Source organism: Epinephelus fuscoguttatus, linkage group LG4, assembly GCF_011397635.1.
Source record: "Epinephelus fuscoguttatus linkage group LG4, E.fuscoguttatus.final_Chr_v1".
Taxonomy (NCBI): Eukaryota; Metazoa; Chordata; class Actinopteri; order Perciformes; family Serranidae; genus Epinephelus; species Epinephelus fuscoguttatus.
This window is the reverse complement of record NC_064755.1, coordinates 33,622,300-33,755,456: the sequence shown is the minus strand read 5'-3', so window position 1 is coordinate 33,755,456 and position 133,157 is coordinate 33,622,300. Positions and strand designations below refer to the sequence as shown.

Genomic DNA, 133,157 nt, shown 5'->3' with positions numbered 1-133,157 from the left:
AAAGCCGATACTTTAGGATGCTAACTAAGCTAACCGCTGGCACTTACCTCATCCCCATCCTCTCCTTCAGTGCTGGCCAGCAAAAGTGAAAGTTAAACCTAACCCCGGCTTCACTCTCATTTCAGAACAAGCTTTGTCAGCTTGACATTTTGCCTTGCTATATTTGCATATTTCCAGCGCTGTGCCCACATTTTTTGTAGCTTCTTCTTGAATGCGTACTCCCACTATGTGGTTGCTACCATAGACCATTTAACAAAGATGGACAACATGACAGCTTGCAAAAAATGGAGTCAAAACATCTTGATTGACCCCTGGTGGCTTGCTGTAGTACAGGCCATAAAGCCAGCCCCCTCCATGGTAGCTAATAGAAAAGGGGCCAAACTAAAACCACAAAGTACACATCGAAAAAAAATTCCCAAAGATGGTTTCTGTCATTTTAGGTAGTTCTTACGACACTGATTTGATTTCCAATGTTTGCTTTTCCGATAAGTTCCCCTGCACACTGTTATTGGCTGGGGGGTACAACCAGAGACATCCTAAATATAGCAAAAGAAAATACAGACAGAGAGCAGATTCCCTGCAGATAAACACACCACCACACACCTCTAGTGGGTCATAAGTGATGACTGAGGTGGATTACTTCTGTATGAGTCTTTAAATCACTTTTTCTTGCATAGTATACTGTTTATCTGAGCTGAGCTGTTATCTCATTTTGTCTTTTTCAGCTGAAACTCCTGTCGTTCATGTTGAAAATGAAACTGGTCTGGATCTGACAGTGGTGACTGTGGATATTATCAACAAGACAACAATCACGGTTGATCACTTCGCTCCCACAGGTGAGATGGACAGCCCGCCATGTTGTTCAACAGTAGCCCAGAATAGATAAATCAAACACTGGCTCTAGATAGAGCAATTCACATTTTCATGTCAGCCACGGTAGTTCTAAATGCTTGGCATATGGGAGAAGTTTCGGTTCTGCAACCTCATTGCCATGAGATGCCACTAAATCCAACACACTAGACCTTTGAATTGGCTAAAGTAATTTCTAAATTAATATTATCGTTGACATTTCTATGCATCTTCATCATCTCCTGTTTCTTTTTCAGTTGAAACTACTGTACACTACACTGAAACAGAAACCAGTGTAAATATTACAGAAATTGAGGAGTTTATCAACAAGACAACCACCACTACTCAGCTAGTTGCCCCTACTGGTAAGACAACTGAACATAACTGTGTGAATAGCCACAGTTATATAATTTCAATAAAGCTAAACACAATCTTAAGTGTGCAAAAGAAGATAAAACAAAGTATCTGATGTACTCCAAATTCTGAATTTTTCCCAGTGAGACCCATTCTGACTCCGGTCCATGTTGATGAGTCCGGCTCTGGTGCAATTGATCATTCAGCCGGCTGGGAGATCTCAGCGGAGTCTGGCACCTCCGGTATCAGTGGGGAGGGCTCTGGTTCAGGACAAGACATTATCTTCAGTGGACGAACCGACGTCTTCTCTGGGGAGCCATCTGCCTCTGGAGGTCCACAGGAGGCAGAAGGGGGAGGTGCTGTCATCATCACATCTGGAGAACATGAGAGTGCATCTGGATCTGGGGAGGGGTTAGATAGAGAACACTCTGGCTTCGGTGTACAGGGATCAGGTTTTCCCAGTGGAAGTGGGGACATCGGCATTAGTGGCGGAGACTCAAGGATCATCATGGTGGATGAGAAGATGGAGGAGGTGTCGAAAACTCACCAAAGACCCACTGAGCAGGAGTTAGGTCGGGGAGGGATTGATACCAGTGGGGCTTTCTTGGAATCTGGATCTGGAAGAATGTCCGGGTCAGGCTCCGGTGAATTTTCTGGCATATCATTTGTGGACCACAGTGCCGTTGACCTGACAGTCCAGCCGTCCGGTGAGCAGGAGGTGTCTGGATATCATCCCTTTGGCTCTGGGTTCCACGGCGGCTCTCCAAGTGGTTTTCCATCTGGTGTTTCAGGCAGCAGCTCTGCTTCTGGGGACTATATCCTGCATCGCGGGGATGTCATCTACCTTACAGACAACGGCATGATGGAAGTGACCGTACCGCCACTGGAACGCCACCCTGAGCAGGGCCGAGGGGTGGTGGAGGTCAGCGGGGAAGGAAGTGCATCAGGGATCCATCATGAATTCAGTGGCACTTATGACCAAGGCTTGCATTTCTCAGGAAGTGGAGCCCCTCATAAAAAACTGACCACTGAGAAGCTTTCTATCGCCCTGCCCCCTGGAATGACTTACACTGAGTACATTGCCAGTCTTGACCAATCGGGACACTGGGAGGAGGGTCAGGAAAGCCGTGCAGGACCTACAGAGTACGTAGTGACTCCAGATGCAGCCTACACCAGCCCAACCACAGCACCATCAATGTCATTAGCAACTCCTGCTGTAGTGGAGCAGCCAGAAGTAGTGGAAGGTTTGTAATCCTGCTGATGTCATACTATAACATAAGGCCATGTCCATGTTTTATAGTTTGGGAAATACACTTATTTGTCCAAAAAGGTATCTTAGTGATTCTTCTCCTCCTCTGCAGACCCCTGTGAGCCAAACCCCTGCGGTTCAGGAACCTGCTCTGTGCAGGGAGAGCTCGCTGTGTGCCAGTGTCCTCATGGTTTCACTGGCGAAGACTGCTCAACACGTGAGTCACCAAGTTATCATTAACAAACACAAGATCATTGTTATTTTCACGCCTTTGTACAAATTTAATTTATGTGTGATGTTTGTGTGTAGCTGTGCAGGGCTGTGCAGAGGGCTGGCTGGAGTTCATGGGCAGCTGTTACCTCCACTTTGCGGAGAGAGATACCTGGTCTGAGGCTGAGCAACGCTGTCAGGAGCTCAACGCCCACCTGGTCAGCATCGGCTCGGTGGAGGAGCAGCAGTTTGTCAACTGTGAGTAGCCGTGTGTGTGTGTCACTCTAGTTGGGGAGCGGTCAAAGGCATTTGAGTGTGTGCAAATTCACAATACACCAATTAATCTAACCCGCATGTCTTAAGACTGTGGAAGGAAGCCGGAGTACCCAGAAACTCTACACAGAAGGGCTCCCCCACCCTAGTGGTTTAAACCAGGCACCCTCTTGCTGTGAGGCAACAATGCTAACCACTGCACCACCATGCAGTAGTAGCCATGATATTGAATATATGTAAAAATATCTAACAAAATGTGTAACCAACAGATGGGACAGTATAAGTCATCTTTAGAACTTTTAAAGGCTATGAATGTTACATCACTGGTCAAGTTTTTATAGATTAAGAGCTGACAGTGTTCTTGGGTGGGTAACCAGTGAAGGATCATGTCCCTGACACTGTGCTAGTGACTTTTACTGGTTACCTGGGGGGGGGTGGACAATGTGGACTGGAATCTGGGAGGAATGGGAGGTTTCTTCCTACATATGCTAATCCCTACCCACATGTTGGGTGAGAGGCAGGGTGCACCCTGGACAGCCAAATGGGCTGTTTGGACCTTATTCCACTGAGCCCTGGGCCTCAGGGAGGGACGATGCATCTTATAACTACTACAGCCATTTGAGGGATGCAAGCATACCATGGAGGGAGGATATTTAGAAGTTGTTTTGAAGCTAAAATCTATTTTTCTTTGCAATGCAGCCAATGGTCAGGACTACCAGTGGATTGGACTCAATGACAAAGATGTGCAGAATGAGTTCCGCTGGACAGACGGCAGTCCTCTGGTGAGTTTGGCTGCTTAACGACTATTAGCATCATTTATCTTTTTTAGGTATTTATTTACCATCTTTGTAACTTCCTTAGACATTTGAGAACTGGAGGCCCAACCAGCCAGATAACTACTTCAACTCTGAGGAGGACTGTGTGGTGATGATCTGGCATGAGGGCGGACAGTGGAACGATGTGCCCTGCAACTACCACCTTCCCTTCACCTGCAAGACTGGACCTGGTAGGCTTACTAGCTTGGTGTGTCTGGCCAACAAGTGTTTCTGGGAATTCTTTCTAGTTGGAAAATTTGCTTGGGTTGGAACAACTGGATTGTTATGAAGTGCACCAGCTAACTAGACCAAGACAAGCTTTGTGACTTCCAACTGTTACTTGATGTCTGTTTATTGTTGTCTGTCTTCTCTTTCAGTCATGTGCGGCGCTCCCCCTGAGGTGGAACATGGGCGGCCGATGGGCAGTGGCAGAGAGCGTTACCCCGTCAACTCCATAGTCCGCTACCAGTGTGATGCAGGCTACACACAGCGCCATCTGCCTGTGATACGCTGCAAGCCAGATGGGCAGTGGGAGGAGCCACAGGTGGAATGTACAGAAGGTGAGCCGATACATGGATCTTCCTTTCATACTATAAAAATGGCTCACAAAACAGCTGAATTTAGCCAGAAAAAAATCCAAAAAAAGAAGGACCAAATACGATGTGAAATAATGAAACAATACCATAAACAAATAAAAATATAGATGACAACATTATTAGAGTTAATCGCCATGTCAGTGCAGTGCAGAGCGTTGGCATATAGCTAGTCAGTGGGATACACACATGGGCACTCACATACACTAACATACATGCACCACTGAACCGTCTATGACAACAATAAACAGAGAAGCTTGGATTACAACTCACACAGAGGGAGCATGACCTCATTCTCATCATTACTCCACTATACCTTTACATAGCAAATGGTGGTTTGCTACTATACTAATGCTCTGAATGTCGTATATGGCTCCTTTAAATAATAAGACAAAACAGAAGTGGAACACCAGTTATATCATTATGTGCATAGCGCACTGTCTCTACATCATGAAGTACAGCAAAAGTCCCCGGTTGAACTCAAACCAGGAATGCTGCAGTTCATTGTTGATGTCTTAAACCTCTACGTAACCTGGGCAACCCTAGCAAATGTTTTTACTCCACTTCATTAATGAATAAGACATGCAGAACGGATAGAGGACCCAGACTAATGAGAAGAGACTTGAATGAACAAGACATAAAGAGTGTGAAACTTGCCTCCTGCAGAGCTAACGTTTCAACATTACACTAATGAAAAGCCAATGGTCACTTTTGAAATCAGTCCTTTAACCACACCACTCACTCGAGGGTAATTTATGTGTCTATTGGCAACTCATGTTTACATGATGTCATCAGTATGCGTACCTTTTCTCCCGCAGCCGGCGCCAACAGTAACAGGCTACACAAAAGATCCCTCAGGAGAAGAAGTAAAGCGGTGAGCAGCCAACAGGAACAGAGGAAGCTGCTCTGAGCGGGAATGAAAAGGACATACAACAGAGAGCCACAAAGGACCCCCCCCTCTTGTAAAGAAGCATGGACACCAATGCAAATGCCCGACCAAAAAGATAACATTCCCTATCGTGTATATACACACAAACACACACAAACACACACTAAAGCACATTTAGACCGAGATAGTGTGATTGATGTTTTGGATCTTTGAGTGTCACCCTGCACCTTCTGAAGGCAGTTTTTTCTATGTATTTATACTGTCTAATTTATAGCTGTGATCTAGTATTTGGAAGCATTAGCTCAATGCACATGATGACATTTTCTGCAATCAGTTGCCAGCACTGCACACAGAGTCAGGTAGATAAAATAGTGACGTAAGAGGCTTTAGAGTGACACACAAAGTCCAAAAACAGCCCAATAAAATAAAAGTGTTTTCGATTGCAGCTGGATTCTCTGAAGTCAAACACATTGTTTCATAGACTTTTGCTATATTTTTAGGGTATTTTTCTAGATCTGTGTGTCGTAGTAGTTTTTTTTATTTCTTTTATTCTGTCTCAAAGGACTACAATGGTGTGCTTCAGATTGGTGAAACAATACTGTTTCTTACACTATAGGCGACAACAGTGGTTCTTAGACCTTTTGGTTGTGACCCCTTGAAGATAGAGTGTGTAGGATTTAGTGACATCTAGTGGGGAGTTTGCAGAATGCAACCAACTGAAACTTCACCCATGTGCCAAGCATGTAGGAAAACTGGGGTACTATCAAAAGCTAGTGTTCGGTTTGTCCGTGCTGGGCCACTGTAGATACATGGCACACTCTGTGGAAGGCGACCTGCTCCATATGTAGATAATGGCTCAAAACACAACAATTCTTAGTTTCAGGTGATTATACACAAATGAAAACATGCATTTCTGTCAATATATCCCTCTAAATCCTACACACTGGACCTTTTAAATACAGCAATGAGCACATGTTACCCTTTTTGACCTACAATATGGTGAATGTAGAAGTTAGGTTTTATTTCATTTGAATATCAGAGGAGGCCTTGAGGCTTACTGAGTTGCATAAAATCCCAAATCTGAATAAAAGCAGGGGAGAATACATGCCAACATCGACAAAATGTATCACCATCTTTTGTCACAACCTCAAGTTTTAGAGCCACTGTGCAACAACACCACCACCACAGTATCAGACATACTGAAATGATTGTGCTGTTCCAATCAACAATAAATACAGAAATCCAAGTTTATAATGTGATTAAAGTCACTGCTACAGACCTGGATTGAAATAATCAGCACTCATGCACTTTTGTCACTTCTGTGCTAATCATTTGAATCCAGTGCACCTTAAACATTAAAAAAAACTCCTTATATAGCCAAGACTTTTTAAGAAAACTTTGCTGAATAACAAGTGAGATCTACAGTATGACACTGAATCGACTGGCTTCTCTGCCAGGAGAAGTCATCCACCTTATTGGGTCATCTGTTGCAAAAAGATGCGCACCCAGGTGGGGTTTACATTTGTGAGTTCTCAAGAGCAGTTGATTACTTGTGTCAGCACTGTCTGATGTGAGAATCATGCTTTTAAGAGATTCAGTGTTTGCTGAGTGATGTTTCTCACTGTAAATATTCTCTCTACAATTCTCTGAACAGCAGGATCTGTCAATACCATATGCAGAGCAGACAGTTTATCTGTTGATTGATTCATTCATCATTGATCTATTTGTCAATTTGTTAGTTTAATTACCTGGTAAGTTGCAGTTATGAGTTTCTTATCAAGTGGGCATGACCTTTGATTTTGACAGCCAGCTGAACACAAAGCCTCGGACGTCTTTTGCAGAGGTTTCTGGCTGTGATTCGTACGACAGGGTCTTTAAAGCATAATGTACTTGTTAAAACTTGAGAAATGAAACAATTTTAGAAAAAAGAAGCTGTGAAAACAGTAAAAATTTGTATAGAAATGAGAGAACGAAGATAGAGGTGGTGATAAAATGTTGACCATGACCTTTAAAAAAGGTCAAGATTTGCTTTTCAGCTCCGAGAGCAGATACTTGTGTCCGTATCTGACTTCTCACACAGCAGTTCACAAACACTGAAACAGCAACAACACAGAGGCATACTGGTACTCTCATGGACACACACACACACAACTCAGTAAACACACTACAGGATATGAAAGTGGGTGAGCGGGCGTGATGACGCCACAAAGTGAAAACACCTAGCCTGTTTTAAGTTTGTACATTTTGTACAAGTAAATAAATGAATGAAGCTGATTGGATGGTGTGTGCTGGAAGTCTTTTACTATTATGTCACAGAGGGCGCTCATATTTCAACATGAAGCTGACATTTGAGTGATTGATATGTAGAAGACAGTTGAAGAAAAACAGTGTATCAGTGTTTTCATTCTATAACAAACTGATTTTGACAAATAAACCAAAATATGTGTAACGCTGCACACAGACACGTCTGTTGTGACTCTGTTCAGATCCCGACTCCTGATGTGAACATACAGTATGCTGTACTGTGCTGTACCAAATAAAACTTGGAATCATCTGTCCCTGTGGAATTATTGTCCTAGTGATATCACTTTCTCCCCAGGAGTCACTGATGTTTTAAATTAAGGAAGTGTACCATCTGACTTATGAATAAATCACACACTGAGATTTTCCCTGGAGCTCCGAGCCAGAGGAACAAACTTGGCATTTAGTTTGTTTTTACCTTCCTGTGGAACCCAACCGTGAAAAAACACACGGTAAATAGCTCCTTCATCGGCCTCTACAGCGACTACCTTCATCACGACACTCACCACAAACAGATTTGCTCTGTGTGTGCGCAGCCCTGTATGTATACAGGTACACGTGTGGCTGCATGTGTGTATGCATCTATGTGGTGTGTTTGCGCAGCCACACTGTACATGTGTGTACATTAATCTGATGTGTGTGTATGCGTGTAGGCATGTAATCCCTGTGTATGTGTGTCCACTCATGTTTGGCCAGCAGGTGTAAATAGGACGTTTATAAAAACCTGCTGGCCGTACAATCACTGGGACTTCTGTTCACACCTGAATGTAGGAGGGCGTAGCCACGTGTTCGACCCCACTCATCTAAAAGTGCATCGTGCACACAGACAGAGTGACGCTGTTTACATACAGTGGCTGTTTTGTTTGGGTCAGTAACCCATCTCACCTCTCTAACCTAGCATTCCTGTTCGGACTGTATCGCACCTTGAGAGCAACACCAACCGTTGGTGGGGTCTGAAAGTTGCTGAAAACATCAGAGTGTTTCATAGGTATAAATACAGCAGTTATTCATTTAGAAACGATTCATCAGCTTTTAGCCTCGACTGTGGGTCTTTCTGTCAGTCCAACACATATTTCCATTGAAAAATCTCAATATTTTTACAGAAATTTATGGATCCTTGAAGATAATCCTAATTACTTTAGTGAGATCCTGTCTTGTCATGTAGCACCACCGACGGAGCAACATTTCCACTACATTCCATTACAACACTTGAGTTTTAGTCTGGTTCCAGACCTCCAAATCACAACAAACATCTCTGATTTTTGTTCAGCAATCAGGGCACTTCACGTCATGACAATGTACCTCAAATCTATGTTGCCTTCTTGTCAGCCTCATGTGTATTTATTAACTAAAGGAAACGTATAATGCTTTTCCTTATTTTCTGTCATGCAATGTTACAGTGTCAGATGTTCATATTAAATGTGGGCAAAATTTAAAAAATGAGGTAAACATATGTAAAAGTAATCCCTGCGAGCAAAAACCTCAGGTCGTTCAGAATATTCTGTTTGCAACAGAAGACAAGCTAACGTCAGCTCGTGATTGATTTCTTTATATCGTCATCTGCTCCAGGCAACTACAAGTTTCACATTAAGATCACAGCTACATGTAGCTACAGGCTAACATTAGGAAAACATGGAATCCTCGTTGCTGATGTTGTTAATTTCTCCTCCATTTCACATTTTATTCCTGCTGGAACATATCCGGCTGTGAAGCTTTTATTGGTGATGTTTCACAGTTGAGAGTGTCACTATTCTCCATTAGAGTTATTCCCCAGCTGCAATAACGGTGCAGAGACACCGAGAGTGCATTGAGCACATGTTGGACTTTTTCAGGAGGAAGGCTAAGGGGCCATAAACATGTCGCATTTTTTGTGCTCTCAAATGCATCGTTTTTCATGGAGATGCATGGCAGGCACGCTCAACGCCGTCAAGACACGCACACCTTCCCAAGTGCTTGTTTTTCAGGGTGTGACGGCTGCACCCTGAGAAAGACGGAGTTCAACTTTTGGAACGCAGCAGTGCACACCACGTCATGTGACAAGGAACAACCAAATACAGCCAACAGGTATCTTTCCCTTCTTTCGCAAATATCAGTCTGTGATAAAAATGGAAAAAAAAGCTGATAATTTTAGTGCAAGGCTGCCAGAGCTTTACATCTGTCCATCGGAAAGTAGGCCTACACATAAACAGCGTCTGAAAGAAGATCAGCTCTGCACTCAGGATTTCAGGTACACTCGGCACAGAAGCTGGCACAGAAAAGGCACAAGAGTAGCACCCAGCTCCTGACCTTGTGTTCTCCAGGCGGTTAAAGACACGGCATGTGTAGGCCCCGCATGCTTTATTCACATGGAATCAGGATGATGGTAGACGGCAAACTGGATATCATTTTAGTGGGTGAGAGCAGGGCAGCAAAATCAGATAACAGTAACAACAGCAACAGTAGACATTATTGCCATTCCAGTCAGCCTAAAACACCAACACAGCGCCACCGAGTGTACACACATGCTAAATACATCGACTGCCAGGTTAGTGAAAGGACATATTTGGCTCTTACAGCCTGAAAATGACATTAATGGGTCCCCTTTAATAATTAATGCTAACACCTAGCATAATATCTTAAAGTTAGCATGTTAGCATGTTAAATATCATGTTAAATGTTGCGCTAACTGCTTTGCTGACATGCTAATAAAGCTCAAACAGAGTTGTTTAGAGTGATGAAACTTGAGCTAGACTAGTTTAAAATGTCTTAAAATGGCCACTAATCAAGTTAAGTTCTGCTGTGTTGCAGGCTAGCAGCCTCACAGGAACACTAGCACATCTTTGAAGTTTTAATCTTTAGATTTGAAATATATGTTCCCTGATTTCAGCTAAAAGGACAGGTTGGACTCAACTGAAGCTGCAGGACTGGACTCTGTCCCAGAGGCTGGTGGTGATAGTAGTTGTTTGGCTAGCAGGCCACATTTGGTAATTTCTCCTCTCTGTCCAAATTGTTACACCGTCCAAAACAACAGCCAAAAAAATCACCTTTGCAGGATCATCTCCACATGTTAGGCTTCAACTTAACATCTCCTCCTGCTCTCATGGTGTATCCAGGTGTGTCTCATCAGTGGCTAATGAGGCCTGTGTGACATCACTGCTGACCCTCTTATCTAATCCAGAAGTAGGCAACCTGTAGCTCCAGAGCCATATGTAGCTCTTTAGCTCGTCTCCGGTGGCTCTCTCTCAAAAAAGTTAAATGAAAATGAATATTTGTTTTTAATTCTTACATTCTCCAGTTGTAAAAATGTGTAGCCTATGCACTGAAAGAAAAACTAGTTTTAAAATTTTCGTCAGCTAGTTTGAAGAAAGGTATTCGCACATCCAACTGTCTCAGATACAGGTGTGTGTTGGAAAACATCACTTCAGCCTTCTTGGACCTTCATCAAGAGTGTTCAACTCTTTCAACTGTTCAACTCAAGAGTGTTGAACACTGCTGGCGAAGGTCCAGGAGGACGGAAATGTTAGTGTTACTAATAAATTGTGAGGCTAAGCGAGAGCGGTGTGCAGGATTTTCTGTTCAAAGATTAAGATTTCGTCAACTAAAATGTGCTTCATATGTCTATGGCTTGGCATCTTTTTCTCTAAATTTTGCCAAACCTCAGTCTAGTCTTGAGCCTCCCTAGTTAGACTAGCAATGGATTCCAAATCCATAAAAGTAAAAGTCTCCCCAGACATCCCTCTCCCCAGCAAAACCTTCCAGCTCCTCCTGGAGGACCCAAAGGCGTTCCCATGCTAGATGAGATATGCAGTCCTTCCAGCGTGTTCTGGGTCTGCCCTGGGGCCTCCTACCAGTGGGACGTGCCTGTAACACCTCTAACCAGAGGCATCCTGATCAGATGCCCGAACCACCTCAACTAACCCCTTTCCACGCGATGGAGCAGCGGGTCTACTCCGAGCTCCCTCCCCATGTCCGAGGTCCTTACCCTATCTCTAAGGCTGAGCTCAGCCACCCTTATGAGGAAACTAATTTTGTCTGCTTGTATCCGCGACCTCATTTATTGTTGACCTCATTCATTCCCATTCTACCCTCACTCACGAACAAGACCCTTAGATACTTGAACTCCCTCACTTAAGGCAGTAACTGCCTCCCAACCTGGATGGGTTATGGCTTATGGCAGTGTTATCATAAGGCTCCAATATGTTTAACGGCTCTGGTCTTTTGGTCAAAAATGGCTCTTTTGATAGTTAAGGTTGCTGACACCTGCCCTAATCTATCAAAATAGTTTGTGCTCGACATAGCAGAGTCAGTTTTCTAACTGCATGATTTACAGGAATGTTTAAATTTAGTTTTCCTTAATCACCTAATTTCTTCTAACAAATGTATCTCATATAAAAAAAATCTTTACAGTAGTGTTTTTATTAGTTTGTAGAAAAAGGTACAAATGCGCAGACATATATAATGAAAAACAAGATACATGAAACGAAACACTGTTTTTTGCTTCAACAACAGATGTAAACAAGGCAGTTCAAATATTAAAACAATACACAGATCCTCATTCATAACTTCTACTTTCTCCATCAAAGAGTACTACTCTTAATCACCCAGAAAAAATGAAAAAGAGATGCATTATGTTTCATAAAACAATATACACAGACATTTAAGGAGACAAAGAAAGACTCCATTATATTTCACAGTGTTACACAAACAGAGATAGTAACCTATAGCCTAGTTAGTGAGTGTACAATCATGGACCAGCTGGAAAGATCTGACAGGAAAATAATGAGAAACACTCTCCACTCCCTCAACCATCAAGGTGCCCTTTAGCAAGGCACTTAACCCCAAAAGTTTGTGGTTGTAGTATGAGGCTCCCAAGATTGAATGTTTAAATGCTCTGGAGGGCATTGCTGAAAACCAAAATGTAAATGTTTTGTTGAATAAATACAGGCGAGATTAATGATTGTGGTACGGTTTGAGAGCGGTAATTTAATTTGAATGTGAAATGTTTTTTCTGAGTCGGAACACCTTCCCTGAGTTTAAAATCATCTGTGAGAAAAACTTGCAGCAGACATAACTGCATTTTTGGACATTAAACACTACATGGCCAATAATATGTGGACACCCCTGACCATATAGTCATGATCTGAGGTTATTTATCATGATCAAGCTTAGGCCCCCTAGGTTCAATGAAAGGGTAACTTGAGTATTTTCCAACCTGAACCCTATTTTCCCATGTTTCTGTGTCTAAGTGACTGTTGAGAACAGTAGTTTTTGAAATTGGTCAGTATTGAGCGAGACCACTGCAGCCAGCACCAGTGAAACAGGCTGCAATGTAATCATTAGGGGCATGTTCACACCATCAGTGCACGTCCACTTCAAGTGTTTGTTTTTGCTACTGACAGGTTCAGATTGTTCTTGTAAGTGGCTGAATACGTACACATACAGACCTTTTTGTTAAAGAGTAAGATCCTTTTTCTGACCTCGTCACATTTGGTCATGGACTTTCCACGTCCAGATATGACATGAAAGGTACCCTGGGTGCGTTGGATATTAACGTTCTGGGACACCGTCTCAAGTTATGCCTGTTACATGCATTGTCTTCTTTCAAAATACACCTCTGTTTTAACAGGAAATTTGCAGTTTACATACAGTCTCTTTCAAAATAAACGCACTGCGTCAGTACAAAAATGCGAATTGACCTTTTGTTCCTCTAACAACTACTACACATGGTTGGAGTTAGCAAAAAAAGAACAGGGTTTGGCTTTATAATCTTATGGGACAAAAACACCATTCTCCCGGGTGAAAGTCAGTATGTGTTGGACCCATCCACCAGCAATCCCACCCTCCTTACTTGGACTTTCACCACCTTGACTTTTGTTCTTGTCCCCTTGGGTTTACCCCTGGCTATTATGGTGACTGGCTGTGTATTATTCCGACGTTCAAGGATGGCTTTTTTCGTCAGTATGATGCCACGTCATTGTCCAAGCACCGGATTTTGACCACTTCGGAGTGAGACTGGGTTGGAATTAAGGGTTTATTTCAACCAAACCAGAGTTGGTGATTGTAAGAACAGCGGAAAGATAAACAAGAAAGGCTTTTGTGAGTCTAATTGTCTTTGTTGTCTTTATGCGGAGTGTGAGTCTGATGAGTGTGGCAATGGTGATTTTGTTTCTGTTTCTTTCTTCTGGCTGAACAAAAAGGATCTTACTCTCTCACAAAAAGGTCTATTTCTGTTGGGGATCATGAGCCTGTCAGTGGCAAAAACAAGCACTTTCAGTGAATGCAAGTTGACTGTGCTCAATTGCCAGGAGTGATTACAATGCAGCCTGTTTCGCTGCTGCCATCTGTAACCTTGTCGCTCAATACTGGACCAGTTTGATAAATTGTTATTCCCATTAGTCAATCAGACACAGAAACAAGGATAAATAAGGTCAAGGTTCAAAAATAGCAAACTTAACCTTTAAGGGTGACCTGAATGCTGCAGCAAAAGCTATCTGTTTCTGACAATGCCTTGCTTTCAACTTTTTGGGAAAAGTACTGTATGCCATGACATCTACAGATTCACAGTTTGTCATGGAAGAATTTGACTAGCCTGCACAAAGCTCTGACCTCAACCCCACTCAACATCTTTCTGATAAACTTGCAAAGCTGAAGTAAGCCAGGCCTTATCACCCAACATCTGTTGCTGACCTCACTAATGCTGAATGAGAGCCTGCCAATGGTTTCTGAAATCTTCTAGCAAGCCTTTCCAGAAGAGACTATTATAGCAGCATATTAATGTCCATGGTTTCGGAATGAGGCGTAGATGTGATGTTTGCGTGTCCACATACTTCTGGCCATACAGTGTAGACATTTTGTTTAAGTGGCATCACCTGATGGATATACATACTTTAACGGCTGCTGACTGGATGTTAGGTTCAATACTGATCAGTTAGAGTCTTAAGGAGGTGGAGAGCGGTTAACCCAAATTGCCTCAAAATAGCTCAGAAATGAACAAACTGGCTAACTGCTAATTTGCTTCCAGGCTACAGCTAATGCTAACCTCTCAAGCAGAGCTTTGAACCAGTGCGCTGTCAGAATGGTTTGTGTCTTGTGTTGAGCCGAAGCGTCTACCGATAACAGTAGACGCCAAATTTCAGGTACTGTGGGGGGAAGCCAAAACTACGCACCCCTGGTTCTGGTGGGCCGCAGTTAGCCCGGGCCTTTGTGATAGGATAACGGACACTCCCATCAGCCAACCAGCCGGCATCACAGCGGTCCAATCCCATCAGCCTCCAGGCAGCGTACATCTGTCCCACTTTGGCAATTCGAGTTCCATCACTGGCACAAGCCTGGACCGCTTCTATGAAGTTGAGCTTGGTCTTGTGCTTTAAGAAGTACACAGTCCCTAATGCAGGAGAGAATTATAAGTGATGAGACTGTCATGTATATTTAGACATTCACACACACACACACACACACACACACACATACTAACCCTTGATAGAAGCGGAGAAGCAGAAAGCATCATAGCGGCTGAAGAGGCGATGTTGTTGTCCATAGCTGCGCAGACCAGGAGCTAAGTCCAGGCCCCCACAGCCTTCACGTGGGGCTGTGATTGGATACTGTACTGTGCCATCAGCCAACCAGCCAGCGTTGCACCAGTCCAACCCCTCCTCCCACGCTGTGAAGAGCTGCTCAAATGTAGCCAGAGTGGCCTCCTGATCCTGGCACGCTTGTTGGGCCCAGAAGAAGTTCAAATGGTAGCGTCCTTTTTTAGAGAAATAGGGGAACACCACACCTGTAACAGGAGGAGAAGTGTATTGTGATAGTTCGGATTTTATGGTCATACATAGCATTTGCAGGCCAACTGATGGTTAGAGCGACTGCCCCATTACAGAAGGGTCTGGCATATTTCAGAGACATGGGCGTTTGTTTTTCAGGATAATGTGCTGTTGTACAAAAGAAGCTTTTGGTCTGCTAGCTCTATTGGCAGCTATTGCTGGTAGTTCTGTGGACAGAGAGGTTTGGCAGCAGCCAGGAGACGGGTAAGGAATGGTAGGGCCGCAATGTCAAGTGTCTTACAGAGGAATAGTTCCTCCAAACCTTAGGATGTCCAGGGCTTCATTCTTATATCTCTGTCAGCACCTCAGAAAATGCTGACACGGCATGTGGGTAAGCTGTCCCCCTCAGAAAGTATCCGTCAGTTGGACTCTATTGGTTGGAGGCTACGGTACAGCTACAGCACCCTTCTGTAATTACAACGGAACTCTCCAACACTGTATGGTGAATAATTGTACCTGCGCAGTGATGTATGACTGCAGAAACTACTGGTGTATAAGGAAAAATGGTAACACTTTACAATAAGGTACACAAAATTAGAGTAGTTACTGAGGAACTAAGCTACACAAAATTAGAGTAGTTAGTGAGGAACTAAGGTACCCAAAATTAGAGTAGTTACTGAGTAACTAATGAGAGATAAATGAGAAACTAATGAGGAACTAACGAGTAGTAACTGAGGAACTAAGCTACACAAAATTAGAGTAGTTACTGAGTAACTAAGGTACCCAGAATTAGAGTAGTTAGTGAGGAACTAAGGTACCCAAAATTAGAGTAGTTACTGAGTAACTAATGAGAGATAAATGAGAAACTAATGAGGAACTAACGAGTAGTAACTGAGGAACTAAGCTACACAAAATTAGAGTACTTACTGAGGAGGGGGGGCCGCATTGACTGAAGGTGATAGGTTCAGTCATTACGTCTCCACTCGCGTCCACGCATTTGATGATTTTTTATTTTATTGTATTTATCTGCGTTCATATGCAGATATCTGCTTACAGAGATTAGCCAAAATAGAACCCCCAAATATTGCTGGTTACCGTTGTTATTGATCCGAAGACGATAAGCCTCTGGGTTCCAACGTTGGTGTTTCTTTCTCTCAAGCCCCACCAGGCACTTTACATTAAAATGACATTGCACTTATAAAAATAGCTTTTAGGCTAGATTTTCAGTTTTACAAACATAAAACCTTCAAAGTTTAAAAATTCACATTACAAAAAGTGGGCCTAATAACCGATCTTGTTTGTTTGCCTTTGGGGGTATTCTGTCAACAGTTTTACAAATGAGTCTTGAAATGAAAATGCTTCATCCTAGGAGAATCTGTTGCTGTATCAAGTTGTCATTACACATCCATGGGGCTCAGATTATTTTTTACTCTTGGGCCTTCCAGTGAATTAATCCAGTCATGTGCAGATCAACTTTATACTGTTTACGCTCCAGGAGAAAGCTGCTTCATCAGGTGCCATTTTGAACCAACCTGCTGCACTGTATGTCAACATGAAAGTTCAAGATGGGAGTCAAAAAATATTTTATAGCACCATCACAGGACTGCTGACATCTCACTCATATCCTCAAAAGGATTTGAAATGACAGTAATTTTAAATTTCACTGCACAGAAAGTGACTCATGAGTTCAGTGTCCCAGATTCCTCACACATCATAACATTTCACCCTCATCAATATGCTTCACCCTTCACACACACACACACACACACACACACACACACACACACACACACGCTCCTCACCCCGCAGCTCCAGCTCCACCGTCACACTCTCGTCCTCCAGTCCATCAATCACCTCACATCGGTATCTGCCTGTGTCGTTGAGTTGCAGCTCATTGATCACCAGAGACATGTCCCCTGGTGCTGAGCGTCGCAGGCGCACGCGGCCCCGGAAGCTGCCATAGCTGCGGTGACGGTTGCCCATGGCAACCATAACCTCAGTTTCCCTGGCCAAGGCTTCGGGTGAAACAGGTGCATTGATGGTGTTGGCAGGCAGCCAGGACCACTTGACACGGGTCCTGCGTGGTGTGGTCAGCTCAGGCTCGTAGTGGTAGTGACAGGGGAGGGTGACACTGCTCCCCCTGGCGGCCGACACTGAGTGCTCCGGGGACTCCACGTGGAGGCGAACCCCATTGAAATAGACTAGAAAAAGACACAAAGCATCAGAAATACAACATTTTGAGCAGGTGAATCTTTACTTTGTTCTCTGTATTTGACATTAAGGCCATTATTTAAGATAAATCTCTCAGTGCCTTTAATCACTTATGTGTGGAAATGTAGTACTGAACTGGTCAGGTAATGGAGGAGGCTGCTTGCATGAGGTGTCTTATATTATAATTGTATGGATTGATATCCATTTATTGGTATTTTCATTCTTGCACTTTTATTCATACTTTATATCAGCACTTTTTCTGCCTTGTGCTGCAACTCTTGCACAACAATTTCCCCCAGAATAAATAATGTTGTGTCTTATCTTGTCGTATCTTATCTTATCTTATCTTATCTTATCTTGTCGTATCTTATCTTGTCCTGTCCTGAGGTGTTGTGTCTTGTCATGTCTTACCTTACTTTATATTATCTGATTGCGCCACATTGTACCGTATCGTATCGCAACGCAACGCGTTGTGTCATGTCGTGTCGTATCGTATCGTACCTTAACGTAATGCAACGTAACGTATCGTATCGTAGCGTATCGTATCTGGTGTGATCTGATCTAATCGCGTCGTGTGGTGTGTTGTGGTGTGGTGTCGTGTCTTATCGTATCGTCTGATCTCGTCTCGTATCTGATCATGTTTTGTTATATCTGATCTTATCTTCCTAATGTTTTAAATTTTAATAGCAGGGAAAGCATAGTTATAACTAACAGTATTAATGATGACTCTGTTAGCCCATAATTTGCAAGGTTATCCCTTGAAAATGGACTTAACCCGAGGCTAAAAGTTGCCGGTGTGAAACAGGGCAAAGTAAACAACAGATGTGTGTTCAAACTGACATCTAACCCAGGTTAGTAGAAGTGCAGTGTGTACTGTATTGCAGTGTCCTAATGTGTATGTGAAATAGGCAAAGTTAGCCTGGGGCTAAGAGAATGCAGTGCGAAAAGCCTAATGAACATCAGTAACTTTTGAATGCCACTGCCGATTAAACTTCAGTGAGGACGGCAAAGTGCCTTTCAAAATATTTAATATTCTGTTCAGAGTGACTCTGCTGAAGCCTGTGATGAAACACATTGTTTGCACCGTTGCACTTGTCAGTCTATAAAGAAGTGCAGTGATGTTGTCTGTTGTCAGCACCTGCAGGTACTCTGTTGCTGCTGTGCACAAGGCAAACATCTGTTGTTGATCAACATAAATATTTTATTATTTGCTTTTCACAGTGTCCCTGGAGCTGTCTCACTCAGCACTGCAACAATCAGTGTAGCATTTTTCAGCTTTGCACTGAATTGAGGGACAATATTGTCCATTAACAGCACACTCAAAAACTGTGATTCAGAAGTGAATTAAATCTGATTAACTTTGTCACTTTTTCGTCCAAAACCCAGCAAAGATATACAGCTCTCCAGACCTCACAGTGAACATTTCAACCGGGCAATATCAGGTGTAAATTAATATCGACTCACTAGGATGGTTTACTGGCCAGTCAAAATGGAAACTGAGTCATCAGAAATGTTATTATCCACACCCACACTGTCACATAAACAGTCCTAGGAAAGATCTGCTCAGTTAAAGAGCACAGTAGCTCCAAATGTGAAATATTTATCCCATTATTTCCTATCGACATGTGCTGTATATTTCTCACTGACACTGCTACAGCTGGGTGCAGAGAACCAAATTATTGTCAGTGAGGAAACTAAACAGTGGACCAAGAGAACAGCTGGCGAACGAAATACTTTATGCTACATATTGTTTAGACACTAATATTTAATGTCTAGGGCAACATGGACATGTTCACTTCCTTTAATGCACTCTCACACATGTCTACTGCAACACACACCATCAGTCACTAGCAGAGTTTGTTTTTATAACCCGGTCTGGCTCGGCTGCATGGTTGTCTTCTCCCAACACGCCCAGTTGTTTTGATGTACACAGATGAAGCATGTAGTTGTGTCTCACACACAGATGTGGAATAAGTATTTAAAACTTCGACGTCAGTGAAAGTAATAACACTAGAGTGTAAAAATACTCTGTTGCATGCACTGAAAAGACTTAAGAAAAACTTAAGAAAAACTACATTAGTATTATCATCAAAATATACTTGTAATTGTTACACAGAAAGGCCAATATTAGAAATATATGTAAAGATACGAATGATATGACGATACATAACAACTAATTTATTTTGAGATATTTTTGCACATCCTGCATCAAACTGTACAGCTCTCTTTCTCTATAACAGCTACAATGTACATATTTGTTATATTGTAGTACTTTTTTAAGTATCTTTGTGGTATTTTGAAATTGTACTTCTCAATTCTATATTTTTTTTCTCAAGTGTTACAGCACTTACAGACTTATTCTCAATTCCTCTTAAAGCAAATACCTTCTAAGGGAAAAACCTACTTGGTAATAAATCTTATTCAGATAAATGTTAATCTAGATCTTATTATAAACTTCTCAAAGAGATGTAGTGGAGTAAAATGTGCAATACTATTTATAAATACCCAAGTGAAGTACTTCAGAAATAAACTTGAGTAGGTGCAGCCTAGACTGTTGGGTTAACTTACTGCTCAAACATGCAGCAGACACACACACACTCACACAAAGCGACAAAAGGGACAAACAGAGGACCTACTCTCTCCGTTTCCGTTTCCGTTGCTGATGTCCTGGTAGTAAAAGCCATTGTTGTATCCGGGGGTCAGGCCCTGTCCGCCGGGCAGCAGCAGGTACAGGCAGGCGGCCAGCAGGGGGCGCAGCAGACTGAGCATTATGTTGTCTTCTGTTGTGCCAACAATCAGAATAAATACTGTTCAGCTGACATATATATATATATACCAGGAGGACGCTGTGAGATCACAGATTGGTGATTGTTTGGATAAAACAATTAAAATAAAGCTCAAAATTATTTGTAGCACTGATAAGAAAGTATTAAAATCAATAGATTACCCTCTAAAAAGTAAAATAACCTCAGTGTGGTCAAAATGAGACAAGACGAAGGGATTATAATGAAATTACAGAATTTAAAAAAAAGTTTTTATGCTGTTTTATACTCAAAAATGTGGAAAAACTCAGCTTCTATTTTAGGACATTTGTTGTTGTTGTTGTTGTTGTTGTTTTAGCATGTTCATAGTTCACATTCCTTCATGTTGTATACAAAATATCTTCTCACAACCTAAATCTGAGAAAACGTTTTAAAAAATAAATGCACTGTAATGACTTAATGATACAATAGGGGCAACAGTGAATCGATCATGTGCCTTGTAGAGACAGAAAAAACTTTTCAGTCACTAACAAACGTCGCAAATGTTCATTTAATATCTTTATATCCTCTCCTCGCAGTTTCCTCCCATTCTCTGTCCTCCTAGCAGTATTCAACCCCAAATAATTTCAATAAAACTAGGATTAAAACAGTTAACGTGTATATTTATATAGGCTATGTAGTATTTTTAAACGAGGTTTATAAAGTGTAAGAGCAGTATTTTACAGTAGTAATCACACCATCGCTCTAATATTGCACAGCCAGCTGGAAATATAAAGTAAGCGGACAGCCACGGGTTCACATCCGCCGTGTGAGCGTCTCTCTGTGGGAAACTAAAAGTCTGAGGTCGTAAAAAGTCACTCACAGATAAGCAGTTGTCCGCCCAGCGTGTCTTCAGCTCTTCTCCTCCTCATCCTCTGCTGCGTGTCTGCTCACCCTACCCACACTCAAGAGGAGCGCGCGCCTGACGTCACCGGACGAGGCATCCCCTTTGAAGTGAACGGTGACCTCATCACACACGAGCACACTTTCCACGAGCCCCATACAGCAGATAATACCAATATAGAATGTAAATAAGTGGGGGCTACATATCTGTATGGACACTTGTACTTTACTTGAGTCTTCAGTAGACGACAGCTGAAACCATTAGGGGAGACCAGGGGTGGTTGTAACATCTCAAGTTGCACCAATCAGAAAAGAGACAGAACCATGAAACTCATTATGATGATGATACCTCTCTGCCTGCCAACAATCTGTATTCTTGGAAGTTTATTGTGGTCCTTGGTATTTAATTGAAGGTTAGGTGTGCTGTGTGTGTTGCAGTTCTCTTGGTTGTGCTGCTGCACTACTACCGTTACTATTATTAGAGAGCTTTCACACCTGTCCTGTTTGGTTCAGTTCAGTCAAACAAGTTTGTTTGCCCCCTAAGTGCAGTTCCTTTGGGCAGGTGTGAACACAGCAATCGTACTCAGGTGTGCACCCAAACAACTGGACCAAGACCTTCTTGAAGAGGTGGTCTCGGTCTGGTTACAACTCATTCTCGGAACCCATCGGCTGTATTTGGCGTCTGACTTCCGGCAGACGGTGATACAGCCTCTGGGGGCAGACCCCCGATTTTTTGGCATTCCGGTTTGATTTGGACGGAGGAGGCAAATTTCCGTTTCCGACTTTCGTTTATATATAAGTAAATATGCTGAACCATTGCGATGGATTCAGAGTTTGCAGTGACGCCAATTATATTCCGCCTCGTTAGTTCACCGCACAGACCGTTTAACCTGGCAACACCTACAGCCGGCTCAAACATGATTGGTCAATATCACGCGGACTACAAACAGCCTACAACTGGAAACCACGGCTCTTCCACTCTTCTTCCGGAGGCAAGATCTCCGGGGTTTGCCTACGGACTCCACATTCACTGAATGTGGAGTCTGTATATAGAGAGTAGTTACAACTGAACTCTGGTGCAGTTCGTTTGTGGTGATAACGTGTTCCGACCTCGATCTGAACCAACTGCGGTCACATGACACATTGGTTGAGTTAAACATGAGCAAGTTACAGTCCTGGAGGGTTATTAATGTGCGCCTGCAGGAGGAATGAGCAATTGGAACATTTGAATTCTAGTGTTTCAATTAATATTGTGATACATGTTGCCTACATAAAAATTGTATCCAAATAACTCAAGAGGTTTTTAATTGATGACATCAAAACAAAATTTTTTTACAATTGCCACCGGTCTCCCCTTATCGATTAATCAAGAAGTCAGATGACAGAAAATTAATTGACAACTACTTTTGATTGTTTAAGTTTGAAAAATTCAGAAAAATTAGGATTTGTTGCTTTTGCCTTTTGTTATTGTAATAATTGTAATTTTTTAAAACAATTTTGAGGTTTGGACTATTTGTTGGACAAAACAAGCAGTATGAAGGTTACACTTTGAATCCATTCATGATGATAGGATCCATGATATGATATTATCACCATACTTAAGTCACGATACAATATTTTTGTGATTTTAAATATGCTGCAATATGCAGAGAGTATTGCGATAAAATGTATTGTGATAAATTGTGATTTATTACCTTTTCTTCAACTGTGAATTATGTCCCCAAATGAAGACTTTGCCAATATTTGTTTTGTTTAACATGTTTTCGGTCTGTTCATCTCACCTCAGCCATTGTTTATTTTTTTTGGAGCATATCTTGTGGTCTGAAAGAGCATTGATTGTATTGTTCTTGGTAGGCTACCTAAAGTTTGTGGTTTTTGTTTTCGTAATGTTAAAAATTTATAGAATAAAAAAATTGATACTTGTTTAATTATATAATATATAACAGTATAGTCTGTATTATTAACTTTCAATACTTTTACTTACTAACCTTTGTGTTAATATAACAGTGATACTAAAACAAATACCTGTACAGATGCAGTACACCAACACATCTTGCACACAGACACCATCTGGATTCTATTAGCGTCATCGTTTAGAATGAATGGGGGTCAGGTCAAAGGGTTGACCCCTTTAATGACCTCGTCTCATCCCACAAAAAATGTGGTCAAACCCAACGTTAATGTACTCACTTGCAACCATTTTTAAACCATTTATGAGTGTGCAACAACAAGATACAAAAATACAGCTTGTTAATCTAAAATGCAAATATAAAGCTTACACATGTAGATATTACAGTTCTAATGTCACCAGGTTTAAGTCCATTTAACAGCCGAGGAAAACTCTCATTACCAGTTAACGGACCAGGTGTGTTTTACTGCCTTTTCTCTGGATGACACCACCCAGAATGACCTGACTCTGACTCTGCAGGTTTTGAAATATAAATGAGGTATATCAGGTTTTTTTCCACTTGTTTATGTCATTTTAAACTCTGGATAGAAACTTAAGATGAATCTTTAAAATGTAAAGTGTCATGCATGTGATGGAGAAACCAGGCCAAGCAGCACATTTTGTTTATTACAACAAGTAACTGAGCTTTGTGGCAGCTTATCCTGCAAAACAAAGTCGAGAGTTAGATATAAAAATTGTTCTTTTACACAGCACTGCCAGTTTCTGTATTCCTGGTATTTGGGGGCTGACAGAGCATATTCCATGCCCCCTGTTTTGCCATGGCCTCAAGTAACACAGCAAATATTGCCACATGAACTCGTATTTCAGTCATTAGCTGAAATAATAGCAGCCATGATGGAAAACAAGAGCAATTCCAGATCTCCGCTGGGGCCTGAGAGAATGTGCCACCGCTGCGCCGCCCAAATATCTGAGTGAAGGGCTGGTTATCACGGTGCAGATGGAAGCTGCCCTCCTGACACGAGCACACAGTGGATCCTGACACTGTACTAGATATTATTGTCTGCCACCCCCAGAAGAGCCGCAACACTCAGCAGCCCCCAGACTAAAAAGTCTTGAGCCTTTCCAAGTCCTGCACGCAATGTTTTTTCTCTGTGGTCAGCCCTCTGCAGCCACATTTGTTTTTCTAGTGACTTGACTGACACCCAGCCGACATAACAAAAACCCAACACCACCACTATTTCAGCAGAGGGAGGGTGGGATGGAAGGTTTGAGGATGTTGAGTTAAAAGATGGCCTAAAGCGTCTGGAAGACAACCAGGATGTTGAGAGTTTCATTTTAAATTACTGCTGTGGTCGCTAATCAAGAATACAATTTGTTTATTTACCACATTCACATATTTCTGCTTTCCACCCTTCTTAGAAACATGAAGATACATTAGACCAAATACCCGAGTGTCACAATACAACAGCTCATTCAAGCTGTGCGACACATTGAGCTACATGCAAACAATAGCTCAGTGGTGTAGAAAGTATTGTTCAGTCAGGAACACTTTGGTCAAAGAACACTATATTCCCATTTGTAGTATTATATTTGGCAGTATGGCTCTGTTCTGGGGCCTCTCTGCCTTTCCTTGGCCTATGCAGAAAGCCTCTTACATGCGCCTATGTGGAAAGCCTGAGGCGGAGAGAGCAAACCTCCCTGCCCTTCCATGTGCCGACATGGAAAGCCTAACCCCCAAGTTCTACCAGAAGCGTGTGGGTTGCATCTGCACTCCGGAACGGCAGCAGAGCTGATATGTTTCAATTCTAGTCAATGTGTGTGTTTCCACTGGCTGCGGCTGTGCTGCATTCCGGCTCCGTCACAACTGCGGCGCTCCGGAGCCCTCCGCAACAGATACGCAGGACTTGTATTTTTGCCGGACACCAGAGCACAACACAGCAATTCAGCACAGAGCAGATCATGTGGGGCAGGAAGTCGTGCAGAGAAACAAATAAAACATGCAGTTAATTTTCAAAATAAAATACACAGTGTTCACGGCAGATCATATTTCCCTGCGCTACACCTTGAAAACGTCATAATGGGTGGAGGCAGGCCTGAAGTCAACAGGTCAGAGGTTTTCAGACATTTCACCCCGTTGACACCATGGACGAGGAGATGTTAATCATGGAGGTGCACCGAGATGTCTTCCTACTACTCCTCTGGTTTTGTGGTTCTATTTATAGAAACTACATCTTGTTATATCGTGCGATCATGCGTGAATTTGCGAGATCTTGTGGATCCTCGTGACTCCCACTGTCCGGCGCAGCTGCACCGCTCTGCACAGCAAACACAGCCAGTGGGTGTTGACAGACGGCTGAGCACACAGCGGATAACCAGCGCAGCCGTTCCACAACAGACACGCATCCAGTGGAATTCCAGCGTAAGGCAGAGAGAGCAAACCTCCCTGCCCTTCCATGTACCTACATGGAAAGCCTAAGGCAGGGGGAGCAGCAGAAAAGACCCCCAGGGAACAGAACAGAGGAGCATCAATGACAAACAGAAATGACATTGATAAGTCAGACACAACTGTCCCTTTAAGGTGCTTGAACTTCAGTTTGAGTTTGAGTGACCTTACTTACAGTCTGGCTACATTCAAGTTACAGTCAAAGGCTAAAAAACAATGCTGGCCTAGAATCCAGGATCTGGATCACCACCAACCATCTCATTAGTTGCGGTTTGCCCTAACATGAACTCCACATGCCAGTTAACCTTCAGGATCCATCCGGTTGTGCTCCTCCGCCTCCTCCTTCCTTCATTCTTACTTTTTTCTTTACATGCACGAACCCACAACTACTGTCTGTCTGCAACTCCTCCTGCCACTACAAACAGCGATTTCATTGTGTTCTACCCACAAACGTGGAAATCCAGGCGATGACTTGATAATTTTGTTGCATTCATTATTGGACAGAGTCACAAAGTGAGAACATTATTTTCACATTTGTCACAAAAGAGGTTAAAAGTGACCAAATTTAACTATCTCTGGTTAAGGTCTGGGTGATCACTGACGCAGAATTCCCTGAATTACAGCTTTGATTTGGTAAACTCCTCACGCTCACTCCTTCTTCTCTCTCCATTTCTCTGCACTGTCTTCATTACCATCTGAAATATGTACTTTGAAAAAAAAAATCACTTCCTTGTCTGGGATTTCCTTTTTAGCCACAACACTAGCATTGCTCTGGGGACGGCAGAGTTGGTCAGTCGATCCACCACTTTGGTCCAGACTGAAATATTTCTACAACTATGGATTGCCAAAAAACAAAGTACCATGATTTATAGTTCCACTGGGATGAATCATATGACTTTGGTAATGCCCCAACTTCCCCTTTCAACACTTGGGGTTGACATTTGCCAAAAACTGCAGTTCCTTCAATGGCAAACTGAGGCTGGCTCCAGAAACTAATCAATCCCCATAGATCCCCGTGTTAAAATACCAGACTTTACAGAAATAAACATGTTTACAGCCTGGTGCAAAAGACAGATTTTGGTCTCTATAGCCAATTTCCCGGTTTGCGACAACAAAACTATAAAAAAGGAACAGTCATGACAACATTGACAGCATTTGAGGAGCCTGACTTTGGTGTCAGATCTAGTGAAGTTAATGGGGTGGGTAGCCTACTGCCAATTACACTATAACCCATCATATCTTTGTTGTTTCAACTTTGACTGACAAATCCTTCCACTAGATTAGAAAATGCACATCTTGTCATGCTTACTGACATTTTTTTACGTACATATGCACATTCCTTTTCCTTGTTATTAGTCTCCAGACAGATCTTGCCTCCGTCCAGCAGCTGCATCTCAGCCTCTGCTGGACCCAGACATGATCTGTTTGGAGAACAGTAACAAGGAAAACAAATGCACATATTTAGATAAAAAACAGTTCATGAACACTGAATGGTGGAAGGAATTTTTAGAACTCACCCTTTTACATTTTATTAAGAAAGTTACACATAACTGAGGGTGTGAAATGCAAAAAATGAGCTCCAAAACAGGCCTCCAGGAACTTTTCAGACTTTGAAGCTAATTTGACATAGTGGCCAAACTATGTAACTACAACTTGCGGGTCTGTTACATGATGATGATGCAGCTCGGCTCCAATGGCATGGGTAATGAGCATCATTACTGTTTGCCAGAGTGACTCGCTGAGCAAATTCAAATTGTGCTCTCGTGAGAACTCTGGATTTCCAGGGTGCCTGCCTACTGCCTCTAACACTGTATCCAGTTCTCTTTATAGATCCATGCTACAAAACAGAAGTCCACAAAGCAGTGGGTGATGCTCCTCCTTAAACATACCATCTTGATGGGGTCTAATCGGCAAAGACACATATTTCATTCTTATGTGTGCATGTTAATAAATATAAGTCTCTCCTTACTGAAATCTCTCCAATTCTGTTTGGCACACTGCAAACTCGCAGATGGGCCATTAGCACAGCACCTGCTAATGTGTTCTCACCCTTTTCTGATCCAGATGTTTAGGAGGTTGTTACAAGGAGCCCAATTATCTCCTCCTCTCCCAAACAAACAGACCTGGTGATTTAAACCTGTAAAAACACTGAATAAATGTTACATAAATGTTTTTCTGACACTTCTTGTTGGGGAGGGGCTGCTAACTATAGTGGCCAACGCGAAAACACGAAAGAGCCAGTGCTTGGTTTGTCCTTTTTGGGCTACTGTAGAAACATGGTGGTGCTATATGGCTATCTCCCTATGTGGATATAAACAGCTCATTCTAAAATAATATAAACACAACAATTCCTATTTTCAGGTGATTATACACTGAAGAAAATAAGTTATTATGTTACATTCCATTTCTGCTTATATATCCACATACATCCTACACACTGGACCTTAACAGTGTTTTCAAAAACTGCTCACAAGCTGTTCAGTCGTGTGCCAAATGGCCTGAAAATGATGTGCAAATGTATGAGCTCTTACTTGAGGGAGCAAGCCAAAGCTCTGGTGTCAGAGGAGCGAGAGGGCAAGAACTGTCGACTACATACATATGACAGGCAATTAAATCTTGACTCGTGATTTCAATGAAGCACTGAAGTTATTTTAGTCTGAAATAAAAATAAACATAATAAAATTTTAAGAGGCAGCAAGACAAGTCATCAACAGCTCCTAAAACCCTGAAACCTCCCCTCAGTGTCTGTTAACAGCTCCAGCCCCCGCTCTCACCAGTGTGACAGCCGCTTCCCCTCTTTGTGTGTGTGTCTCTAAGCCATTATCTCCCACTGTGTTTGAAGAGACCAGACCGGTGCTCTTCCCAAAGCCCCAGATGAAAGGTTTTGGCCTGGGGCCCCAAATACCAGCAGCCCCTCTGAACTGCCGGGTGACTGCGGTGTTGGCAGGGGTGTAATTTCTGCAAGGCAGCAACGTTCAGACCCAGAAAGGCCAGCGGAGATCGGACCCTGAGCACAGAGAGACCACATGAAAGAGGAAGACATGACTGCGTGTGTTTATGTTTGTGAGCTTTGACTGAAGAGCTGAGCAGGTGATCGTGTCAGTGCGTTCAGTCTCATGCTGTCATTAGACTGTAGTCACAAAAGGTGTGTGTTTGTGTGTGTGAGAGAGAGAGTGTGGTGTTAGCGTGATTAGAGAGGAAGGCTTCAATAAAAGGACAACAGGAGAGTGAAGTGTAGGGCTCAGGGTGACAGTTTGCAGCCTGATTAAAAGATAGATGTTAAAATGAGCTGTAATCACAAAGAAACACTATAATTTCTTATCTTTTTGTTAGTCAACTGATGCAAGTTTAGCACCAATAAAGATACAAAATGCCAAATATAGGATGTTGTTATGATAAAAGCTGCTCATTAGCTGTCAAATCAAAAGTTTCCAACATTTATCTGAGCAGAAATAACATAGGATTTCCCCTCTTTTCAGTGATGTCCCTGGAGATGGTGTCTGTGTTGGTACATACCTGATCTAAAATAGGAGTTGTTTTCCACGAGTGGATCCTTCCTTTTTAAACCCGCTGCTGCGGTGCCTCCAGTTTCCTGCCTCTATTGGCGCGACATCTCAGTCCAATACCCGGAAACCAAACAGGGAGAAGCCCAACACAAAGCTGATGAAGGAGCAGTGAACCGGATTAAATTCCTCACATAAGACAGCTCTGGGAGATATTATGCAATTTACATAAATAAAAAATGAGTGCTCACTTATCAGTTTGGTGTTTAATGACCCTGGTAATGGGTTGGTTTGGGTAACATTTACTGATGCTTCAAACGTGGGCAATAAAGATGCTTCTGGAAACGCTTAACATGAGAACCAGACATGCACGTGTGCTATAAACTGAATGCTATAGAGACAAATAGAACATTACGCCCAGTTTCACATTTTTCCAAGGCATCATTTCCTTTTCCTCACACACTGAATTTAAACATCTTGTAGTTTTTACGCCCCCTGATAATTATAAAAATCTTTACTGTCTACAAACGTGGAAAATTGCCTTCAGCTTAAACCCGTGCCTCACAGATTGTCTCTTAACATACACATCACTCCACCATATCCATCAAGCTCTAACATGTTCTGTTCAGTCATGAACATATTAGGGTGAACTGCAGGACGAGAGCTGGCACCCCTACTACAGACCAAATGTTAGCATTAGATCTTTGAATCATTTGTACGTTTTTTCTTTTTTCCCCCTAAATTTTTTCAACTTTTGTTTGGATTTGTTTTATTTCAGAGGGGGCGTGTTAGCGGTCGCCCATATCACCCATAGAAAGATCTGCCACTGCATCCGTCACCGCTGGATTAAAACACATCATAGTAAAATCATGCACAGTTGGTTGGTTAACACAAGCTGAAGAGATTGACACGTTTTGTTCTACGACCTAAAATCCGCCTGTAAATCCCACACTTGTGAATCTCTACGCTTATATGTGTCTTAAAAAAGGGCAGGTGCTAACAAATGGCTAAATTAGACTGCAGAACGTCATCACTCTGAACACAGCTGTGTAGTCTTGTTGTGGTGGGGATGTTAATTAAATCATGTTAGCTTTTTACTTCTGATGACTGCATTTATGCTTCATCATACAAGTGGCTTAATTTCTAAATATTATCTTGCTCAAAATATGAGTATCATTCTCACAATCATTCATCACAATTTGCCAGTGCTAATCAATCCACCATAATAAATGTCAGTTATCATAGCTAAGTTACCTGCAGTCAGTTGGCCACACATTCACCCTGCGACCAACAATGGTACTAACGGGCGTATTTAACTAACATAAAGGTCTTTAATTAAGTTATTTGTCTGATCGCCCACGTGCCCCAGGAATGACTCCTAAAACCCAGAACTGTGTTAGCATTCTGTGATTAGCACAAGCTTCAGAGACTTCTACATTTCCTTCTGCAACATAAAATAGGCGGTTGCTAACAAGTGGCTAAATAAGACTACAGAACGTCATCATGCCGCGCTGCACCGAACATGGCTTTGCAGTCTTGTTATGGTGGTGACGTGTAGTTCGTTTAACCCGTTAGCTTTTTAACTCTGGTGACTGCATTTAGGCTTCACTAATCATGAAAGTGATGTTGACTTGTTAAGATTATTTTGCTGAACAGAGCATGTAAGAATCATTAAGAAAAATATGCTAACTTTCACGCGTCTTCTGAAAAGCATCATCTTTGGAGTGCTCCATTATATCTGGAACTTGATGAGGGATGCATCTTTTTCTCATCATTCATTCATTCATTCATTCATTTATTCATTTTCCGTAACCGCTTATCCTTTGGGGGACGCGGGGGAGCTGGAGCCTATCCCAGCTGACACTGGGTGAGAGGCATGGTACACCCTGGACAGGTCACCAGACTATCACAGGGCTGACACATAGAGACAGACAACCATTCACACTCACATTCACACCTACGGACAATTTAGAGACACCAATTAACCTGCATGTCTTTGGACTGTGGGAGGAAGCTGGAGTACCCAGAGAAAACCCACGCTGACACGGGAGAACTTGCAAACTCCACACAGAAGGGCATTTCTCATCAGGTGTACTGAAAAGCTGCAAATTATTTCAAAATGACATAGACAGACACATGTAATTCCAGGGCAAAACAAAGTAGGTTATTCAATATCTAAAATAATAGCTGGATAAATCTCCAACAACCTTTTTGTGTTTGTGTTGCAAAACATTATAGTGAGTGAGTGAGAAAATGTCCATCAAATCTGAATGTTTACGGTAAAAGTGACATCTTTCAAATGACAACTCCCACCAAATATGGTTCGAAAAAACAAGATGGGCATTATATCTATTTTTTGTGTACGTGCTCAAGCTGCCATCAAGAAAAAAAAAAAAAAGATCAAGCTGTCATTTCAGGAAGCAACTGAAGGTAAGTGAGATAGGAAGCAATCCCTATTTATAACCAAACATGGCCTACACACAGGAAGCGTGCAGAATTCAAAAAGTCAGCACACGATGGGAATACAGCCATTAAAAATTAACTAGTGTAATTTAAAGGAACGGCGCAAAGAAAAAAGCAATCATCCCTCCACTGAATACGGGACCAGTGAGAATCTGCCTCCTTGGGCTGTGCAGAGAAAAGGACAATAGGAGGAAGGTAAGATGGAGATTTAGAGTTTTATTTAAGAACAAAGAGGACACAGAGAAGAGAGCGCTGTCATTAGCTCCTCAGCACTTCAAATGCCAGCGGCTCCAAAAGGGAAAACAGCTGGTGTGTTTGGGAGGACTGCTGGATGAGATCATCACGTAAAACAACTGTTGTCTTCCATGATTAGCTGGTATTTACTAATTGAGCACTGAAGTGATGTAATCCGGTGGTGCAAGGGACTTTTTCCTACACTGCTGTGCTGAAACACTGTAGAGACATTAATCCAAACTGAGGTCCCTCCATCGTTTAACCTCCACAGTGTCACAGTACAAATGCTTTTTCTTATGATTCAGCCCTTACAGAGGGATTTCAGCACTTTAGCGTGACCTTCACAGACTGTAATGAGGCTGAGAAGGGGACGTGCCCTCCTCGGGTGAAGATACCTTTGGAAGATTGTGAGGTGGTATAAAGAGAGATTAGGCCCCTGGGGGTGTTTAAATGCTAAACAGGCAAAACGACCCTCAGTGGTTTTCATCTTTTGATCCTCCACCTTTTTAAATGGAAAACAGCTCCAATTAATTCAGCAATATGACTAATAATACAACCTAAATATTCCATCCAGCGATGTACATAAAAGGTACAGACTACTGCTACTGAAGCCATTTAGAGTCGATAAAAAATGTTTGTTTTAAGGTCTTTATTTATTCTTCATTTTGAGATACAAAGGCCAAACATAAAGGAATCCTCTTAGAAACACAATACTGGAATAAAAAAAAAAGCTTCAAATCCAGTCAAACTTCTATGAGGTCAACAGTCAGTATAGCAAGAAATCATATAATACCATAAAAACACATCATTTTCTTTTAAAATCAATCATAGAAAACCTGAACAGCGGGGAAACCAGATATCTACAATACTTTGAATGTTGATGAAAAAAAATGAAGCTATGTCACCAATAAATCCAAAACGGGTTCAGTTTTAAAGTCACACTAGTCGATAAATCACATGCAGACGTGGATAACAAGGGCGACTGCTCATGGAATCGTCTGCAACAATAATAAATATTGTACAGTGTTTGACACCAACATCCATCCTCGACCTCTCAGTGGCACCGCTATCCCCTCATGCATTTTTTAAGGATCTTGAATTAATATTCATTGTTATCAAAACTAACACAGTATAATATTGCACGAGCCCATAATTCATAATTCATGGGGTGGAAAGGTTTAGAATACTGTGACGGGGGCGGCAGAAGCGGATGATTTGGCGGGTCGTGTCACATGTCCAGTGGAACCGTAAAAATCAGTTTTAATTTGGTTTCTCTCTTGCAGTCTTATCAGCGGGGCCTCAGCTTTCAACTGGAGGCATAATGTTGGACCCTAAATAGATGGTCTGCAGCAAACATTTACATCTACCAATACTGACAGATCGCAGTACAGAAGTACTGTATATACGCATGTCACATATTAACACTAAACAACCAAAGCATGGGGAGTACCCCCAGACTTTAGGTTGAATCTAACAAAGAAACTACATTGTCTTTTCTTTCTCTTTTATTTCTACATGTCATAATGAATATGTTTACTGTTTGTTCTTCGATGCTTCAACAATACTGCTTTTTTTGTTGTTTTTCCTTTTTGTTTTTTTTAATATTTCAAATGTCAAAACACAAACATCAAAGTGCCTTAAAAAACTGTGTGAACACAACTTGAAGCACAGCCGTGTGTGTGTGTGTGTGTGTGTGTGTGTGTGTGTGTGTGTGTGTGTGTGTGTGTGTGCGCGCGTATGTGTGAGAATTAGTAATGTTTCAGTAGCATTTACTGTACATTATGAGCAGATCTGCTTTGACCTGAGGAGATAACATCCATCATAAATTTTAAACTTGCAGCCTCTACACTATTGACAATCTCTAAGTTAGCCATGCTGACCAATAGGGCTGGGTATCGTTTAAAAGGTTACGATACCAGTGCCAAAACCAGTACCCTTAACATGATACAGATACCAGAGTACTAGAGCAGTGGTTCCCAACTGGTCTCACCATGGGGTCCAGACTTCTCCTTAGTAATTAATTCAAGGTCCACAGAGTTTTATATATGTTCAGCATCATACTTGCGTCAAGTAGCTGTCCGTTATTCACTCATTCTACAGCAAGAAACAGAATTTCAAAATAAAAGCTCTGCTGTTATTCCACTGTACGTAAAAGTAAAATGTGTTTATTACAATCTTGACACATTAACGAGTCACTTGGAGTCAAGTTAGAACAGACCTGTGACCCAATTTTGGACCAGGACGCACCAGTCGGGAACCACTGTACTAGAGTACTTCATTCGATACCTGTAGAACAGCCATAATTTTAAACGTTTTGGTGGTATCTCTGTCTCTATCCACAGACTGTATGGGCTGTAGCTGTGTGAGCATGGCACCAGGGACAGTTGCGAGATTCTGCCTGGCTAAACACACAGTGACAGGGCTAACACATTAGCATCCCATGGCTAACAATATGTAATGGTTATTAATGGGTTTACCAAAAGAATTGAGCTGTTTTGGTGCAAGTTAATTGGGATCGTTTAACAGCTCTGTGTTGGATGTTAGCCGCTGCTGCTGTGTTAGCACAGGCTGACCACACAGATGTTGAACTGACTTCACCAGGAGGGGAGTGGCAACACAAAGTTTGCTGATCTGATGGGGTGTTGGGACAGTCCTGGATTAGACCCCAGCACAGAGAATCAAATGCAGGTATCGACTATTAGAGCAGAACTATTGACTGGAGATGTTTCGTCACTACTTCCTACTGGGTAATTTTGGTTTATACTTTAAAAAGTATCACTTACTGATACCCAGCCCTATTAACAATTGGTAATAAACACAATTCTTGAAGCATCTTGGATTATTTTGGATATAATACTGTCGTTCTAGTCATTACAAGAATCTGTCAGCAATGACTAAATGTAGATGAAAAATAAGTGTCCCGATCTGAAATGGTTCTGATGAGAAAAATCTCAACACATGCTGCGTTCTATGATCACTCCACTTCAAACAGCCTGTTAAAGGCAGGACTGACTAACTAACCACAGACTGATCATTAACCTGTCTTTTTTATATTAAATTTGATACACATGCTGTAGCAGCTAACAACATGTGAACACTCCAACAACTGTCAAATGTAAAAAAGAATGTGATCAAGCGAAAAGACTTCCGAAGGTGGAATCGTTTTCCGAACTTATGTAAGACGTTGTACAAGCTCAAGACAAGAGCATGTTTAAATCTCAGGCAAGGGCTTTTATTCATTTCCTAAAACAGCATCAGAGTCTCTTCTTTCTCTGAACAATGATCTCAAACTCTTTTGTCCTTTGTTTATAATCCTGTCTGTCAATGAGGGCGTCTCCTCCAGCTTTGAGATCACATCTGTTTGGCTGCTCAGCTGTCTAGCTGTGATGGTTCAATGATTATTCCCCACAATGACATGTAATGTATGGGATTAATCTATCATTCTGTGTGTGTCTGCACCAGTTCACCATATACTATACACTATATCTTACAATGAACCCACAGGAACAAAAATCTGAGGGTGTGTTGGCACAAGAAGAGTTGATGACTTTACCCTGATTTGGCCTGAAGCCTCAAACAGAAAGAGAAAGAGCTTGTAAAAATTTGTGTTCGTAGATGTTCAGTAAAAATAAGGGTTTGTGTAAATAGTTGGATGTTCACTCCTCTGTCGTTGGCTGCAGAGTGAAGACTATCTTTACATCTTAGACGTTAACTCTCAGAAGCAGTTCAAACAAATGTACTGTGGGAAACACAGACCAAGGATTTCACTGTCAAAGCCACTGCAGAGAATATCAGGAACACTGAAACACACAAAGTGGGACACCTTCAGATTTTAAGTCTCTTATTTTGCTCAAATACTCAATATTACGCACTTGTTTTTCCCACTAAAGATGAACACACGTTTCTTTTAGAGTTAAAGGTCTCTTGATAATAAACCATTCGTATTTTCCGATGTGCAGATTTTTTGGTAAAGAAAATAATCAAGTGTCAATGCATCCTCTGAAGATAGTATATATTCTGTGCTGATGGGAAGTGACGTGTTTGGTTATAGGATGTGTGCAAGCTGTTAAGTGGAGCTTATGTACATCACCAGCCGTGGGTCTTGGAGGTTCAAATGTTCCAGGTAGAACTGATCTAGGATCAGAGTCTAGGCAGCACCAACTGATACAGCAGCAGTCCTGTTACCCCTGACCTCAGACACAGGGACGAGGGAGTCGCCACCTTTTATTTAGCCTGTAGGTGGGTTAAAAATCTGACCCCAGCTCTGCTCAGTGATAAAGAAGATAACATGGTCGCTTCTTGAAGTGATCACAGATTTGGTTCAGGTGGAAAAAAGAAGAGTGATCCATTCAGGAAACGAACAAAGACGGGAACGCTGTGAGCTAAACTCAGTCAGGGCCCTGGTAACAGTGGTTAAGGGTAACATCTCCCACCTCCAACCAGCCAGGGTTGGGGTGGTGGTGGTGTGCTACTCTGGTGTTTGCTGCCCCCTAGGGCTGAGAGCAAGGCAGTGCAGGTGTGGCTCAGGAGGGAGAAGGGAAGGAGGGGAAGAGGAGGGAAGGGAGGGGAAGGGGGGAGGAGGTAGAGAAAGGAGGAGGAGAGTGGGGGGAGGCTGAACCAGGGCAGCGCTACTCGTCACAGCCCAGAAGCTCCATTCGCAGGGTGATGCGCTCGTGCCACTCCCATGGCAGGATGCGGACAAACCGGCTGTAGAACGGGGGCTCGAAGATGTTCTTTTTGTGAACGTTGTTGTCGCTGTTGCCTGGGAAGATCTGGACAAAGAATAACAACCAATCAAAAACGAGTTAGATCAAAGCTGCTGCTAACCTCAGTGATACAGATAACAAAAGATGTTTTTTTGCTGCTTGCGTCCTTTTAAACTGAGGCTAAAGTTTATTTAATCCAATAATTATTCATTTCTTACACTGCACTTGTACTTGGACTTCATACCTGTCTTATTCTATTTTAGCTCGTTATTTTCTATTCTCTTGGCTCCTTAATGATTGTTTTCAGCTGTAATTTAATGTCCTTCCATAATGTGTTTCTTTTGCTTTCTGTGTAGAGCACTTTGAATTGCCTTTTGCCCAACATTGCCAACTCGTAACATAACATTTCAATCGGTCAACTCAAACTTGTTGCAGTGAGCATATTGGTCTGAAGCCAGGGAATGATGACTGACCATAAGCATATGGATATGAAAACAGTCTCTGGCACAATGAAATAGGGATAAAATCCAGTGAACGCCTCAAACTTCCAGAGGGGAGGCAGAAAATTTAAGTTAAGTGAACACAGACGCCAGAGGAAAATCATATAAAATAACCTCGACAATAAGTGCAACCTCATAAACAAACTCAAAACATTATCCCGTAAAAGACAGATTCAATCATAAACTCAACTTTAATTATAAATGTTTTATCAATTAAGTCAGAGGAAACTGTCAGTGTTTAACATCCTTGATTTAATGACTTCATTTGGCTGCGCCTTAGTGCACATCTGGCAGGTAAAAAGATTTCTGGATGTATTATGAAGACAGAAAACGAATCAAACCCAGCGTCAACATGATTAGTTCCAGGTGTGTAGATGAATGAGTCAGACACAAGCTCAAATATTACTATTTTCTTTTAGTTTCCATTAAGACCACACACATAAAACAACCTTCTGCAAAAGCCTTTCTTTAATCTGTCAATAATTATTTTTTTTTATTTTAATCAAGTTGTTTATATAATCTTTTGGTGTATTTTCCAGTCAGATCTATTTTTGTTTAATTTTCTAAGTAATGTATTTTAGTTGCCCTCATAATGCTGTGTAAACTTTTTTTGTTGCATGCACTGCAGCTATGCGTTTGAATCAATGGATTTTTTTCCTCTATTTGAAATTTACAGTGTGTTCCCAATTCCCATACTATCATACTATATAGTATGCCAGAAAAAGATTTTGCACGTTCCAGTACAGAGTATGTCAAATGCAGTATGGCAAAAATACCAGGATGTTCTACTACATCTGGTTTGATTTTGCAGTTTGCAAGCCAGCATGTTTTTCTGGCTATTCTGACCCATAATCCTCTGCACAGCGGACGATACCTCACATCAACTGAGCTGCAAACAGCTGACTGACCGTTATTAGAGGTCGCAATGACAGATGACAGTGCATTTAAGTAACTGACGACCAGTCAAACAGTAATAACAGGAATATCAATTAAGTGAACAAAATAATCATAAATACAACAGGACATAACTATAAAAATAACAATGACAGAACTGCAGATGTAATGTCGCAAATATAATATCTTAGAATCTACAATCTGTGCAGCTGTAACTTTAAAGTTAAACTACACACACTGCAAAGTAACAACAGCAGAGCTCTCCAGGTTGATCTTCGTCTCTGGAAAATTCAGTGAGTGATGTTTATCTCCAAGGTAACGGATATAAAAGCAAGAGGGTCAAAGTTCAGGGCGTAACGTTATGAGACAGTAGTATGTCCTAATTGTGTGCATACTGCAGGCAACAGTACGTACTCTGTAAGGGCAGCTGCAGTACTTACTAAAAGTATAAAGAAAAAGTATGTGATTTGGAATGCATCTTTACCACTCTGTTTATTTTATGGGCCTTCCGTCCACCGAGGGTTTTTTTTTTCCAGCTGATAATGCCAGGCGCTCCTCAGGAAATGCAGCTGTGAGCGCTTCAGAGCTTCAGCTGGGACCTTTGGCTGTGTCTGGTTGCTATGATACAGAATATCCGCGGAAGTAAAAACGTCTGTACAGGGTTGAGTATTTGCTCTCAATAAAGGGAAGGTGGAAGCACGGAGGAAAACAAGTCAGACCCACTGGTCTATGTGAGTCCACGAGAGGAAACATGTATTAATATATATACACAGTAACTTAACATATTTCTCCTCTTTTGTTGTTCAGCAACTTTACATGTGAGATGTGACGGCTGGTCTTTGCGGTATTTGTCCCTACATCACTGTAACTGAACTGCAGGGTAAAAGGTGACGGTGACGAGCACAGCATTTTACCTAAATTAAACATTTTTCAACTCTTAGCACTCAAAAAAAAATAAGCCAAACATGCAGCACTCAGCGCAGAATAAAGGCTCAGTGACTCATCAGGCTGCTGCTGTTGTCATGTAGTGTAAATATGTGGCACTCCCATTGCAAAGAATTGTACAAAATACACTGGCCTCAGGAAAAAACACTTTGGTGGGCACGGACCCCTATCCTGTAGTTTTGTTTGTTTTATTTCCACAAGGATCACTTCAGCAAGTTAAGTTTTCCTACTCAACATTTGTGGGGGTATTTCTGGCCGCAGCTGGACTAACCTTGTCTTTCTTTGTGGTTTCGTCCTTCATGATGGTCCAGGACTGTCCGTCATCACTGTAAGCCACTTTGAAGGCTGTGACGAACTGGACGGAGCCAAAGTCTTTGGCCCCCTGTGTGATGACTCCTGTGATCTTCTTGGTAGAGCCCAGGTCCACCTGACAGAAAAAAGCTTCACTTTACAAACACAGACAGGCAAATTAAAGAAACAATGTGCAGGGTTGTCCGGTCCTCCTCTCCTACCTGCAGCCACTCAGACTGGTTGTTGGTGGCAGCAGTCCAGGCATTGGTCTTGCCCTGTTTGTCCAGCCGGGCGTAGTGAGGGTGCCAGGTGAAGGCCTCGATGCCCCAGGTGCGGAAGGTGCTGGAGGACGTGATCTGGCGGTCGGACACCAACCTGGACTTCATGCCCATCGGCTCTGAACAACCTGAAGTGTTTGAATACACTGTGGAGGTGAGACCAGGTGGAGAGACAGAGGAAGAGACAGAAAAGAAGAGAAATGGAAAGAGAGAGAAAGTATGATAGACAGGGGACGGACAGGAAGCGGCCCAGGCCAGCCAGTGATGTGAATGAAGCAGCAAACAAACATCCAGAGATGATGATGCAGATGCGGTGGACAGAGAGGTGAACGTGAAGCCATAAATGTGCAGCTTTAGGCTTAGCTGAGCTCACATCTGTGAACCGCCACCTGGGGCTCAAGTTGGTCACACCCAGGTTATTAAATTATACAGCGATGATCCTCCACAAGTTTAAAGTATTCTCATGCTTTCTGTATAATTTCACATGTTCAGCATGAGCAGATGGCCAAACCTAAAGTAGAAACAAACTTGTGAAGCTCATTATGCAATACATAAAGGCTGGAACAGACTTTTTAATGTGTGTGCGTTAGTGAAGCAGCCGCGCATGCAAGTTGGATAAACAAGGGTCAAAGATGCATGAGAATGTTCAACTGTGCTGTTGCTGTCCAGTATCATGTAGTTGCTTATATAACATCCTCTCATTTCCATAACATAATTTTACACTTCAGTTGATTCTCTCAGTGAGGTGGAATGAACTGAGTTTGACGTACGGACCCATGACCTTCTAGAGAGAAAGTTTTCTAATGAGTATTTTGAAATTAAAGCAAGTGCAGTAAAAACATATTTCTCTGTGTTTAAAAAAGGACCAAACCTCATGCATGCTGGTTGTGATCTCATGTCAGACTAACAGGTGACACCAAAACTAGTCTCACATTGCAAGACTTACCTCGCACGGGAGAAAGGTCTGGATGAACCCATCATAATTCCACAGTAAAAGCACTCTGGGTTGTTTGTATTTGTTTAAACCGGGTTGGTCAATCTCATTTTAGTTGTGGACCAGACCAGTAAAACCACTGCTTAATAACCTAAACATAACCCCTTTCAAAATGTTCCTTTTTTTTTTTAGTTCAAAGAAGTTCATTCTGAAAACCCTCATCCATTTACAAAACAAATGATGACCAGCCCACGATATCATGAGAAAAATATGTGCAAATTCAACAGTATGTCTCAGTTTTTCCACATTCAGTCAGTCTTCTACTCGCTTTAATTGAATGTGCATTTTTAAAAATAATTTTCCACTCCCACTAAAGTGAAAGCTATTGAAGAAGCAGGTTAAGTCATCATCTGCCTTACAAACCATTTACAATCTGAAGTTTTGTCCGTGCTTTAGCAGCAGGGTTTCACCCATATTGTTTTAAGACAGAAGTCTGATTCAGATTCTTTTGTACTGTACGGTTGACAATATTTTGCACAATGTTCAATATCTTTAAATATGACCACAGTAAGTATTAATTGTTATTCTGGTCAGGGTGAAAAGCCTCAGAGGCAGCATTTTCCATTAAGTATCTACTCACTTTTTTACGTGCTCCCGAAACCTGGCACCTCTTAGCCTTCATACGTGCATCAATATTAGATGTGCAAAGTCATCTGGTGGCCCGAATTGGACCCTTTGCCAGGCCAGTTCTGGCCCCCGGCCCGTATATTTGACACCCCTGGTATAAAACATGCAACTACAGTGCCCTTGCCAAATAGTGTTGAGAGAAAACTTGTTATGGTGGGGCATTTGCACATGTGACGCAAGCCCTGAAATTAAATGGCTAAATCCCTGCAAAACAAAATATTAAAAGACGTTTTAGCATGTAGGTTACTGGCTCGGAGGTTGTTGTTGTTGTATCTCCAACAACAGTGTGGAGATAGGTCTGGCTATGTGAGACTAGTTTCACGTCACGACAGGGATTTTGAAAACGGTAACATGCTTGCTTTGCTTGCTGCTGATTCTGCGTGTTAACCTTTTTCAAAACTGTCGTTCCCATTTGAAAATAGGCATCCAATGACAGGCTTATACCCACTATACTTTACATCCTGTGAGCCAGACTACCCCAAAAACAAAACAAGCCTCAAATACAGCAATCTGGGAATCATGCACAAAGTGGGAAGCACTGACAGAAGAACAGACACTGATCTGATACATTAGACAGCCATCAAGAGAGACAGATAATCAACAGCATAATGAGGCCGGCGAGTTCTAAAGAATCACGCTGGCTTTACATAAAAGACAGAAAGATGAACAGAAACTTGTTGCAATACAGAAGAGATAAATGAGTATGACATTTGCTTGCTGAGGTGACAATTTTTAGATGATGAATATGATCAACACTTTCTCAGCAGCACATAAATCTCTGAATCACTAGCATCTAGTGTGCGGTACGCCTGCCAGTGTTACTACAGTAGAATATAAACATATGGTTTCGATAAAGCTGCATCTGTGTTCAAAGTTTCTGAGTAGTGCAATCGTCTGAGTAATATCCTGAAACACGATCAATCACTGAACGTACGCCTGAAAATGATTAGTGAGGAAACATAAGAGCTAAATGCTGATTTAACTCTGGATGACACATTTTCCCACCTGGAGTATGAACGACTTAAGATGTGAAAAGATGGTTTCAGTCACTAACAAACATCAGTGTACTGGATATGTCTGTGTTGTGTGTTTTCTGTGTGAGTTTACCGTTGAGCTCACAGCCCACCAGCTCCATGCGCATGGTGCACGCCTTGCGACACACCACAGGGATGATGCGGATGTACTGGGCGATGATTGGAGGGTCAAACAGGTTGGTCTTTGTGCCGTCGTTGTCCACGTTTCCGACAAATACCTACAGAGTAAAAAGGAGTTAGTAAACTGTGTCAAGTTTACTGACAGGTTTACTACTATAATGACAATTTCATTTCAGTAGGTTTATGTATACTAAAAAAATCACAATAAAACTAAAACATGATGTGAATCACTCCAAACAGGATCCATCTTTGCTGCATTTGTTTTTCAAGCAAACTTGAACTCCGTTTGTTTAATACACACAAACATGATGCCTCTGTCTGTTTCACAGCTGGTGTTGCTGGCAAAAATGTCAGAGTAAAGCTTCAGTAAAATGTACTGTGTGTACTGTACGTTGTGTTTGTCATTGCTCCCTCTAGTGGTTCATTTATACCATTTAGAAACACAGTGACATGAGCTGTGTATTAAAGATTGATGTATCTTGATGGGCACATTTTTCAGCGTGACCAAAGAAAAAATAAATAATTTCAGAACAGATATTAAGCACAGATTTTTGCTGCATTATGTATTGTGTCCTCACATTGTCCTTCCTCTGTCCCTCTGTTCTGTACATGGTGTACGTCCTGCCGTCCAGGCTGGAGGCCACTTTAAAGGCCTTGATGAACTCGGCTGTTCCGATGCGACTGGCGCCCTGCGTCACGATTCCTGTAAAGCGCATTTTTCTTTGCATGTTGATCTGAAATTGAGGACAGAGAGCCGACATTAGTGAATTAAGTTTCCAAAAGTTCAACTAAAATATCATTATGGCAAAGTAAAGGCAGGAAATGTGGAGATGGCGAGTAAATTTCAAAGAAAGCCTGTGTGTATGTTTTCAATTTATCAATAAATAGAATTAGTTTTTCAAAATATATGACTTCTAATTATTTATTTGCAGGGAAAGTATTTGTAGCCTGACAGATCTGCAAAAAAATGTGTGTGGATTTAAAATACATCTAAACATGTTAATCTATGCATAATAATAACATTCTTTATATCCATGTGTGCCCGGTCTCACCTGTATCCATGGGTTCTTGTCATGTGCTGCGGCACTCCAGGCGTTAACAAGTCCCTTGTTGTTAAGGCGGGCGAGCTCAGGTCCCCAGCGCTGCAGGCCCAGCAGGCTGTAACGGACTGATGAGGCTGAGATCTGGGACTCAGCGATGCCCCCACCCTCCATGCCGAGCAGAGAAATACAGCCTGTAGAGGAGAAGAGTGGGGGGGGGCAAAGATTCTGACATCAATGTGAGATTCCCCACTGTGGCTCTAATGCAGATTTGTCATACTGTAACCTTTCAGAAGCCCGATTAAAGGTTCATGTGGCTCAGTAGTGACATTTCCTCAGAAAAAAACCCTCTTTGTTACCTGCAATATTTTTACCTTAAAACTTAAAATTCATAAGGCCACGTAGTCAGAGAGGTCATTAAAGTCTTATACACATTCAAACATTATCTCTAACATGCTTAACCTTCAATCAGCTGTGTAAAGCATGAAGTCATTAATGATGCAGAGCTCTCAATCAGCCTAACTGAATAAAGTATTGATTCTTCATTTGGCAGGCTCTCTATATGCTGCCTACTGATCATCCTAAAATGCAGCAGCTTGGCCGCCTTCCCAATCCCATCATCTTTAATGTCCTCCTTCAATTCTACTTCTTTTAATTAACATATTTTTACAACACCGGCAACAGTGGATCATTTAGGGATGTTCCTCATGACTAATTCACCTGACATTTAGACGAAAGTCTGAACTTTAGGCGACTAGTCAAAGTAAGGGAACACTCAGAAAACTGCCAAATTTGAGCACAATTTAATCTGTTTAAACACTGTCTGAAAAAATATTATGTATACTATAAATCACTTTGCACCGTGCATTATGAACACATTATCCTACAAACACGACAGCAACTACATAAATAAAAGTTACAATAACATTTATTAAAAGCAATATTCTTAAGGAAAATACAACTTTGAAAAGCGCCCTATTATTAGAATGGCATTTTCATTGGGTGATTGCAATCATACAAAATAATAATAAATTGAATGAAAGTTTAACTGACTGGTATGTCACTGGTAACTGGCGAGGGTGGCAACATTTAATTGAATGGTTGACTAATCGGGCATATACCTAACATAATGCAAACATCACATTTGAAGTGAGTGTGTCTTGGGGCTTGCACAATATCAGATTCTCACTACGTGATCATCCTGATCAAATGACTTTAAGATAACGATATTATCGCAATATCTGTAGGAAATTTGAGGGGATGGAGATAAAGTGAGAATGGAAATAAACGGGAATTATTTATGAGGTGCTGGATTATTTACACAGTATTATCTTACTTGAATTATTGACAAGATATCAACGTTTCATTTTTTAATATGGTCAATATCGGTATATCCCGACATCTGTAGTGTGCCTGTGTGTGTGTGTGCGTGTGTGTGGTGAGTAATAGAATTTGTGAAAAAGAGACACAATTTATACCTGGTAAAATAAAATTGTAATATTATCAAATGAAGTAATGAGTGATCAACATGACAGTGATCCATCCATCTGTCTAGGACTGTTGAGTGGTCACACTTACGCAGGTGGCAGTGTTTGCCCACATAAGGGGACGGGCAGTGGCATTTGAAATCTCCCTCCAGGTCCCTGCAGATGCCTCCGTTCTTGCACGGCTGGCCGGCGCAATCATTCACATCTACAGAGAGATAAATAACACCGTCACTTACTGTACTCAAACATAAACAGCTCACTGGTCAACTGTTATCAGCCTGTCTGAAAGCAGATCACAGTTGGTTAGAGGTATGAGTGAAGATCACGTCATGCTTAAGAGACGGGGTTGGAGATTTCTTCATCTGCTTCACACTGATGTTAGTTGAAGCCATGCCAACAGGACTGGAGCTGTAGTAGACAGGAGGTTAGAGAGAGGAGCTCGTTTCTTGTCAGACAACAGCCTTGATCAAGAAATCTGTTATCAAAGAACCGGCTGCATCAGGAGATCATGTGGTCAGGATGTGGAGCATTTAGTGAAAGGTAGGAGGAGTAAACACGTTTCACAAAAAATCCCAAACTTCATAAGAAATGCTGCTTTCAAAGAAGAGTCGAGGATCATTTTGGGTCATTTCAGTCTTTAATTTCCTTGTAACTCTTTGTAATGCCTCTTGATGGCGCCTCACTGACACTGTCCAGCTCAAAGTCTATTAGATGAGTCAGAAAGGAGGAAACCGAATCAGTAGAATAAAACGGGAAAAAACTCCATCTTTCATCTCTCCCCCACAAGAACTGTCAGTGTGACTAAACCAGCTTTGAACACACTCTATATTGACCGCATACGCAAGAACAAGGCACAAATTTAGCTGCCTGTATAGATGACTGCACACCAAAAAGAGGGAGATTTCAGTCAGTCGCTAAAGCTTTAATCCTCAGTGGCTGTTATTATGGAGGAAAATGCACGCAAACAGCCCAGGCACACCGATGTTATGTTTCTATCCAACAAACACACACATGGCAGCATCTCCCTACCCACATGCTCCCTCCATAAATAGCTCCGTGTCCAAGCATTCATTTTCACACTGTCACAGGAGGAATGCAGTCATTTTGAAATGTGCATCCACAAACTCGGGATAACGAGGTCCACAGTCATGACATCTCTGGCTCTGGGAGCTCATACTAAAATCACATAAAACAAACTATTTCTAGAAGCAGCAGCAGGATATTTTAAACATCAAGTTCTCAACGCTGTAAATAAGCTCTTTGATCAATTTACTGTCTTGGAACAACTCAGCAGACCTCTGTATGTATATATGCCAATATATTCATCATGTTAAGATATCATGGGCTTTTTAAGAATGTTCAAAGTGCTTTTTTAAGGCTACAGGAAATGTAATCTAAGAGGTATTCTAAATAAGGATACTGCCTAAAGCCCTGTTTACAGGGGACTAGTACTACTGTACCTGGGGACCTTGTGTGATTTGAAAATTACGCCCTCACAACTGTGTTTCATGCAGTGCATTCTCACGGGATAAGTGAAGTCTGTATTCTACTGTAATTTACTGACATTATCCCCGGGATATGATGCGTACAGTCATTTTTAATTCCACTCTACACAACACACAAACACTTCACAGCTCCACTAGCGGTGATGAACAGCGTTAACCTCCTGTTGTTTCTTTACAAGATGGGTTAAGAAATAGAACTGATTCTGCAACAAATTGTCACTTGTTATCCATCTCATCATCTTTTGAGATTTCGCTCTTCTGATTGATTTGAGCTTGCTTTTTCTGCAAGCAGGTCTCCATACTGTGCTGCGAGACGAACCTCCTGCACCCGAAATGCTGTCCTAACTTTAATATGTTAGGTTATTTGTGGTGGAATTTTTTCTTGTCAAATTACAGAAATGGATGATTCTCATGGGATTAAGATCACAGACGACTGCCGAACTTATTAAAAATTTTTAGAGGCCCACAGGTATTACTGTAGTCAAGTTGTGCTGTAAGATCACTGGTGTTACTTTTATTAACCTACAGCATCTGTATGAAGAGAGGGTCACCTCTAAAGCTTGGTCTATTGTCTCAGACTCTCAACATCCCCTCCATGTTGAATTTCAGATGCTTCCAACAGGGCGGAGGTGTTGCCTTTTTAATGTTGCACTAAGAGTTACAGATCATCCTTTGTCCCGTCTGCTATCACTCATCTTAACCAACAGTGACCACTAATGTCCATGATTTACCACCGACAGTGTGTGATACTGGATACTGTGTGTCATGTATTGTATTGTGTGTTTTGTTGTACTCATGACTACTGTCTGTATCTCAAATTCCCCCTCTGGGACATTAAAGTTTACCTTTCCTTACTATACTAGTCCTTTGCGAATAAGGCTTTAACAGGGAGTGAGTTAAAATGATGCTACAAACTATAACAAAGGCAGGATGTGCAGAACCCATTTGGTTAGGTCAGTCTTTGGTAAATAACAAATACAGTTGAGTCAGTTAGCACAACCCACAAGAAAAGATAAAAGGTTAAAGTTTACTCTTGTGCACATTATTTTAAAGTTTAACTAAAATCAGACAATTATTTAATTTAAATCAATGCAAAGATTCATTATTCTTTCGCTGCATGGGGCACAAACAACTCTGCTGTGTGGCATTTGAGCAGGTTTCCAAAACAAACGTCAGACTTACTGATGCTGACTGGACCAAATGTTGACATGCTCCATGATGTTCTCACCTTGTGTCTGAATTTAGCCCCCCTACAACCCAGAGACCTATATTGATAATTGATGACAGACTGACGGAAGGAAACTCCTGACATGCGTCAGCTGGTGGCTCCTTCTCCAGTAAGAGGATTGGGCACCGGGAAGATCATACAGTTTGGTCTGCTCCAGGATCTAATCCATTTATCTGAACCAGAGGGAGGGGGTGTCAGCTGAGGAGGAGCCCTGAGACAGGTAGAGGAACACGTAGATGCACGGCAACTTACGTAATAAACACGTGTTAGCTGAAAAAGAGTATCAGTAGGAAATTACGTTTAATGTTCAACTTGTTCAATAAAATAATGTTGGAAATAATATTCTTTTTATTTAATTCAACAGCAATTTGTCTTTTAGCATTATACTGAAAGCAGCAGAAAGGCACAACTGAGTACACTTAAATGTCTGTATTTATATCATTAATATATGTCAAAACATGGCACATATCTTCCTCATATCATGCAGCCCTAGCTGAAATATATACAACTCATAGTATTCTGATTCACTGTAACCATGAAATGACTTCAGGGTAAAAACCCTCTTACTCTAAAACACCAACCCAGAAAAACAATACTGACATCTAATCAGCTGTTACATATTTAGCAGTATCTGCTATCAGCACACTGGAGGGCAGAGCACGTGCCAGAAGGATCACCACTCCATGGCCTGCATCCAACAAACCCTATAGCTCATAAAAGGAAAAACAGCACACTACCACAATATTCACAGCGTCAATATCTGTCTCAGCGTGAAGCGAAAACCAATACAAATCACATGCGGCTTGTTTGAAACCTGACCCTGATCGATGCAAAGCCAAGGTCAGCTGGCAGTGCATGTGGTGATCAGCAAAGTTATCTACATCCAGGATCTGTGCTACAGCCAGCAGGATTTGGGCCTAAAAAAAGGCCTCAGCCCACGATGCACTCAAACTTCACAGTCTGTGATGTTTATGGTTTGACAACAACTCTTTCCTACGAAGCCCAGGAGCAGTAACTGTAAGTCAAACTAGGAAAAGTCAGTAAAGAAACTTCAATATCTAAATACTAAATTTATTGTCAGTATGAACATCAACGCAAAATCTGCAATGGGCCTGCTGTGGGGAAGAAAGTTAGTCCATTCTTCCTACCAGTGATAACTTGAAATAAGTTAATTACATATTTTTAATCACCACTCTCACCGTTGCCATGGTACAGCAACCAAAGAGGGGGGAACTCTAAAGGCATTATGGCCACCCGATAAAACCACAATGGCATTATTAAATAAAAAAAAGGACCAAAGGTTTCCAGATGTGTAATTTGCTGTGCACTGTGTGGACTGGCTGCAGTACCAGGAAGCGCCAGCAGCAACCCAGAATAGCTCTGAACTGGATCTCTGCCAGAGTGCCGCTCTGCTGGAGGGATGCGGAGCTCTGAGATGAAACTACTGATGTCATAAAGTATATTTACAGAACATATTATTTAAAGCTGTGTCTCTGAGAGGTCAGTATGAATAGACCGAGGCATGGTGACATCAGATCCTGTCCACTGGTGAATGATAGCTGTGGTTCTTAGAGCTGCAACGTCCGTCGCATTTTAATCCATATTATTGTATTTCTGCAGTTTGAATTTTAGATTTATTATTATTGTAAGATCAGCTCACCTAACTCAGAATGTATATTTGCTGCAGTAAGTTTTGTTAACTTTTTTTTAATAACTCTGCAGAGAGAAACTCAAAAACATCTTAGTCAGAGAAATAAAGTGTCATCAAAACTCACTAAGTCATGACTATGCCCTTGTGGTTTAAATAAAAAAGGGAGTCTGGGAAGTTGTAAATGTTGGATTTCCCCCTGCTGGATGTTTAGTTACACAACACTATATTATGGTTACATATTTACACAAATGTGGTTGTAGTTTCTGAAGGATCTCAAGCATGGCGCTCAACCCCTAACTGCTTCGTGGTCAACAGAAGAGGAATTACAGACGTGAATACACATTACTTGCTCAGCTAAACTAATTTTAAGTTTTAAAAAACGTATTTTAGAAATAAGTTTTCATAATGTGCTAGTTTAGCAGAGCTGGATATTCAGGATTCAATACTGGGCATGTCTGGATCTTTGCTTTCTACAGTAAGATTCTTTGTTATTCAAACCAACTTAATGGCAAGGCTCAATAATGTATTCAGTAATTTCAACACGTATGATTTCAGTTTCACCGGTTCCACATTCTTACATCAGCTGTATCGACTTAATATTTATGTGGGCACCGTCTGTGGTTAATTGTTGTTACAACCCCTATAGCTCTGTTGGTGTTTTCATGTTGATATTTACCTGTCAAGGGTCAGCCTTAACAACCAACAGCTGCTGCTGTTACCTAAGTTCATGCTGTGATTCCAGGTAAGCAGCTTTGGGGATCTGACAGGACAATCTAGTTTGATTAATGCAGACAATAGTAAGCAAGAAGCCTGATTCATGACGTGAGTTTACCAAATAACAGGCTTGTTTTGGCTGGTCCGACTCATTTTCAGTTGATACGGTTCCATAGAGCAAATTCAACACAGTTCATGCTTAGTTACTATGGCGACATATGCTGGGAACTAACCTGGTCTGGGGCAGGCTAACTGTCAGGCTAAGGTTGATTTATGGAGTTCCTGTAACACTGACCCAGCAGGAAAGCAATGATTTTACCACTGACTTTCTGGCGAGCTGTCACATTATTCACTTTAATAACCACTATCAGTTAATAAAATTAAATTTATAGATAATTAACTTTAATAAGTAACAAATTATACAATGACAAATTATAAGGTATGAACCTACATACATGTTTAATTATAGAGAATTTGAAATCAAAATTACCCCAATAGTATAACAGCTACAAAAATAGATAACAACACAACTGCAAATATGCTGACCAGAAATGTGGTACTTAAATCCATATACCTCTGTCCTTTATATTCTTGATAGGAAACCATGTTTAAAAATGTACTGGTTTAATACACTTTAAACAAAGTAAAAAAAAAACACAGGGCTGCACAGTGCAAAAATCATATTAAGATTATTTTGACAGATATACCTCACAAGTATGTTCCCTTATGCCTGGAATTTGATTTGTAGGCTGATTTGTGGGCAACACTGTAGCACCACAATGCTTTATTTTTAATAGTATGTTGTAAAACACTGTACCTTTATCAAAAAAAATGCAGCTCCTTCAATTTGGATATTGCATTTGGCCGTATTTGATTAATTGTACAACCCTAAAAAAAGTTAACTTAAATGTGTTCAGTGGGTGTATGTAATGAATAAAGATCATGAGATTGGACAGCTGTAGCATCAACTTGATCATGCTTAAGTGCTTAAATAGCCTTTAGGCATGCTTAACATAGTGAACAATACTTTTATATATAGTTTAGTACCTGCAGCCACGTTCCCCACTCAGCTGTTGTTGTTGTTTAAAAGTTCCACAAGTGTTTAATCTATAGGCTATATAATGTAACCTATAGATTAACTGAGTAAACATGTGTACACTCACAGCTTTGAGGTTTAATATGTGTATTCTTGTGTAAGGTATTTTAATAACCTACAGGTTTTCAGTTCTCACAGTTTGAGTGTATCAAAATATTTTGTTACAACTGAACTTACTTGCTGCTACTTTAGGACTCAATCAATTAGTTATTTCTTGCCAGCCTCTCTCTGGTTTTGTTTATGGCAGTTGCATCACCTTTTTTTTTTTGGTTATAAGATGTTTAAAATCTTGATATATTTCTAAAAGTAACATCGCCGCTCTCTTTACCATGGCTGTTTGCCATGGTGTTATCGATTTGATCCCTGTTCGATCTCTCGGGCTGCTTAAGAATAGCACACACAAGCAATTATCGGAACTACTTGAACCCGTGCCGAACCAGTCTGATTGCGTGAACTTCAAGTGACCTTTATGGAACTGCTTCAGCCCCAACTGATTTCTTGGTTCGTTCCAGTCACGTTTTGGACTTCTTTTTTTTTGCATGCTTTATGTAACAGGCCTTAAGAAATGCACACGAGACAGCACAAACACACACGCAAACACACATACATATATATTATGTACACACACACACACACACACTGTACTACATAGGGGACATGGAGCCCAGTCTGCCCACACTACCACATCCTGGGAGGAGCTGAAAACTCTCCCTTAACAAGTGAAAGAGCAGCACACACATACACACCCCCTTCAGCAACTTCCAAGAAGCAAATAACTGCCTTAATCTGTATGAAAATCTGGGATTTAGAGACCATAACTAGAAAAAGACTCCTTTTCCCTCTCTGTTTCCATCCATCTGCTTTGGCCCAAAGTGAAGTGCACAGCGATTGACATCTCTCTCTGCATCTCCATAGTTGAGCCCCCCCTATACGCACACACACCGACACACACGCACTCCTTCTCTGCAACCCATAAAGGCTTTTAGGGCAAATTTGAAAGGACAGTCAGAAGTGCTGCAGTCAGACCTGAGTAGTGAGTGTGACATTGTCAGGAGGGCAGACTTAATTCACCGTTCCGCCTCCGCGTTCACTTTTCCGCCCGGCAACAGTAGCAGCGCTGACGTTGCGAGCGCTCAGCGTGGACCGCTACTTTCTGTTGGCTAGACTGGCACGAGGGAAGAACTGTGTGTGTATGTGTATGCTAAACAGCCTGTATATGAGATCATGAGCAGTGTGTGGTTGTTCATGTGGGATGTGCAGGGCGCATGTGATTAATCTTTTTCCAGTAGAGATTTTCTTGCTCCCTTGATCCATTTCTCAGAGGAATTTTAGACCTTTAAGGAGAAATGGATTCAGCAAACAAACATTTGTTTTGTGTTGTTAACTACTTATCATAACTGGCAGTAGGACTTGATGGAGAGGACGTTGCTATTTTCTTCCTTTATCCTATTTCCAACTAGTCACTCTTCCACTTCTGTACTGTTGTGTTTTTCTATTTATAGTTTTGGAGATGCAGTGGTTTGTGTGAGAACAGATTCTTGTACATCTGACTCCAGTTTTTCAACAACTCCTGATCCAGCTCCGCGTTTAACTGTTTTTTTATTACCAAAAAAAAAAAAAAACAACAAAAAACAGTTTATACTCCAATGACAGGTTCCCATACATCCTCACAGTTGACTAGTGAGAAGATTGTAGTTACATTTCTGAACTTTTTTATCAACTTCTAACCCCAAATGTCTGCCTAACTATGCATTTTCATGTGTGAAGTGAGTGTGAGGATGCTAGTTAAATGTTTAACGACACTACGCCTCCCCGGGTTCACCACAGTCGCTGGTTTTCTACAGCTTGTCTCCTTCTCTGTTTCACACAAACCATAGGAGCTGGCTGCCATGAGCCTCATTCCTTGGCCACACATGCACACACACACAAATTAGAGAGCACTTAAACTGTCACAACACAGTCATCAGTAGCTGTGAATGGAGGGGTACCTCCTTGACCCAGCAGTCCTCAGGGGGGGTTCTCATAAAGCAACACGGTCAAATAAATTCCCCTCATCATTATCCTTGAGGCATTATCTAATTAGTGTAAATGCCTGCTCTGCAGAGGGCTCTTACTCTGGCAGCTAAGCTAACAGGGCTTGCCAGAAGACTTGTAAATGTATGGATCTGATGAGCTGTGATTTATGGTTCTCAGGGGTAAAAGAAAACACAAACAGATAACTTGGCTGTAGATTTTAAGTCAAATGACAATGTTAGGCATGTAAGTATGGGCTAGGGGAATTCTAAATTAAAATAGTTGGTAACTTGGAAACAATTAAACTGGCTCAGAAAGGCATAACTATACTTTCACTAATGAGGCATGAGGGAGTTGAATGACATCTTTTTGTGAGACAGGACGTCTTCCTGTCTGGGTGGGTGAGCTAATAAAAAGGCGGTGTATCTGACATGATCTCACTGCCGGTTCTGCTGCTGGCCTTGACTCATAAACAAGGAGAGATAGTGCTGAACTCAGCGGTTTCTCTGTCTGTGAGTGTGTGTGCATGTGCATGTTGTGTGTGTGCCTCCACATGCAGCCAAGAGAACAGAGAGCACCTGGATCTAAGACGGAAAATAGACCACAGCGCAAAACACACACACATACACACACAGCATTCTTTCCTCAAGTCCCATTTCCACTGTTACCTTTTCTCGAACTTATATCTGCCCCTTGGACACCTAGGATAAAAAGGCATACATGATCAAACAAAAAATGCAATTAAGCTTTTCCTAAAAGTCCCACTTGATTCCTGCTAAATTACTTCTTTGTGCACACTTGGCCACTGTTATTCTGCCGCCTCTCCCGCAAACAGTAGCCATCTGTCTGTGTGTGCAGGGCTGCAGGCAGTTGGAGGAGCGCAGCACATGTTCCCACCGTTGCTTCCCTCTCTTGGGCTGACCCTGACTGAACCAACCTGGTGTGAGTGACGTGTGAATGGAGCTCCCATAAGGACGACAGCTGTCTGTCTGGTGGCCACCACTCACAGCAGCTGTCTCCATGTTAGTGTGTCAGGTTAGACAGATTAACAGGGACCTCATTACAAGTGCCAATTCATTATATAGGAATGTACTATATCTACACTCAGTGAAAGAGAGATACCAGCATATGAGCAGCATTGTGACTTTTAGTTTGGTGTGGCGCTGTTTGTGAAAGCAATGAAGATGTGCTGCAGTGAATGATCAAGATTATAATTATGATTAATAATGGCATAAAATTGATCATTTTCAATAGCTCAAAAACAACCCTAATTACACTTTTAATGGATAATAAATTGGCACCAAAAGATGTTTAGTGGGTATGTGATAGCACCTAAGACATGCCCACTGATCTGGCATGTTGCAATGCTGATAAGATATTCTTCCAAAACTCATTCATAGTCAGTCTTTCAGTGTATTATTACACTACAGGGGTGCCGTATGATCTGGGAAAGGGCCTACAAAATATTAATTAGCTTAAAACTTTTAATCTGGCCACAACAAAAATGCTAACAAATAAAAACACTGAACAACTTTCCATGAATCATGATATAAATATCCAAATATGACAAAGTGGAACTGATCTTGAATTGTGTCAGAATCAGCCTGTTACCCCTAACCTCACATTTATGACACAACTCTCCAGGAAACACTGATAGCTATTAAACAGCCACTGATATAACCCCAATAAAACTTTTAAGGAGGGAGCACAGACTTACTGTTCTGGCAGTGGGCTCCTTCGAAGCCTGGCTGGCACTTGCAGACATACTCGCTAAAGACGTCACCCCGGCGGGAGTGGCCTGTCACCTCGCAGATGGCATCATTCTTGCACGGGTTGGGGTGGCAGGGCCCTTTTGGACAAGGAGAAATTCACAGAAAAGGAAGGAGAGGAGTTTAACAAGTGTAAAAAATTTCCCATCATGTGAATGGAAGCATTCAGTTGCATAAAATGCCACCAGACACCACAGGCATGTAGTATAGCCATACTTTCAAATGTTTTGGTGGCATCTCGGCATGCTGAACTGCTGAACTCTGTTAAATACACTTTGTTCGACTTCACCAAACCACAGACTGTATGGCTTATAGCTGCTGCGGTAGTGGGCCAATCACATGTTGCGTTAAATCAAAGAACGCTCCTGGGGAGTGGCAAAACTAAACACGGTCATCTCTTTCCCGGATCTGGATACAAAAAGGATCGAATGCAGGAATTGTTTCGATACTACTTGGGAATGGGTTATTTCGGTTGATACCTTAAAAAGGTATAAAGTACCAATATTCAGCCATATCGAGCGGTTCTATGTATGTAGGAATTTGGTTTGGTTGAAGATCAGGCTTAATCTATGTACATTTTACACTGGGCTCACACGACACGATATCAGCCCAATTATAGCCCGAGGCAGCAACCTACGGTCTCGGCTTGGATCGTGAATGACAATGAATGTCGTATGCACCAATCCATCGTTTTTTTTCATGTAGTGTGTCATAGTAGACAACAACCAACGCCATGTCTGGGAAGCCTCACGACGTCCCTGACAGAAAGTCTAGCATGTTTTGATTGTTTTTTTGGTCATTCATGCCTTTTCCCATCACAGCAGTCACTCTGACCAATAGAAACACAGAGCGAGTCACAGCACCAAGTCACGGCACAATTTTATGACCCCACAATTGCTTAAACTGGAATAGTGACTGTGGGAACGGACAAAAATGTTGTGTATTGTGAACCCAGCAGTAGAAAATGCAATTAATCTTTAGGTCAGCATTTGTTAAAGTTTTGCCGAACTGCTCACATGTAGAATTACTGACTGTGTAGCTTTAGAGCTGCAACAAGTCACTAATTTTCTAACCAGATCGTTCTAAGCACCAAGAAGTGATTTATTAGTCTTCATCGTCACAAAAAAAAAAAAAAAAAACACTTCTATCGGAGACTCATTTCTATCTTGGAAGACTGACTTACCAGTCTCAGTCTCATTGCAGGTTTCTCCAGAGAAGCCGTCAGGGCAGATACAGATGAACGGAGATCCTGCCCCGGTCACACAGGTTCCACCATTAGTGCACACATTCACCTCACAGAAATCACCTGGAGAGACAGTGATTGACAGGGGATTTCGTCAAGTTAAAAGATAGTGATCAATACACAGAACGTCAGGAACCTCACAAACACAGGAAGTAACTCGTTATAAGAATTATTGTGTCTCCACCCATTTTCATATTGTCCCTGCCACAATCAAAGACAGATGTTGGGTGTTTGACTTTGGCTTTAAGACTCATGACTGATAAGATGTTTGTTAGGTGAGTAATGATTATTTGTAGTCATAAAACAAAACTTAAAAAAGTTGAGTAAACCCAGGCCCATGTTTCATGACAGGGAGAGAACATTCAGATACCGTAGTAGCTGTGACTTGTGAATACTTTTGGCATTATGCATGTTTATACTGCATGTTTTGTTCCGTGTGTAATTTCTAGCATTAAAACGAGTTAATACGCAGCTGTGTTTCAGTTTTCAATAAGAAAGAGTAAAACGTGCTCTGAGAGAGAATCAGCTAGAGTCATGTTTTCTCCCATTATTAAATTCTCCACTCCACTCTCCTGTTGTGCTGCTGAATAAAGAGTACACAGCCTGCTGCAGGTTGGATGTGATGGTCTGAACAGCTGAGTAAGCCATCACTACACTGTAAACACAACACAAACACTGGATGCTTCCACCAGCATCACTGCTGCCTGGCCTGAATCAGACGATCTGGCAGCTCTCGGGGCACGAGGGAAATCGTGTCAGTGGGTGGGGGAAAAGAGGAATCGGGAGGCGTGCTGTGGTTTTCAAAAGCCTGAAGACCAAATGAGCTATGATTTACAGTCAGAGAGTTGGAGTCCAAAAGGAGATTTCTGCCCTTTGGAAACTATGACAACATTGCTTACAAAATAATGAAAGGCAAAAACTGGAAATGAGTGAGTTAGCCTTGCTCCTGACAAAATTACAGAATTTTAGTATCCAGTATACAACATAGAGAACAATGAACCAGTAATTACATTTTTCTTAATATAGACACAGCACATAGCATTTTAGAAGTAAAAGTTGCAATTAGACCCTGTTCTGACACTTAGAATATGGAGGAAGTGAATAATTTTATAATTTAACACCCGCAAAAGCAGAGAAGGCTTCTCCAAGTTAACACTTATCATTTGGATAATTGTTAAGGAAATTGAGGTTGGACCCCAAGTGTCAAACTGGTGGTTTACGTACCACAGTGTCTGCCATAGAGACTAAAAGGGAGCTCTGACCCTGTTTTTTTTTAGTCCATCAGCAGGGTACCTCTTCACACCTCAAACTAAGTAGACTCGTGGGAGTAGATAAATATTTTTTTAGACTTGTAAGTGGCATTTTTAGTCCTGCTCAGGGTGTAATTCACAGAGGCCACAGGGCCAAAATGGCATTTTGAAGACCTGCTAACTTCCTGTGCAACCCCAAACTACACATACTTACACACAGGTTTTCCCATTCTTCAAAACACTCAAGGATGAGAGCATCCTGAGTAGTTTGTTCAGTACAAACTCCAGCCAACAGTGAGGCATTGTGGAAAAACTGACTAGCTGGTCTTCAGAGACAAAGAAATCAATCATAAATTATATTCAAAATAAAATACTGCACTTATCAGTTCTATTTTAACCTGATGTACAAAATCTGGATCTATTTTCCTTTAGCAATTGTGGAGTTGTAGAGTAGATTAGCGTCATATTCACTGAGAGGAAAGAGAGAAGAGAAATGAAAACGATCCTCTTTGCCAACATCCTGTTTGGCTGTTTATCCACTGATCTGTACTTCCCATGGATGTCCAGTGTTATCAGTGCTGTATCCAGTGTCATGGCCTTCAAGTGCTTTCACATCTTGTGGGACTGTTAGGCAACAAGCTTGGCTGGCACTGCCAACACATTCTTATCCAAAAGTTGCCGCCTGTTTATCTTTGGGAAGGAACACAGCCTCCCTTCCTACACTGGCAGACAGCTCCCTTCAGGAAACCCTCGTAGCGCTGAGAAATAACAACGTTCAATTAAATGACCTTCCAAGAATATTTTAATGGTACCATCTGACTGATGACCTTGAAATAAGCTCACGAAATAGGAAATAAACTGTCTCTTTAATCGATGCTTGTGGTCTTAAGGGTAATTCAGCTGGGAGCCAGCCTGGGTTTATTGAGGGAATAAAATTAGTGATGTATTAGTCAAGGTGGTCAGCCAAGAGACAGTGGTTCAACCACCAGAGCCTCCTTGAAAATCCCCAAAGTGATGCCACTGTCTGTAAAAACCACGTCCATAAAACTACATGGGAGTGAAGAGAGTAGCCCACTTGTTTATTTTCCCCTAGTCACAGTATATTTGAAATACGCTGGGATTTTAACAAGTTTTGCTTTGCACAAAGGACAGGAGACAGACTCAAAACTAAAAACAACTCTGAATTCAACCAATTAGAGATAATATGCAGTTGTGTGGTTTCCACCCCACATCAACTGTAAACTGCTGCAGTTTCAGAGGAAACCAGAGACTTCTTGTTCCTCATTATCTCCAGCTAATAGAAATAAACAGCCTCAGATAAGCAGGAGTTTATATTACAAGGGAAATATGTGGCTGCAGTTTCAGTTATGTTTACTAAGAAATCACTGCAGAAATATGGACTAGGTTTTGATTTCAACTATTTAAAAATGGGCACACCACAGTTGAAAATCGTCGATTCGCTCATATTGCAAAAATCTAAAACTAACCTCTAGTGTTATCTAGCCTAAGGGCCTGTGTCCACATGTCGTTTTTTTTCCCCCCAAGCATCCTTTATCAATTGTTCCCAATAGGGAGAAACTTTTCAGAAAGGTGCTGGTGTCGTCACTGCCACTCGTTTAGCTACTTTCTACAACAAAGACTGTCACAACAAAAACAGAAAAGCCCATTTGTGGTTTTATGTGATCATGTTATGAGATGTTCCTCTCTGACATTTCTGCCTCCCCCACTACACAATGCAAGCTAATGAAATTTCGTTTGTTGTGCTCATTGCATTGATGAAATTAACTTTTTTTCTCTTTTACTAAGCTTTTATTGATACTACTTTCTACTCAAGATACTGTCCCCTTGAACACTACTGTTAATAGAAACAGAAAAGTTGCTGGTGAATTTTTAATGACACTTTTAAATGCTATGAGGACCTCTGTTGTGTTTGAGGGCAACAGAAATCTCAGGGATCTGATAAATTGGACAAAGAAAACCTAAACTATGGGCATGGCTGGATACCACTAGACCAATGGTTCTCAAATGGTGTGCCGTGATGCCTATACATGTGTGCTGTGGGATTTATCGATAACCACACATTATTGTTGCAATATTTAACTGGGCCTATACAAACAGTTATGATTGAATTTTTAATTGACTGTATCAGCACGTTATTTGCGTCCATTGCCAAATAAGGAGGCAAACTCTACTTTAATTTAATTTCAAAAAGCTTCAAAGGGAACCTATTTGTCACCGTTCATGCCAGAGAATTATGAGTGTGACACATCACATTATCTTACATTATTTCCCATTCAAATGGATGTGTTATTGGTGCTTTGACTAATTTTAAAACATTTAAAATGAATTCTTGAATCATTTTCTTCATAAATATCTCATGACTAATGGTTGCTTGTCAATAGTTATTTAATATAATCAAACAAAAACAAACATTTATGTCGTGATAAGAGTGGCTTGGGCACAAAAAGTTTGAAATCTACTGCACTAGATTTAAGTGTGAAATGCTTTTGTGTTGTTTGGGTAAATCAACCCTTTAAGCTGTTGCAGCTTCCTTTATAAGCACAATTCCCAAACAAATCAGTCATCCAAAAATAAATCAAGTGTGGGCACAAAACTTAAAGTACTTCTTGTCCAGGGGTCTCACTGACCTCTATATTAACCCTTGTTAGGCTGCATGTGCCTGAAGAAGGTTGTTGCGCAAGTAGTGAATCTTTTATTACAGGAACCGCAGCAAAAACAAGCTGAAACATGTTAATGATGTCTTGATATTTTACTAAATGTGGGTGTGGACCTGTAAACCCATAGGCTGGATTCCAAAAACAATATACGAGTCATTTTCATGTAAACACACTGATATTTTCACTAAGGAAGTGGGATAGCTATGAGTCATCTGAGGATACAGCCACAAACACATCTATTTTGCAGCATTTAATAACACAGTAAAAAAACACATTTAATACATCTGTCAGAATTAGAGTAGTGCTAACCCAACATGGTGCCCCACTTTGTCCTCACCACAGTGACAGATTAGAAAGGTATGTGGAGTTATGTTTGGCAGGACAAGCCATTTCCAAAGGGCATTGTGCTTATTCTCACTCCTTATGAGTCACGGTCTGTGCCTTTCCCATGATGCCTCAGCCCAAGAATGAGGTTCAAATACCAGGCGAAAAACACACAGAGCCGTTAGAGCCAGAAACACATCATGATTCAGTGCCCAATGAGACTTGTCAGAGAGAAGTTGTATGTGATTATGCAAAAGCTTGAGCCTCAGATTAAGGACACAGCTGGTGTTGGACATCATCTCAGTGTATTTGACCATTTTTCTTTTAGTGCAAACATATGATAAAATACCAAATAACCTAAAAGAAAGTCAGTTATCACACTGATTTAGGTATGTTAGTATCTATTATTATGGTTTGATGACAACTTTCTGTGCACACAGCCAATAAAACAAGCTTGTATTGGCTTAACTGTTGAACTATTTTGGCCTCTGTACTTCTGCTTTAACATGTGACAACTTTGCTACAAATACTTTAAGAAAAACAGCATCATATTACAGCAACTGGCATTTCGCTTCAGGAGGCTGAGTGTGGCATGAGTGACCATAACAAGTCTTGTGTTTACTTCTTGAAAACAAATGAGCAGCACAAAGCATGGTGCACGGAGCTTCCAGGAGGAGTTACTACAGGTTAATCTGATGCTACTGAGAGGATCAACCAGCGGTCTCAGTCAACATATTTGCCCTCTGACCACATTAGAGCCCAGGTGAATAGACGAAAAGGAATCACAACTCCCAGGGCTACACAGACATCACAGTAAGAGAGGAAAACACCTCAAGACTGTGTGTTAAAACCGTCTCTAGGAAGTCATCTAAGGACTCTGCGCTATGACTGAGGATAAAAACAAGCGAGCCATTTCAGGACATAAGGGTGGGGGCGGACTCTTTGAGGACAGTTACTGCAGCATATATAAAAGCGAAACAGCGACTGATTATGGATATAAAACAGCACTTTAGATAAAAATCGCCTTGAATAAGTGAGCAGTTGATGCGAAACAAAATCATTTCTGGGGGCTGCAGTGTTTCAGAGAGGGTTCACTGACAAAGCACGCTTCTTGCTGCGTTAGGAAAGTACACACAGTGTGCGGCCATGGGCTAAAATCTCTTTCATCTGAATTAATTTTGAGTTATCAAAGATGACAGGGAATAAATCAGCAGTATACAAAGACAGTTCAAGATGACTTTAAAGGGATTAAAGTCAAAAACAAAATGTCTGCTCCATACCTGGTGGCAGTGCAGGGACTGACAAATGCATACATGTGAATGAACATGTGTATGTATGTGTGTGTGTGTGTGGTTACGTCAGTGCTCATATCTGATGTGTCCTGAGGCCTGAAAACAGTAAACGCTCTGCCCTCTGCTCTGTCACGCACACACTGGCATGCTGGAGCGTATAGGCTGGCAGGCGAGTGTGGGAACTCAGTGTTCCAGAAAGAAAAGGAGAGAGGCCTGCATCTTACACTCTCACATGCACACGCAGCCCTTGTTAAAACTGTTAAGGATGTGCATAATGAAAAGGCTCGAGACCTGTAGAGTGCTCATCTAGTCTAAAGACCTGCCACTACTGAGTGCTACAGACATTAGGAGAGGGGAACCTGGACATGTGTAACAGGAAGTGGATTCATCAAGGGCAGACATACCCGAGTGAGTCCTTAAATAACCTGAGTCTTTTCAATGTTAGGATCAGCGGGACTCCAGCTGCAGGTGAGCTTTCTGTAATCTGCAAGCGCTACTCCAGAGCAACACAGCCATCTGCTACTGCTCTAAAAAAAAATTTAAAAAACAAGGGCCAGCCACTAAAAATACACACAGGCGTCACGCACCATCAACCAAACAGCACGCTTTTATCTCAAGTCCTGTAACTGAAATAGAGCCTGGAGTAGTGTCACAACAACTAACTGAATGGAGGTGCCCCCACTGTACGTACCAACACTGTCACTTCTCTGATCACACGAACACGTGTAAAGGTTCTGTGTAAACATTTCTTGCTCTTGGATTCAACTACCTCCACCTTTGTCCTTGGCTCGATATTTAAGCTCACATGACAGCGCGTAAAATATTCAGCACGGCAGATTGGAAAGTGGGGCGACAGACACTAATAAAATGGCCCGAATTAGAAGACGCTCCATATTGCAATGAAAGATTGATTAAGGAAGCTATTCAAAATTCAAATGGAAGAGAAAGTCCTGGGGGATTTGGTGGGAAAAGTAATGATAAAGTCATCAGATCTGAGGAAGACAGCCGCCCGAGGGGAAGACCAAATACGGGCAGATGGTAAGAGCAACACAAACACTCTTATTTCTCTCACACACATTCACAAACTAACTGACACAGGAACACTGGGCTAGGGCTGCCTCTGACCATTATTTTCATTATCAATTAATCTGCTGACTATTTCTTTGATTTAAAGGGTCAGCATGTAGGATTGAGGAGGTATACTGGCAGAAATGATTGAGTAAGTAGGGAGTGGGTTCTAATCAGTGGAGATTGCTATGTTGCATCATCATGTTTCTACAGTAGCCCAGAGCAGACAAACAAAACAATGGCTCTAGAGAGGGCAATTTGTGTTTTTGTATCAGCCACTGCAGTTTGCAGCTCCTCCACAACAAGATTATCAGAAAAACAGTGATTTTATTTAAAACGTGAAACTGCTTTATTCAGTGTCTCTTTACTGGTTTAAATCACCAGGTCTGTTTGATTTGGAGAGGAAGAGACCTCTGTGGATAATTCAGGTACCGGTAAAATACTCCTTAATGTCAGGATCTTGACAACTACGCAGGTTGATTTTAGCGCTGCTCATCGTGGACTATATTGCTGTCATTGTTCATTTTAGTCAAACCATACAGTCTGAAAACGAGGTGCGGCTCCAACTAGAAAACAATGTTTTGATGCATTGGATGTGCTGAATGTGCATATTAAGGCAGTACAGGAGGAGGTGCACATTAATAATCCTCCAGGACTGTAACATGCTCATGCTTGTTTATCCCAAACAACGCGTACTGCAAAGGCAGTTGGTTTGGATTGAGGTTGGAACATGCTGTCACCACAAACAAACCGTACTTAGGGAGGAAACGAACTTGAGTTTGACTGAACCGAAACAATCAGGGCAGGTGTGAAAGTACCCTGACACACTGTTCCTTTAAGTTACTAATTTATTTGTCCATTAATTGTCAGAAAATAGTTAAAAATGCACACAATAATGTTCCAGAGTGACTTTTTCAAATGCCTTACTGTGGCCGAACAACAGTCCAAACCTCAAATATATTGAAATTATTATTACACATGATAAAAGTATTAAAACATCTCATTTAAGAGCCTGAGATAAGCTTTTCTGCTTGAAAATGACTGAAACAATTAATTGATTCTTTAATTTGAATTGCTGACAATTCTGGCAATTGCTCAATCAACTAATTATTTCAGCTCTCACCCACTCCTCCGTTTAGTTGTTTCCAAGTAGACAGTCTTCCAAAACTATATTTAAATCCAGAATAATGAACTGTGTGAGACAGAGTGAGCCACAGCATGTGTTCAGTAATAAGAGAGACCTTATTATTTAGAAGAAATGCTGTAAGCAAAAGAAAAGGGCAAGAAGAGTTTATAGAAAGTATAATTTCTCCATCACATCAACCCAAATAGAAGTCACTGTATGATTTGACTGTTGCAGTGTAGCTGTGGAGAAGGTACAGCCATCACATCTGCAGGAAATTTACCTCCTGGTTAAGGAAGTCAGTTTACTGCCTGATATATTGGCAATTAGACCCTATCTTACACCCACAAGTTAATTTGCACCAATTCTAGCTGAAAAGTGTTTATATGCACCTGCCTAGATCCACAAATTACACACATACACACACTAAAGGCACGCCATTGGTCCAGCGCCTGGCTATATTTAGCCCTGGTTCACTCAGTTGCCCTAAGTGGTCTTGTTGTGAGAAAAGTCTGCCTCAGCCTGACACAGAACACCATTTTCCACTTCTCTCCCCTCAGCAGCGAACAGACAGGACAAGTAAACTACAACCTGCTGAAATGAGCGTAATCAGGTAAAACACAGGGGAGGAAAAACCTTCCCTCAGCTCTTATCCTGCCCTGTAAACATTTTGCATGACACAGCAGCAACAAGTCCCGTCCGTCGCCCCCTTCAGCTCCCTGACAGTGTGGAAAGGTCTCAGCGAGTGCTGTTGTGGGTGGAAGTTCACTGGCATGCCTGTGCTGGCGGCTGCATCCGGAAAAGTGACTCAACGTTGTGGTCAGTGCAACCACACCTATTCTCTACGGCCGTCCCGTCCCTGAGCCTTGGGGAACAAACACTTTGGGGGTGTGTGCTTCTCTTTAGCCAGCATACTATTTCAATTCAATACAAACAAATAGGTAAACAAAAAGTGCATTAAACATTTATGTGAGTGATGCGCTGGGGAAGATTTTGCAGCCTCTCTGTCACGCAAGTCTATATAAGGACATTGCAATAAAAAGACATGGAAATTCGTCTAAATCTAAGTTAAGCAGAATAGTTTGGGGTATCTGTAAAAATATATTTGGTTCTGTAACCTGGTTCCAAGTTAAGTAGCTGTGTTAATCTCCAAATTGAACAAATCCTCTAATCATCTTCATCCCATAATGAAGTCACATGCTTGCGTCTGCAGCCTGCAGTGAGTTGTCAACACAGTGGATCAATAGGAGCATTTAAACATGCGCACACTACAGTGAAATGCGATAATTATTGTCCTGTCAACCACAGTGTTTTGTTTCAGCCTCTATTGTCTATATTGTCACATGTGGAGTCAGTTTGCTTATTTTCTGATCTTTGTCTTTGCCTTTTCTTGTTTAATTGATACCGTGTGTGTTTAGTGTTTTTGTGGGAACCCCTGGAAGACGGCGACGACTTTGTGAAAGCTACAGGGGATCTAAAAAAAGAATACAGAACAAAACTAATCATGTTATAAGGTTTTCTAAGTGAATGTAATGCTGCATTCTGATTCAATAAAATGATTCTGAGCCAAAGTCATGAGCTCCATGTGCTATTGAGATGATCAACCTGGTGCTTCAGTTTACTTCCACTGTCCTGCATATCTCTTATACAGAAAAAGAAAAATGACTGAAAAGGTGGCTGACCTTTGGATATGAGCATTGCTCCATGAGGCATTCCCTGCCCTGAGTCCTAAGTCCATCAGACACAAAATACACAATCTGTCTTTCACACAGCACCAAACCCAAGTCATGAATTCTTCCCTTCTCAATGCTAAATGGAAAAAGGAACATTTCTACATTTGGAAAATACATCGTCACACCAAGAAAAACACTTGTGTGTGACATGTGATGCCTTCTCCTTGCCTGGTTTGGAGGCAGAAAGTGAAGGCAGGAGAATCAGGCCATTTTAGTCTTTGTCAATCGGCCTAAATGTGTTTGATGCATGGAAATGCAAACAAAGCCCACTGCCAATGGCACTGGGTTAACACTGGACAAGTATAATAGCCAGCCTGTGTGGTGTGCTCCTTAAAGGGGGCACTCTGCACAACACTTACCCTGAGGTTTCGCTTCCGTAGTCATGCATTCATACATAACAGGAGCATCTGGCCTACAAAACTCCAGATATTATTACAAATCTTTTTTTAATTATACAAGGTGTCTGAACATTTAACTGACTAATATTTCAGACTCAGAGCCAAACAATGTCTCACTTCTCACATTCCCACACGTCCTGTCCACTCATTCAAAATGAAGGATCCCTTGACATTGTGCACCTGGCTACAAATGCCCACTGCTCCGTTACTTTGGTGATGAATTGACGGCGCCACTTGTGCCAGGCTGACATTTAAATCACCACATACCAAACACACACTTGACGAATTAAAAAAAAATAACAATATGAAGTACATTTCCACTCAGTAGTTTTGAAAACAGAGGGACAGAGAGTTACTTCAACGAGGGAACTCAACTGAAACATTGAACGCCTCATTAGTAACGGACGTTAACGGGCGGCGGTTTGAACTGTAAACAAACACAAAAGAGGACACTTACCGTTCACCCCAAACACCAGACACGCTGTGAAAAGTTGCAGCCAAAGGAAAAAACTTCTCTGCTCCTTCATGGCTGCTGTTTTGTCGCCAGTCGTTGTTCAGCTGCAGTTAATTAGTGAGTTAAAGGGACGACGGCAGGAGGACAGCGGCGCTCCGGACGTTGTTGCTTCTGTGGCTCGAGCTTGTTGTGCGGCTCTAAAACTCCCAGGCAGCAGGCGTAGAGCAGGAGCACGTGCGCCGCGGCTCTCAGCCAATCACAGCCTGGTAGTTTAATTGTAACTCCGCCCCCTCCTTCCCGCTGTCGGTGACCAAAAACAACACACACACACACACACACACACACACACACACACACCCAGTGAGGGCAGTAATCACCCTGGAAACAAAAGAGGCGTTTATGGCTAATGTGCTGCATTTAATTAAATGGCTTGATTAAGATCTTTGATATAAAACCACTGAGAGGAAAATGATTGGCCCCCTAATTTTGGCACAAAGCTGTGACCTAATTTAGTGTTTCCATGGGGCTACTTGAAGCTTACTTTTCTTTAATAAGATGTGGAAGAAGAAACCAGTGGTGAAATTAAACACTCAGTGTACTTAAACAAACTGTAGACCTACTGTACAAATCTGAGGTAGGCCACAATACCTTAGTGTTTCATGCCACTTTATATCTTGCACTTAGGCAGCAATACCAAAGTGTAGAAACAGGCTACTCTGTTACAGTGTAAAAGTGTTGTATTTAAATTTTTACTTGATTAAAAGAAGTACAAAAGCATTGGCATCAAATGATATTTAAAGTGCCAAAAGCACATATTATGTATTCCTTTATTATTATATATATATATTATTATTACAGAACTGTAACTATATATGTGTATGTGTATAATTAAAATCACTCTGTGATGTTGTGAAATAAATCTAGTGGAGTAGAATGTACAATATTTGCCTCTCAGGTGTAGTGGACTGGAAGCAGGGGCATGAATACACTGCTCAAAAAATTAAGGGAGCACTTGAATCACACATCAGATTTTGATGAACGAATTATTCAAGTAGAAAGTCTTTACTGAACAAAATGATGTAACAACAGTCAGTGGAAACCAAATCATCAACCCACTGAGGCTGGATTCAAAACCACACCGTAAATTAAAATGAAAAATGCAATTCAAAGGCTGATCCAACTTCAATGAATGTTATCATGGCAACTCACATTATGACTCAGTAGTGTGTATGGCCCCTGCCTGCCTACTCCCGAAAACATCTGAGCATGCTCCTGATGAGTCAGCGGACGGTGTCTTGGGGGATCTCCTCCCAGACCTGGATCATGACATCAGTGAAGTCCAGTCTGGACAGATGCGGCGATACATAACATCCCATAGGTGCTTGATTTGATTTAGGTCAAGGGAACGAGGGGGCCAGTCAATGGCATCAATGCCTTTGTCATCCAGGAACTGCCTACACACTCTGGCCACATGAGGCCGGGCATTGTCCTGCACCAGGAGGGACCCAGGGCCTGCCGCACCAGAGTAACGTCTGACAGTCACTCTGAGGATTTCATCCCAGTACCTAACAGCAGTCAGGGTACCTTTGGCTATGACATGTAGGTCTGTGTGACCCTCCAAGGATCTGCCTCCCCAGACCTCACCAGACCACCCACCGCTATAACCGCTCATGCTAGATGATGTCACAGGCAGCATAACGTTCACCACAGCATCTCCAGACTCTGTCACGCCTGTCTCATGTGCTCAGTGTGAACCTGCTCTCATCTGTGAAGAGAACAAGGTACCAGTGGTGGACCTGCCAATTCTGGTGTTCTCTGGCGAATGCCAATCGAGCTGCACAGTGCTGGGCTGTGAGCAACAAATGATTCAGACTGCCACCTTGGAACTACACCTGTGTTTTCTAAATTAAAATGGTGCTATTTGCTATAAAATGCACCTCTGTCATAAATTTCATTTCTTTTCTTTTCTTTTCTTTTCTTTTCCTCTGGGCCCATGGTAACTACCTTACGCCACTGACAAGAGGTATCAAGTAGCCTATTATGACATGGAAATACTCAACTAGTATAAAGTGACAAGTAGGTTTCGTTTCAGCGGAGGGCAGGGGACAAGTATAGGGGTTAGGTTTGGGTTTGTCTGCCAGAAACTTTTGAGTGCCGATACGCCAATTTGTGCGTTTTCTGCATCAATTTACACTGCACATGTCTTTAATTTTGTCAAAATTATAGTCTTCTGCTACTTTCCTGTTTTTATTTGAGGATGGCAAATACATATGTGCTAAATATTAAGGGGGATGTGTCCCCTTGATTTTCCCCTGAGATCTACTCCCATAACCCCAAAATTGTAAGTTCAGTACCACTGCTGCTTTCCACCACTGCTATGTGGGCCTACTTCTACTCCACTTCAGTGTAGAAGGAAATATTTATTGTAGTTTTTACTCCCAAAACATCTATTTAATAACTCTAAGTAAGATTTTAAATACCAAACATGTTAGGAGCTCATAGAATATTAATATTTATCTTGTGAAATATTTTCAATGTAAGACCTTTACTTGTAATTGGGAATTTTTCCAGTGTAAGGCCACCACTAGAAGAGTGACACGTTTGTATCTGAGGTTCATTCTTTCAGGTTTTCATATGTGAAATATTACATATACACCACATGTGCCATATTTACTACATGTGACATAGTGATCACTTCAAGTATGATTTTATGTCCCTTACAGAGAACAAAATTGAATCTATAGCTTGAAATGTGATGGCTTACACCTCACATGAACTGTCTGAAAACAACACATTCTCACTCCAATCTTGTCACATATTGACGTTTGGTCATGGCCCTTGCGTCCACATTGACGTGAAAGGTACCCTGGGTGTGTGTGTACTTACAGTCTCTTTCAAAATAAATGCACTACGTCAGTACAATAATGCAAATTGACTTTTTTTTTTCCTCCAACAACTAACGCACGTGGTTGGGCTTAGGAAAAAGAACAGGTTTTTGAATCTTACAGGAGGCAAACACCACCCTCCCAGATAAAGGTCAGTGCAGATTGAGACCAGGTTGAGAACTACTTGAGGGATATCTGATTTCCCATTTCACATGTGAACAGCAAGATTGGATCACTAACTTGGAGAGATGGGCAACTGTCCTGGGGCTAAACTCCCCCAGGTGCTAACAGAATCCCAGTTTCATTGTATTTCAGATGGCTTTGTGTAACTTGATTAATTACACATTTGTTGAGGAATTTGAAGTACTTACTATGAATACAATGCCACTTAAATATTCCCCAATTCTGTGGCTCTGTCATTTATATGGTCCTGTGTCAAAATTTTAAGACTTTATTTTAGTGTTGACTGTAAATGTGGCAACTAAATAGTTAAATTACAGCTAATGGTAACATAATGTACAGATTAAGTCTGTCACTATCTATACACTGAAATATGTTCTCAGGGTGTGTGAATTTACAGCAAGCACAACCCTTCAGTTTTTTTGTTCAGCAGCTGATTACAACTGACTTGTGGTGTTGGCCTGTTCTTATAGTTCTGGGAAAATTCCCATGATGGCGCCATGCATGAAATCCTCCTCTGAAATGCAGATTGAGGCCAGTGTTTTATTGTGGAAGGCCTAAGGGTTCATCTGTGGGCGTTTCTCAAGCCGAGATCCAGCAGCGGGTCAGAGTTGATTTCTGTGCTCTCGGATGGAGTGGGCGTGAGGTGAAAAATTGTTTTTAATGGGCGTGAGTTTGAGAGGGATGTCCAGCAGTGTCAGACCCTTTCTCATTCCTCCTGCATGGATGAATATGATTTAGTTGTAACTTTTCATCCTGCACCAAATTTAGGAGAAGCAGACTAAATATAACAACAGTCACGTGATTGTCAACTTCAGATGACACCTGCTTAATAGCCTTGGAAGTATCTTGCTGCTTCTCATCTTTACAACTCTTCCTCTGTGGTTTAAAATGTGTCATCTACAGTAGCAGAAACAATGTTCCCAGATGAACTCTACACACTTTGATTGGCAGGGTGAGATTTACCCTTCTGTAGCCTAGTAACAAGCCGAAGTGAATTAAATGCAGCTTAAAGTGGTCTTACGCTCGGCGACTAGCTCACATACAGAAGAAAAGGGCTTCTGTGTTTCTATGGTCTGTTTTATCACATCTCCACGCTTCATTCGTCTCTCGGTTTTCACGCACGTTAAGATCAAATACAGTTGAAAATGATCATTCAGTCTTGAAGCTAAACTGTGTTGAACCTATAGCCTTTCCTCTCACAGTCTGGACCAGGAACAAAAAATAGGAAAAGAAAAGTCATTCCCTCGAATGACCTTTTCCCATCAAAGCTAAATCTTAAGCTGTATGGAGCAACACCAAACTCCTCTTATATTCCCACTCATTAGTTTGATGAGCAATAGTTCAGACAGAGGGTGAACATACTGTATGACGGGAGCTAAAGGACTCTGTGACCTCAACTTCTACTAGATGAAAGTTGTAGTAATAACATGAGAAAGAAAGTGCATACTATAGAAAGTCAAATATCTTGTAAAAGTTTTTCTTTCTTACTGTCCTTAGATTGCTTTCAGATGAACAAATGTAGGAGGTTATTTGAGGTATTTCTTATCAAGGCAAACCAAGGACATGGAAACTTACAGCAGCAGTATCAAAAGCTTCTTCTGTTCATTGGTCACACATGGAAAACCAGCATTTAAGAGCTGGTTAAAATGAATTAGCTCCCCTTATTGAACTAAAGATTGCTAACATAGATAGAACTGGAATGTCTTCTTTGAGTAGGTTTGAAGCAGTCGGGGTGAGGGTCAGCGGCTCCAAATCTGAGGCCATGGTGGCCTCTTTTTGTCCCCTACGGGTTGGGAGAGAGTTACTGTGTCAAGAGAGGGAGTTCACAAGTATATTGGGGTCTTGTTCATGAGTGAGGGTAGAATGGCGCATGGGATGGAACGATTTACTGGTCCATCTATGCCCCAACCTTCACTGTGGTCGTGAGCTCTGGGTAGTGACTGAAAGAATGAGATCGCAGATACAAGCGGCCGAAATGAGTTTCCTCTGTGGGGTGGCTGGGCTCAGCCTTAGAGATAGGGTGAGAAGCCAGGAAATCCAGAGGAGAGCCGCTCTCTAGAGCCGCTGCTCCTTCGCATCAAAAGGGGTCATTTGAGGTGGTCAGGGCATCTGATCAGGATCCTCTTGGGCACCTCCCGTTAGAGGTGTTCCAGACACGTCTAACTGGTAGGAGGTCCCGCGACACACCCAGAACATTCTGGAGGGATTACATATCTCATCTGGCCTGGGAACACCCCCAGGAGGAGCTAGAAGGCGTTACTAGGGAGAAGGACGTCTGGGGTGTTTTTCTTGGCCTGCCGCCCCTGTGACCCGGCCCCGGATAAGTGGGGAAAAAATTAATGGATGTTTTCAGTATATCAACTATTTTGGCAGTCCTGCAGTGAGGAATGTGATGTATACACCCTTCACTATATGATGTAACTAAATCATATGCATTGTAAAACATCAAAGACAGTTTTCCCATACTGAACACATTTGTATAAGAAAAACAGAAACAGGCAGGGTACACCCTGGACAGGTCACCAGACTATCACAGGGCTGACACATAGAGAGAGACAACCATTCACGTTCACATTCACACCTACGGACAATTTAGAGTCACCAATTAACCTGCATGTCTTTGGACTGTGGGAGGAAGCTGGAGCACCTGGAGAAAAGCCACGCTGACACAGGGAGAGCATGCAAACTCCGCACAGAAGGCCTCCCCCAACCCCGGGTTCAAACCAGGAACCCTCTTGCTGTGAAGTGACAATACTAACCACTGCACCAACGTGCCACCCGCTGTCGGGAACTACTGGAATATTAAGAGTGAGAAAGTCCATATAAACAGGTGGGTCAAATGAACTCTGAACTTTCACCCCTGGAGTCCGCTGTTCGGTTCCTGTGTGAATTTTAAGCCAAGCCAGGTTTTTTCTAAACCTAACCTCATGCTTTTGTTGCCTGAACCTCAGGACTCAGCCTCAAAACAAGGTATTTACCGTACGTTGTTAGCTTATTTGACAAAGACTTGAATGTAACAATTGTACCAACTGTAGCTTTAATGAAATTACCAAAGAAAAACACTAATATTAGACCAGTGGTTCCCAAGTGGTGGGTCCCAGTCCAAAAGTGGGTTGCAGGGTCCATTCTGAGTGGACCGCAAGTGACTGGAGAATGTATCATGTTTATATACAACACTCGATTTTGAGGTACAGTGAATTTCCAGTACAGGAGATTTATTTTGAAGTGCGGTTTCCTACTGTAGAGTGACGGACTAACAGACAGCTACTTGACAGCAGCAAACAAGCTTGACAACAATGCCAAACATCATTATGACACTGAATATATTAAACTGTGGACCTTGAACTAATGACTAAGGAGAAATCTGGATCCTGTGGCTGCACCAGTTGGGAACCACTGTACTAGATAATACATTCAAAATGTGTGAGGAGAGTGTGTGGGAAAAACAGGTAGGCCCAGATAACTTTTATCCCAGGTTGCCAGGGTAGACTATGATGGCCTTGTCTCACCTCCCTCATTATCTGTCATGTTTCTACTAACCAAATGAAAACTAAAATGAACTGAAACTAAATAGAACTACATGAAACATACCATAGTGTTGGGTGCAGCGTGCACTCTTTTAAACCATATGCCTGTATATATATGTAGGATGTCTTCATACATTTCCAGCATTCAAGACAGAAACCCATCCTGCCCCTAAGATATTTAACACGACCACATGACCAAACTCAGGCCTGAGAGCACATGAAAACAGCAGGTAGCTAACAACCACCACAAGCCTCAAAACGTCTGATATAGCTTTATAAAATGTGAAAAGTTGATGTGGACAGCAAACTGCAGGGATAAGAGATATTTTCTACTTTCTTTAAGTGTCACTGTTTTCATCCCTGAAATGCAAATGCTTCCATCATGTTGACGTGTGCTTCAACAAAGACATTTAAACCCCTCTTGGATTCTTTTTTTTTCCTCAGAAAAAGAATGTCAGCAAAATCCCCTAAACTGTGAAACCCAACAGGCAGAAAACGTCTTTATCCGTACAGTCATGAAACCATAAGAACAGTCATGTGCACTGTGGGCTGGCTGACGAGAAGCAGCCGTCAAATGTGGTGAGACTCCACAATGGAAGCATCCTCTGATGTTCCCCTCCTATCACACAAAGCTTCTTCTCATGACCGACCCGCTCTAAGTCTGAGCCGGAGGATGAGGTTAATGATGGTTAGATGGAGCTTGAGTGTGACAGAAGCCGGTTTGATGCTAATCCTCCATGTGGAGCGCAGCATAATCCTGTACACTCAAACCCTGAGAAAATGTGGTTTACCTAAAGAAGAGTGCGACATGAGAAACGTGTCATATATTTCATAAATCTATAGCTGCGGTGTCAGTAAATTTTCACTTCTGTCTCCCACACCAAAACGAGATCAAGCACTCTTTCACTTCTGTTTTCCATCTGGAAACACCAGCGAGGATTCACACTTATAATCAACATCATGGATAAAGAAGTGAGAATGATCGAGGAGGGGAGAGTACATTCCTGTGGCGTCATTTCTCTGGAAGAAGAATAAAAGCTACAGTTCAACTGAAGCCCCATTTTGACGTTTCATAGTTCATACAGCTGTTTTTGCCCAAATCAGTTCTGTGCCTCTCTAGTTTAGAACTAAACAAATAAAGTGTGTGTTTACACTGGATTGATAAGATGCCAGAAATTATGTAATTAGATACAGAAGTGTGGACTTGTGTTGCATGACTTGACTCGAGTCAGACTCAAGTCACAAATTTGATGACGTAGTACTCAACTTGCCAAAATCAAAAAAGATTTGCAACTTGATTCAGACTTTAAAATCTCATAGCTACATTGGATTTAAGCCTTTTGACTTGAAAATACTAAATAACTTCCCTCAGGTCCAAAGAGTAAGATATTGTTTAATTTATTTAATCTAATATAATTTAATTGAATGTATTTCCTGGATCAACAAAGGTTAATGTTATTAATTCCTAACAAGTTGACACTTAATTCTTCAGATCTACTTAGTCAAAACCAACCTGACAGCATCCATCCAAGTTTTAGGAGAGAACCATGAAGAACTAACGTTATGTTATGTTGCTTTGCGATATGACACGTCACGTCACGTCACGTCACGTCACGTCACATACAATTCTCTCTCCACTTTCAAATCCCGCCTCAAAGCTCATCTCTTTCAAATAGCCCATTCAGTTTGACTCCCATCCGTCTATCCACACAGAGCCGCTATTTACACTATATTTTATTCACTGTAAACTTGTTTCTTGATTATATATTTGTTGTTATGTTATTATTTTTTTTTAATTCATTTTTATGTTACTTGATTCCTTCTCTCATTGACTTTATTAATCTGTTGTTATTTTCTCTATCTTTGCCTGTAAGGTGACCTTGATTGTCTTGAAAGGCGCCTATGAATTAAATGTATTTTTATCATTATGTTACTGAACACCAGTTAGAAAAAATGATAGCTAGGATAATTTCATTCATGTGCAAAAACTGTAGCCTGGAAATCCAGACCCAAATCTAGAAAGATTTAGGGTTAGGGTTAGGGTTAGACTCGCTGAGCAAATTCAAATTGTGCTCTGGTGAGAACTCTGGATTTCCAGGGTACAAAAACTGTGCAGTGGTCATCAAAAAGCAAATTGCAATATCCAAAACATGCAGGTCAAAGCGGAAATGACTTCCAACTTTGTTTGTTTGTTTGAAGTTGCACAAAGAACAGAAAGTGGAGGCTCATATTAACATAGCTACAAGCTAACGCTTAGTTAGCGTTAGCGTTGAAAAAGCTTTCATGATTTTTGTATATGTAATACTGGCATTATAGTTGTTGAAGAGTGCATTCTGACTTGTTTAGGACTTTAACCTGACTTGGGACTTGCAGTTTTGACTTGGAACTTTAGTGCAGAGACTTGAGACTGACTTGTGACTTCAAAAGACGATGACTTTGTCCCACCACTGAAAAAATAAATCAAATGTTCAGTTGTGCACCTGTTCCTCTTTTTCATTCACCTTATGATGTTTTAAACCAAATAAGCATCAACTTCACTCATGAGTGCTGACTTTCTGTTGCTTCTTACATGTGGCTGTATTTGTGAAATAAAATAAAAAACAAATTAAAAGTATATTTTTATAAAGCCACAGCAACTCAGACCACCCACTTTCCACTATCCTCCATTGTCTACAGTTTTAAATAATATGATATTTAGAATATTATGATAGTAGCTTGATAACTGCTATTAAATAATGTGATATATGTTCCCTGTGTGAAAATATAATGCCACATTTTCACATAATCACCTAATAACTATGTCACAAACAACTTATAATAAACCTATAATCATTTTTTAATGATCCTATACAATTATCAGTAAAAACTAAATTAAAATCATGATTTAGTCACAATGAATGAATAGTGAGTAGCCTACCGTTCATCACACTGTATGTCTCATTAGTGGATGGCGCCCTCCGGTGGTTCAAATACTCAGTGAAAGAGATTTTGACTCATCACTGCAAACTGCAATGACTCTCTAATTACTGCTCTACTACAAACAATTTCCGGTTTAAACATGATAACCAAAAAAGGAATCTGTTGGTGTTGTATTGTCACTTCCCATTTTAATAAAGACATCCTACCTGGGCACTGTTTTTAATCTATTGTATCACAGACACTCTTTACTCTTTGTGTAAGAAATTATAGTAAGTTTATGTGAATTTAATCAGTTATAACACCCAATATGTTGAATACTAGTGTGTGAAATTATGTCAGTATCATCTGTCTGCGTGACACTTATGTGACAGCTGCGTGTCGTTGTAAAATATAAGTCCATAATAGTCTACAACAGGCGGAGGTCCAGTGACACCACATCATGTTGTTACTGTAAATTAGGCCGTTAGTTTTTCCGTAAGTAGGAAGTAAGCTACACCGCTGTTTGCTATGCTACCTTCAGTACCATAGGATTTTTAACTATTCTTCGGACGAATACGGAAGCGCAAGTAGCTTATAACACAAGAAGCGGTACTAAACTCATACATGAGCTTTGATAACTGGTTTAATGTGTAGGTGATTACATTCAAAGAGCCAAAGTCACGTAAAGAATAAGATAAACGTGTTATTTTCACTCTTGGTTGTATTATCGACTCGGATGCCCCAAAGTCGGAGCTTTATGAGTGTCCCTGAACGCGCCGTGAGTTCCCTGCTGGTTAGTCACTGCTGTGTTGTAAACAGACGGTGTTCACAGACTGACCTCCGCTCCGGGCGGATCCGACCAGAACCGGGACTGACTACCGAAACCCGCGATGGTAAGACCGGAAATATTCTCTGTATCCTTTTTAACACCACATGAAGTACTTTATATAAAGTTTACGTAGTGTTTGTGTTTGTTTAAGCTCCAGTTTCACCTCGACTTTCTTCAGGAACAGTTTTACTTGAGTGACAAAAGGAAAAGAGTCCAAGAAACTTAAACTGAGGACACTTGTTGCACACTTATTAAAGCTATAACCGAAACACAGCTGTCTATTCTATTCTATTCTATTCTATTGTACTTTTTGTAGTTCCGGTTTAGTCATTCATGCATTATGAATGTATGGAAATGTCATTTTAAACTAAATAACATGGTGGTTTTCTATTTTTTGGTGCAGTCTTTCGTTTGTATACGTTTTTCTACCTGAGGCACTGAAACCAGCAAGTTTACAAGTATACATAACTGTTTGCTTTTCAGCACTGAGTGAGTATCACCCAGCAAAGAGGAGGGAGCACGACCACTGTATTCTCCTCGAAGTCAGACAACAAGGTGGGTAAAATGTTTAAATAAATATAGAGGGCATCTCTTCAGGTTTATACTTTAGAAAACTATACATAGATATTGTCCAGAAGGAATTAATCAAGAGTTTTCAATGGTCAGTATTGGTATCAGTACTTTTGAGTTGAAGCATTGGAAATGGGAAGTGGAAATGTACCTAACAGCCTACATTTATTTAAGTACTGTTCTTAAGTGCAATTTTGAGGTACTTGTACTTTGCATGCTTCAATATGCTTAAGGGGAAACCACTGTACTTTTAACTCCACAACATTTATTTGATTAATTTAGTCACTTCACAGATTCACATTAATCATACTAAATGTGATCAGTAAATGTGATCAAAGTGTGGTACAGAATTCAGCTGCAATGAGACATGATCACATCACTCCAGTTTAAGCCTCTTCACATTCGTTCCCAGTATCTTTTAGAATAGATTTTAAGATTTTACTGATTACATTTAAGGCTCTTCATGGTCTCTCTTCTAGCTGTATCTCCAATCTCTTAGTGCCGTACACGCCAGGACGTACTTTAAGGTCCTCGAGCAGAGGTTTTTTGTTTTATCCAGAGGCTCGGCTGAAATTAAAGGTGACAGCATTTGCTGTCAGGGCCCAGAGGCTCTGGAACTTGGTCAGCCAAGTCACTGATCTCTTTTAAATCCCTTCTTAAAACATACTTTTTATCAGAGGGCCTTTCCTGATTTTATTTGAGTTTTTACTTCCTCAGTTTTTATATACTAAAGTCTTTTTATCAGTTCTTTTGAAAGTTGTTGTTTTCAAGTCTTGTCTGTTTTAATTAGTGACATGTAAAGCACTTTGTAACTCTGCTTTGAAAGGTGCTTTATAAATAAAGATTATGATCAACAACTAAATTATATGTTTTATTATAGAGTAAGATAAAACTTTATTCATCTCCAGGGGGAAATTCATGAGCTACCCAGCAGATGAAGTGTATAAAGCAATAAAATTAGTCCCACCTCCACGAGCTGCTTCATTTAAGTGATGTATGACATGACATGAATGTATCAGTAATTATAATCCAGCCTTATGATATACATTACACTGAATCAGGCCATTCTGCATAAGGAAAACTTAACATATATTTGGATTAAGTTGAAATTTTCATTGCATGACTTTTACACATTACAAAGTATTTCTGCACTGTGGTATTTCTTTTACTGTAGTACAGGATACGAGCACTTCTGTCACCTCCGCCAATACCTGATATTTTGAGCCAAGAGCCAATGTTTATACATTTTGTTCCATATGTTGTAGTACTGCCGCAGGAAGTCTTCTTGCAGGATCAGACAGATTAAGATCAGCAAATAGACCTCAGGCAACATGAGAAAGTCAAACTTTCCGTTGACATCAGACCACAGATATTTTTTTCAGGGCAAGCAGCTCTCTAAAAAGAGAAATTACAGCACACATGCTGAGGACAGGCACACACATCACAGGCAAACGGATATACAGCATATATTGGTCCAGTTCTATTTTTATAACTAACTTTTCAATCTCAGCAAGTCAGATAATTCTAACAGAGTCATATTACTGTCTAAATGACAATCCACTGCCTGTAAGCTCTTCATTAGTCATAAAAGTTAAATGCTTTCCCAACATGCTGTGCGTAGGTCCTCTCCTGTGTCCACAATGACCACCCTCGAGGACGGTGACATGAACACCTTCGGCCCGGAGCTGCCGGCCATGTTTGATGGTGTGAAGCTGGCAGCGGTGGCGACTGTGCTCTACATCATCGTCCGCTGTCTGAACTTGAAGAGTACCACAGCAGCACCAGAGATCATCCACCAGGATACACTGCTCAACCGTTACCTGCTTAAATCCTGCCCACTGCTGACCAAAGAGTGAGTGTTTATTAGTATATAGTTTTTAAGACTTATGAGTGATGCACTTTGGACTGGATCATTGGATGACGTCTGCACCTGACATACAGGCATGAGATTCACTTTTTTTTTCACTTTTCAAGACTGCTGTAAAAAGAAGTAATGGAACATCCGACAAAATAATTGAGAAAAACAGAACTCTAAACTGAGCTGGTTTGTCAGTTGCAGATTTGATGACTGGGAATTTGACATGACTTTAATGACTAAGACTTGACCTGGAAACTCGGACATGATCTTGGTGACTCTGAGGACTCAACTTGGATTTCATTCGTCTATTCATCCTGTCTCATGAATGCAGTATCTCAAGAACGCCTTGAGGGAGTTTCTTCAAATTTGGCACAAACATCCACTTGCACTCAAGAACTGGTTAGATTTTAGTATTCAAAAGTCATTAAATGAGTTTTGATCATAACTTAAGAATTCTTACTCTAATAATGCTAAAACTTCACACACCTTTCTCAAGAAAAGAAAGGTCTGGCTGCGCTGACTCTCACTTTAAGATTGGAGAAAAAAACACCCCGGCTCTTTTTATTTCTTTCAACCAATCACAATCGTTCTTGGCGGTGCCACAGCAACGGTGCACTTGCAAAAATATTGCCGGGGGGAAACAGGTTTTGGTGTAACACGCTCACAAAAATATCACCTACAGGACGCGAACCATGGCAGAAAAATGGCTACATCCCTGCAAGATCAAACACTGCAAAAGTTAGTAAAGGACGTGTTGAAAACTGCTACACAACTGGAGGTGCGGGTGGCTCGTTCCGCCCAATGAGAGGCTGATCTATGCAGCAAACTTCCGCCCACTCAGACTACTGAATTGGTGACACTAATCTTGAAAATGTGCTGATTGTATAGATCTTCTGTGCTGCCGCATTGAAGACGTGTGAAGCATCCATGTGGCTACATGAGTCTGGACAGACAGGAATGTAAACCGTAACTGCAGCTTGACTGGTTTGTGGAGGCGGAAGTACAGCAAAGTAGTTTATACACACAGTGAGGAGAAAAAGCAGGTAAACAGCAACTGCAAACAAACAAGGAGCAGTAAAAGTAACGAGTCAGACAAAGTCATTCTTCATATAAAAGATTCTAATCAACAACTCATTTAAAAAAAGATAAAACTTAATAAAGAATTATAGAGAGCTACGAGTTCATGAAGTGTCAGACTCACAATGGTCAAGAAAGGATCAAAATAGATTTAGCAGAACCAGACATGTTGTCTGTTTTATTACACACATTTTTCACATTATTATGCTAGTAGCAGCTAATGTAGCCTCGAAACTCAAGCAGATATGAGGAGCAGCCTACAGAGGTCTGGCAGGCTATCCAACTCTACATCTCCAGGTATTTTTGATTTTCAAACATGAGGTCTGTAGCTCCACGGGGTGCTGACTCAAATGACATCACTTGAGGCAATGTATCCAAGTTTGCAAAGCTCCCTTTGGATCCACAAAAGTCTTTTATACAACTTGTTTAGTAGTGGTAGTCTCCAATAACTGTAAACAAACTTTGATGGAGTTCCTCTTAATGTTTCTTAGAGAGTCTTTAAGTGTCTTTTTTTTTATCTTCTCCGCAATGTGTTCAACATTAATGGTAAAGTTATGCTCTTCATGGCAAACAAACCATTGCTGCTCACACATGGATGAGCCGTACATTTACTTGCTCATACAGTACATCCCACGAGCTTGGGCCTCAATCACTTAAGACAAGTACATCATTTTAAAGTTATGCTAAATCTTGTTGGCTTGAGACCCAATTATATCTAACACATTTACAAGTACATGGGAGTAAAGTGTCTAGAATTACATGATTTGTTGGTATTAAAATGTCACCACAAATAAGCAATCTTCTCCAGCTCAGAGCTCAAATCCAGCTCAGCTGCTCAGTTAAATGACTGATGATGCCTGTAGATCTGTCTGCCACCTCCTATAGTTGGAGTGGTATGTGGCGTGTCTGCAGTGTGACAGTCTTCGCTAAGACGCGGCTGAGACATCTTCAGGGTGGAGGTTACAGCTGTGATATGTAATATGCTTTTCTTTAGATACATTCCTCCCCTGTTGTGGGGCAAGAGTGGACATGTCCAGACGGTCCTGTACGGCAAGATGGGGCGTGTCAACACTCCAACGCCCTGCGGGGTCCGCAAGTTTCTCCCCATGCCGGACGGGGCCACGGCGACCTTTGATCTTTTTGAACCTCGTGGAGACCACAGCACAGGAGGTCAGTGGCAACAGCTAGTCTGTTTGGTGAAGCATCAAAGCAACTGGTTTAGGATTTACTGCATGTTTAGGATTTAATCACACAACCACTGATCTTCTGTTATACTTTGAGGGATTATTTTAAAGTGATCATTGTTTTGTTTTTTATTTTACTGTCTTTCCTATTGAGTTTTATCTGCTTGTTTGGGTTGTGGGTACATCACGCTGAAGTAACAAGCAGCTCATACTACAGTTTGCACGAGCAGGAAGACCACTAATGAAATCCCAATAGAGCGAGAATGCCACGCATTTCAGCAGCCAATTAAATCAACATGCAAACACACACACATAATGTGGCATCCACTTTTACGCCTACCCATGACTCAACTTTGAATGTGTCCCCTCTTGTTTGTCTGTGTGTATGTCAGATGACATTACCATGGTAATCTGCCCTGGGATCGGTAACCATAGCGAGAAGAACTACATTCGGACCTTTGTGGATCACTCCCAGAGGCAGGGTTACCGCTGCGCCGTCCTCAACCACCTGGGAGCCCTACCCAACGTGGAGCTCACCTCGCCGCGCATGTTCACCTACGGTAACAAGGGAAACATCACATGGCAGACTTATAAGTACACAAGTTAGAGTATAAACCATAGTGGGGAAATTCACTTTAAAATTAGAGGAAGAAAAACGAAGCAAAGTGAAACAAAACACAATGAAGTCAGAGTTGCAACATAAAAACACAATGACAAGTAAAAACAGAGTTTCATAAGTAATTATCAGTACGACACAGTTTTAAAAGTGTCTCTCTTTTATTCAGGCTGTACCTGGGAGTATGCGGCCATGGTGGGTGCCATCAAACGAGCTTTTCCTCAGACACAACTGGTGGTTGTGGGCTTCAGTCTGGGGGGAAACATCGTCTGTAAGTTCCTGGGTGAGAACAGATCCAACCAGGACCGAGTTCTGTGCTGTATCACCGTCTGTCAGGGTTACAGCGCACTCAGGTTGGTAAAATGAAGAATAAACAGAACTAGGACTAAAAAAATACAAAGATTGGGATACAGGACTGGTGTTTTAAATACTGTGTAAGCATGCATTTACGCATTTGTGTGTGTTTGCGTAGGGCCCAGGAAACATTCCTTCAGTGGGATCAGTGCCGGAGGCTCTACAACTTTGTGCTGGCGGACAACATGAAGAAGCTCATTCTGTCACACAGGTGGAGAAACACAACAAACATCACTGCAGTTACAGATGTGTTAATCCCTTTAACTTTATGACCTTTTATCATCCTTTTATGACCTATGTGTCCTTTTATCATTCATAAATTGTAGCATTGCTTTATTCTGGTTGTTGTTTCTCTGCATTAATTGTTGCAGTGGATTTCTGCAGCAACGCACCAAGATAAACATCCATTGAGGACAATACTTTTTTGGACAAGTATAGACAAGACATCATTGCTTGCATGTCAGCCAAATGCTACAAAATGAGGCTATCAGTGTGAACAAGTTGGAGTTGCTGCCTTAAAAAACATTTCTGACATTGTCTGATAGGTGTTAGGGCTTACCAGCTAAACAAATATTTAACTTCTTGCCCTGATTTGTCTAAAACCCGTCATTGTGTTGTTCAACAGGAGCACTTTGCTCAGCCTGAACTCCAGCCACATCAGTGAAGCAGACGTAAGCAGACTGTACGCAGCCACGTCCCTGACGCAGATCGACGACAGCATCATGAGGTGAAGTTTGGGTGGATTTTATATTTTGTTTCGGCTGCTAATGGCTGCCACAAACTCTACAGCCTCTCATCTCTGTCACTGATCTTATCACATGATTTGTTCTGCAGAAAATTTCACGGCTACAACTCGTTGAAGGAGTACTACGAGCAGGAGAGCTGTGTGCACTACATCAAGAACGTGAGTGTGTGCAAGTTTGTACAGAGAGCCTGATAGATACTCAGTTACTGTACTGTATTTTACATTGTATAAATTAGCCTAGCTACTATCGGAGATTTCCTCTACTCATATGTAGCCAGGATAAATCACACAAGACTTAACAAATGCTATTTTGTGGAGGCTTTATTGTCTTCGCAATTTATTGTGTCTTATCTGTGAAATTAAAGTAAATAAAAGCTTCCTTTGCACTGAGGGAAAAGGTTTCAGACAGGAGGTCTGCATCACCACGATGTGTAGTTTCATTTCTGGGGAGGTGCACATCAGGCTACAGTGTAGGGTGTCAATTTGGCGTAGGAGTAAAAATCCCCCTTTAGACTGTGTAATTAACATATTGTTCCCCAAAATAATGTCCCATGATGGACACCAGAAGGAGGGACTTCACCTCTCTACAGTGCTACTGCATTTACAACAACAGTAATACACTGACTAACACACCACTAAACCATCGTCTACAAATACTACTTCTGTAACTACTACCTCTCCTTCCTGAGGCAGTGCTTAACAAACATTCAGACACAAACTGTTGTTTTGTCTCCAGGTCACCGTCCCTCTCCTGCTGGTCAACTCCTCAGACGACCCACTCATTCATCATTCATTGCTGGATATTCCACGCACACTTGCAGGTTTGTGTGAAAAGACAAGATGCATTCATTAACGGTAGATAATTAGGAATATTTGAAGTCGTATTTGATGGTGTTGTTAGCTATAGTAGATTGCTTTGGCCATGATGTGGAATAATTCATCAGTTACAGCAATGTGAAATATTTGATGTGTTTTATGCAAATGCATTTAAAGTAACCCTGACATGGTTTGACATGAAGCATAAAATAATAATAATATTAATTTGGCCAATCTTTATGGCTAAGTCACCTTCATTGGCACATAAAAAAAGGTTGTTGTGATAGAAAATCCTTCATTAGAGTCTCATGATTAAGTGATAAAGACTGTTAGGTAAGTTTCAAAACAGCCTCAGTGGACCAAACAGAAAAAAGGTCACACATTAAAGCAATATATGATAATAAAACAATAATGTCCACACCTTCTACAAACAGCCACGTGGAAATATGCAAGTATGATCTCCTCCCTCTGCACTTTGAATCATGCAGCAACATGTGGAGGAGTCACTGAAACTGTTGCTATGACGACTCATATTGTTTTGAATGTTTTGTGTGTTTCCTACAAAACGAACAGGCACAACAGTGAAACATTGTCCTCGCAGTGACACAGATTCAGGCCAGTGTAGAGCAGAATGAACCCGTTGTCCCTCCTCTGCTCTGGAGCCGGACACTAGAGCCGCAGTCTTAAGTGTTGATAAAGTCTTGTCGCAGCTATCTGCTCAACACCGCCCAACCCAGACGGTCTTGTTGAATTTTTCAGGGCCATGTGATACGACTAGGCTGTTGGATTATATATATAGAGCAGTGTGTGTGTGTGTGTGTGTGTGTGTGTGTGTGTGTGTGTGTGTGTGTGTGTGTGTGCCCTGTCTTGCCTCAGTAGGTCACATGCACTGGCCCCTATGTGTGTAAATCAGTGTGAGTAATGACTTAAACCTTGACAAGTGAAATTCTAAACTAGTCCTCAGTGGTGGAAGGTAACTAAGTACATTTATTCAAGTTCAGTACTTAAATACAAATTTGACATACTTTACAGAAATATTTCCATATCGTGCTATTTTATACCTCTACTCAACTACATTTTGGGGGAATAATATTGTACTTTTTATTCCCCTACATTTATTTGAAAGCTTTAGTTACTTTGCATTAAGATTTCTAATACAAAATATAAATTAAACAGCATTAAAGTGATGAAAACATTAATGCATCAATAATTATTATCCAGTGAAATAAAATATATGATTCTGGAATGGGCCATTATGCATAAAGAGTAGTTTTATTTTTGGTGCTTTAAGTCTGTTTTTGATGCTAATACTTTTTTACCTTTAAGTATGAGTTTGAATACTGTACTTTTACTTGTAACAGAGTATTTTTACACTGAAGTATTGCTGCTTTTACTGAAGGAAAAGCTCTAAATGCTACTTGCACCACTGCACTTATTATTAATTTAAGAACATAGAATTGCAACAAAATAAGTGATATAATTTTATAGTTTGCCTTCAAATATTCAGTAAAAACTATACAAAAATGACCTCTCATTTCTTTAGTTTGTGAACAACAACAGTAACTCAGAGTGAGATTCAGTTTCTGTATACAATATTAATAGTACCCTGGGATCTATATATATAAATCAACAGGTGATTTCCTTCTTTTAGTAAAATCCTAAATGATTGAGTTGGTTTTTTTTCACCTGGACCTTTATGCTCTGCCATTTCTCCTCTAATCATCACGCTGTAACCTGTGACAGGCTGTTATGATACCACAACTATCACACATTCACATATATGGAGTTTTTTGTTGAGCTGCAAGCGTCACGTAGGTTTACATTACCAAAGGTTTATGACAAAATCACTTGACGACACCGACTCCCATGTGTACACGGCGAGAGAGGTGAGGGAGAGACGCTGTACTGCTGCCAGAGGAGCCGCTGAATGAGTTCCCTCTGAGTAGTAAGTCACTAAAAGAGTCTGAGAAGTCCGGAGATGCCACAGTTTATTCCACACTACTGAAGCTGCTCCTCTTTTTGGAACCACTGTGGAGTTTCCAGTTTTACACTTACAAACCACTGAATAACTAAATATTGTCACGGGTGTTCGTAGCTCTTAATAATTTTGTTTTTCCAGTTTGGTGACGATTTTCTGCACAACCCTGGAGATAAGCATTATAGACACTGGTGCTGGTTTTAATGCCTACCAGATTAACCCTCAATATCTAGCTGAACTTCAGTGTGTTAATGTGTGTGCAAAAAAAAAAATGTTACGGAGGAGAGAGTGTGTCGGTGGTGTAGAGTAACAGAAAGGGAAAGGAGGATTTCTGTGCAGGGGCCGAGCTTCTTGGCCACTGGCCTCACAGTCAGTCACCTACACAAAGCAGTGGAGCTTAATTATTTACCCTCACACTGAGAAGATCAGGGTGCCTTTAATTACCAAATGACTGGAGATGCTTGACCAGGAAAAAAGACTAATTGGCCCAATGAAGTGCAAAAAAAAGTTACGACTTCTTAAACACTTCCGCAAAAATGTTTCTGCTGTGCAGTCTTTACCAAAACTATCTGTTTCTGTGATTGTGCCAAATAGTGTCCATCTAATCCTAACTGAGACTATATAGAAGACATGGTTGTAGGGTCCAGGTCAGCTCCTCAGGTCAAGACTCTGCTGTCCATTTACATCTTAAGGAGAAGGGGCACTCCTTTGAGGACAGCACCCACCTACAGTGCGGTCTTAAGAACCCTCCCCAGATGGCTAAACACCCATTCACACCCATCTGACTCTAACAACACACATGATGGCTGGGTGGGTTAATGACTTGCACGTGACCTTAGCAACTCCGCCATTCCGAGCTCACGTGACCTCAGCGACTCTGTAAATGGATCACACCCACACAGGGTTTAAAGCCTGTGACTCCGCACCAGTCTGTTAGAACTGCACATTCACATGTGCATCACAGAAATAGAAAACTGGTCAGACATGGAGAATCACTCAACCCTGCCAAGACACAATGCGTCCTTATCACTAAAAACCCAAACCTGCAGTCAAACAATGTCAACCTAACACTTTACAACCAGAAAATAAACATTAGTAACACAGCAATGTTCCTTGGGCTAACTTTCCAAGCAACATGACCTGGACAAAACACGTCGATTACCTGGAACAAAAAGCAAACAATAGACAGTCCTCTGTGGAAAGCATGGCGCATTATCCTCAACAGTCATCAAAGTCTAACTATCATTCATCTGACCACTTCACACTTCACAATACTCTGTACTGGATCTGGATCACCATCTCCGACAACCAACTCCAACGTCTGCAACTGGCACGCAGACTCTTACAGACACCAAACAATAGCACAGAGATATTTGAAGACTGCATCCATCCTGCCCTCCAGAAAACCTTACAGGAAACAGACATAACAGCTGCCAACCCCTGTCATTCATTCTACAGCTGGCCAAATCTCCCCAACCACCCAACCCACCATTACCAAGTAATCAACTTTACTATTCCACCACTGCTGCCTAAAATCACCTACATGCACACATATACATTAATGTAAATAACACACACTACACACACACAAGCCCCCCCATTCTCTCTTCCTTCCAAAAACGACCTAAATGCCAGACTCAAGGCTTTAAACAAGTAGTTCACAAACCAGTGAGTGACAGCTTGGTCTATGTCCATTTCTTTGACACAGTCTATGCCCAAAATAACCTTCCATCTCCCTGTTGATGTTTTGAAGTGAACAGAGTTTACAGTTGGGTGCAGGGTGAAAATTTGTGGCCACTGTTAGACGCTGTTAAATAACGAGTTTATCTTTTTTCCAAATTCCTTAATTGTTACCACTAATATATTTATCAAAGCTGTTGTGTTTCCCTCGGTTGAATATGATTTGGTGGTTCTTTGGTCGACAGATCTAGTTGGTGAGGTTAAACTTTACACATATTAACCAATGTCATGTTGGTGTGATGATTGGTTCAGTAGTTTAAATGGCTGGCACACAAACAACCCAAACAAACCTCAGCTTTCTATCCTGTTACAAATACTTCCACTGTGTGTCAACAGCTGCTTGGAATGATGAATGGGCTGGCACTAAACTGAGTGTTAGCTATGCTTTAATAGTAAATACTGCTGAGTAATAGAAAGACATTAAATTATCGTACCTCTCCTTCTGTTTGTAGAAAAGATGCCCAATTTGATATTCGTCTTGACCCAACACGGAGGCCACCTTGGCTTCTTTGAGGGAGCCATGCTGTTCCCTCAGCCCCTCACCTGGATGGACAAGGTCATAGTTGAGTACACCGACTCCATCTGCCAATGGGAGAAGAACCGACCTGCCTGCCAGAGGAGCAGCCACCAGGACATGAACTCCTCCTGCCTGCAGAGCACAGGGGCGACAGTCAGTGGGTAACATACTGTACACAGATGTCTGGAGACAAAACAACAGACTAAAACGACAAAGTCTTGTATTAACTCCTGCATTGCTGTGCTAATGGCTTTACGGTTTAGTAAATAATTCTGGGAAAAGTAGGAAATCACTGAATGGATAAGAAAAAGCTGAGTGGAAGTGGGTAACACCAAGCTATAAACTGAAACCCACATTAGGCACCTGTAACATGACCCCATGGTGAACTGGTTCTTCCTCTTGTTCCCAGTTAACCTCCAGTGTAACACGAGTTCACCCTCTGCAGGTTTTTGGCAGCTGCTGCTTCTTGAGTCTGGAAAGCAGTGTGATATAATTAGTGGGGGACATACTGATATCAGAGAATGAATGTGACCTTTGACCTGCATGTAGAAAGAAGAGAAATGTTTGTTTTTCTACTTGAATTAAAACTGAAAACTTTTCTACAAAACTTAAATATAAAGTCAGATTTGGCAGCTAAAATAAATTAAATCATTCTCAAAACTGTAAGTTTATCTTAGTGTGAAGGACACAGTCTGAAGCCTTGAACCTTTAACCATAATATACTTTAAAATATACGTGAAAACCCACATCAGTTAAAGTCTGAAGAATTATATTTAGGATTGGGTCCCACACTCGCAACTTTTAAGGGTGTGGACTTACATAACATTAGTACTACCAAATACTGATCTGTGTCAAATTGACTTGTGCCAAATTTTAGTACCATAAGCCCCGTTTCCACCAGACACTTTCGGTACGGTACCTTTGGAACCAAAAGTCACCCTTCAGACATGGTACCTAGACCCTAGGTCCATTTAGCGTTTCCACTGCAAACAGTACTCTTAAATGTGGGCGGGGTTGTCGTTTATCGTCTACAGAACGAAGCTGCACACCGACATTTTCAAAACAAAATAGAACAGGCTCAGTGAGAGTCTCTCTCCATGGGATATTTAAAAATAGCAGGTTTGTGCATTTAGTCCTTCTCAGGCAAGCTCAGGGGTTTAGTGTTGCTGGAGCCTACAGGAACAATGCTCTGCGACGCTTTTTTCCCCCTCAGAGGGAGGATTACAATATATGCACTTCACATAATCCAGTTGAAATGAATATATATTTTTAAAGGCTTGAAGATCCACTCATTTCTAAAAGCGTCTGTCATCCAAGAGAGAAAATAAAAACTAATGCAGTGATGAAAATTGTCATATCGAAATTTAGGGTGTGCTGATGGATTCGTCAAATCATCAAGCAAAGTGACCGTCACTATTGACCAATCAACAGACTGCAGTGTTTTTATCTCCACCTTTTAGTACCAGGTCTGTGTGCTAGGTGCCCCAACAGAGGGGGGTCCAAAAATGGGGATGGTACACAACGGTTTCATTGGTACCATCCACAACTTTTCACAGAGGAAACGGGAAAAAAAAGCGTTCCGAACTGAACTGAATTGTACCGCACTTCTTGTTGGAAATGGGGCTTTTGAGTACATTTAGGTGAAAAAGTAACTTAGAGTATAGAGAAAGAAAGAAAGTGAGAGAGGAAGACTGTGTCACCCCTGCAGCTTGTTGAAGTCACAGTGAGTCAGGGCAACAGCAAACCAAAAACCGTTACATTTTTACAACTGAAACTACACTTTTGTTTGTACAGAGTGTAGAATACTGAAAAATGGTACCATTAGGTAGTGGTGTTGTATTCCGTGTTCTGGTACCGTACCGGTATTGGTTTAAATGTGACCGGTTACCCAACCCTAATTAATGATTCCAGATTTAAACTTGTAAAGTTCATGACCAGATTTAAGTGCCTTAATATGAATATGAATCTGCAACATATTTGGTTTTTGGGCTTGTGCTACCTCTGATCAGCAGCAGCATGACACGATTTATGGTTTACAGTAGTGATTTTCAGCTGTTGCTCAACATAACATCTGTCCTGTTGAGTCAAACTGTAAATTAAATTTCCTTGAAGGTATACTATTCAGAAATTGTCCATTAGTGTCTGTAAAAAAATGGCCAGGAAAAAATGATTTACTGTTTGGAACGAGCTTTGTCTGCTTGACGTTGTGCCTCGTTTTTTGTCTTTTCAGCGCTCTGTCTGTGGTTTTCATAGCTTTCTCTTGGATGCATGCTGCTTATTGTCGGGCACCAAGTCGCTACATTTTTAGAAAGTCCCGACCTCACGTGCACGTTGTTCCCAGGAACGTGCTGACCTCAGCAAAATAATAAAATACAGGCAGTGTAGTCTCTGCAGAAAAATACATCACCACACACACTTCTAGTGGGTGATAAGTGATGATTGAGAGGGATTAATTTTATGAGTCTAAACAGTTTTTTAGGAAAATCCTGCATTGTATATCTTTATATTGGTATAAAATGATCTTGTTAGTTTCCGTTAAGATAAGTCTTCAGTTTTATTGCAGGAAAAATGGGTTAAATAACACCCAGTTTGGTTTATTTGTATATATTGAGGCATAATTTGACTCCAGTTTTGCACTTTGCATTTCCATTGTATGCAGTGGACCATCAGCCGGCACTGTTGCTGCTGACATTCAACAAAAGGAATCAGGATGTCAGGTTTTCAAAGAGATTATATAAAGTTATATAGAGTTATAAAAACGCAGACAGACAGTAAGAGTGATGTTTAATTTTCTGTGTTGTTGAATAGAAATGCGGTCACTTCAGATGAGCTAGTGTCAATATTGTACTGCTCCAAGTCAGCTTGTCCCATTACATAAATTGCTGCAATAGCTTGAGGATGGTGGTCAGACGGTACAATTTCCCTGAATGCAGCTGTTAACTCCTAACTGCTTATCACCAACAGAAAAGGTCCTTTCAGAATTTAGGACACAAGATACTTAAAATGTCTGCATGACTGTTGAGGATAGAGCCGGGTCAAATTGTGTTTACAAACACTTTGAACAGAGAGGAGAGGAGAATGCATATGGGACACGAACAGTGAGCGTATTATTTAACAAATCCAATTGTGGACTTTCAATTTATACACTTACCAAACAAATGGACCAAAGCACTCTTCACTTTTCAAGAAAAACTTTTAACTTTGTAATTTTTAGTGATTCTGGAGCATTTTGGCCACATGTAACTCCCCTAAAGACAGGGACATGGCCTCGGCTCAAATACAGTGGAGGTCTCATATCAGACATTACTTTGAACAAGGGCTTATTGATACGTTTCATAAGTGACCAAGGTTTTTTGGGGTTTCTTTTAAGCTGCTTATTATTGCTCCATACCAGGTGGGTGGAGTTTGCCATGAAAAACAAATTAATACAGTGAAGAGAAGAGAAAAGACTGAAATCTTTCTTGGATTAAAGGGACAGTTCACCACCAAATCAAACATATTCTTCTGTCACCCGTAGTGCTGTTTATCAGTCTAGATTGTTTTGAAGTGAGCTGCAGAGTATTGGAGGCATCAGCCGTAGAGATGTCTGCCTTCTCTCGAATATAATTGAATTTGTTGTCACTCAACTTGTGATGCCCAAAGCACCAAAAAAAAACCCACAGAAACCTTCTGAGAATTGATACAGTTGGTGTCATTTAGGAAACAGAAAATAGTTCCCTGATTAAACTGCTCACAACAAGGTCTGTGGATTATCTTGAATAACCGGGTCATGGTTTCTGGAAAGAGACATTGCTGTTGAGTTCTTCAAATGTATTTTTGGCACTTTGAGCACCACAGGCTGAGTGCCATCTAGTTCCATTATACTGGAGAGAAGGCAGACATCTCTACAGCCCATATCTCTAGCACCAGGCAACTCATACCAAAACAGTTTAGGTTGATAGAAAGCGCTACAGGTTAGAGGAAAAATACATAGTTTGGATTGCCGTACCTTGGATTCAGGAGGAGCAAAGCAGATTCTGTCCTGGCCGTGGAACAGTGGACCAGCTCTTTACCCTCGCAGGGCTGGTGAAGGGGTCATGGGAGTTTGCCCATCCACTCCACATGTGCTTTGTGGGCTTGGAGAAGGCTTACGACCGCGTCCCAAGGGTCTTGTGGAGGCTACTCTTGGAATATAGCGTACCAGGGACGCTGCCATGAGCCATCCAGTCCTTGTATAACTAAAATGAGAGCTGTGTCCACACACTCGGCACAGAGTCAAATACGTTCTCAATGGGTGTTGGCCTCCGCCAGGGTTGTCCCTTGTCTCTGATTCTATTGATGATATTCATGGACAGAATCTCAAGGTGCAGCTGGGGGGAGGAAGGAGTCTGGTTTGGTGACCTCAGAGTTGTATCTCTGCTTTTTGCAGATGATGTGGTTCTGTTGGCTTCATCACACCTTGACCTCCAGCATGCACTCTGGCGGTTTCCAGCAAATTGTGAAGCAGTCAGGACAAGAGTCAGCACCTCCAAGTCTGTGGCCATGGTTCACTGCTGGAAAATGGTGAATTGCTGCTTCTGGGTTGGGAGTGAGTTACTGCCCCCAGTGAGGGAGTTTAAGTATCTCTGGGTCTTGTCCGGCTGTGCCGGACTGTTGTGGTGAAGAGGTAGCTGAGCCGGAAGGTAAAGCTTTTGATTTACTGGTCTAGAGCCGCTGCTCCTTCACATCAAAAGGGGTTGGTTGAGGTGGTTCAAGCATCTGATCAGGATCCTCCTGGGCACCTTCCGTTGGAGGTGTTCTGGGCATGTCCAGTGGCCAATGGTAGGAGGCCCTGGGGCAGACCCAGAACTTGCTGGAGGGATTACATATCTCGTCTGGCCTGGGAACGCTTTGGGGTCCCCCAGGAGGAGCTGGAAAGCGTTGCTGGGGAGAGGGACGTCTGAAACACTTCACTCAGCCTGCTGCACCCCCCCAGCTTTGGATAAGCGGTTGAAAATGGATTGATGGATTTTGGGGTGAACTGTCCCTTTATAAAACAGAAGACATAGGAAAACTACCACACAAACTTACCTCTGTTATGTCTCATGATACAGTATATTTCCATAAGAAACATTTTGACAAAGGTCTCAAACACTGAGAAATTCAGAATTTTATGTGCAGAAATATTTTGTTTCCTGTGGTTTATTCTGGGCCTCCAGTCAAATATGAGTCAGTTTCCTGTGAGTAACATCCCGTCAGACGCTGTAAATAAATGCAGAGAACTCCACCCAAGTTCATGCAAGACTTATTAATCAACATTTAAACCATCATGTTTAATACAACTTTCTGTAATTATAAAGCCTAATATAACCTGCAGCAGCACCACTTCTGTGTCTGTATGTGCAATATGTCATGACTGTTTGATATATGGCTGCTTTTCTTGCACTTTACTGTCTTTACAGTTCTTATTTTTCTGTTTGGGAATATAGTGGGTGTAACATTTATAATCTAATCTTAATGTTTTGTTCTGATATGGTGCACAGTCATGACTGATTATTAATATTTGAACTCACCCATTAATAAATATTTTTCACATAAATTCTTTTTGGTCTGATTATTATAACCTACTCTAGGTTTTTCTTTTATAGCGGTAAAATTAGCATTTAAAACATCTGTCAATCCATCACTTTGGTTTAGACTGAAATATCTCTACGACTGCCATGAGACTTTGTACAGACATTCATCATCCATGACTCATACTGACTTCGAAATTTCCGTGACTTTTCCTGTAGCATCACCATCAGGTCAAAATAATAAAAGTTTGACCAAAGACCTAAAAAAGTAAACCCATCAACCTCAGTTAAATGTAAGCATGCTGGTTGGCATGTTGGCACTCTAAACTAAAATGGGGGGCCTGGTCAACATTACACCAGCTTAATATCAGCATGTGAGCATTGTCATTGTGAGCAGCACAAATTTTTTCCCCAACAGTGGGCACGCTCCTTTTCTTACAGCCACAGCAATGTGGCCACATGGAGGCATCACTGTAAAATATGGATCTGTCAGAGTGGTTAATAGGATTATTAACAGCCAATCACAGCACAGTAAAGCAGAACTTGGCAAAACACTCCTGGGGAAAACAATGAACGCTTGTGAACATGTTAGCGGGCTGCAGCATTTAGCTTAAAGCACCACAGGGTGGCCCCAGAAAGCGGCCAGCCTTGTTGCTGACTCTGTCTTGTTTAGATTGCAGATAGATGCAAAGACTACACTTCATATTTATATACAGTTTATTGTACATTTATTGACATTCTTATTGGTGCACCAGGGTAAAACTTCATAATATTCATATGAATGAAGAACAATCTAAAAAATACATGAGAGACAGGCACTTGTTGGAATATCAGCCTTGTACTTCAAGGAGAGACGGACAAACAGAGGGTGGAAACTCAGAAAGCTGGAGCCTGCCAGTGTTCAAACAAGCTGTGTGGGTGAACTGTGGTCCGAACAAAGCACAATTTAACAGGTGTGAGATGGTTAATCTCAAAGACGGGGTCAGTGCTCTCATTTGGCTTAATGTGGATCAGCCTGTGTGTTTTGACTGAATATTTTAAGAATAAAAAACTTAAATGTATCTGAAGGGTCAAAGAAGTTACATATATTTTACACTAATGCTGACTTTTTCCCAAAGCATGCCACTTTAGGTTCAAGACTGCCTCCTGGACAGCCACTGGCCTCCATTCATTTGAATATGGTGTGAAATTCAACTTGCAAAGCCTTAATAGTGAACTGTTGTGAAGTGAGGCTAATCTTAAATCATACTATCAATGCTTTAGAAAACAATCTCCAAATTAAGTATGTAGTATGTAGTATGGGACTGGAGGCACGGGCAGATTTACACAATTAAATCTGCCAGTGCCTCCAGTCCCATACTGAGTAGAGATTGGGCTTTGGTCATCAGAGCTAAAAATGAGAAACTGTTAGGTGTTAAAGTGTCGACCAAATGGTTGATAGAGAATAATGTGGTTTACTGTTGGACTGTGTTTTGTCAGGACCTCTGGAAAACAACACCATCTGAGTTTTTCACACACTTTCATTCATATTTTTTTCCTACAACCACACAGCTAGATTTGGGCTTTGAGTCTCCACAGTCTGTGGGGGGGTTTGTTATACATAATGGCTCTTCGCCTGGTTTGGCGCAAAGGGATGGAGGAGGCTTTAGTCAAACAGCTTGGCTGCTGCGCCCTTGCCGTCGTACTTGGCACCTTTTCCATCAAACTCAGAGGGAAGGATGTCGGCATCAAACTCCTTGTAGTAGTTTTCCAGCTCATCTCCGTGGACGAACACCTAGAACAGAGACAGCAGCTGTTAGAGACATTTGAGACTGTGGGAATTTTCAGCACCCGACTGTCCAACATGTAAGTAAGTGGGAATTTGAGTGTAATACCCTGCGATGGGAAGTCTTTGTAAGCTTAAAATTCATTTGCCCTGCTTGATCCTGTCCCTTTAAAAACCTTGTCAGCACCCCAGGCAGACTGGGTCCACACATCCCTCATGCTGGGGAGAAAATGTATAATAGCAGAGCGGAAAGTGATCAGCTTACTGCCAGCCAGGGTGTGGTTCTCCCAACTGGGTATTGTGGCTGCACACGAGGGCCTCTCCTTTAGGCTTATTAGTCAGGTGGAGAAATACTAAGGTAAGTGGGCAAATTACATCCTCTTCATGAAAGGTCCCTGATGTAACTGTATAATAACATACTGGCTCTAATCCACCAATATCAGTGTGATCTCACATGCAGTTTCTCAATAAATTGATCAAAGTCTGAGGTACTCTCTCAGTTTTGACTGTTTTCTCTAACATGATCGTATCTCACAGACTGAACTAAGGAGCAGCAGTGTTGCAGTCAGTCATTATCATTGAATCATCTGTCTGACTCACTCTCTCTAGCAGCTTGCTCTTCATGAGTGGTTTGACCACATTGTAGGTGGTGGTGAAGTACCAGGGCTGGTGGATGAAGTGCACAGCTTTGAAACGGGCGGGGAATGAGTCCTGGTGGGAAAAGGAAAAAGTAAGATGATGTGGTGATAGACAGTAACTCTAAATAAAGACCTCACTGAAGAGTCCTGCAGAGAGTAAAGAAGAAGAAGAAGATATACTTTATTCAATTTTTTCATTCTGTTGTCATATACACACAGGCCTGGAAAAATAACACACATGCACAAACAGGACCTATACATGCTTTAAATTGAGACTTTGGCTCGGTGCCGCCTAGGAGGCAAGCTGGCACCTCTCCAGCTACCAATCCACATATTTGGTCCAGACGGGGACTTAAACTGGCAATCTTTGGTTCCCAACCCAAGTCACTATGGACTGAGCTACTGCCACCCCAAGGTTGACCACTGAGCAGCTCTTAAAGGTTGATCAATGACACCTGGGTGTAAGGACAGGGAAGAGCTTTTTGTAATCTAAACACACCTGATTCTCTAACCTGCAAACTGCAATCAAACATGAGGAATAATCAACACAATCTTCTGTAAATCAAACCTATATATCCACTTAACTCAAACATCTAGCCATCAGCATCTACAATCTTGAAAAATGAAGGTATAATACCAACTAAACCTAAAATGTTAAATGGCTTTTTGTCTCTAGAATATCCATCTCTCCCAGCCTTCATTCTGCCTGTAGTAACAGACCAGAGTGTAGATTCTCCCACCTGCAACATGTCCACCATCTTCTTGAGCTCGGTGGGTTTGATTCCTGACGCCTGCTGCATGGTGAAGCCCTTGAAGTTCTCAATGATGCAGAACCCGTTGATCTGAGTCTCCTCGTTCTCCAGCAGCTTCTCCAGGATCACACAGTAAGCACGCAGGATCTGAAAACACACACAGGTTAATTAATTCTGTACTGATCTTAATCTTACTGATACTTGTAATCAGATCAGAACTAATTTAAATGAAAAGTGAGTTTGGTAAATGTATATCTAGGTGCATTGTGGGACATGTAGTCACCCAGAAAAGGGCCTGCTTACCTCATCAAATGTGATCTCCTCATAGTCCCAGTTCTCAATGTTGAAGAGCAGAACCACGCGGCCATATTTGTCTCTGCTTGGCAGGATGCCGGGGTAGCCGGCTTCGATGGTGCTGCGTACAGCCTCCGGGGTCAGATTCTCAAACAGCTCGGGGTAATCCTTCCTGAAACGCACGTAGCCTGGGTGGAGCAGGGGAGCAGATTATACAGTCACACTAGGCTGTAAGTTTGGTAGTTCTTGGTGTTAAGTAGTGACAGGGTTTCATTTTAGTTGCTCAATAACACTTAGAATATTTATTCATAAATTTAAGTGCTTTTTCTAGTCATGATAACACAGGTCAAGTCACACTGTCTCTAAAGTAATGAGTTTCAGTGGAGAGTTTCCCATGATGATATAAATGCTTTTTTAGCATGAAAATGACCAGGTGTACATTTTGGGTCATTATTTTGTCATTGTCAGAATGTATTCATTGGTGTTAGCTTATTAAAACATATCATTTGAAGCTTGTTTGTGATTTATTTTGTTAGTTATTGTTGAGGGACTACGGAACAGTGTGCCTGTCTGTCCATCGTTATATTGCACAGGGTGTTTTAATGTATTGCTACTTTTACTTTAGTTAAAGATCCGAGTACGTCTTCCACCTCTGCTCATACCGTACAAACACATTAACATGTTTACTGTAGCTTTCTTTGGTGCTGGATTCATTTGGCAGTGCTGATGGGAAACAGTCCTGTCAGTATGTTCATGTCTGCCGCTTCAAACTGTGTCTAACATACCCTTCATCAGGTCAAAGGCTCTGGGCACGTCGTACTTCCTGGCGCGGATGAAGCGGACCAGCAAACTGTCTGGTTTCTCCCCAAACGTGTCCTGCACGCCCTTGGCCAGGTCGTCTCCTGCATCTGCCTTCTCCTTTATCATCCCTCGCAGCTCCTTCACCGCCGAAACACGCTTCTCATCTGTCTCATTCAGCTCGTCCTTGGCCTGAAGGGGGAGCCACACCAGACAGTTAGCTCACAGTTTTGATAGCTTTACATAGTTCTGTGACATAGCTGCCCTGATATTCAGTCCACTGTCACCTCATGTTAGCCAATCTGTTAGTGAAGAACTCATGTTTGTCCTCACGAATTCAGCCAGGATTTTAGCCAGGATCACTTCAGTTTCTTGCGTCTGCTGACACTGCATGATGAACTCAACTCTCTCTTAGTTTAATTTCTCAATTTCTAAATTTATCTTATATTTATAACACATTATAATCAGTGATATACTGAACTACAATGATTAAACTCTTGAATGTAACTTTGTTTTGTGCCCTGATTTGGTAATGTCAGAACAGCTGTGGTTACCTTCTGCTTGGTGTGGTCCGGCAGGCTGGCGCAGGGTCCAAACACTGGCCCATGGTCCTTGACGGTGAGACGTTCCAGCTTGGCCCTGAGAGCCTGCTCCTCTTCCGACACCATACGGTAAGTTCCACTCTGAAAAGAGAGTGTTAATGTAAAAACAGATGACTCGCTAGGATCAACAGTACAGCTTGGTTGTGCACTTACAGGTGTACACAGACACAGAGAGGTACGTTTCATGGCAGTATGACACGCACCAGTGAGCAGCAGCTTGTAACACCGGCGGCAACTACCATGATATAAAGAGTGAGAAAGACTTTATAGGGTGGGCAGAATCAGAGGTGGATGGGTCATCTAAAATTGTTTTACTGGCGCCTGTTCAGAACCTGACCATTGGTACCAATACTAAAACAAGACTTTTTTTAAAATTTAAAATAAGAAGCCACTTCTTAAGTACTGGATACTGTCCAAACACAAGCAGCCATGTAAGAACTTTACATTCAGTAAATATCTGATTAATTAATAGAAAAGACAAATCTGACCAGACACTGACAAAATTTGACATCAAAAAAGTACTGAGGTTTGATACCCAGCCCGACAAGTTGCAAACAACTAGTGGCTATGAAGGCCAACTGTTGGGTTGCCTCATGTTGATTGTGTCTCGGCCAAAAAGTTGCACCTGAACACACAAAGACTACAGAGAACAGTCAACTAGCATATACGTTCTGCACTTGCGTGAGAGGAAATAACTCTCCATAGCAGCCGGCAGCAGCAGTCTGTATTCGTCATTTGAAAAGGGAAACCAACAGGACGGATTCGAGATGCTCCTTGACGACCCGACACTGACCAATGGCTGACAGTTGGCTTGGTGTGTCAGGGACCTTCGGGTCCAAAGCTATTTCTGTTTTGTTAAACTAACTGAAGTCAGAGTAAAACAGCGCTGAATCCCACAGGACTCAACACTAACTTTTAAAAGTGGTTGCCAGGCTGGGAACCACAGGTTTTGGTCGCTGAATCTGACCATATCGTTGCCATTTTTAGTCACCTTATATTCTGAGTAATTAAGATACAAAGCAGTTGTATGTCCACTTATTAATAAATATGTGACAAAATAATGTTTAAAAGCTTTATTATAGTAACCAAACTTTGTAGTTTGTGTTCTATCTTTGTTCAGCTTCATCTGGTTCTTGTCAGCTGAATCAGTGTGCATATTTGTTTGTGAGGTTGAAGGGCTAGTCACACTTACCACCACAGTTAAACAGCTTAATTTGATTCACCATTGTCTCTACAAGAGATGCACACAAACGCATGTGCAGCATTGTCATGTGGAGGGCCCTGTTATAACTGTTGCAGCAATATTCAAAGATTACTAATGCAACACACACAAACATATATAATTTTGGGGTGCTCATGTTGCTGTTTGCTGTCTCTGTTTTTTATATGTTAAGGCCAGGAATTGGTTGCCAATTTCTCAAAATGGTTGCCAATGGCAACCTGGCAACCTGCTGAGCCCTGGAATCAGATATTTATCTATAATAATAATAACAACTGCCTCTGCTCAGCAGGCTGCTGCATTATTGACCTCACCTGAATAGGTGTATTCTGCAGTGGACAGTTTATCATAGCAGCAACATCACAGGTGTTATTAATAACATTAATAATGGATGCGTCCCATTAAGCTGTGCCACTTTCAGGGCTCTGGCACTGTGGGTACTCACTCACTGGCAACGGCTTAGTGCATTTGTACTCCTCCCTGCTGACTGCTGGTCAACCTGGAGATCTAAGTTTGTTTCTACACCTGCATGTTGATTTGGGTAAAATAACTATGTTAATACAATTCTCTCAGAGGACTTGTACTGTGTGAGGAGGTTTAAAACAACAACTAAGTATTGCCGGAGCAACAATCAATAGGCCTCAGTGTTTGATTAATCTCCATCACATGAGTCCAGTAAAGCCTATAAATACACGGTAAGGACCACTAGTAGAGATTAGCAGCTAAGGCTACTGTAGCCGCTGACGGCACCTTAACAATGGGCTTTGGTGTTGAGAAATGTTGAGCTGCAGCTGAGTCCATGTTACAGCATGATGAATAGGTATTTGTCTTGGCCAGTTACCCAATCACACACAAGCATTTCCTCCTTTAATGTTCCCATTACAGCTCAGAAATCCAAGTAAAATATCAGCACTGATACACTCTCTTTGAGGTAAAACAAACTAACAAATATTTAAGTAAATAAAGGTGCAAATACTTACAACCACAGCCATGTCTTCTGCTCTTTCTATCAGCTCGTCTGGAAGAAAAGAAAAAGGCAGGTAAAAACAAACAATTGACATATTGTGATCCACTTTAATCTCCCTTCATCCCACCCTCCCTGCCATCACAGGGTACTTTGATTTAGCTATATTTAGCACTTCAGCCAGTCCTGGATGGTTTATCAGGTGATTTAATGTCGACAGTCTTTATGTTTCATAATGAACAGGCATGTTGTTGTTGTCCAAGTAGTTTTGTACTAAAAAGTTGAGAAATTCAGTTTGTATAGTTTGTATTCAACAAGTTGAACCTTAATATTGCCTTTAATTTCCCGTGAAGTGGATTTAAAATACATAAAACTTTTTTTTTTCGAAGCATGTTGTGGCATCTGCAGTATCCTCTTGTTTTTGTACTAGTGGATTGATCATTTCTCAAATGAAAGTAAAAGAATACAACCTCATTCTTTAGCTTTTAGACTTGATTTTAGAAATGCTCAAACAAAACAAGCAATTCAAAGATGTTGCTTTAGTCTTTAGGCAAATGTGGTGGACATATCTGAATACTCTTACCTCACTAAACCTGCATTTTATAGACTAAGATTAATAATAGCCAGCAGATTAATCAATAATGAAAACAACTGTTCCCTAACTTTATGTTAAATATATCATGCTTAAACTGAGGGAAAAACTCAGCACACATTTGCATTGCTGCAACATTATTTAAAATAGAAATTCTTGAATGTCTTGTTCATCATTTTACACACACATCTCCCTTTAATCTTTGGAAACTTAGAGCATTTTCGCATGCAGAGGTTTAGAGAGACTAAAACACCTCTCACCTGATGCACTGTTTCTATAGCATATTTCTACAGACCACATTTACAGATATCTTTGTATTATAACATAACAATATGCCCATCTGTGGACATTTAAATCCAAAGCTGCAGAACCACCAGCATTTTTGGGATTGTTGGTCCCAGTGGGAATGCAGCTCTCACCCTTGCCGGAGTCAGTCCCATGATGCACCTACTGAGCCGACAAAAGTCTTAACTTGTTTAGATTTAGCACTCAAATCCCTCAAATTACCAGAACTGAATTATTTTTGGGAGCCTCAGTATCCAGTCTTTAGATTTCATGCCACTCTATAGGATAAAATCAGTGTCTCTGGTCCAAGTCACTGCTCCATTAACAGTTAAACTACAGAGGAACCCAGAGGAGCTGCAGAGTTTGAGAGTTGTACAACATCTGAGGAAATAAAGGAGAAGTGAAGCAGCACATCAGTGGAGGAGTCTTACCTGAGGCAGATGTGAAGTCGCTGGCAGGGAGTCGCAGGGAGCCTGTGTGGAGCGAGGTGGATGGGAGCTGTGATTTGTAGCGTTGGGATTAGTGTCGTCACCAGATTACACCCAACTTTTTTTTCTTCTTTTCAATCAGTATAAAGTGGCAGAGGGAGGGAGGAAGTGATGGCGAGGGTCTGTGGCCAATGGTGGAGGTGCTCCCGTGATGAAAGGCAGGGCCAGTGCACATTTTGGATGATGTAATTTTGAGTGCACACTTTAGGTAAGAGGTGGTTTAAAGGGGGGTGGAGGGATTTGATTGCATTCCAGGGAGACTTGAGTGAAAAGTAGAGCCATTGTGACCGCTGAGTTCCAGTTTGATTTCTGCAACGTGATCGCGCTCGGGTGAGAGGAGGCCTGTATTCAGAGGGTCTGTTGCACATGTTTAGAGACATGATGTTGAAGTTGAATAGGAATTACTGTCTTATATTTGGCTTTAATTATTAATTTTTACTCTGCAAACAAATGGCTGAGATTTAGAATGCAGCTTTTGTCTCTACAGGTGACTAAAATCAATATTCATTGCTGCTAATCAGCCGCTGATTTGAGACACTGATAGAACACAATACATATAGTATCCTCCTGAGACCAGCACTTTTGTTTGGTATGCATTTTTAATTTCTACTAGCTATTTGGGATTAGTAGGATTTATAAGTAGAAAAAAACTATATATTGTCAAAGTCCCAACATGTTCTAACCACACACAGGGTCCCGTGTCCTCACATTTTGGGTTTACCTGACCTTATACTTCATTCTGCTTAACTCAGACCTGTTGTCCTCATTCATGGACACTTTTTTGTGCCATCTAGTGGTAGTAAGAGCACAATACGCCAATCCATGTAAAAACAAGATGGCAGCCATCTCTGCCAGGTCAGTCTGCAGCCGATCCCAACACCAATGTAAACTAGGTCAAACATGATCAGATTTTATGGTTAAAATGTGTTTATTTATGATTAATAATGTATGTGGTTTGATATGGCAACAAATTTGACCAATTTTAGCAAAAGCAACAAGATAAGACGCTGTTAATTAGGAAGTACTCATTTGAAGACATTGGGACTATAGTATCGTCTCGTTTGAAGACATTGGGACTTAATTGTCCTCTACAGTGTTTAGTTTTTTATACTTATCAGGTCCTACTGATCCCAAATAGCTAGGACAATTAAAAATGTACACCAAACAAAAGTTTGGGTCTCAGGAGGTTAAGCAAAAAACAAATCAATACAAATTGCATCCGCAAACCTGTCAAGCTGCAGTTACCGTTTACATCTGTATCTGTCCAGACTCATATGTAGCCATGACAGTTGACAATGCTTCATATATGGATGTTGCTGCAAGGGGCTACAAATTCTAAAACATGGATGCTTCATACACATCTTTAACCCCAGCAGCAAAGAATCCAAGTGAATCCAAGTATGTCAAACTTAAAGAAAGTCCCTCAAGGCATTCTTGAAAGTGATATCTCAAGAACGCCTTGAGGGACTTAAAGAAAGTCCCTCAAGGTGTTCTTGAGATATCACTTTCACAAGAATGAGACACACAAGGTCACAATGACCTTGACCTTTCTTTAACCAGGCAGCACAGAGGATCTATACATCAGCACAGTTTCAAGGTGAGTTATGACGTTGAATAATGGACAGAAAAGTGTTCTATGTAGAACATTATGATGTCACAGTGAAGCTGATCTTGACCTTTAGGTTATAAAATATCATTACTTCATCATTTTATCCTATGAGACATTTCTGTCTCTCTTATCAGTTTATTCTTGTGTCCAAGAGGACGTCTGTGCCCAATTTGAAGAAATTCCTGCAAAGTGTTGATGAGATATTGCTTTTACAAGAATGGGACAGATGGATATACCCAAAACATATTGCCTCCAGACACAGCTACCACCAGTGTGTAGGCACAAAAACTAGCTTTTGCTTTGTTTTGTATTGTTGTAAATTGAAAATCTTTGGTTTTAACTGTTGGTTGGAAAAAACAAGACAGTTTGGAAATGTCAAATTTGAAATTGTGATAGTAATTTTTTCTCTATTTTGTAACGTTTTATAGATGATAAATCAAAACATAATAGTTAGTCTAATCAAGAATGAAAATAACTGTTAGTTGCAACCTCCACTGCTACAAGGGAAAGATAATCAAACACATTCCGAGGAGGAAAACTTTAAAACCATTACACACCAGAAATATACACACACACACACACACAGGCACAGAGATTTGGATTTAGACTTAGCTGCATTCATATCAGTAAACATGGACCTTAAATGATCCACAGTTCCCTGCGATCAGATTAGTTCTCACACACACATTATATCAGCATTAGGAGCTGAGAGCAATATAAAGGTTTATATAATGTGCTCAGTTCTGTGAGAACTTCATCTAATCGGACACACATGCACTCAGTCGATGGTTGAGTTAAAAAAAACCCTGTAGATTAATCTTTAGTAATTGAGCAACAGAGAGGTGTGCATTAAAATAAATGAACAAAGAGCCACTGGACAGTAAATACAACACCATACTGTAACTGTAGTAGTTTTTGGTTTAGTTTAATTTTAGTTGCTATTATTAAGTGAAAATGATGATTTTTCTGTCTTATATTAATATAATGTATTATTTCAAGACCATGTGACCTTCAGTCAGTTGAGAAAAGTCTACAACATTTGGTTTAGACAGTTTCACATTAGAAACATAATAACTTCAACATCATGTCTCATAATAATTATTTTCTGCTGTTTCAGACATCATTCACAGCTCAAAAACACATTTGTGCATTAATTTACTGAGTGATCCTCAAATACATCCTGAGCTGCAGGAAAAAAAATGAGTGGTTACTCTGTTTAATCAAATGGAGAAAAAAAATTGTTGGGTACTCTTGGAAAACAGGGAAAAATGGGATAAACAGGAAGGCAATCAGGAAGACAAAAATATAAAAGGAACTAGAATTATTGCTTCGCGGTTGTATGCTTCCATGAACCTGTCAAGTTACAGTTACACATGTCTGGGAAAAAAAGGACACTTCACACACATCTTCAACCTGAAAACACAGAGGATCTATACAATCAGCACAGTTTCAATTCAGTATCTCAGCAAATGTCTCCCCTTTTGTTCCTGAGTTAGTGCATTGAATAATTGATAATAAATTGAATAATGGCCAGAACAGGTTTTTGCAGAACGTTATGATGTCACAGTGAGGCTGACCTTTGACCTTTTGGACTGAAAATGTCATCACTTCATCATTTTATCCTCTTTAACATTTCTGTTCAATTTTGTCATAATTAGTGTATGAATTCTTGTGTTTTGGCCCAAAACGTGATTTGTGAGGTCACAGTGGCCTTAACCTTTGACCCCCAACTTCTAACCAGTTTATTCCTCAGTCCAAGTTGACATTAGTGCCAAATTTGAAGAAAGTCCCTCAAGGCATTCTTGAGATATTGTGTTCATGAGAATGATGGTGTGTTCGTTTTGTACTCGGAGGTCGGAAATTCCCAGTCGGAAGTTTAAACTTGAACGCACCCTGAGATCGCATTTCCAACTCGGAAATTCGGAGCAACCCATCAACCCTGACTTACGAATTCAAGATGGCTGCCAGTCACATACGTAGTGAGTAAACACTCTGCTAAAGTACTGTTTATAGCAATTGTATCTTATTTGTTTTACATTAGGTCAGCCTCATCTGTGGCGTTCATCGGTTGGAGTGCATGATGGTTTTGAAGCTGTCTATACTCGTATACGCGTCCATGTTTTTTTCCTACTTGTCCACCGTTGTCAACTAGAATGCAAAAACTGTTGTCAACTCGGAGGTGACGTCATTCCCACTTCCGACTTCTGACCTCCGAGTACAAAACGAATGCAGCATGAGACACATGAGGTCACAATGACCTTGACCTTTGACCTCTGACAGAAAATTCTGATCAGTTCACCACCGAGTCCAAGATGTTTGTACCTAATGTAAAGAAATTCCCTGAAGGTGTTCTTGAGAGATTGCGTATACGAGAATGAAAAGGAAGCAAGGTCAAAGTGGTCTTGACCCTCGTCCACCAAAATGCTATCAGTTCATCGTGGAGTTAAAGTGGACAGTTCTGCCAGATTAGACAAAATTCCCTCAAGGCTTTCACAAGAATGTGATGGACGTACAATCCGAAAAGATAATGTCTCCAGCCTCGGCTATTGCTGACACAGAGGCATAAAAATATCAATGAGGATGGACATACTAAAAAATATAAATATATTAAATGATTCAATTTGTTTTTTCCTGTCATGTTATCTGGGTCATGTGATCCCATTGCCTCCCATTGGTTGTTGCTACTATAAGTGAGACCACGCCCACGCTGTTTGTTTGAAGCTCTGATGAAGACCTAGTGTCTAAACATATTGGCTCTTCTAATGATTTAGTCACTACAATAAAGGCGTTATAGATTTCCTTCCTGGTTACATATTTCTTCTTATATTTTGGAATACCCGGATCGTCCATCCTGAGTTGCAGTCATGGTACCACAGATCATATGAACATATTCTCTCCATTAGATCCCATTTAAAGGTATCTCTTGACAAGACAAATATGACAATATTTCATCAAACATCCTCACAGCTGCTGGACCTGATCTGTGAATGCTACAATCCTTCAGTGAGCATCTAAACATCCAGGTCAGCAGAACGACCATGATTTTAGTAGTTTATTATAAATAAGGAGGCTTAATTTTGATTTAAAAGATCTCATTTCCGCCTCTCTCCTTCTGTACAGTTAACGGACACATCGACGCAGCTGGTTGTTCTCTTGTGTGGTTAATGTTTGGGAGTCGTCCATCTTCCTCTCTCTGACCCTGGCAGCTCTGATGTCACCAACACACGTTTTCCTCCTGATGCAACATTGGAAAAAAACACAGGCAGCCGAATGTTAATCTGCTAAATCAGGCCTGACCTTACTCAATAAAGCGATTTGGGGAACAAAATTAGATGGATTGGACAAAACAATGCTGCTCTGTGTTTGCTCCCTATAGCCTGAGCTGAGGGGCCAAGTTCAGGCTTTAGGTGTGTGTGTGTGTGTGTGTGTGTGTGTGTGTGTGTGTGTGTGTGTGTGTGTGTGTGTGTGTGTTCATTGAGTGAGAAAGACAAAAGCACATGGACAAAGCTATTTACAGAGGAGCGTAACAGAATGTACAGCTCCACCTGCAGCTCACTGTGTTTCATATTCAAAGCTGTGCACCATTTCAGCTCAACAACTCACATGGGTGTGAGTATTTCAGTCACTGGGACTGAACTGGGAACACTGGAAGAGAAGAATAACCGCCATGATTATTGGAAACATGGTGCTTTTGTTTGGCTGCAGTAAGTATTGTAAGCCCAGCTTCTCTGCAGTGGATGTTGTAACCTATTTGGACACGGTGCCATTAGACGATTTCAGATCCTGATCTAGTGTTTGTGACGGACTCTTTCCCAACACTAACAGAGCCGTGGTTTCATGCGTTAATATGCTGCTGCTAACAATGCTGCCGTTAAAGCTGATCTGGCACTGGAACAAGTGGGACGACTGTGACGCCATAGTTGTGGAGTTTTGCCTCTGCAATTAGCGTGACCCGTAACGTAATGAGTCAAGCCAACAGATAAAGGTACAAGCCAGACATTATAGTATATATTAGAGGTAACCCTACTGACCCCAAATATTCAAATATGCTCAAAATGTACACCCTAATGTACTGGTCAAAAAAATCTAAGGAAAAACACTAGAGGACGACAGGCAACCCCACAACAGTCAGTTATTACAACGATTATTACTACTGGTTCTAATGTTACGGTGTACTGCAGGTCTGTGTGTTGTTTGTGGAAGTGGTGTTGCCATACCTGTAGCCCAACAGAAGCTGTTGCGCGACTGCTGTGGGTACAATCAGTATCAAACACTTTACAGTGTCTGTTTAACTTTAAAATGTATTAAAACATGTAAAAACTAGAATGTAATCTGAGTGTTAGGTAGGCTGTATCGCTGTCAATTATTGTAGTTTTTGTTAAGTGTTAGAATTTTATGAATAGTGTTGTACGAATTTCAATACACGCAACAAAACGTCATGACTCCACTACTAAGTCCAAGACTTTTCCAGGCCTGGAAAATGCAATTATGAAATTCCATGACTTTCCCAGTTTTCCATGACCTCTAGAATCCTGTCTGTAGAGCTAACGGCAGAGTCAGGTTATAATTCTCTCTGGGTTCATCATAACAAGCAACACATTTTACTTAATTATAAAAATATAGCTGCTTCAAACATTGACTTATTCCATATTTATTTCAGTAATGCTTTATACTAAGGTCCTTGTAATGAGCTTTGGTTAATAGGTAATAAGGGCTTTATTGACATTATGTTCTAATAAGACTATTAAGTGCAAATTATGGCATCAAAAAAATATATGTTACATTATAAAACATATACAGGCATTTATAAGAAACACATTATTATGCATTTATTAACAGTTAACTCTGCTTTTTGCAGCTAGTGGACCTAAAACAAGAACAGTGGCCTTGCTAGTGTTAATAAATCCTTTGTAGTGCACTTATTCAGACTTTTAAAGAAATTATTTAAAGAGAGAGGTGATGACATGCAACAACAGCAAAAAAAAAAAAAACGTGTACCCATAATTGGGACTCATATATGGTGCGCAGGCTCTATGGGTGAGCTACTGGGGCGCCCTGTGCACTTCTTAATAAACTATGTTTAATGTAGCTCCCCTATCTGGAATGAGTGCTACGTGTGTTCTAGGTCGATAAAATGTGAATGTAAAATATATACAGTATTTAATGGTGAAGCACTATGGAAGCGTATTGCATTCACTTGACAAATAAAAAAAATCTGTTTTACTGAGTAATTTTTTCTGTTTTTCATGGTAATTTTGTTTCTGTTTGTTGTGGTATTCTTTTTTTTTTTCGTGGTATTTTTTTCTGTTTTTCTGAGTATTTCTTTCTGAGTTAAGAGAGCAATAGAACAACAGACGCTTTCATTCCTTTCTTGAGAGCTCGATATAACGGAAGCAAACATGACCCACTTGTTTAGTTTAATCCAGTTTTACTTTGTTTTGGGTTTGAGACACTGGGAGATACTCTTGTCTTTAAGTCATATAGATGGGTGTTATCATTAGTTTGTCGAGTTTACGCAGGCCCCTTATCTCCCAGTGTCTCAAACCCAAAACAAAGTAAAACTGGATTAAACTAAACAAGTGGGTTATGTCTGCTTCCATTATATCGAGCTCTCAAGAAAGAAATGAAAGCATCTGTTGTTCTATTGCTCTCTTAACTCAGAAAAAAATACTTGGGGAAAAAAAACAGAAAAAAATACCCTGAAAAACAAAAACAAAAAAAACAGATTTGTTTTTATTTGTCAAGTGAACGCAATATGCTTCCATAAAGCACAAAACACTTGAAAAAAAAAAAGAATTGAGCTGAAAAGCGTTAAGGTGTTTTTTGTTTTTTACTTCTTACATTTACACATAAATGGCACACACATTCATCAAAGAGTGACAGAGGCACAGACGACACTGTGCTGACTGTACTTAACAGTTACAAAACATCTTGTGCATCCTAAAGGATGTGCCAGGGTTTTATTTGTGGATTTTACTTCAGCTTTTAACTCAGTGAAGACACATATACTCCTGAAGAGACTAATTGATCTTCCCATTAACACAGGGTTAGTTCTCTGGATCAGAGACTTTCTTACCTGCCATCCACAGAGAGTCAGTGTCAGGGGAACATGTCAAATGACACAAGGATGTGTTCTTTATCCTGTGCTATTCTCTGTGTTTACTTATGAATCTATGGTAATATTTCAGATTGTTTAAATATGCTGATGACACGGCCTTTGTTGGTCTTTTACAGCAAACAGACCCATCGAGTGAAGCTGCCTACCTGGCCCACACTAAGTCAAACATGGTGTCGCATCAGCAAGTCAGAAATTAATTTGGCCTAGACTGAAGAATTAATTATTTGCCTGAAACTAGATCTGAAGACGGAGCCAGATTCACTCGATGGCCAAATTTTAAATACTTTGGTACGGTTACAAACTCCTGTGTGAGCTTCTCTGGAAACACTGAGTGTATTTTCAAGAGATGCTCACAGCGACTTTCTCTTCTTAGGAAACTCAGTGGCCTTGGTACTAGTCGGCAGATTTCACAAAACTATGGTTCAGAGCGTTTTAACTTTTCACTTGGTACGCTCAACCTTACTATACATCTAAGAATAAACTCTCTGGGATTGTAACTATGGCAAGTAAAATAGCTGGCAAGTCACAAAATCCCTTGACCCAACTCTTTACGGAAAGGACGAGGAAGAAAGTGACGAGTACCTTAACAGTTAGCTCCCATCCTCACTTTAGCCAGTATGAGCTAAGTCTTTAAACCAGAGCACATGAACAATAGTGTTAATACGTCCCATTCACTCACTAAAAATAAACAAAGTGTTTCATTTGAACAAGGAGTCACTTTATTAGGACATTTTAAGAGCAGCTTACAGTGAGAGGTAATCAAGTACAGTTCACAATATAAAACCTTAAAGGCCACACAAACGTGGAGGTAACTGCAACACTTTAAACACCAAAAATACAGTTTCAACTCCTTTATAAAAATGCTTTCCCCTTTTGAACAGTGAAAAACATTTTTAAAGCTGCAACTTGCTCATAGCAGCCACATCTCCATGTTCTCATGTGAACAGAGAGACGTTTAAAATCCAAAATAGCTGCATGTGTGGCCTTGGATCAGACTCATGTCTTAATAATAGTTAAATTTTACCTTTCAAGTAAGAGCAAATACTGTTTGAACTCCAAACTCTTCATACCTTTAGTAACACCCAACTGTAAGAGCACCAACATTTGTCACCCCTTAAACATCAAGTCACAACTAACTCGATAACCAACAACTCCGCAGGTAAATATCTGGTATCACAGCAAAAACTCTGCTGTAAGGAACTCCAACCATGTTTAACATGTTTAAAAGTAATAAGTTAGTGCTTTCATTTAGGCAATAAAGTTATTTTCCCCATAATGAAACAGTCCATCTTCTCATAGGACACAATGCAAAATATATTTTCACCTTCTCTCCATAAACGAGCCATTGTTAATTTACTCACATGACTTTTATCCAGCCTTGATTTACTGTCAAGATATTTTTATTCACATTATTTATCTGAATCTGCTCTGATGACTGCTCGTCACCATGTAAAGTAATCTGTTGAGGTATTTTCTACCAGACATCATTAATACTCTATTCTCATTGGCTGTCAGCTGTGACATCATCAGGCCAGTACTCATCCTGCATGTAGTGGTTTGAGGAGGCAAAGCTCGGCTGGAGCGGAGCATCGTCGTCCCTCAGCTTGTTCTGCAGCTCCTGCTCCCACTCGCCCTCCACCAGCTTGTACAGGTCGAGAGCGGCCAGTGCGTCCTCCACCGAGCAGTGACCTCTCCTCCCCACCTGGACAGGTACACACAGACAGAGACAAAAAAATCATGGTGACATTTTTGTAAGTTTTTTTTCTTACTTTTGTACTTTAAGGTGGAACATTTACTTGTTGTGCCTTAATGCATGAGCTGACAATGTGAATCTAGGATCTAGGTACCATGTCTGAAGGGTTACTTTTCCACCAAAAGGTATCGTACTGAACGTGTTTGGTGGAAATGGGGATAAAGCTTTCTCTGGCCAGGATCCCTGCTGTTTGATTCACCAAATACACATACACATTTGTATTACAAGTCTCGCAATAAACATATTCATATATATTCAAAGCTCAAATTGGTAAGAAAAAAAAAATCTTGATGCACATTTTTGTGACACCTTTTAGTAGTTTTCATGAACCCCATTTGTATCATTAACTATGTAACATGAGAGATAAGCTATTTTAACTGGTCAATAATCATCTTTGTCATTTCTAGGAGGAATAAAATCACATATTTACGGTACAAGCAGTGTGACGTGTCTCACCTGTATCCTCCTGTTCAGCAGCCTGCTGGCCAAGATTTTGAGGGAGGAGCAGCGCTCGCGGGGGAAACCAGCCAACCGGCTGAGGTGGCGCGCTGTGCATGTGTCCCTGACCATGTGACCTGGATGGATCATGTCCAACGCCTCAAAGTCATTGTAGATGGAGTGGCCAATGACCACTTTGCCCTCGAGTATACTGAGAATCTACAGGAGAGAAGCCACGCAAAGGGCAGAAGACGACAAATGTAAATTTACCTACCATCACTGATCATAAATCATTTGAAGTTTGACCTCTACATAATGGAGCTTTATGTATGATTTAAAATGTAGACACAGTACAAAAGGTACTTTTTGAAATATATTTGGTCATTGTCATGCTTTCTTGATGGTGAGAGATATTTATGAGGCGAGATAGAAGGAAGGACCTGCAGCAAAGGACCCTGGGCTGGACCTAAACCCGGGTCGCTGCGGTAAGGACTCAGCCTTAATGATACACTCTGTACCCAGTGAGCTACCAGGGGCCCAAACACACAAGGTATCTCAAATATTCCTCATCCCCCTCCTCAGGTGAGGCTAGATTTAATTTGCGACTCGTTTAACCTGCAGTACAGCTTCATGTTTTACTGGTTACTCAAAATTCCATAAGCTCAGTGTGGAGCGAAGTGAAGCTCCTGCTTGGGAAAACCAGACAAACATATTTACACCAAGTTTCTTTATGTTAGCTTCAGTTTTTGAACTTACACTTTAGTGAAGGGCTATGGGCTTTGTCACATGACACATTGTTTGGGTTAAATATGAGCATGTTACACTCCTTGAGGATTATTAATGTGCACCTCCTCCTGTACTGCCTTAATATGCACATTCAGTACATCCAATGCATCAAAACATTGTTTTCTAGTTGGAGCCGCGCCTCGTTTTCAAACTGTATGGTTTGACTAAAATGAACAATGACAGCAATATAGTCCACGATGAGCAGCGCTAAAATCAACCTGCGTAGTTGTCCCTCCATTGTGACATTAGAAAGTGTCACATTTATCTTGCAAGTGTGCTCTTCTTCAACGTTTGGTTTACTTCCTGGATTTTTCCCACATGGAAATTCTGACCAATCAAGAGCAGCTTTCTCACACAAGGCATTTGATCTGGTCCGCTTGTAAATGCTGCCGCAAGAACATGAACCAACTCTAGGCAATTATACAACTTTGTAGCAAAATTTACATTTAAGGCATTTCCCTCTGAAGCATTTCAGCTTAAGACATTGCACTCGTTGTGTCCATGTGCGCGTCTGCCTCTTCATGTGTGAACTAATACACAAGGGAGATATTTTGAGAATCAAAGTGTGGGCCTCACCTCTTCCCTGGCCTGAGCAAAGGGGATGGCGTTGTGTAAATGATGCCTCTGGATGCCACTCCAGCGAGTCCTGTAGTCTGTGACGGGCTGACACGGTCTGACATATTTATCGTACAATACGTTGCCGTGATAATCCAGGATGCTGCAACGGGCCAACTCACTACAGCATCCGCCGGGCCCCGTCCCCACCATCTCACAGTCCAACGCCACCACTGTGGTCGGGCACGAGCTGAGGCACGGTGAGCTCCGACCACTTGCTGGAGGACTCGCCTCAGAGGAGAAACCACTGTCCACCTCCCATCTGTCTCTGAGGGATGTGACCAAACTGCAGTGATCAGAAGCATTAACCTCAGAGAGTCCAGGTTTAGATACATCAGTCCTTGTGTTTTCAGAGTTCAGAGTGTTTTGACTTTCCTGGTTTGCATTGCTCAACTTTGTTTTTTTGATGAGTTTATTTGTTTCCAGTAGTTCGTTGTGGTTGTCCATCGTTTTCCTCTTCACGTTGGCGATCATCATCTTCTGCTGGTATTTCTTCCTGGCTCCTGCGCTCTCCATGGCGCAAAGCATCATGGATTTTTTGCACAGATACCTATAATTGCTGAAAAGCCCCCACGAGGTGGCTCTATTCCTTTTCGACATGTCTGCCATCATCAACAAATGAAACTGGCCTTGTTGTCATTTTCTAAGGAAACAAAAAAACAACAAAAAGAAACACAAAACACCATGAGGAAAGAAATTCAATAGGTGAAAAGTAGTATTCAGAATTAAATGATTAAAATCTATACATTTGCTCTGATAAAGGGTCACATTGTACCCTTCTGTCACTGGGGCTGTTGCATAACCTTGGTTCTCATCTCAGTGTGTGTGCACATACAGAGTGAAGGTAACATACAAAAAAGTGTCAAAAGTGCAACACATTACATTTTATGTTGGTAACTATATGTTGATTGTATGTATGTGTATGCTGACTCCTAGCTCCAAGTCAAATTTCTCTAAGGAGACCAATAAACGAACTGAACTGAACATCACTGTAGCAACAAACTGTGGGACATGATCCAACTTGATCGATGAATTTAACAGTCAACTGATCCATTTAAAGGTTATTTCTTATAAATAGTGAAATGTCAGAGAGCCATTATTCAGAGAAATCGCGTTTGACAAGTGACGACAAATGCTGTAATGTCATTGAGACAACAGCACCAAACTCCGTTCAAATTTCCGTCAATTTAGCGTTAGTTTCCTTGACGGCGAATATACTTTACTCAAGCCTGCCTAAAATGTATCAATTCATCGCTAGAATCCAGCGGTAAATCCAGCATAATCTAATTACAGTAATGCCAACGTTATAGCTGTATGTACAGTCCACCAAATTCTCGTTCACAGAAAACGTGTCTCGTCGAGAAAGGCCGTGATGGACAGCAGCCATCATTGTGGCCCAACTAACATGATCGTTATAAACAGCGCACAGTTATTTACAAAGACATGTTTTGTAAGTTTTAATTAAGCCGAATTAAACACTGACCCCAAATACTTAAGAAAAAGCGGGGACTCGTGTTTTCTGTAGTGTTAAACTTTGTCCAGAAATAACACCAACTATTATTGACAGATATTTCTACGGAGTTTGGCGTCCAGCTCTGGACAACCGACCGACGCTTAACTAGCTAAAGAAAGCCACGTCAAACAAAAGACTAAACATGATTCACCGAAGAAAAACATCACGTAACAATAATGCAAATATATAAACGTGTAGACAATAAAACACAAGATACGATACGACATTGAAAAAGTACCTAAATTACCTTCTGAGGTAGCACCGTGGACAGCACGTGTACAGTCTGGACGTGTCTGGACAATTCTCCCGTACTCTACATCTGATTGGCTCGTTCTCTTCTTCGTTTGTGGTTTTACAGGAAGCGTTCAACTGCCAAATACCTGCGGAGTCGCCACCTATTGGTTGGATGCGTTATTACCCCAATTTCCACATGAGCAACATTTCACCATTTAACATAATAATAATAATAATAATGATAATAATAATAATAATAATAATAATAATAATAATAATAATAATAATAATAATAATAATAGGGCATAAATAAATAAAATAAAATTGAATAAAATAAAAATAATGTAATCACGAACAAGTCCTTGGAGTGTGGCGCATTCATTTACACACTTACGTAATTGCGCTGTGCAGCAAAGTGCCTTTCACAGAAACTCAGTTGCACCTATCACCTGTTAGAGCACTACTAATTCAAAAATCTCTGAAAGCCACCTCTGCTGATCTACTAGGTCACATACAACAATGCCAATTTAGACAGGTTTCTTAAAATACCCAGATGTTTGACTTAAAAGTACTGACAGTCTTTTATTCTGCCCCAAATTCTAAAAAAAAAGCGGCTGTTTAGCAAGGTGTGCTGGTCTAAATTAATCTGCAATTTATTATGTTGTAGTAAAATGCCTCACTGTACCTAAATGACAACACATTTAATGCAGTATAAATCAGCTGTTTCAGTTTTCTATTCTGAAGTGATGGGAGTAATTTAATCCCCCAGTTTGTGTAATTATTTAGACTTATCCCAAATTCAGTTGAACATTGTTTTTATATCCACGATCCAATTTATATAGAAGTAAAAAAAAAATAAAAAAAATAAATAAAAAAAATCAAACTGATTAGTTTAGTTTCTGTTAATGAAAGTAAGTTTGAATTAATTTAAGGAAAATGAATCTCCTGAGCTTCTAAAATGCCAGGATTTTCTGCTTTTCCATTTTATATCATTATAAACTGATATAAAACTTAGGTTTTGGACTGTTGCTTGAAAAGAACAACATATTTGAATTTTTATTTTTTTTTACCATTCCAACATTAAGACCAAACAATTAATTAATAAAATAATTTACAGATTAATTTATAAAAACTGATAGTTACAGCTCAACATGTCTCTGAATCACTACATGCACTGACTTAATACGATACCAGAAATCACAAGACGGGTTTCTGTTCCTGTTCATGAATGAAGGTCATACAGTTAGTTTTGGTTTTGTGGGCCTTTTTATTTCACAATCCTTCCAAATGTACAAAAACAAAGACGTGTTACAAAAACAAAAAAAAGGCAAAAAAAAAAAAAAAGGAATTCACCATTACCATTATCCCCTGTGACGACGACAACAACAAAAACCAAAGCGACAGATGACTGGAGACTGGTGTCAAACCAAAGTGCATCAGCCTGAGGTGTAGTAGACAGACCAGGGGAAATAAAAATCTCAATTTTCAAAAGCTGTCCCCTCTTCCCTAAAAATTTGTTTTTGTTTTTAGACATCGGGCAGACCCTGGCCACCACCTTCCACAGTTTTCCCAGAGCAGCGGAGGATCTAAAGGGAGGGCCGCGTCTTTTTTCGACTTGGCCTCAGAGCATTCGGTAGTTCACTAAGAGAGTGGAATATAATTTAGTTCTTTCTTTGCATGGATTTCCCCAATCCTCCTCTTCCTCTTCCTGTTGTGGCGGGGATGTTGAGTTCCTGTTTGGAGCTTTTATAGCTCTGTCTTGTCGTCGTCGTCCTTCTTCTTCTTCTTCTTCTTGCTCTCCTCCTGCATCACCAAGGGGTTGGTGGCCTCCCTCTTCAGGTAGTTGATGAAGTCGCTCACCTCGCGACCTCCCTGCAACATGACACAGCAGCGTTAGCAGGGTGGACACAAATATGACTTTACTTTGTTTTAATGATTCAGTTGAAGCTGATTCTCACCTCGTATTTCTTTGGGCTCATCTTACGTCCAGCTGGGGCAAAGTACAGTGTGGGGAAACTGGAAACAAAAAGTTGAAGAGATCGGTAAGAATTTATGTCATTAACGTCATACTTTTATCAGCAGTCATTGTTGCTCACATTTATTCACGATCTGTAATCACAAGGACCAAGACACCAAAATGATGCCTTCTTAACCAGCATTACTACACCCATGAATCCAAAAATGTACTTTATAACCCGACTGAGACAGGGACCAATATTTGGGAGTTTAAAAACTCCAATAACAATGTAGTAATTTTTAAAAAACATGAACACATAAGCAAAATATCTTGATAGATATCCCTTAGATTTCTTTTTTTAAAGGGCAACTTCTGTATTTTTTGATCTGGACCCTATATTCCCATGCTTCTGTATCTAACTGACTAACAGAAGCAGTGCTAAGTGACAGGGCTGCAGCTGGCAGCAGCAACACAGGCTGCAATGTAACTACCGCCTATGGATGTGTTTGCACCATCAATTTATGTCCTCTAGAAGTGTTTGTTTTTGCCACTGACAGGCTCAGATTGTTATTTTAAGTGTCTGACACCATTATGGAAAGGATCCCTACAGAGACAGACCTTTTATTAAGAAGTACGATCCTTTAGTTAAACCAAAAAGCCTGGAAACTGCCTCTGTGAAACCATCAGACTCCATTTAAATAAACTGTTGGAGCCACAATAAATACTCTGTGTTTTGTTTGATGACTACATGTATACTGGATGCAGTTATCGAACTGACCACAGGGTGGAGCATTCATACAAGGGGCATATAGGCAGGCTCCAGGTGATGAGACTCAAGTGTGTGGAATGTGGAGGCAAACAGTTTTTGACCATGTTGTGGAGGCATGCTGAAGAGCTTGAAGTTTGTAGCGCCGGATCCAAAGAGACAAAACGCACTGGACGTTGGTTTATTGCAGCTCAGAACAAGTTCACCTTGCACCTCAGTGGCTTGTTCAGATTTTTGTTTTTGTTAAAAAGTCATTGCATAAACAGTGTATATAGTCAGCATATTTTCACATCTAACTGGGTGAATTAAGAGGTTATTTCAACCAAACCAGAGTTGGTGTTGGTTTGAAGATTGAAAAGATGAATCAAGATGGCTTTTGTGAGCTTTATTTATTTATGACGACTTTGAATGTGTTATGTTTTGCGATGATAAAATTACTTTAGATTTAAAGTCTGATGGGTTTGGCGATGGTGATTTCGGAGCTGTTTCTGGTTTAACAACAAGGACTTAACTCTTTAACAAAAAGTTAATCTCTGTTGGGATCCTTTCCATAATGTGGTCAGACACTTACAATAAACAATCTGAGCCTGTCAGTGGCAAAAACAAGCAACAAGTGACAGTGCAAACATGTCCCCAGTGGTTACATCGCAGCCTGTTTCATGACTGCGGGGTGCCGCGGTTTCACGTTATACTGGACCAATGTCAAAAATTTCGTATCCATTAGTGATTTAAACACAAAAACAATCCCTGATGTTAGCATGTAGCTACATGTAGCGGTATATATAATGTCAACACATGCAGTGACGTGCCTGGAACAGATGACCATATAAAGAAATCTGTCATGAGCTGATGTCAGCTTGTGTCGTACCGTTTAAAGAACTGTGACCAGTAAACACACTGAGCTGCACACTAGAGCTGAAAAACCTTTTCAGCATTCTCTGGTGATGCCATCACTGATTTCTAAATGATCTCACACTCAATCTGCAGTACGCTGATATATTTCTTTCTAGAGCTAAATGAAAAGTAAATGACAATGACATGTACAGGTTTCTTTTGGGTCAAGACTTACTGATAAAGTATATCGAATGATCTTGGTGAGTGAATGACGTATCAAAGTAAATCTGTACCATACAGCTTTTTAAGGAATATAATGAGCAGCACTGTTGAGTCTTGGTGTTACAATTTTTCAATATTATGTTTCTGCAACTCCCAAACCTTCAAGGCTTTCCCTGATTTAAGGGAAGCCTGATTAAGACACTTAACTGACTCATGACTCACCCGCTGACTTCATATGGAGATGGCACATCGTTTGCTGTGGCATCCATCTTGGCAATGACAATGTTGGGATCACCCGCAAGCTATAAGAGCAGAGGAGAGAAACTGTCAACTGTTTGAAACCTTATTCACAAAATCTGCTTCTAAACAGTGAGCTTTGTCTGCACCATAAAAGCCCAACAGCAACCAGTCTAACATCTGAATTACTGCTTGTAAAACAGCACTCGCATTAAGTGGTTTCTGTTGTTTTTATTCTTTTACATACAAAAGTACAGAACTAAAAAAACAAAACTAAAAAAGGAGACACTTTACTTCAAGTCATTTGTTGGTTGAGGTCATTAAAAAGCTCACCTTCTCTCCCAGCTCATTGTATTTGGGCTCCAGGCTCTTGCAGTGTCCGCACCATGGAGCGTAGAACTCAATCAGCGCGTCTTTGCTGTCATCGTTGACGATGGAGTCGAAGTTCTCAGCCACGACGACCTGAATACAAATGAAAGACGTTAAGCATTTACTCCTAATGGATTAATGAGGAGTTACTTCTTACATTAAATTTTATAGAAAAATCAAGAGGTCACACACAGAATAAACTGACAATACAAAACATCTCAACATGGCACATGTTAAGGAAAAATTAAGAATTGCTGTCATAATTTCGTCTCACTTTGACAGGTCCGTCGTTGTTCTCTGGGATGGGCTCTGATTTGAGATAACGCTTCAACTTGCCGTCAAAGTAATCCTGCAGGAAACGCTCCAGAGCTTTTCCATCTGCACTGTTAGGAGAACAGAAACAGATGTTGTTTAAGTAATAAGTAGGGAAATGAAATGTTTGGGGGGGGGGAACAAACACAGAATCAATACATTGCTAAGCTGTCACTTGGATTGGGAACCATTAATGCGTGTTGCTGTGCTCATGAAAAACATCACTTTTCTACATGTTTATGCATGTTGAACAGGTGTGCTGGAAAAGTCTTGGCTTTTCACACAATGGTTTTATTGCACTCGGAGTAACGAGCGTAGTTTGCATAACTGCAGTAATCTTCACTCCACTGTCTCCAACACAGCCTCTCTGATCTTGGCTGTTTTCCGGAGAATGGTTCGGTGAAAACTCAGCCTTGGTTAACCCTGAGATGAGGGAAACTCTGGGGTTTCTGTTCTAGAAAAAGCAGTAACGTACACTCTGCGAGTCAGTTATTGTGGTTACTGACTCTGAACCTCACCTGCTCACTGGCAGTTTTTTTTTTTGTTTTTTTTTTTAAAAACAAACCCTGAGTCTTGATCTGCTTCGATACTCTGTCTCTGTGGTGGTGAGCAATAAGAAAATGCAGAAGTAAAGCCTGTAGCTCGAGCAACAGCCCGAGAGAGCCAATAGAACTCCAGCTGATGGCCTGTTTTGCGTCATTTGGCTGAGTTTCGTTGGGAGGGGTGCAGGGATATCTCGGCACTTGTTAGACGGAGAGAAGTTTACCACAGTTCACATACACATACTACCCATGTGGTTTTGATACAAAGCTGGTTAAAAATCGGCGAAGACATGCAGGTTGGAACTGAGCCCAGGCCATGTGGCAAGGACAAACTGCATGTTATATGGGACACCTGCTCTACCAGGAGAGCTAATGTACGCCCAATGAATTGATAATTTTAACCCAGCCCCGTCTGATACATTAGACATGCACCTCCTCACTGTGTTACATGTGCATTTAGTGAGTTACACAGTGACACTTTCTGTAGAAACATAGCTGGTTCAACATTCTTTCAAAGTCTATCCAAAGGGAGGGTGCATATGTATAATTAAATCATTATACATGGAAACAAGAAAAGTAACATGCGACTTGACTTACGAGAACTCCTCGGTCATGACGTATTTGTCTCCCTTGCTGGTGCGGATGGCCACCAGAGGCAGGTCTGATGACCTGTCATCCAGGCCGAACTCCGACACATCGGACCTGAACTCGCCCTTGTTGGCCACGGCGAAGTTCAGCTTCTTGCCCTGATCCAGGAAACTCTTGGCCACCTTCATCACTCTGTAAAATGTTAAAGTTTGGTTCATTTTAAAATTCACGCTTTTGAAAATGAAGATTTACGTGGCATCTCAAATTCAAGGCTGTATTTAGTTGGTGAAACTTTAGCTTAATCCAACTATGAGGTGGACAAATGAGTTCAGCTCCACATTCTCAGGGGTTCAGTTAGTTAAAAAATTGTGGAAGATGGAGAGAAAACAAAACTTATTTTATTTAAATTTTGTTTAGGCCACTGCTCTGTGCTCAGGAAAGAACAACCCTGGGGTGAGTTCAGAGACACGTACCTATTCCTCCAGTAGTTTGAGCCCTTGGGGTTTCTGTGATAATCAACTTCATAATATGCCACCAGCAAGTCCTTCCCCCTCAGCTGATCCTGGTTGTCTTGCGTCATGTGGGGGCAGATTCCAAAGCTGCGTTGAAAAGAGAAAGTGAGAATGAGTTCACAAAGGAATTTAAACAAACAACCTGTACTCCTTTCATCGCTATTGAGCAACCAAATTATCAAGTTTGGTTTGTTAGTTTGTTCAAAAGGTTCAGATGTGATTGCACTGTTCACATCTTTCATAAAGTCTCCAGATTATTTTGAATATGCCAAATAGGCTTCTGTTCTGCAGACTTCAATGTCATGCAGTTAGTGTTTAGACAACAGCCAGAGCTGCTGCAAAGTGAAAGTAAAAGTACAGTTAACAGAGGTATCTTGTGTGACGCAGGAAAAAAAATACAGTGCCACTCATCTGCAAGCTCTGTCAGTCGACTGTTAACAGGCGCACTGGCAAACCACATGTAAGTGAGACATGCACATAACTACTGTAGACGTTTTTTGTTAAATTTTCATGTATTTGTGTGCTAAACGTTCCAAATAAAAAGCAAAATACAGGTGATAGCTGTATTTAATTAATAAAATGTGAAAGCAAAAAGGCACATATCACATATACTGGGCAAAAATACAGAAAGAACTGCAAAGTAGATTCATTTTATGCCAACAACTCCAAAAATAAACTAAAATGCACTGTTATTTGTATTAACTGCATTAGTTGTATTAGTGTAAATCTGATTCCATGTGCAAGATCAATGTTTTTTGTGCATGGTCCATGACAAATAAATGGAATAAACTAAAACTAATATGGAAACACATATAATCACCACATCACTTTTTCAGTGCAGTCTGACGGGGCCCTTACGCACATCACGAATGCAAGCGAAGAAAGGAAATAGCGATCTGGTGGTTTCACACTTATGCTCCTACATTAAACCATGTTTTTATGCACGTTAGCGAACAACATGTTTAAAAAAAAAAAGGCTAACAGTCTGCGCGCGTAAACTCACAGATAATAAGCCACCTAAAATGACCAGGCATAACTGGGTAAGATAAACAGGCTAGCTAGTTGTCCTCACAAGTGTCCACATGTCCTCAATCGTGATCATTTTTTTCATTATACTAAAACCCTTTTTACACAGAGATCGTGCTAATAGATCTGCTACAGAGTCCCTTCTTTATGTCGCCTTTGCATTCTTTAACAGAATCACACAACAGCAGCATCATGGTGCTCTAGTGTGCCAGTATTGTGGAAGCAAAAGAAGCGTGACAGGCGTGACATGTAATGCAACAGCATCGGCCTCTAGTGTGACATATAACAGACGTTTTGACGAAGTTTTATAAACAATTACAGTCATTTAGCATCACTGTTATATGGCGTCCTCTGCTCAGAGGGTGAGGAGCTCTCAGAACTCATCGTTTCCCCATATTTGTGGACATTTTCGGGCACTGTTATTCTTTTAAGTTAGCTGCTAACTGCTTTTTCAATCCCCCTGCGGTGGGTCACACTCAAAACACCTGATTTGAACAGGCAGTGTAAAAGGAGTGTATGTTTCAAGATAATGATTACGCTTCAGTGATCGAAATGCATCAAACAAACGAAGGCCTCACTCTGATTCTCTGTTGTTTTGTCTGTATTGTTTCAGTCCACTCCTTAGATAATGGTTCAGCCATGATGACTGACAAAGACTGCAAACAGGATCTGGTTGTTATTTTTCTATTCCAAAAGAGTCACTCCCTTATCTTTATTTAACCTCTGATATCATGATGTCAGACTAAAAAGTCCAGTATTTGTCCTAACAATTACCAAACACTGTTCGATACAGCCTAAATTTACGCAACGTTGAGCAAGCACTGACTGTGTTTGCAGAGCAGACACCTCACCTACTACACCAGGTCCTGTTGGCACAGGGCCACAAATGTAAATATGCGTTGTTACTATGCAAAACGACTGTGTGTTTCACAGAGTGTGTTCAATGATGGACTGAGATAACTGTCCCTACTTAAGCAAATAAACACTCACATGTTGTCCTGGATGAACTTCTTGATTTTGTTGCTTGTGTATTTGTCCTCGCTGTATTTCACGGTGCTGTCTTCGAACTTGTTGTTGAGTCTTGGTGGGCGGAACAGGACGATTCCCCTGTAGACAAAAACAAAACACAGGAAGTGTCACTAATCTCGCTGCACCAACAGCAACTACACTGGTGATATCAAATGTGTAAGGATGCAACTTTTGTGCAAATATCTGCTTCCAAGGACACATTGCAAGTATGATGACTGGGCCAAGGCAGAAAGAGCTGCTTACTCTCCGTCAATGCCGTGGCTCTGGAGGAGAGCCTCGGAGTTGGTGTGGGCAAAGCGGTAGTTGTCCCTCAAGGCGCTGGCTGCCTTCAGGAACTCTGCCTGTGCTGTGCTCTTATCATCAGCAAAGAACCCTGGGAAGGAAAGGTGAATTGTGTTCAGACCAGGATGCAATAACCATGGTGCCATTGTTTACAAATTTTGCCAACAGTTACTGAAATTCAAACAGCAACTCACCCACAACACTTGCATCTTGATCTGATGTGTATGCTGCCAAGTCTGCATCTGCCTTGAGCTCCACAGAAGCCGGTCCAGCCTGCTTCTTAAGGAAACTGACAATCCCATCTACAGAGAGCGAGAGGAAAGCAGATGCACGACACAGACAGAAGAAAAGATGTAGAGGCAAAAAATAAATAATGACCAAGAGCTGACAGAAATAAGCAGATATAAGGAGACTTTGTTCAAGTGTGAGACATTTTTAAACACAAAATAAATCACATCAGTGGCAAATACCTGCAGTTCTGGGACCATCATAGGGACCACTTTCCTCTCCATCCCTGAAGATTTTCAGGGTTGGGTAGCCATTGACACCATATTTGCTGCAGATGTTGCTGTTGGATGTGCAGTCAACCTAAGAGGAAAAGAAAATCATTCACCTTCTGGAGAGACACGGGGTATACCAGAGTACAGAGTGCAGAAAGCCACAAGAGGACTGCATTATGCAATACCTTGACCAGAGGGACGGTGCCTTTCAGACGTGTGGCAGCTAACTCGTACTCAGGTGCTAGCCGTTTACAGTGGCCACACCTAGGAGACAGAGAACACGGATCAGTAAAGCAAGAGTTCCACTAAAGCTGTATTCAAGTTTCAGCGTGGCAAAGATCCTGAGGGAGATCTCGTGATTTCACAGTGTGGAATTTGATACCTCTGAGGTAATACAACAGGATTTGTGAAACATAAAAAGTTTGTTAAACGTAGAGGAAAAAAGTGATTCACAAAACTGAACATGCTTTACTTTAATTTGTTAGTATAAACAGTATTAGGAGTGAAACTAACTATCAATTTGACTGATTACTCCTCTTATCATTCGATTCGTCCATAAAATGTCAGCATATACTACAAAAGTTATAATCAAAATTTTCAAAAGCCTGATTTGGCATATTTTGTCTGTACAGTAGTACAAAAATCAAAAGATTAGATAATAAATATGACAAGAAAATTAGCAGATATTCACATTAAATCAACTGGAACCAATGCATGTTTGAGAATATTGCTTGAAAAATAATGTCTCCACTCTTGATAGAAATAAATCTTCATTAAAGTGTTTAATTTCAGCGTTTTAATACATATTATTCTGTTTAACTTCTATTTTGTTCAAGTTTGGCAGAAGCGAACACGTCACAGTTATCCTGGACCAATCAGACGTGGACACCAAAACTTCCCTGGCCAATCAGAACGTTACAACAGTAAAATGACACACCCCTAACTTCCTCATAGCCTCATTAGCACGCAGTTTCCATTGAAAATAACTGAGAGCTGTTAGAAATACAAGTCAGTGTTAAATGTCTTTACTCTTTACAGATTAATGTTAAATGTTCTGACAAACTGAGGAAGTGTTTGACTCACTGGCGCACTTAATAAAAACGTATGAATATAGCTAGTTAGCTACACCTTTCCGCTTCTAGCTAACATGCTAACGTTTGGTCACAAGCCAATAAACCGAAGACAATTTGACGTTACAGACTCTAGTTATGTTAAAGGGGAACATGTATGGTTGCAGTTTACACAACAAATAAAATGCTTTTTAGTGAGGTGCATTCACGGTGTTCTAAGTTCTGCAAGTGAACATCAGTTAGCCGAACTGTTATCCACGGGACATTAAGCTAGCGTTGACTAGCTTAAATTCACGCTTGAAACCTGTTTGAATCGTTCAGATACGCTTTAGAAAACGAGAAAAGACTCACCAAGGGGCAAAAAATTCCACCAGGGCGAGCCCATGGTCTCCAATCTTGCTTTCGAAATCATCGTCCGTGAATTCGAGCACATCACTGGCCCAGGTGAAGCCGGTGAGAGCGGTCAAAAAAATTAGCCTCAACATCGCACACCGCGCTGACTTTAAAGTCTATTTCACTTTTTGTTTTGAGAAAGAAAAGTTCGCCCCCTCTGAAGCTCTTCAGCGACGTGGATGCCAAAGCTGCGAGCTCCTCGGACAGGCCAAATGCAGACTAGTCGATAGAGAAAGAGAAAGGGATAGAGGCGGTGAAGATGTGCAGGCAAACAGCGGGACCTCTCCTAACCACAGTGTGGCAGCCTCCCATTGGTTCATCCGAGCTGTCACTCAGCCTCGATCAGCCAATGAGAAGCGGGGAAACGGGATGTCGTCAGTTTAAAACCAATCACATCTCAACAAAATCAAAACTCCTCTATCACAGTATCCTACATGATAGCTGTATCACCGCATATTTATCGATAGTAGGCTATATTTACTCTTTTTTAAGTTAAACTGACAAAATATAAATTTAAAATAGAGAAACCAGTCCTTAGCCAAAAAACTGAACAAAACAAGAAAAGTATAACACATTAAAGAACACAAAATACACACCATAAAAATATGAAAAGCCATTTTAGTAATTTCGTGCATCACACAGGACACAAATAAAGTGGGGTATAATCACATGAGCTTACACGTAGGATAATCAATCCAGTGAATGAGAAGGAGCCAGTGTGAGTCAATTAAGAACACTTAAGAAACCCCTTAACAAGTCTAAGGAATGGGGCCCACTGCTTATTGAACTTCTGTTTTAATCCCCTGGCTGTAATTCTGATCTTCTTAAATTGGATGTGGTTAGAACACGAACAATGCAAAGGTTGTGAGAAGGTTTCCGTTTCAGCAGGATTAGGGACTGTTCTCTATTTGTCAAAGGAGGGGAGTGGCGAGGGTGTGACTTGAACCTCCCTGAAGCTACAACTATTTTACCTTGAGCCTCCCTGAGTGACTGGAGGAAAATGCATGACCCTCGCTCCACCATGAATTAGTTGTAGATGTTTGAAAGTTGAAAGTTAAAAGTTAAAGACGAAATCCTGGAGGTGAAAGAAACCTTGGTTTATCACTCTTGTCCTGATGTTGTTGTTTTTTTGGCTAAATTTTAATTGAGACGTAGAATAAAGTGATTTTGATTAAACATCTCTATTTTAAGATCAGATCTGGTTATGTATTTTTATCTATCTGATTAAATGTTGTAACTGCAATTTAGCTGGTTAAAAAGAGGGGGGGGAAGAGGTCTTAGATGTTGAGACTGGATATCAACCAGTTTTCAATCAGAAATACACACTGAGTAATATACTAAATACAAAACTTGAGAATATTTGGCACTTTAGCTTGGTTAATTACTTAAACATTATGTTGATTATCAGGATATTTCCTGTTAATTTCCTGTCGAGCAATTACGCAGCTAATCCTTGCAGTTCTAGTCACTACCACCAGTTCCTGGCTCAGACATCAGAGGAAAGATCAAACACACTGATAACACAGTTGACCTGCAGGTGTCTTCAGTCTCTGTGCCATGTGTATGTGTTGTGGAAAAACTAAGCCACCAGGATTTAGTGTGCTGGATGGAGCCAGTACTGATGTAACAATCACTTAACCATTATTACTCAAAGTTGGTTGCATGTTCTCTACATGTCAGCGTGGGTTTTCTCCAGGTACTCCAGCTTCCTCCCACAGTCCAAAGACATGCAGGTTAATTGGTGACTTTAAATTGTCTGTAGGTATGGATGTGAGTGTGAATGGTTGTCTGTCTCTACCTGTGATAGTCTGGTGACCTGTCCAGGGTGTACCCCACCTCTCGCCCAATGTCAGCTGGGATAGGCTCCAGCCCCCCAATGCATGAATGAAAATAAATATGCTCACGTTGCATATTCCTGAATAAAGTTATGACTAATCAGAATTACTACAAATTAACTGTTACACAGAAGAAGAGGTCAGGTGTGCTGAACCTGGAGGCAACATGGTGCCCACTTAATGCACTGAATGTGCGAGGACAGAGGGAAAACAGCAGAGGTCCAACAGCAAGTTTTTGCCCTGAGGTTGTGACAGTGAGACAGTTATATAGACAGCCAGCTTTCTTTAATTCCTTGGAGACAATTTAAAACTAATGCAATAAATTAATAGTGTTGGTCATCCAAGAGCATCTAATGTTTTGTGACTCTTGTACCAGTTTATATTAATCAGTTGTCGATTGTGGTTGTCTGGCCTTATGTGTGTTGTTATATCGTTATCTCAATTAGATGACAAGATTAGATTCTTATTTCTTATTACTGAGGACTACAGCCAACAACAGGCTCCATATTCATTAACGTGGGTCTTCTTTATGAAGCTGCAGTTATATTACTATTCCAGCAGAGGGAGCTCTCTGACAGCACAGAATGCTCCTCTGTCACTGGTGTACAACACTGTCCACAGTCAGGTAGGTTATTTTAGAAACATTATATATCACTGTTATGTGAGTCATACGTCGACTGAGGCGTAGAGGCCCTTTAAGGTTTACTTTAAAGGGACAGTTCACCTCAAAAATACATAATTTATCTATTACCAGTAGTGTTATTCATGAGTCAAGATGGTTTTGGTGTGAGTTGCCAAATGTTGGATTTACTGGTCTTAAAGATGTCTGCCTTCTTTTTAAGCTATTTTTTGGGGACTTTTTAGCCTTTAATGCATAGGACAGACAAGCGTGAGGGAGGGAGAGAGAGAGAGAGGGAATGACATACAGCGGGGGGCCACAGGCCGGGTCGAACCCGGGTGCTGTGGCAATAGCCTTGTACATGGGGTGCCTGCTCAACCACTAAGCCACCGACGCCCCATCTGCCTTCTCTTTAATATAATGACACTAGATGGCACTCAGCTTGTCGTCCTCAAAGCGCCAACAAAAAAAATACATTTGAAACACTCAACAGCAATGTCTCTTTCTGAACCACACCTGCCAACTGTAGTATGAATCTACTGCTTACTCACCTAGCACCACTCAGCTAGCTAATGTTATGTTACAGCTCAATCAAGGAGGACAACATTAATGTTTACATCTCACGCTGTCACAAGCACGAGCCTCTCGTCCGTGAGTGGATGCACGCTTCCTTCTGCGTGGTATATCATGTGACCTGTATCACATGACCATCACATGAGCTCTTAAGTTGCACACCTGTTTCCAATGCATTTGACACCCTGATGAAGACTCCAGTCGAAACTTGTTAGTTATCCTTGTATTAATAAAGGAATTTTAACTACAGTCACAGTGCCTTGGATGCATTTTTGGACTACCTGCTTTTACTATGGATTTTTACATTGACTGAGCTGGCCAGTCGTTGTTTTTATCTTTAAGTGACTCTTTATTCGATCCTTGAAGAGTACCTGGGGCCATATTCACAAACATTCTGAGCACACTCAGAGAGCTCCTAACTTTTAGTAAGGAGTCTTAGCTTAGGAGTGATTAAGTAAAGTTCTCAGAGCAACTCTGACCAAGGAAGGGACAGAAACCTTTACCTTAGTGAAGAGATGTGGTCGACCCTGTTGCTAGGTATGATGCATTCTTTTAACAGGTGTGATTGGTTGTCACAGATACGCCCTTTGTGAGCCTGCAAGGTGTGGACACCCAGTGGAAATGAAATGAACTGCTGACTGTGAAAGTGTTGTCATTGTTAGTGCGATCACTCTGCTGATGGAAGGTTGAGACAGACTCAAGTCACCACTGCTGCACTGTTGGGTTTTTACAGTTTTCAAATATCTTAGTGATCATTTTATTTCTGGCGTTATAGTGTTAGGTGGGAAATGTGTGCGTATCCCTAATGCGATCGACCACACATATCATCCCTGCAGGATCTAATCTGTAGCATTTTATTTACTCACTGTCATCCAGAGTTTGGAGAATACTTCTCCGACTTCTTTCTGTTTTCACCATTTTCCCCTCTGATTAGGAAACTCTTAAGCCTCTTAAAAGTCCTCCTCTCTGCTCCTAACAGTTTTTCACCTTAGGTGTTCTTTGAAAGGCTACAACACTTCATGAATAACTTATCTTTACAAGGACCTAGTCTTAACTTTAAGGGGAAATTCTGAGAGAATGTCACAACTCTAGGAATTTTCTTAGAATTTCTTCACTAGGAGCAACTCTTTGTAGCAGGAAGCTTTGTGAATACGGCCCCTTTATTACAACTAACTACACAGAGCCTTAACCCAGTGCAGCACTCCCTATTTTTTCCTCATTACACAGATAATTGTATCTAGAATACATTTGAGACATCAGTAATAAACACTGCTATTAGCTCACAGAAATGAGAGGGAAAGAGTTCAAAACTTTTTATCTGGTTGTGCAGGAAATGGTGCACATTAAAAGTAATATATTTGACCATATAGTAGTTTGGAGTCTTTATTACACTTAATGTATTCAGTATGTATTAGTTGCACACTTTGACGCATTCTGCAGGCCCAGTGTTTATGTCCAAGTTAAAATTATTATCTATGCACTGAAAGTATTTTTTTCTCCATTATTACAAACCTTGCTTCCTAAACGGACCAGTTTCTTTCAGTGACACCTCAGAAAGTCTCCTCATCTCTGTACTGACTGCCAATCTGCACTAATCCTTCAAAGCAGAGCTGTCTTTCTTCCAGATCAGCCGCCGTTTACTGTAAACTCACAGCTGAAATGGGAACGGCAGAATTAGATGGAAATAATTCAGGGACCAAATGAGGTTAGAGGATCCGCTCGAGTTTTTTTTCCATCTGGAGATGACGGGCTATTCATGTGAACAGTGCTGCACGACACAGTGTTTTGGAAAATATGTGTACAGTTGAAGGTCACTGATTGGACACCATTGGCGTCTTTGCATATTCTCTTTACACATTACACTAAAGCATTTTATCATCAATGCATCAATGATTTATCCCACGGTCTGTTACAGCATCATCATCACTATTCAACCATTTTATCCTAAGAATTTGTGTTTTGTGCAGCTGTGCGCTCTGCAGCACTGTAGAGATTTGTTCTCTGCTTTTCCCCACAAAGCCCCTTCCCTCAAAAATCCGAGCCCCCATTGCCTCTGTGAAGTGGTTGCCACGGCAACCCGCTTGCTCCTCAGCCATATCTGGAACAAGTAGGAGGAGAGATGAGGTCTGCAGCATTATGCTGGTGACATGCTCCGAGTACTGTGTACTGAGATATAGAGAGGAGGGAGGGAGGGAGGAGGAGGAGGAGGAGGAGGAGGAGGATGTATTCAGGACATCAGAACCGTCCTCCAAATCGGTGAAGAGAGAGAAACAGATTCCTCACAACAGCCAACACTTGACGTCTCAGCTGCGTCTCGTCAGAACACTGAACGCCTTGTTGTCCATGTCAGCGTCCAGACCACAACACTGGAAAAACTGTTGCCTGTTTCATCACCGGAGACAATAAAAATCTATTCATCTACAATGGGACAAAGCACTTGTTACAGACTCCCTGCACTGCAGAGCAAACACTGCCATCTTTGCACACACACTTTTAAACAACAAGACAGACGACATATTTAGTTCATATTCACCCCAGCGTGCAAATGAGATGGCACACAATTCATTTAGCATATTTCCTTCTGTGTTTGTGTACTGGGTGTTTGCACTACTGTTGTCACAATGCTGGACTTTTTATTTTTGATACAGCATCTTAAGATATCGATATTCTTTACCATTTTTGATACCATGGGGAAAACTGACATTGAATACACACAATTAATTTTGCATTTTTCCTTCTGTGTTTGTGCACTGGGTGTTTGCACTAGTGTTGAAATGATACTTGACTTTTTATATTTGATACAATACCTTGAAAAAAAATCAATATTTAATATAATTTTCAAAACCTTTAACATGACAACAACAACAACTGTACTTTTCTTGGTTAGTAGCAGAAAACAACAGAATGATTAGTAAACATTAACACTAACAGAGAGCAAGGGGGCAGCAGGCCAAGCAAAGCAAGCAAGACGTCCCTCTCCCCAGCAATGCTTTCCAGCTCCTCCTGGGGACCCCAAGGTGTTCCCAGGCCAGGTGAGATATGTGGTCACTCCAGTGTGTTCTGGGTCTGCCCCGGGGCCTCCTACCAGTGGAACGCACCCTGGAGGCATCCTGATCAGATGCCCGGGATGCCTCCTGGGCGCCTCCCATATCTACTACTACTACATATCTCATCTGGCCTGGGAACGCCTTGGGGTTCCCCAGGAGGAGCTTGAAAGGGTTGCTGGGGAGAGGGATGTCTGGGGCCCTTTGCTTAGCCTGCTGCCACCGTGACCCAGCCCTGGATATGCAGATGAAACCATTTGAAATATTCAGAAACAATACATATTGCTTAATCAATATTTTTGACAACACTTGTTTGCATCATAGTTTGTGTTCACAGTCAGATTTAATAGTAGTTCATCATGAAGCTTTAAAGGATGAGTGTGTTATTTCAATACTTTCCAGCTTCCCCAGTGTGTCTGTGACACTGAGCCCCAAGACCACTGGTTCCTACGTAAGACATAAATCTTAAAAAAAAAAAAAGGGGTCACAAATATAAACTAAAATTCTTGTCAAAGGTATTCTATGCAGGATGTAAAAATGCTCGCCAGCCAAAGTGAAAGTTTGCCCTCGCTATATTTGTATTTTTTTCAGTGCTGTGTCTCTTGGATGCCAGCCGCTTACGGTCGTGCACCTGGTTGCTTCCTTTGTATAGAGACCCGACCTCACCTGAGCGCTGTGGGATTACACGCTTATAAACATCCCAACACAGAAAATAAGAAGAGAATAGAAAAACAGGCAGAGGGCAGAGTTCCTGCAGAAAAATACACTGCCAAGCACTCAGCAGTGGGTCAGAAGTGATGACTGAGGCCTCGTTGATGTCTTTAAGTTGCTTTTTTCATCTGACTGACGATCTAAAACCCTTAGATATTCATTTTAGTGTCAAACTGTCACGTTTGAGACTAGGGCCAGAACATTATTACATTTTTGCCTGAGAAATGGCTCAAATAAGCAGAGGTGCAGCCAAGTCCTGTTTTGCACATTTTGCAAGTCTCATGTCTTCGCACTTAAGTCTCAAATCAACACAGGCAAGTCCTGAATACAACTGCAAGTCAAGACATGCAAGTCCCCAGTCAAGTCCCAACACCGAACTTTGAGTTTCAAGTCCTTAACAAGTCATAATGTGCTCTTCACCAACTGTAATGCATTTTAACAACACAGTAATCATTTATTTAATTTACTAAAACCATGAATGCTTTGTAAAACTTGTAGTTCGTTAAAAGTTGTTGTGTCGACTCAATTTTTCATACTGCAGTTTCTTTTTCGCTGACTACTGAGTAGTTTTTGTATGTGAACAAAATTATGATTGGTATAACTTTTTCCAACTGGCGCTCAGTAACATAACGTTAGCTCTTCACGGTTCTCTCCTGCAACATGACTGGATGCTGTCACGTTGGGTCAAACTAAGTGGATCTGGGGAAGTGTCGACTTGTTTGGAATGAACAGCGTTAACGTTTGTTGATTCAGGAGTGAAGGGAAATTAATTAAATCATGACGCACTTTTTAAATAACGTACCTTTCATTTTTGGGCTTTAGGGGAAGTCA

General features: G+C 41.1%; 7 protein-coding genes across 10 annotated transcripts in view; 2 read left to right on the top strand and 5 right to left on the bottom strand.

The window, feature by feature from the left end:
• The window catches only part of acanb (aggrecan b), a 20,907-nt gene extending 13,158 nt beyond the window's left edge, over nt 1–7,749 (top strand). Inside the window, exons 11-19 of the mRNA XM_049573323.1 lie at nt 726–836; nt 1,107–1,214; nt 1,347–2,447; nt 2,565–2,669; nt 2,762–2,920; nt 3,635–3,717; nt 3,797–3,941; nt 4,128–4,310; nt 5,162–7,749. Coding sequence (XP_049429280.1) covers nt 726–836; nt 1,107–1,214; nt 1,347–2,447; nt 2,565–2,669; nt 2,762–2,920; nt 3,635–3,717; nt 3,797–3,941; nt 4,128–4,310; nt 5,162–5,253 — 2,087 coding nt within the window. The 3' untranslated portion in view covers nt 5,254–7,749. The remainder of the gene's footprint in view (nt 1–725; nt 837–1,106; nt 1,215–1,346; nt 2,448–2,564; nt 2,670–2,761; nt 2,921–3,634; nt 3,718–3,796; nt 3,942–4,127; nt 4,311–5,161) is intronic.
• Nucleotides 7,750–11,913: 4,164 nt separating this feature from the next.
• Nucleotides 11,914–21,347, bottom strand: hapln3 (hyaluronan and proteoglycan link protein 3). The gene is made up of 5 exons (XM_049573334.1): nt 21,108–21,347; nt 20,120–20,263; nt 17,075–17,473; nt 14,987–15,289; nt 11,914–14,896 (listed from the first exon to the last, which is right to left on the bottom strand). The coding sequence occupies exons 2-5, from the start codon at nt 20,250–20,252 to the stop codon at nt 14,619–14,621; spliced, it is 1,113 nt and encodes a 370-aa protein (XP_049429291.1). The 5' UTR covers nt 20,253–20,263; nt 21,108–21,347; the 3' UTR covers nt 11,914–14,618.
• Nucleotides 21,348–33,352: 12,005 nt separating this feature from the next.
• Nucleotides 33,353–66,334, bottom strand: mfge8b (milk fat globule EGF and factor V/VIII domain containing b). 2 transcript variants are annotated; one of them, XM_049573329.1, is made up of 11 exons: nt 66,138–66,334; nt 55,755–55,877; nt 54,520–54,651; nt 53,471–53,503; nt 44,687–44,800; nt 43,121–43,302; nt 42,647–42,802; nt 42,022–42,166; nt 39,237–39,421; nt 38,996–39,151; nt 33,353–36,451 (listed from the first exon to the last, which is right to left on the bottom strand). In XM_049573329.1, the coding sequence occupies exons 1-11, from the start codon at nt 66,205–66,207 to the stop codon at nt 36,308–36,310; spliced, it is 1,440 nt and encodes a 479-aa protein (XP_049429286.1). In that variant the 5' UTR covers nt 66,208–66,334; the 3' UTR covers nt 33,353–36,307. The 2 variants fall into 2 exon arrangements, with proteins under 2 accessions (XP_049429286.1, XP_049429288.1); XM_049573331.1 differs by lacking the exon at nt 53,471–53,503.
• A 10,087-nt stretch (nt 66,335–76,421) lies between these two features.
• On the top strand, nt 76,422–92,863 carry LOC125886939 (monoacylglycerol lipase ABHD2-like). Its single transcript, XM_049573332.1, has 11 exons — nt 76,422–76,520; nt 76,940–77,011; nt 78,648–78,878; nt 80,956–81,131; nt 81,538–81,705; nt 81,931–82,114; nt 82,234–82,326; nt 82,741–82,842; nt 82,950–83,019; nt 83,597–83,681; nt 87,847–92,863. The coding sequence occupies exons 3-11, from the start codon at nt 78,667–78,669 to the stop codon at nt 88,074–88,076; spliced, it is 1,320 nt and encodes a 439-aa protein (XP_049429289.1). The 5' UTR covers nt 76,422–76,520; nt 76,940–77,011; nt 78,648–78,666; the 3' UTR covers nt 88,077–92,863.
• A 1,956-nt stretch (nt 92,864–94,819) lies between these two features.
• On the bottom strand, nt 94,820–101,813 carry rlbp1b (retinaldehyde binding protein 1b). The gene is made up of 8 exons (XM_049573339.1): nt 101,783–101,813; nt 100,491–100,528; nt 98,244–98,372; nt 97,677–97,881; nt 96,901–97,079; nt 96,586–96,744; nt 95,808–95,918; nt 94,820–95,216 (listed from the first exon to the last, which is right to left on the bottom strand). Exons 2-8 carry the CDS (start codon nt 100,500–100,502, stop codon nt 95,088–95,090), a joined length of 924 nt encoding a protein of 307 aa, XP_049429296.1. The 5' UTR covers nt 100,503–100,528; nt 101,783–101,813; the 3' UTR covers nt 94,820–95,087.
• An 8,447-nt stretch (nt 101,814–110,260) lies between these two features.
• On the bottom strand, nt 110,261–115,034 carry isg20 (interferon stimulated exonuclease gene). 3 transcript variants are annotated; one of them, XM_049573336.1, is made up of 4 exons: nt 114,910–114,953; nt 113,120–113,801; nt 111,776–111,976; nt 110,261–111,268 (listed from the first exon to the last, which is right to left on the bottom strand). In XM_049573336.1, the coding sequence occupies exons 2-4, from the start codon at nt 113,768–113,770 to the stop codon at nt 111,068–111,070; spliced, it is 1,053 nt and encodes a 350-aa protein (XP_049429293.1). In that variant the 5' UTR covers nt 113,771–113,801; nt 114,910–114,953; the 3' UTR covers nt 110,261–111,067. The 3 variants fall into 3 exon arrangements, with proteins under 3 accessions (XP_049429293.1, XP_049429294.1, XP_049429292.1); XM_049573337.1 differs by lacking the exon at nt 114,910–114,953 and adding an exon at nt 114,823–114,858; XM_049573335.1 differs by having other exon boundaries at nt 110,262–111,268; nt 114,919–115,034.
• Nucleotides 115,035–115,935: 901 nt separating this feature from the next.
• On the bottom strand, nt 115,936–125,811 carry pdia3 (protein disulfide isomerase family A, member 3). The gene is made up of 13 exons (XM_049574582.1): nt 125,503–125,811; nt 124,267–124,345; nt 124,052–124,169; nt 123,776–123,883; nt 123,543–123,672; nt 123,261–123,377; nt 121,206–121,331; nt 120,742–120,924; nt 119,565–119,673; nt 119,255–119,383; nt 118,907–118,986; nt 116,864–116,921; nt 115,936–116,777 (listed from the first exon to the last, which is right to left on the bottom strand). Exons 1-13 carry the CDS (start codon nt 125,634–125,636, stop codon nt 116,652–116,654), a joined length of 1,497 nt encoding a protein of 498 aa, XP_049430539.1. The 5' UTR covers nt 125,637–125,811; the 3' UTR covers nt 115,936–116,651.
• Nucleotides 125,812–133,157: the final 7,346 nt, after the last annotated feature.

Excerpts from the sequence above, each read along its gene's own strand:
- isg20 (XM_049573335.1), bottom strand. The coding sequence starts at position 113,770 with ATGATGGCAGACATGTCGAAAAGGAATAGAGCCACCTCGTGGGGGCTT. Across the intron at positions 111,977-113,119 it reads TTGCTCAGGCCAGGGAAGAG|ATTCTCAGTATACTCGAGGG; the intron begins GTGAGGCCCACA and ends TCTCTCCTGTAG. Across the intron at positions 111,269-111,775 it reads TGCTGAACAGGAGGATACAG|GTGGGGAGGAGAGGTCACTG; the intron begins GTGAGACACGTC and ends GTACCTGTCCAG.
- mfge8b (XM_049573329.1), bottom strand. The coding sequence starts at position 66,207 with ATGAAGGAGCAGAGAAGTTTTTTCCTTTGGCTGCAACTTTTCACAGCG. Across the intron at positions 54,652-55,754 it reads CTGCAATGAGACTGAGACTG|GGCCCTGCCACCCCAACCCG; the intron begins GTAAGTCAGTCT and ends CTTGTCCAAAAG. Across the intron at positions 44,801-53,470 it reads AGATATAAGTTCGAGAAAAG|ATGTGAATGATTGCGCCGGC; the intron begins GTAACAGTGGAA and ends ATCTCTCTGTAG.
- hapln3 (XM_049573334.1), bottom strand. The coding sequence starts at position 20,252 with ATGCTCAGTCTGCTGCGCCCCCTGCTGGCCGCCTGCCTGTACCTGCTG. Across the intron at positions 17,474-20,119 it reads CGGAAACGGAAACGGAGAGA|TCTATTTCAATGGGGTTCGC; the intron begins GTAGGTCCTCTG and ends GTCTTTTTCTAG. Across the intron at positions 15,290-17,074 it reads GGTGGAGCTGGAGCTGCGGG|GTGTGGTGTTCCCCTATTTC; the intron begins GTGAGGAGCGTG and ends CTCCTGTTACAG.
- pdia3 (XM_049574582.1), bottom strand. The coding sequence starts at position 125,636 with ATGTTGAGGCTAATTTTTTTGACCGCTCTCACCGGCTTCACCTGGGCC. Across the intron at positions 123,378-123,542 it reads AGCCACGGCATTGACGGAGA|GGGAATCGTCCTGTTCCGCC; the intron begins GTAAGCAGCTCT and ends TTTTGTCTACAG. Across the intron at positions 119,674-120,741 it reads GTCATGACCGAGGAGTTCTC|TGCAGATGGAAAAGCTCTGG; the intron begins GTAAGTCAAGTC and ends TTCTCCTAACAG.
- rlbp1b (XM_049573339.1), bottom strand. Across the intron at positions 97,882-98,243 it reads CGGACCACACCAAGCAGAAG|GCCAAGGACGAGCTGAATGA; the intron begins GTAACCACAGCT and ends CTCCCCCTTCAG. Across the intron at positions 95,217-95,807 it reads AGAGCAAGCTGCTAGAGAGA|GTGTTCGTCCACGGAGATGA; the intron begins GTGAGTCAGACA and ends TCTCTGTTCTAG.
- LOC125886939 (XM_049573332.1), top strand. The coding sequence starts at position 78,667 with ATGACCACCCTCGAGGACGGTGACATGAACACCTTCGGCCCGGAGCTG. Across the intron at positions 78,879-80,955 it reads TGCCCACTGCTGACCAAAGA|ATACATTCCTCCCCTGTTGT; the intron begins GTGAGTGTTTAT and ends GCTTTTCTTTAG. Across the intron at positions 81,706-81,930 it reads GCCGCGCATGTTCACCTACG|GCTGTACCTGGGAGTATGCG; the intron begins GTAACAAGGGAA and ends TCTTTTATTCAG.